General features: G+C 39.0%; 1 protein-coding gene across 1 annotated transcript; it reads left to right on the forward strand.

Moving 5' to 3' along the window:
• The first annotated feature begins 9,961 nt into the window (after positions 1-9,961).
• On the forward strand, positions 9,962-84,538 carry SLC6A2 (solute carrier family 6 member 2). Its single transcript, XM_050903944.1, has 15 exons — positions 9,962-9,991; positions 11,968-12,265; positions 34,580-34,711; positions 38,501-38,738; positions 52,373-52,511; positions 53,330-53,464; positions 58,537-58,640; positions 61,235-61,359; positions 62,112-62,224; positions 65,428-65,556; positions 68,287-68,386; positions 77,161-77,261; positions 80,022-80,189; positions 82,723-82,794; positions 84,396-84,538. The coding sequence occupies exons 1-15, from the start codon at positions 9,962-9,964 to the stop codon at positions 84,417-84,419; spliced, it is 1,908 nt and encodes a 635-aa protein (XP_050759901.1). The 3' UTR covers positions 84,420-84,538.
• The last annotated feature ends 59,641 nt before the right edge of the window (positions 84,539-144,179 follow it).

Raw genomic sequence — 144,179 nt, forward strand, 5'->3', positions numbered from 1 at the left:
CAGGCTAATAATTAACAACAGCCTGCCATTAACAGCAAAAGTTTCTCTGAGGAATTAGGAGTGGGCACGTAGAACAATTCATTGTTCTATGCTGCTCAATAGCTCGCACCGTGTGTGCTAGTATATCTTGACTTTCTGTAATAATGTACTAGTTTGCTTTTGGTTTGACATCTTTTCACACACTGCCCCCTTCCCTTTTTTTTGTTATTTTTTAAATTTCCATGTGCTCCTTTGTGCAGGAAATTTCTGCACTCTACAGCTACAGGACAGCACAGTTGCATGGAACATTATGTAATTAGGGCCTGATCCCATTAGCTTCCTCATCTCTACCGCCCTACCTTGGTAGACCTGCAGAACGTGAAGTATCTTAGAAAGGTTCTGAGATGTCTCCCTGAGTGCAGAGAAAGAGGCTCAAGTGGTTTCTCTCTCCTGAAGATATTAAAAAACACACTAAAAACCCCTCCTAAATTCATCTTAGTTTTTCTTCCAAACAACAGTAAGGCATTTATTTTTATTAGCCTTCTGTTTTTGAGCCCTTATGGTTCACATTTTCAGGCTTATGAGCTAGAAATGTATCTTTTTATTCTTGAATGGAAGCTGGGTTTCTAATGGAATCACATGAATTCAGAAGGTGGGACCTTTATGAAAATACCCTAAATATTGTGAGGTTTGGGCAAGCTGGGAGCCCTGGGCCCACCCACAAAGGCAGAGGATCCCTGGGGAGCTGCAGTAGAGTGGCCCATCCGCACCAGGCCATACCACCCACCAGGCCTCCCCAGCTCTGTTCCAACTCAGCCTCGCTGCCAGGCACTCCCTGGGGCTGGCACTCTCTCAGATTCTCTTTAAAAAGAGATTCCCTTCTCCGGAAGATCCTTTCAGAGCATGCACTGCTGATCCACCCTGTGCTCATTTTTCTAGGTTCCTCTCTATGGCCAGAAGAGCGACTCTATTTGCATCATCCCAGTTCCTCCCCTTACGCAGTGAAGGCAGGCCCAGGTCCCATCCCATTCCCACTGCACTGTCCTTAGTGTACAAATGGTGTCACTTAAAACAGGAGAGAATGGTGTCATTTGGGTTCCCATTCTGTACCCGAATCCTAAAAGAACAGTGGCCGCAGTTCACCAGAGGCAAAAGCACAGATGAAGGGTAGGCGGGCGCATAGCACAATGTTCTGCCATGCTTGGAGATAAGCTGTGTAGCAGCTTACTTTGCCTTTCCAGTGCACAGTCATATTCTCTATGCCTAAATTTGAAAAATCCAAATTGCAGATACAGGGAAGGTAGGCAGAATACTCTTCTGCTGAGGTTACACGGACTAATCAGTTAATAACAATGATCTGTGAAGGGGCATAAGAGACCACCAGTGGGACAGAGAATGGGGATACTTCAAATGCAGGTGCTCACTAAGAAAGAAAAGGAGCATAGCTGTCAGCTCTTCTTAACAGGGTAAGTTCTCCTTATACCTCATGAAGTGCAATGGGACTCGAGTCACCAACGTGGAATTCCAGTGTTACCATACTTGCCACCACGATCCCTCCTGGAAATGCTAAAAGCTTTGTACTCTAATGTATCAGAAGAGCAATTATCCCAATATTAAGCTACCCAGGAGACGGATTTCAGGTACAACAGAGACTGTATAGTCTGCAGATGTATCCTCAGTCTACAGAAAAGCTAAGAATTAACATTCAGAGGATCTGATTCTGTCCATGGACTAGCAGATGACCATAGCATAATCTGAGCCACCGTTTATATCTCTCTTCTCCTCTCCCTCTAATCTGTTTCCACCGTAATCTTCTGTCCCTGTCCCTAACTGTGCATGAGCACTGGATGAAGTCCACTATAGACTTGCTATTACAATAGGGTTCTAGACTCTGCTATCAAACAAGTCATAATATTCTCAGAAACAGCACAGAAATTGTTAACGATAGTATAGAGGTGAGTATATTCAACTTCCCCATCTTCTTTCTCTACTTTCTCTACTTTCGCAATGAATGATAATTTTTGACCTTGACCACAAGGAATTATACACTCTCTTATCATAACTCGGACACCAAGAGAATCCAACATGCAAATCTTCAGAAAGCAAAAGAGATTTTTTTTAATGTGGAGGATACATCTGAACACCCCATCTTTCCTTCAGAGTACAATGTCTCACACAAAGAATCTCTCATGCTGATTCATCTTCTGGTATCACTACTCTTCCAGTACATAAAGAAAAATTGAAGCTTTGGCTGGGCAAAGTATCATCATATTTTTTAATTACATAATTTCATTTTTAGCCATTTCTATGCTTATGTTTTACTAAGATGCAAGCAATGTACTTTGATTAAGAACAGTTTGAAAACTAAATAATCACAGCAAGGAGGGGTGACTGCATGTTTACCTGCTGGTTACATCTCAGCTCATTTATTTGAAATGAACAAAGAAACAACCAATTCTTCAAATCTACATCTAACTTCAAAAGCAGCATTTTCATTCCCCTTCCTTTTACGTCAAAGATTCCTGTCTGCTCAGGACAAGGCGCAATCAGGCAAAATTTGGTATTAGCTTTAGGAAACTTCCATGGAATTAGTAGGTCACAGAAGTTTCAATTCCTGGAAATGGCAGAGAGACAGAAGACGTCTGGTGTGCGAGAGAGCTGGCTGTCCGAGGAACATCAGAGGCACAGCCATGTTCTAACATCAGCTCTTCCATTTGCTTGTGCCACATCAAAATCTTAACTAAAACATTATCTTGACAACATTTCCTAAACTTTGATTGCTTGACTTTGCAGCCAGGACTGGCTTTTAACACTGCTATTCATAGGTCTCAAATATATGCTTAAAATCAGCATATTTGCTGCATCAGTAAGGAAGTTTGCGTCTTCCTTATATTCAAAGCAGGTATCTCTAATTTCTGTAGAAAACCACTGAACTCTAGTCTTTTTAGAGGTTTACAGTATTTGATAGGAGTAAGCGAACAGGGACACAAGCCAAGACCCAGCCTCCCGTAAACGACTCTTCTGACGTTTCAGGTTCAGCAGTACCAGAAATCCCAGCTGCTGTGCACCCTGTTGCCTACACACCAGAGCCTTCCCGCGGATCCCCGAGGCTGGACGGAAGGACAACCAGCAGGTGGAGCTTTAGGGCAATCCAGAAAGACACTTCTTGCCTCTCCTTCCACAGCATTTACTTGAAAGGTGCTCTTAACTGTATCCCCACAGCCAGCCACGCGAGGCTGCCTGCCAGAAAAGCAGAGCCATTCAGAAACCAGAAGCCAAAGCACTGTAATTATTATCTCTCTAGACACTTACTCAATAACCCCGATCTGGACAAACGCAACCTCATCCTGGCAACCTGCTTTATCTGCTCTGTGGGACACACGGCAACAGAACTTGCTACAACATCCTCATCGAGGCAGTACTGTCTCTGCCAATTTGTGTGCCTCCTTTTCTCAGTTTCAGTAGTCATGCAAGTATATGTTCACTTTAATATATGTACACCCAAAGCAATGAGTCATGCAAGTATAAGTTCACTTTAATATATGTACACTCAAAGCAACAATGCAAGTATTTTTTTCTATATCTTTTCATTCTTTGCAAAACCAGGTTAATGCCTATGAAACCATTTGTGCTTAGTCTGGAAATGCAGAAAAGGAATTAGAAGTTAAGTGAGTAACAACAGGGAAATCCTGTCTTCTACTACCTTTCAGTATTTCCATCTACAGTAAATACATGCATGAGTTTAACTGAAGTTGCTCTCACTGTGTAAAGTTTGTCTCTGACTTTTCAAAGAACAGATACAGCTAGAAAAATATTTTTTTCTTCATTCTATAGCCTCCCACTCCAGTACCACTCCATTTGCTAGTGTTCAGGCACTGGGTGTCTCCAGAAGGAATTTACTGTACCCTGTGTTACTGGCCAACACACACACACACACACACAGCGCACTCCTAAAACATCAACTGCTCCGTGTAATGTGGTTGTCACAGTGCAGCCTTCCCTTTTAATCCTTGAGCTGAAATGCAGTGATACATACAGCTACATACATGTGTGAGAGAGTGAGGGCTGTGGGTCGCCTATGGTTTTCAGTGACAAATGATTTTAGACGCACAAATTAACATAGAGATGTCTAATTATAATTTTTTTCTCACTTAGAAAATGTGTCCCTTCCGCAAGGATGTGCAATTTGGTATCCCCTCCTCTGCTCTCCCCCAACACTCCCCAGCGTTCCTGCTGATTTGGAAACTCGTAGCCACTGTACTTACAGAGCTCAAGTGTCCACAGCCCCTACCACATTTAGGACCTAAAAGTTAACTTGTTTCACCTAGACTTGCTTTTTCCCAGGTCCACCTTCCTTCAATTCAGCTTCTTGCTTCTAACCTTTCAGCTAATCAGCATTGATTTATTTAATATAAAGTAGTGAGGTTACCTTAGATCAATTATACCTTTTTTTATGTGCAATTTCCAATGCTTAATACATCTGTTACTGCTCAGCCGCAGGGACAACTTGTCCAGCTGGATCCTAAATTATTTCAATCCTTAATTCAATTGTATTTTTGCCACAGCCTAGCCAATGAGCATAATTCTTTTATGGCTAAGAAGCCTCTTTAGAAATAATCCAATAGCCCATATTAAAATATAGGTCCTTGTGAAAACTGCCAAGTGGCTGACTTGTCATAACTTTGAAGACAGGCTCCGAGTCTCCTTTGGCATTGCTGATTCTTTCGGTGCTTGGAGGCTTAATTTTAAAACAATCAGCTCAACAAAAACAATTTACTTATAACTGTCCAAACTAGTCAATGTTAGCTGGGAAGCTAATTTGCTACTTGATGCTGCACTTGGATAAATGCTACAACTAAGGGCAACTGGAGGTTTCCAAGTACTAAATCAGTTCACAACTTGACGGACCTGTTGCTATAGAACTGCAAAGGCTTTGGACAGTAAAAATAAGTAAAACCCATTCAAACCTATACATAAGGTGACCACGTGAAAACACCTGTAAGATGAATGTGTAAACTCACATAAGGCAAAACACACACAAAAGTTCTTAAACTTTGAGAAGAAATTATTTTTGACTCTTCAACTAAATACCCGTGATGAGACTTGGATCCTTTTGAATGTTTATATTTTTACAGATTCACTTTGTTTTTAAAAGAAATAAAGAACTGGTCTTGTTCAGTGTTTTGGAAGAGACTATTTTCAGTTAGCTACTGCGTTTTTTTTCCTCCTTCTATCTCAAAGAGATGGTATCACAATATCAAAAGCTTAAGGAAATCAGTTGCCTTAGGACCACTGACAGACACAGTAGTCCTTTCTCTCGAGCTACCAGCAATGGAAAGCTAATTGCTTCTAGGTAGATAAGGTGAATCTGACTTTTTTCTGTGCTTGTGCATGTTCAGTGTCTAGCACAACAGAACTCTGATTTGGATATAACTGCAGTGTAAGCCTTGGACAACAGTAGTGTGAGCTGCTGCTTGCATGCCTTCCCTTATTGAAAAGGCAACTTTTGAGCACAATTCACTTGTTTCTGAGTACTCTTAGAAAAGCTAAAAATGACAAACAGAATTTAGATATGTGAGGCTTTCATTTCCGCATCTTCTCTCCAGATCTGTGCATACCATTCTCACTGGCCACAAAGGGAGTTCTGTTTCTATACCAAAGGAAATAATTTGGTCCCAAATGTTAGTATTAGGCCTAGTAGAAAGCACCAACAGTGAATAATTTAAATGTTCTCACTGTTTGTTTGGGCTTTAGTGTAGTCAGTGAAATCAGCTGGTTTACATTTGGAAAAAGAATCAGTCCTATTGTGTCTTCAGGTACAGGTGCATGATGCCTCTTAAAATGAATGAGGCTACATAAAGATTGGCTTTGAATATGTTCAATAATCAGTGTAGTACACAATAAACTTAAGATCAGAAGCCTGTGTTAAGGTGCCTATTTCCAATTAAGCAAGATATCAGTGCTCATTCTTAGTCTTTTTTGCAGCCTGCACAATTGGACATATTTTACTTGCTGTACAAGCAGAGATAATCAGCAAGAGACTGGCACCAAGAGAAAGGACAGGTCCTCCAAGCAAGCAAGGACAGATTACTTCTGGGTTTTTGTTTAGTCTTTTCAACAGCAGGAAAATAATATCCAGTACCTTGCCATCAGCAGTGCAGCAAAAAATCTAATCTTAGGATCATCTGAAATTCAACGAGTTTTCATATCATGATATATTTTGGGTCATCTCTCAGTCTAGCTTTGGACATCGAGCAAGGTGTCTTATTCAGGGTCTGCAAACGACAGAAATTATGAAGTATCTTACAAAAGCCTTGATTTAGGGAGATGCATATAATCTTATGACCACATGGAGTTCCCAAGTTAAAACACTTTTCACAAATTCTACCCATAGGCATATAAGCACAGAAGACTGCTACATGCAAAACGAGCATCCCAAAGGAAGCCAGATTAATCTGGTACCTTTTTCTGATAACTGCGTTTTATAAAAGCAAGGAAAATGTGGTAGATACTAATCTATCACGACTTCACAAAAGCAGCTGCTACAATGACATGTGTAATTGTTAGTCTGAGCAGAAGAGATGGAGATAAATAGAATTGTTAAGATAGGAAAGGAACTGACTAAAGAGGATATAATACTATGTTGTGCTGTAAGGATAATTACAGGCTTGGAGTGAGATTACCCATCCTGAAAGATCTGTTATTGGGAATGAGCTTATTAAATATTTGCATTAATAATATGCACCCAAAAGTTTGTGTTTGCTAATGAAATTTGGAGATGATAAAGTTGGCAGGCAATATTAAATCAGTGAAGAATGGGACTCACACAGGAAAAAAAAGGAATCCTAGAGTAACAGAAATGGGATGGAAGCAAACAGAATAAAATGTTAAACCTGGCCTTTAAGAATTAGAGAAATGACAGAGCAGAATGACTTGGGTGTTTATAACCTGTCTGTGGACAAACATTTAATACAGGTGTGAAAAGGGCAAGTGAGATTCCCTTCTCATTAAAGTCTTGGCTGATAATCCTGGGAATTATTACTGCTTCACTAACTGTTGGTAAGACTTCATCTGAAATCTAGGCCATTTTTGCTCAGGAAAGGTTTATTCCAACTAGAAAAGAGAAAGATTACATGGACGTACGACATGGTGAACCCAGAGGGTGGACTACAGTGGACCCAAGCTTTCTGGTTCTCTTACCATTCAAAGGAGGGACTAGGTGAGTGTGTGCCTTTGCTTCCTTGTGGACCCGGCACCTGGACTCTCTTCTCCACAAGCCAAGATGAAGGAAGGAGGATGGAGTGCACCTCATGCACAGTCAGACTGAAATTGGGAGTGCTCCCAGTTTCACTCCACTTATACGCAGCTTTGCAAATTGCTCTCATATCACTATCTTTGAGACAGAATAAACCTGATGCTAAAGCAGCAGCAAGAGCTAGCGATTCAAAACAGGTAGTGAGAAAGAATATTGTTGAAGCTGGAACTTAACTACTTCTGCTGTGAAACGTTCCAAAGTACATTTATAATCTTTAAAAGATAGTAAGAGCTAGTAAGCTGGAAAGAGGCCAAAGTGAGGTGAAGAAGGTGTGCCTATAGAGAGGGGGCAGTGGTGAAATTGTGAGGGATAAACCTCCTAGACTTCAACATCACCCTCTCCACACCCACGCATATTCTATATGTGATAAAATGATAAAAGATGCCATGGGATAGCTTGCTTGGGTGACACTGATGGCTCCCTTGAAGAAGGTCACGTGATGCCAGGGGTAGCAGATCCCAGGTAAAATGAGCTTGGGAGGCGTGTATTTGTGACAATCTCAAGCAACTTGATCAGGAAGATACAAATCCTACTATCGTAAGAAACAGGGAGAGGCCTTGTCTTCCCTTAGAACCTGGCATTCTTGCATAAATGGAATACCAAAACATTGTGGAGTGCTTTTGTAATATTTATTTTCAGTGTGAAGACAGTTTGTAGCATGACAGACACTGACTGTCAAAATGCAGGGTTGGACCAACCCAAATGGGCCCTGTCAGTGAAAGAGATGCATTTCTTTGGCTCTAGGGAAGAGATACTATGACAACAGCCTGCTAATAATACAACACAAAGCTTTTAAATACTAACTAAACACAACATTTGGAATGGCAATATGATTTTAGAGATACTATGAAGTGAACCTGCCCAACCCCACCGTAACAGTCCAAGAAGCTGGAGCTGATATATCTACTGTCATCAAAAGGTGTCTGAAACAGTCTATAGCATGGTATCCTTTACCTGCTAACCTAGAAAGATGGGCACCCCTGTCACTGCCATGTTCCTATCACTGTGAAATTGTTTTAACATTGATTCAGTCAGAAGGCTGTTGTCTACTTTGTTCCCAGTTCCTGCAGCAACTGGCTATTCCCCGAGTTTCTTCTATCACAGAATAACCAAACCTAACTTCATTCAGCTTACACACTTCGTTTGAAAAATGTTTAGTCTTTCAGTGCTGGTGAGCCCCAAGGCCAGAATGTGCTCAGAGTTTCTGTGGATGTACCAGGACGTGAAATTAAATAGTTGGTGTATATATACCCTGCCCCTTTTTACTCTTTTCATTATATCTTGGATCATAATAAGAAAGTGATGTTGTGGGTCTTGAAGTCCAAATCCCAGCTCTCACAAGCAACTTCATCATACTACCCTGCTCATAAAACACTATCCTAAAACCCAGGTCTTTAGTTCCCACTGTATTCACTGCTTTGATAGTTGGAACTCTTCTTCTCATTTTCCAACTAAATTTATCATTATTCTTTGTTCTTTGGTTTAAACAGTGGTGGTGGTGGGCTTTTTTCTCAGTGACATTTACCTCAATTTATTTATAAAGCAATCATATCCCCTCACAGTCACTGTTTTGTTTGGCTCAACTGCCAAGCTCTTTCATCAAATGTATCAGACATAACACAAAGCAAGACTCTTTCACATGCACCAACTGTAAAGCGCAAGTTCCAAAATATCTGAACACTGTTTGATACAGCCCTTCTCAAAAGCTGGTTCATAGGAAGGACAGTAGCCAGCTCCTGTAGTTCTGTAATATCAGTGGCAGAGGGCTGTGCTGCCGAAGGTGGAGAACTCAAACCCTGCTGCCAACAAGCACAGTGAGCCTTCACACCAGCAGCAAATGGAGATCTGGAAGTACACACTAACTTCTTGTTCACTGGGGTTTTTTTCTTCTTCATAGACACTAACGTATGAGAGTGACAATCCCAGCTTACTGTTACAGCATACAGTATATTCTCCTATACGTTGCAAAGAGAATGACAGACAAGAATTTGAATAATTGATGACTAACCTAGCAACACTTGACTATTTTCTAAAGTAAATTATAGCCTATTTCCCAGTCAACAGTGGAATATCACTAACATCCTGCCATCTTGCCTGGCTCCATTGAGGTTTCTAAATACAATATTCCCTTCTCTGACTTCAACTCTACCCGCTGTCAGGCTCCATTAGGCATAACAAGATCCAGACAGATTCAAGATTAAGCAACTTTTTTATAAAATCCAATTGAGGACTTTCTTACCTTGAGGGTGCAGCAGATATTACATTAACCAGATTGTGCACACTTTCCATGCAAGAACTAAAGGCACATATATATATGCACAGTGACTTAATTCTCTTAGGAAATAAGCGGGGGCTTTCTAGATTCCTCCCACCATAGACATCGTGATCAAGCTCAGCTAATTGAGACCTTGTGGGGAAAAGGGTGTTCCTCAGCAAGGCCTTATTTTTCCGGAAGCAATATGGGAGTGCTGCTGTCTAGCACAGGAAGTCTGTACAGATTATTAAGGCAGTAATAGTCACGTGGAGAGAGGGGAACCAGGTTTAAAAAGGTCCTTACTGGCTAGGCTACAGCTTCAGCTCCCAGAGAGACTGCAGTCCCAGAGTGGTGGAAGGAAGAAGGAGGAATCTCCCTTCAGTCATCTTCCCCCTCCCCACAGGTACCAGAGAATGGGACAGAGACACCCCCAGTGCTACCTGGTGAGTCTGTCAGCAAGATGGCTTCAGGGCTCTGCAGCTGGGAGCAGAGGCTCTCCTTACGCCCAGAACAGAGCTTGTCCTTTATTAGCTGTGGGAGAATGGGTGTGCAGGCTCACTGAAACGCAGGGGAGTGTGGGCATATTTGGGGGCACTGCATATAACATGGGTACGTATTTGATGCATGTGGTGGCAGTGACTGATGGATGGTATGAGGAGTAAGCAACAGTGTAGCTGCGCATCAGTGTAAAAATGTGGGTTGTACTGCATGGGCAAACAGCAAGCGTTTACAGGGTCCTGTGTAATGACTGCACAGGGGAAGTACTTGCAGCACGTATGGCATGAAGTGTCAAAAAGAATAGAGAAAATGGTCTTATGTGGTGTATTTGGAGAAGATGAGGGCAGGAAATCATGGAATAACCGAAAGAGAACATATGAGCTGCATGTTCTAAGCATACAATTGCTCTGAAACAGTATAGCCACTGCTCAAATACTTCACCCAGATGAGGGCTTCAGGATCCAAGTCACAGCTTGGATCTTGGAGCTCGAACCAAGAGCTTTTTGTGAAGGCAGAAAATCTGCAAATTGACAATAGCTGTCTAACTAGCATCTTTGTAGTCTGTGGCCTAAAGAGAGGAGGGGAAGATGCCAATATGCGAGCTTTAACTCTGAGTTGGGATTCTTTTTCACATTCCAAGTTTGCATAGGAACCTGGTATTCCTTGTGAACTCTGACTAGCACCTTTTCATATATTACAATTATAATACTGTATTATCAGTCCTAGCAGAGTGAATAAGAACGGTAGGCTGTAACACCATCGAGAATCCTCTGCGATCTGACCTATTCTCACTGATGCCAAGCAGAAGGGAAGCTATTCAACACTGGGGAGGGGGAGCCAGTTTCTGCCTTTTGTGCTCAAATTTTATTCCCTTAACAGACATAGAGTTACTGCTCACAGCTGTAACAGGAAGAGCCCCTGAAAACCCCTTTCTACAGCTGTATTTAGCCAACTTTTGGCACCAATCACTGTTGTTCTGCCAGCTAATTCCTTGCTCATTTTACACGTAAAAGACTCAGGTCCCATTTAGAATAGCAGCAAATAGTTAATGTCCTGCAAATACCTCAACCTGACAACTGAATCCGACCAGCCCCACGCTTGCCAGGAAAGAAAAAGCCGGGCATCCATCAATCCCGGCGTAGGAGTACTAGCAGTGTCCAGCTCTGCCATTCAACCTGCACCCCACCAGGTTCTGATGTCAAAAGCCAAATTCTACTGTCTAACTAAAGCCACGCTAGCAGACAGGGGAAAGCTGCCTCTGTACCGCAGCTCAGCCGGGAAAGAAGGGAAGTGGGCAATCCAAACTAGCTCTACCTGTTGCCTGCTAACGGCGCGTTCAGATTGCTTGACCGGGGATGCGTAGTTTGCCTCGCGGGAAGGAGCAGCTCCGAGCGCCCCGCAGCCTGCGGCAGGACAAGCCCTAATTGTCTAACCCTAAGGTGAAGCTGCCGCTGGGGCACGAGGTGCAGCTCTGGCGCGGGGGCAGCGCGGGGCCGGACGGTGCGGGGCTCCGGCCGGCTCCGCTCTCCCCGGCTCAGCCGGCTCACGGCGCGGGTCGGGAGGCTCCAGCTCGGTCTCCACCGGCGGCCGGGGCAGGGGCGGCGTGCCCCAGGTGCGCCCGCGGCTCGGCAGGCTGCGGGCAGCGGTGCCGCGCCCGGCTGCCGGCCGCTCCCCCGCGGAGGAAGGGCGCGGGAAGCCCCGCTCCCCGGGGGCACACCGGCGGGCGCGGGCGCCGCGGTCCCCCCTCTCCCGCCTCATTTGCATGGCTCTTATTACGGCCGTGCCTCGCTCCTGCCGCGCTGACACCGGCGGGCTGGAGCGCGGAGTCGCCTCCAGCGGGAAGTGCACTTCCGTTATCTGCGCTCCCACACCCCGCCTCGCCCGCTCCCCCGCCTCAGCTCGCTCTCTCTGGATGTTTAAGGCAAGGATGAACAAACAGATCCAGCCCGACCGCAAAGTGTCGGTGGTGGCCCCCTTGCCGGACCGCGCGGGGCCGCCGCCCCCGAGGAAGGACGTGGAGCTGATCCTGGTGAAGGAGCACAACGGGGTGCAGTACACCAGCAGCAGCCTCCTGCCCGCCGCCCCCGCGCCGCGCTACGGCGCCCAGGACAGGGAGACCTGGGGCAAGAAGATCGACTTCCTCCTCTCCGTCATCGGCTTCGCCGTGGACCTGGCCAACGTCTGGCGATTTCCCTACCTCTGCTACAAAAATGGAGGGGGTAAGAGCACCGCTTGCGAGGTCTTTTTCCCCGGCCCCACGCCCCAAAGCCGCACCGCCGCAAGGGCGGCATCCCCTTCTTCTTCCCGGAGTTTCAGGGGGAAAGCCGAGAGCCGAGGCTTACCCCGCTGTGCCCGGGAGCGGTGCCGGACGGCGAAGGGAGGAGCGGCGGCACTGCCGCTCTGCCCCGGCGCTCCCCCGCTCCTCCCTTCGCCATCCGGCACCGCGCGTCCCGGCGAGCGGGGCACCCGCCGCGGCTCCGGGCCCCGGGAGCACACGGGTCGCCGCTCCGCGCCGTGCCGCTCCGCTCCTTCACGGTAAGGATTGCTCGCACGCCCCTCGGAGTTTAACTTAGTTTTGAGCACAGGCGTATGTGCCTTCTGCTGCCACTTCAGCCTGCTTAGCGCTTTTTTCGTTCGCAAAAAATAGCATGAAGAGGAAAAAAAAAAACAAACCAAAAACACTTGAGCAGAAAGACGGCATCTAGAAAAGTTAGCGCCGGACCACTGAAAGGTTTCTTGGGGGCAGTTTTAACGTGGGATCAGGATTTCTGCCCTCCATTCTGCAGTTTGGGGGTTCTTCCCCCCTCCAAAGTAGGCAGGAGACTTGGCACAAACAAAACCTCACCTCCTGCACAGTTTGGCAATGACAGCAACAAAAAAATTTACACACAATCACTACAGTTAGCTCAGATTGTCTGGCACATCTTCAGTAAGACCTTAACTCCGTCATCCCCTTTCATCTCCCTGAAATACGCTGTGTTGTCAGTGATGACTCCACACTGTGATGGAGTAACACCATCTGCAAGCCGGGCAGGTGCCTGGGGTGCTTTCAAATCACACATAGGAAGAACAGACCCTGCCTAGCAGATGGAGGACTGTTTGTGTGAATGGTGAATGATACAGATAGAAGAACTGCTAGATAGAAAGCATGTTCTGTACGATAGTTATGTATGTCTTGATAATGTGGTTGCCTGGTGATAAAGGCTAATGGTTCACACTTGTAGCATAAAATACTTGCTTCCTGTGAATTCCTGTGAAAAGAGGAATGCAGGATGGGAAAATCCCTATCAATTAACATGGAATTACACGCGTCCTTGGAACTCAATAGGATACTAGAAAGGATACTGAAACACTTGGTCTAGTTTGGCACCTCCAAAACTTCCGAGGGGAGTCAGAAAATCTCTCTGCTTACCACCCAGACAGGCTGAAGAAAGTAGTTAGTACTGAAAAATAACCTCCATCCTTATTTCATTCTGTCCAAAAATAATTCTAGCAATTCACACTACAGCAGCACAATGCATCATGAACCCAGCAGGCTTCCACGGTGTCAGGCACAGGTGTAGCAGCAGCATCGTTCATGCCACTCAGTACATATGCACCATTGCCAGATCTCCAGGGCATCTGGCAATTTTTAGGGAAAGAGATATATTCCCCTATCTCACATTGCATAAGGTGACACCCAGGGTGCTTGAACTCTTTTCTGTCGTATTTTGGGTCACTTAATTTCCTAACCTGCTTCCTTTATAATTTGCTGCTAGCTCAGGCACAGGAGGTTAACGGTCTGCAACTCTTGCATTTTGTTTAGTCTCCATATATTATCTTATGTCAGTTCAGCTAGAGAAACCTGGGTCTTCATTAGCATCTTTTAATTCAAATACTTCCAAATTGCAGTGGAGAGAAAGCTAACCACATCACAGCTACAAGAGGCACCTTTCAGTGAAAAGTTTGCACCAATTCTTCCATACCATCAAAGTGAAATAAGACCTTTACAAGCAAAGGTAGAGAGGCCCTATGCTATCAAAGTCTATAGAATGACAGAACTGCTTACTGATACAGAGATTATAAACACTCGTTTACTCTGCTCTTCAATAGAGAACAAACTGCAGTAAGAAGCATCTCAATCAACACCTAGGATGTCATTTTTGAACACATACATAATACCACAACATCCTTTACTGGCACTTAAAATACTTATTTTACCATAAAAGCAAAGATGGGATAATCCTGATGATCAAAAACCATCAACAATGGGCTTTTCCTAAGGAGGTGTTCTCATGGAGGACATCAGATAGCTAACCTAGACAAAGACACATCGGCTGTGGCTAATAGGGGGACAAACTAATTTTTACAGTTTGATTGTGTTTGGCTTAATGACGTTTAATCATATCTAGATATTGAGATTATTCTTCTTTTTCCATGCTGTTTGATAGAGTATGGCCATCAGCATATCAGCTAAGAGCATTCAGTCATGACAGAATTTCCAGGATAGATCCTGCGCTGAGAAGTGGGGAATGCAAATATAGCCAGGGACTGGTTAACAGTTCTCTTCCTTCTCTTTACAACAATTGTCTCTATGGTATCTTTTTCCATCCATTGCCTCCCCTGTTGGACATATATATCAATTTCGTTTAGTAGAAACTCCTGTAAGAGATTCAGACTCTAAAAGTACTGAGTTTCAAGCCAACTCGGTCCCCTCTCTCTTTCATACTGGGTTTGGGAGCTTGTTGGCTCTATGGGTAAATTTTCCTACAAGACCAAAGAACATGAGGCAATGGGCAGAGCTATGCGTTATTGTTGGATTTTGTCGATACCTTTGCAGTCCTAAATCACAGATATTCTTAAACATCTTTTTTTTCACATTGCTACTGCAGGAGGGAACCTTTCTAGCACTAGAGCAAGTTTTTCTGCCTCAAAAAAACAATCCAATAGGTTTCATATAACTGCTGTCTTATGTATCTCCATACAGAAGACGTAATAAAAATAAAGGTACTAATAGACATGGAGAAAATTTAATTTCATTATCTTAGTAGTTTTGCTGGACTCAAGCAAGCTAAAGAGACAAAATCAGGTGGCATTTCTATACTTGTATAACATGTTCAGACTTGCTCTTTAAAAAAAGTTTTACAAGATGCTCATAATAGGGTTACAGTTTGCCTTTTGATATTTATAAGGAGCTACTAAAGGAAAAAAAAAAACCAAAACAGATTAAACTTCAGTTGGATGGCATGTATAAAGTAAATCAGTGGAAGGAAAAATGTTTCCTTTCCTCTTCCTCCCTCAGTTTCTCTTTATTCTGAAAGCCTCAGCAATTACTCAGCCTCAGCAATTTAACTAGAGCTGACTTTAGACACAGATAGTCAAATGTGGGTTACGAACTTGTGTATCTTCAACAGATTGATACAAAATAGGCAGTGAAAAGGAAGCACGTTGCAATGCCATAAGTCCTAAGCCACTAAAGTATTTTAACACTTGTTTTCAGCATAGCTTGTGCTATCTAGCAAAAAGAAATCCTGTTATCCTTCCAAAATCTACACCCACAGAGGTTCTACAAATGCTCTTACATGTTGAACAGCAGCGTCAAGGACATGGAAGTGGTAGAAAATGGCATCCCCTTTTACTTCTGAAAAAAGTGATGTGAGTGACGTGTGGACTGTTATGTTTCTAAGACTGGCTATGATTAATTTAAGATGCCAGCAGACACACTAAGGGCCTTTCCATGCTTGTAAAAATAGGTGGTTCTCAATAAAGCATGAGAACTTACAGGAACTCAGAAGGAAAGTATAAATACACACTGTATTCCCTCATTCAAAGTTGAATTTTACAAGGACATGGATGCATATACACCCCCACTTTCTTCCTAGCCAAATCCTTGAGTTTCTTTCTTTGATAAACTCCGGGGAAATTTCCTGATTAAAAACTAGACATAACAGGCTTTTGGGTTAGATCTTGAAGTTCCATACATACAAAACTCCAATAGTTTACTTCAGTGAGTTTTACTTATACGAGGCATACACCACCCAGTGGTAGTTATAGAGACTTTTTTATGTTACATAACTTTGGAGACAGCACCGGTGGTGTTAACAAAAAAAATCTATTTGTATTTTAACAAGCTCCCAGTAACAAAAAGCTAGAGAGTAAGAAGCATCCAGCAGCACTAAAATGCTGAATGAATAGCCAGAAACATCTGTGTTTTGGGAGTAGCCTGCTGAAAGACCCCAATGGGACTTCTGCACAAAGATAGACGGCAGAATGTAACCCTTCTGTGAACAACTGTCATTTTTTGAAACATTCTTCTGCTATTAAAAAAAAAATCCCCAATCTTTAGTAAGATCTAAAAAGCTAATGCGTTTATTTTTTCTATCAGTTACCTACTTCCATAGGACTTGCCTGCCTTACAAGGGCAGAGACAGATCCAGTGGCTGTATTATAATATGAAACGGGCCGCAGAAAACTTTCAGGATGGTTTACTGTGAACAGACTAGATGAGATCTTGCCCTCACTGACTTCTTGGAAGCAGAATATGTCCACTATGTGCTCTAAACTACTTTATAAGATGATAGGGAGGCTCTGTACAGATGGTAAAATTCTGCAAGCTCTCGTTAAGCAGATAAGGCAACACTCCAGAAGAGGAAATTCTCAAACATCACCTTGTCAGTTTGGCTGATCAATAAACACCACAACTTACATGTATTTGACTGCTGCTCACAGCACAAAGGAAAAGCACTGTTTGCAGCAAATCAAATACTTTTTATGCAGTCCATTTGTGAGTGTTTCAAGGAGCAGGGTATGTCACTGGAGAAATCATCAACTACAGTCATTTCTACTGGCGATTCTCACAAGTGCTGTATCCTCATTATAACTCATGTCTGGCAAGAGCCCATTTTTCTTTTTTTTTTAAAAAGAGACTCCCTAGCTGTATGACTCTCTCTGTAAGTGGTCAACACCACTGTACTCAAAACAAGTCTTTATAACACATCCAACCTTTTAAGTGCTCCCCAGTCTGTAAGAGGCTATGCTGAATCAAAGAATAAGAAGAGTATTAAAATTAGACTCTTATCAACTTAGGGAAAGATTTACCCTGATATTTGGATTACATCTAAAATTTTACTGATGCCAAATGAAGTTGAGTAATGCCTAGTATGATTAACTGATGTGCTCACAGTGGGGGAGGATGATGCTCAGTCTTAGTTAACAAAGCTATTGTAGTTTTTGTACAAGATACTTTTAGTACTAATGTTCATTTTTGTTTCGTTTTCCTGCATAGTCATATGCAAAAATAATATTTTCCATTGAAATTTGTGGAAAAAGAATTTACCAACATAAAGTACTTTTTTTGTGAGCCAAAGTATTTGCAAGGTCAGTCATGTTCAGACTACTCACTAGGAAGCATGTAATTGTCAGATTAGTTACTGGAGACTTATTGTATCATAAGAATCAGATTAAGCTTTTCATGAATTTACGAATAGCTGCAGATAAATATTTTAACAGTTCTCTAGCTATCATAATATACACTTTTAATCTCCTCTGAAGCATTTTTAAAGTGTTTTTAGACCACAGTATTTTTAGAAGAAATTGTTTGCTTCAAAGAACAGTTCACCAGCAATGAATACACTTTAGAACAGAAGTACCTTACAATTTATCCTAATGCTCCCTCTCCTATTCATACTTCCATAAGCTGTAACGCAGGACTGAGCAATCCACAGCACAGGTACCAAAGGCAGCATACAACCAAATCCAAATATCCCCAAACAGGGCCAGCACAAAGTCAGGAGCCAAGAGCTGTCGCACATTGAGAACGACACCTGTGAAAGTATCACCTCCCACAGAGCTGTGAGCCTGGCTAGCGCACCGCTTCACCAAAAGCAAGCTATGTTGCTGACCAGCAGCACCTTGCCTTTCTACTAGGCTCTGCCCACTGCATTTTGCCAAGCATCTGCCACCAAATTTAATCACTATTTTGAGAAAGAATATAATCTGGCATTACACTTCAAAGGTGGATGACCTTTGCCTTGTAATATCAGGGTTTACATTCCAAAATAGCATTGATGATGATAGTAATAAATCAACTTTGAAGTAATCTCACTGCAAAGCCTACGCCAGGAGTTTGACTCATCAATCAATCAAAGCTTAGATGCAAATCTAGTGATTTTGGTTTCCTAATAAGGGGTTTTCAATTCCCATTAGCACATTGAACCAGTGACCTCAGATAGATTAAACTGTTATGCTGATCTCCACACTGTGGCCATGAGCTTTGGGCTCCCGGGCATTGTGTGACATTGGGGACAATGTTCAGTTGTGTGGTGTGACAGTACCTCCTTCCCCAGAGCTGGATTCAGTAGCCAGCTCACAGTTACTCTCTTCCCTTTCCCACATGACTTCATCACTTCTCTTTCCTTTCCTTGATCAGCCACTAATCATCTGGTGTATACAGAGCATAGATTCACCTAGGCTCACCAGCACTGTAGCTCACATGCCAGTTGCCAGCTGCTTCTCTGAAATTCCCTGTTCCCCTCTACATGTCGTCTTGGCTCCACAAAATAAGTCTTCAGAACTTTAATGTCTGCAGGGTTATAAGCTACTATGTCATACACCTACTACATACGAAGCATTATGAGTAATTGATAAGGAAGAACTGAATCTTTCTCACCCAGATCTTTCATCAGTTCTAAAATTCTAGTTTCTGACTCTGGGGTAAGATAGATACCATGAAATAGTGTAGAAGTGGTACACTATATGGACTCTCAGCTAAATACCTGGCTGAGCGGAGAAGTTATTTGTCCCTGAACAATTCTAGCAAGCCTTAGATTGACAATTTTACAAAGGTTCTAGAGATATTAAAGCATAGAAAGGTTCTAGACAAGATTCATAGTATTTAGCTTGACATTACACCTTAAGAGGCCCATCCTGTGATTAATGCAGGGCTAACATTCAGAACTGATCTAAGGGATGCTCCAATCAATCACCAAAACTGGTTTCCCACCTTTGCTCCTCCATGTTACCAATGCAATGGTAATTGCAGACATTAATCCAGACTATAAAAAAGCTGGTGTGAACCAAATGAGCTGTTCTGACAAAAGCAAAGATACCTCTTTCTAAGCACACTGAATGAACACATTTTAATTACCACTCAGAAGCACTTTATTCTGAAGTAAGAGGCAGAAAAGGCATCAAGTAGTAAACTTAGTTCTGTTGTTTGGAAATTTAAAATCTCTGCTTAAGGTCTTCCCACCCACCCACCCCCCTTCATTCCTGTATGCCCTTCTCAATTCTGCCGAGAAACTAAAGTACTGAAATATCCTTAGAAAGCCATTCCAATAGGCTATATATCCCTCCTGGACAGGTAAATTCTGAAAGTTGCATTAGGAAGCCTTCTACGTTCATGTTAACACCTATTAAAACAGATACAGGAGTTTCTTATAGTTTGGCTAGGGATCTCAAGTTTTGGATACTCAGTCAAGCTGAAATAGCAGGCACTTAAGCTTCATCTGTTTCTAGTCTGTTTTCTTACCAACATCTTTTTAAGCTCTTTAATAAATTCGCTGGGAGCAATGGAAAATAGAAAGGCCATATTAGGAGTGTAGCAGCCAACAGCCCTTCTTTACTGAAGAAACCAAAATACCTCTAAGGAGACTGAAACATGGTCTACACGGTTTGGGGGCAGAATTTCCCTTTCATCTTTTGGCAAAATATCACAAACCTGTCTGTCAGTTCAGTGAATAAGTGAATACAGCTCCAGTGGTCTAAAGATGTTATTTCAAGACAGATACTTTCCTCCCCATACTTACACCGATATGAAACAGAACGCTAATAAAACTACTTACACATAAGATCAGGAGGAACATACAGCTTTAGCGAGTGTTTAGATATGCTGTGAGGGAAATGACGATTAAAATCAGTCCACAAATTACTGAACCTCTTGCTGTGAATTAAAATGGAAACAAATGGTTTAAAGAATTTTGAGCAGTTCTGAGGAGCAACATCAAATAGCTCATGCCTTCATTTTTGCTATGTCTAATGGGAACCACATCAGCAACTCCCAGTTCTAAAGCCTTTGTCCTAGGTTAACCAACTGATGAAATAGTTAAGAACTGCAGTATGGCTCTCTAATATCAGTTTGCGCTGTAAACTCCACAGTATTTACATACATTGTAATTATTAGATGATGTTGTACCTAACTGACCTCAGCACTATAACAAAATAATAAACCATAACCAAATAAATTCTATACTTAGAGATATATTTATATTACAATATTGTAATTCAGGAGGCAGGAGACATTTAAATTTAGTGTCTTTGTAATACAGTTCTAGATCTTTCAGTACTACCTTGCTCTTAGTACTTTCCATTCTCTCTGTATATATCCTTCATATAGAATATACAAAACCATGATAATGAATTTGGGGGAATCTTGCAACTGACTCTTGACTTCTTGACTTGAAATGTGACAACAAGAAATTATTATTATTATTAAAGTTGAAATAAGTTGTATTCAGGACAACTCCACTGCCCCAATCCAGTTTCAGTGAAGAGTATGTAAAGATTCCAGGAATATCACACTGATTATAAACCTTCGGTTTCCCTTCCTCAGGGCATTTGGAGACAAAGGATTCATGTTAGTAGCCTATTACCCATGTCTTGACAACCTGTAATTCCTTCCTCTAACTACAGCTCCTTAATCTTCCCCTTCTCCCTGCCTCCAAGTTAAGTCTTGCACCTGTCATGGCAAGATTTCATCCTAATTGTGTAGGTCTTATGCACTGGTGCCAAGTCAGAATAGTTTCAAATGAAAGGCTTTACTGACACTCAAAACTTGACTTCCTAAAGATGGATATCTGAGTCCTTAAGGAAATCAGCACCAAAAGTGCCTAGACCCCCAATAATGCTGAGTAATCCCTGTTCTCATGGAAATTCTGGAGAGATAACTGTAGTATAATTCAGCATGTTAACTCCTGTATAGATTCAACAGACTTAATTTTAGCCATACAGATTTTGAAACCTTTAATCCATAAAGAAGGGGGAAGGAGGTCGGGGGAAATGGAAGGGAAACAGTTAAGTTCCTTGCCTTGTGACAAATTATTCTTCACGAAGACCACAGGAAAAAACCTCTAAACTACTTATCAAAGCTATCCTTTGTTTTATTTTCATTCTTCCTTCTCCTTTCCCCTATTCGCTAGTTAAACAAGTTTTGCAATCTCTCTCCTGAAGCATGGCAAAGGTGACAGCACAGTACACCACTATGAGAACTAGGGTCTACCATTCAGAAACAGAAACTGTCATCAGGGAGGTCTGGCTGCGTAAGCCACAGACTTCTTTACACTCATATTCATCCAAAGCACCAACTTTCCAGTGTACGGAATTCCGTGATAACATATTACTAAACAAAACTCGGACAGGATTGGGCAGGCAGTTGTCTTTTGCCAGTCCATAAATGTTTTTTATGACTAGCATTCTGATTGCTGGTATGCAGTAAGACAAGCTGCCCTTATTATACAATAAGCCTTTTTATAGAAGATGGTAATTTTTCCAGTGCTCCTACTCTTTAAGGCTTTATGAGCACAACCACTCACTTCCAAAAGCACAAGTCATTGCAGAAGCTGTGCTCTTCATGTAGGTATTAACTGGTTGCTATCGTTTGGCTATTACTATTGTTTAAGAATACACGCTAATTTAAGTGTCCAAAATAGGATCCAACACTCCCAGACCCGTGGTGTTAGACTACACAAATACAAACCCTTTCTTGGACTGCTTTGTTATAAACTGCTTCCCTAGAACAAACCGAGCATCAGAAGAGCAGTACCAGTTTGATCCCGCCCCATTGAAGTACACAGGAGTTGTGATTTCAACAGCAGAAGAACATTACTCCTTTACAGTCTTTATTTCAGAGCTGGAGAAAAATACTGCATGATTTCCAAGCACTGCAATTAGTGACAGAGTGAGTAAAAAGCCATGTCTTGCTATAGCACTCTTGTTAGTTTGAGAAATAGCTTTTGTGGCATTGATGTACAGGAAGGATTGTGGCCGGGTAATTGCATAGCATTCATCTTTACCAAAGTCTGCAGAACTGTGGGAAGCCGCTGGTTTTCTGGCCCATCGGCAGCATGGAAGAATACGCCCTATCTGATTGCCTCACTGACCATACAAACAAGCTGTTACCATGGTCCTAGCGTATATACTGAAAAAAGCAGCTGAGTATTGTGTATCTTATTTTTTGCTAGCTATTTATAATTTATTCTGCACCTTCTGAACTATGTGTACTGAATAGCACTTTTCACTGATTTAACTTTTATTTCTCTTTCTCTCTTCTCTTCTGTAATCAAACATCTCTTGCAATGTCTATCCTGAAGCATGCCAAAGGTGACAACACATTACTTGCCCTTAAGATCCGTATCTCAAGGAAAAGTATGATACTGATTCCAGTCAAATTCCAGTTTAATAAAAAAAGGGGGAGAGGCTGGACTTTTTCTGACACACCACTCTACAGAGCAGAATAACGGAAAACTTTTTTCAGACCACAAGGTGGAGCAGTAGATCCTTATTGATCTTAGTAGATCCTAACCTGATAATTAATGTAACAGCAACCTACTGCATTTATAGAAAAAAAAAAAAAATTAGTGCAGGACCTAACAGGGTGGCTCATGACTTTCAAATACAGAGCTGCCCAGTAATAGCAAAGATTGTTCCCAAGCAGACCCTTCTTGGATTTCCTGATTCATTTCATTTTTAAGACATGATAGGAGTGGCAGCTTTTAGTGATGCCTAATTCACATCAAGGAGCTCACTTGTCAGTATGGCCACAATGACAGCAAGGAGACAATCAATTGATAACAAGATGTTACCCCCTGAACATACCATTTTTTAAATGAGTGCAACATTGAAATGGAGATACAGTCTCTTCCTCTCAAGGAATGATACAGGAGGAAATAATTTCTCAAATACTAAGTTTAGGAGGTTCTCTGCAGTCCCCTCAAAAGATTTACCTTTGGAAAACAAACAAGCTCCACGCAGACTTTCACTACCATTCTACAGTAAAAAGCCTTGGGGTTTTTTTTCTTTTTCAACGTTAATGTAACCCACCTTCCAGCAGGTCTCAGCACCTTGCCTTCTTGGCAGAAGCATCATTATTTCACAACACCAGTAACAGAAAGCAAAGAGTTTCAGTGAGCAAGAATAATTAAGTATATTGGACAGACTATTATATTAGAAAGTTCAAGGCCAAATGTTATCAAAACATCAAGTTCACAGCTTAGAAGCTACTCAAAAGTATCTTTGCTACATGACTCTTCGTCAGCATGCAGGACTGTGTCTGTCTACTGACGTCCAGTAAGACCGATGCTAGAAGAAGGCTCAAAAGCTCGTGCCCCCAACTGAGGGATGATTATAGCTGTACATAGGCATCTTATTTATAAGATCTATCACAAAACTACGGAATAGCTTGTGCTGTGCAGTGCTTTTGTCTCCTCTCTAAAGAGAAATGCAGATGTGTCAATGAGATCATGAGGCAGGTGTTGGTGAGACCAGAGACACTCCAGGATTTTGTTTTGGGGAAGAGTTTGATCATTTGCTCCTTTTCTGCAGTTTGTTTCTCATTTATGTATGGCTCTACAGCCTTAGTTAAAATCAATAGATTCGTAAACCACAAGGGAGAAATCCTGACCCAGCTGAAGTCAATGGGTGGTTTTTTTTTCCATTGACGTCACCAGAGCCAGGATTTCAACCCAAATAACAGACATCTCTCTCTTAAGGACTCCTAAGTAGACAGGATTTCCAGACTGAGAATTATGTGAGAAGAAAAACAGAGTAAAGTAATAAAAAACTATTCAGACTAAACTGATATAGACGACTTCCACTGACTAATAACTGATCTTCACTCAGTGCAACAGCTCAGTACTTTACCTAATAAGCAAAATGTCAGGACTTACATAGATGATGGTCATTATTACACAAAATGAATTTATTCTGTGAGAGTTAGACTATGACCTTGGCATTCTCCTATGTAGGGCTCAAGCAATAAAAAAAAAAGTACTATTTTAAGAAGTGCTTTTTACTCTCACAGTTTCATAGAGACAAAGGATTAGGCAAGAATCTCTTTCTAGCTCTCAAGGCTAAAGAGAAAAGCTGGGAAAATACAAAGCAAGTACAAGACTAAAAGCCAGCAGGCAAATAAAAGGATTGGACTAGAAGATCTTACATTTTAAGACATTTTAGATTATTCTGGGGCCTAACCCATGGGTTTTGAACTTTTGAAATTGGCAGTTGTAGGAATACAGCTGGCATCGGTTACTCTCTCTCCCTTGACTCTTCCCTAAAAGAAAGTGACAGAAAATAGTTACCAGGCTATTCCTAAATTGCAGGTTAATCCTTTATTTATGCATACAGAGGCTGATGACAAAATCACTGTCTCTAACCCTAAATCCAGAGATTTTGAGATCTTCAAGATCACCGACGTTCTTCCTTCTAAATACTGTTTTACAGTCATGAGGTATTATGTGTTCAAAAGCTGTTTAGAAATACGAAAAAAAATATAGCTGTGTGGTAAGTTGAAAACACCGAGCTCAGCCACACTGATTTATCATAAGGTCTGAGTAATCAGCGAACGAAATTGCCCCACAGTGTGCCCTAGCAGAAGTTTGCACTGTGATGAAACAAGAAGGATTTTGCTTCAAACTGTTAATAGGCCTCTGCTTCATCTTGGCAGTGAGCTATGACGGGCCCTGAGGTCATTTTCACATTCTTCTATGGCATTTCAAGCTAGGAGGCCCTGTGCAGAATGGCAGTGATAAAGCATGTACTGGACAGCTTGAACTGAGGGGAAAATTTACTTCATTGCTTGAAGCTTATTAGGAAAATAGTCCCCTAAATAAGAACAAACATAAAGCTCAGGTTTCAAACTTAAATAAAAACTTTTGTCTGATTAATTCCCACAGAAGAGGGAAAGTAGTCAGACAGAAAATGAAGGAAGGGTGTTGCTAGCCAGTACAGCTGGATTGATGCATTACTGTTGTGGTTTCCTACTGGTCCAGGTGAGACTCAGTTTACCCTTTGGAGCAAGGGAACGTCAAGAGTAGTAGTTCTTATAATCCTCCTGTTGCAGCAATGCTACTGAAAAGTTTTGCTTTGTGCCCACAATGCCCAATTCTCAGAGACCCCACCTGATGGCTCTGCATTGCATACAGAATATTATCAGCACTACCCTATGCCAAATACAGATTTTTTCCAAATGGAAAGGTTTTCTGTGAAGAATGCTGTGACAGTTTTTGTGAAATTCTTGTGTTCAGTGCTAACAGTACAGAGTAAAGAAGCCACAACCATTTGGAAGCTACCCTTGCCCAGACCTTCCAGAATTTTAGCACAATCCAATAGCAACTATAATCTTTGATAAGAGTACAGGGTTGTGCATTGTTCTAGGCAATTACGCAGTAGTAGCCACCACAGTAATGGTAAATTTGCCAAAATCATTGCTAACAGCATCACACACAGCCATTAAAGTTTACAAATAAATAAAATTGATGCAACATTCGTCTTATATAAGAAAATATTATTTGTGGCTAGATAGCATACTATCCATTTCAAAATGTGTGAAATCTGTACTTTGTAGTTTATATAGCATGTCTAAGAAATATAGAGGTACCAGAAAACTGTACATAAAGAATACTTCCCAGTAGTGTTGACAGAAAACGTAGGTGGGTTTTAATAAAACACAGAGAATGGCTTTATAGTGTATGTAACTGTTTGCCTTCTACTTTAAAGCCCTGTATAAACATGCATGATATGTAGTTTACAGTATAGTTATTCTGCTTCCTTTAGTGGCATCAGAAAGAACATTCATCCTGAAGGCTTCATGACTGAGAGTAAAGGTTAGATTTACTAGAATTTTCTTACAGTTAGGAACGTGTAACTGTCTCATACTTCTGTGATAGAACATAACCCTTTACTGACAGGAAGAATTTAGAGGATTCTGTTGTGCAAGAGTTTGTAAAGATTAAGACAGTACAGAAAGTATTACACTATTACAAATAAATCTCTAATAAAGCCTGGAAGGAAAAGAAATGTTTTGCTTTGGTCATTGCATCCAAAAATTGGAGTTACAACTTAAAATTAGATTAATCACTAAATGGTAAGGCAAGTTTTAAGTATACCTCAGAGTGTTTATACTTGATTCTCCTCTAGCAGAATTTCAAGGCATCTACCTCCTATTGGTTTGTACATTAATCCTCTTCAAAGCTGCCTGGCACTTGTCTAGAGCTGATTTAAGATGTCTTAAGCACTTTGTTTTACCCTGGCACAGTTATGAATCTCATGCTGCCTAAAATGGGTCCTGCGTCCTCTCCAGAGGCTGCTTAACTTTAGGGCTGTTTTTTATTTTGACAACCTGCAAAAGAAAAGCAGTCTTTAAGAGAAACACCCTCTATCTGAGGCTGTGTTGTGAACCAGAAATTGCACTGTTACACGTACAGAACAAAGCACATTTAACATGCCTTGTCTCACTGTGTACATTAGCTACTACTGTGGCTCTAATTAGCTCTGCCAGGGCAGTCGTATCACCTCATATTAGGCACCCAACACAGGTGGCATAACTAGGAGGTGAGTCTCCCCGTGTATACCCTGTACAATGTACACAGGACAGCGAGCAGCTCCCGCAAGGGCAATCCTGAGAATGTTAGAAAGAGTGGAAAGACGAAAGCAAGGACTAACACTGCCTATATGAGGGGCTGAAATCCAGAGGATTCATCCCAGGCTCTTTTCTCATAAGGTGGAGGAACATCTCAGGGATATAAACCTGGCATTCCTGAAGCATCAAATGCGCAACTCAAAGTGGGTACCATAACTTAATGTGGGTACAAAACGTGCCCACATAACTCTTCAAGCTGCCAATATATGAACCTGCTACACCAAGAAATACCTGTAAGGTGGGAATTTTAGACAGAAAAGCAGGAATCACTATTACACTGTAATTCATTAGTTTAGTTCACTCAGTCTCTTCAGATTATAAAAAGAAGGCTGAAACACTTGACTGCAGCGCTTAAGCATTTTCTCAGGAGGGAAATATAAAGTATTGCAGGGTATTTCAGTTTATCAGGGAAAGCACAGCCACAATCAAATGTCAGATATATTCAAATTAGAAATAATGATGTTTTTTTAAATTATTTTTTATAACACCAAAGTTATTAACCTATTAAATAAACTACCAAAAAAAGCGAAGGATCTGCCTGGTATCTTCAAATCAGGACTGTACGTTTTTCTGTCTGAAACTCTGGTTTATGTTAGACAGGAAGTTAGATCAAAGTGTCTAACAATCCATTCTGGCATCAAAATCAGATGGATCCATGAATTTTGAAAACATTCATTTTCATTTACAGCTGACTGAGACAAAACAAACACAAATGAACATACAAGTTCTCTGAGAAGGGAAAGAAAACTATGACTAACAGTCTGTATCTGAACCGAAGTAAAATTGTAGTTGCCAAAATCTCCCTGGCACCAAGCAAGGACTTCCCTACCCTTAAGAGACAGCTAAACCTGATGAAGTAGTATTTCCTTTCACGTACATGACTATATTCTGTACATCACAGAAAACAGTTTTTCAGTACACACATTTCAAGGAAAACTTATCACATGAGGTTGTGTTGTTATGGATTTTCTAGTGCTGGAATGCAGCAAAACCTGCTTATCTTGATCCACAAGCTCACAGCAAATAGCTTCTGATGTCTTCATTCAAAAATATTTTTAGCCATGGATGTTCTGCCACCAATAAATCAGGGTACAGTTTGACAGACACTTGATTTTGTACATCTCAAGTACAGCCTACACCTTACATGGGTGGTTTTGGTGATATGCAACTGCAGGTGAATATATCCTTGTGTCACCCCTAATAATTGCAAGGTTGGCGAAAAAACACGAATAGAACACTCCTATTAATAAAATGATAGAATAGTATTTTTTCCTCTTAATTTAGCATCTCTTAAGCTTCCAGTCATGTCTATTGCGAAGCAGCAGCATTCTCCAGCTAGGCATCTGCACACTGACCCGGCAGTCCAGTACTATGCACTTCCCCTAACCAGCACCTTCTGAAGAGCTTGTGAACTAGAAAGTTTGCCGTTTTGTTCCCAACAGTGTTAGCTGTTCCAGGAAAGGATACTACCACTCCTACAAACGCTGTCCTATTGAACATTAGTAGTAGGGATTTCATAAATCACATCACAAAACAGTCTACAAACTGGCTCCACATTCCACCTCACTTACTCTCTCATTTCTTGTTTAAACCAGCCAGGTAGTTAAAAAAGAAAAAGGCGTAAAATCAACAAGATGGATTTGGGCAGGAATGTTAGTAGCTAGACCTTCACATTGTTACAAACTCCAGGTTATTTACCTACCAAACTACTGTCAAAACTCACCTTGATGCTAACTCATTTATTTAGAAACAAAGGGGCCAGCTCCAATAGTACCTCTGCTACAAGGAGGCATAATGTAAAAACAAAAGCTATCACTGCAACCTTGTAAAGCAGATTTTTGGACTTCCTACGGTCACACTCACAGCAGAAGATGGGAATAGCTCCTAAGCTAGCAGCAGTGAGAGTGTTGTGAAGGTCAGCAGCAGGAACCCCCCACAAAGCTCCAGAGCTCCCGCTGCCACACTGGCCATTCTTAGACCAACCTGATTTGTATTCTCTCAAACCCACCATGTCTCTCTATTTATTCTTTAATTTCCTATCAAACAACATAGGCCAGGGTTCTCTTCTTGTATGTTCCTGCGATTATCTTTAAACTACACACTTGTAAATGTGATCATTTAATTAATTTATGTAAATAGGACCTTAGCCAATGACTTGGGTGTTATTTATGAATGAATCATGCTGCTCTGAGTGGCTGGGTATATTTAACTCTCATTAATTTGTTCAAAATAGCTACTAATGGGTTTCTTTAGCTCATTACTCTTGTAACAAAAAGCCAGAGAGATGACTGGGTTTGCATGGAAGGGCTTGGGTAACCCTTTCTGTTACAACCCAGTGATCAGCTTATAAATAGACTGCACTTCAAGTCACTTCAAGTGATGTCAAGGCAGTAGCAGGTTAACAGCTCAAGACAAAAAATGCAGGCTTCAGCTGGCATCAGACCATGAACAGCATTGAACCATTTCTGGAAACTATTTGTTTTTGCTTCCTTTTGAGTGAAAGGAACGCTATTAAAATTGGAATTGTGGAAAAACTGAAGGCTCTGAGCCCAAATTGAGAGTAGAAATATAAATAGGTTCAAATCTAGCAATGGTTTGTTAGAGGGAGTAGCTATATAAGGGCTTCAAAAAAAACATGTCACTCACAGTGGTATAGCTCCACTGGTTTTATGATTCAGAAATACTTTCCATGAAAAAGGTTGCATACTTGGAAGATTTTATTGCATACTTGGAGGATTTTATATGTGCAAAGTGCTACTGAAGTTTTTATAGTATGTCATGTGATCTGTTTTGCAGAAAAATGTTATTTTTTACTATTATAATCTATTGCTGGCTAGGCTCAACATCATCATACAGCTGCTGTTGAAATCATCATCTTGGCTTTGACACTGAGGTTACATTATGCTCCTTTGTATCTCTGACTTCTCTTTGCTGTACCATGCAAACCCTTATTGCTTTTAATCTCAAGTCAGTAAAGGTCTACCCTTCCACCCCTTCTTCCCAGGAGTCAGCAGCAGGCTCAAGCTCGCCTCCTTCAGAGGTGCCCTTGGTGGCTGGGCAAGCCAGCTGGCAGCTTATCTGCTGAAGAGCCAGAATGTCATGTACTAAGAAATGCCTGCCTTTACGATTACCTAGTTTTTCCACCTATGGTGATCTTGTACAATCTAGATTTCAAGATCTCTGCATTGGGGACTTCCTTTTTCATTCATAAGTCTACACAGATTAGAGTTTCCACCCATTTTCCTCGTTGTCCAAGCAAACATACTGCATTCTATCAACTGTTTGCTGATATTGTTTGAAGTACTGTTTATTCTGTATGAAAAAAACAAGCAATGTTGATCAGATACAGAGATTAGCTTGTATTTCAGTTCACCAATTGGGAGATCTTTGTTTTTAGACTCTTTTCCTGCACAAATACTGGAAACTCTCCTATCTGAAAATATACTGCAATATTTGCTCAAATTTTGTTGTTTTAGCAGACATCCCCGCCAGCTAACATTTTGACTAGAATAACCATGGTAACAAACGCAGAAGGCTAACCAGCACAAATAGTTCAAAGTTGTTTCAACTAGCCCTGTCCTGGCCTGCTTCTTGTATGTGCATCAACAAATCCTTTTAGGATAACAGCAGCTGTTTAAATGATTCTTTTCAGTCATTAGTAAATTAATGCTTCTTTCTTTCTGGTATTTAAAAGCGAGATGAGACCTCCTTGTAGGACTGAGAGAAGCATTTAGAGCTGTATTCCTCTTTGCTTCCCACCCCCTAGGATGCTGTGAATGCTGAAGAACAGAGGGAGGAGACACTCTGTGTGTCGATTCTGTTATACCAAAATTAAGAAGTTGTTTTGGCACTGAACACAGGAATGCAAAGCCTGTCTTGTATTTTGTCCTTCATTAATTAAATTAATAGTTTTTTAAAAAAACTTCTGTGTAAGTTTCCACTTGAAGTTTCACACAGATGGTTCTTGTAGAAGCAGAGGGTTTGACCTAATCTAGTTTTGCATAAGACACAAGGCTGTCTTAACTCCATGTATACACTGGTACCTTAAGGGATGTATATGGATCTCATGAAACCTGTTAACAGAGAGATGTAGCAATTTGCAACAGTCCAAGGCCAACCTGTGGCTTTTGAGCTGCATGTGACTCAGTAGCAAGTCAAGTATGGTTCTTACGCCAGGGCTGTATTACAGATGTTAATTACTTCAGATTTTTAGCTGTAAAGGGAAATGGGGAACCATTAGGGATCGCTGAGACCAGTGTTGCCTTGTGGGATGCAGCTGTGTGCTCAGCCCCATCCCATCATACAGTGGGGGAGTGGAATTCCCTCGAGTGCTATCAGTGTGTTACTGCCAATGCAGCAATCCCACAGATTGCATTCCCTCAGCTCGCTGAGGTAGGTAGATCTTGGCAAGCTAGTCTGAAGTGTTAGCCAAACTGTGTGCTCCCTAAGAGTTCAGCTGCCTGGGCTACACAAATCTGACTGGCCCCTTGGATTCATGCAATTCAAGCACAGCAGTTTCTGTGGTCAGTGGCACAGGCAGGAGCAACACAGCTGGCATCGTGTCACTCTTCCTAACACATTTTGACTTCATAAACCAGGTAGGCATTAACAGCAAGACTGCTCCTTCAGAGAAGTCTGATACGATGCTCAAATTCACACCAGTGGACCTAAAGCAAGAGGCCCACCGGGATGCCGGTTTGCCTCCTCCCTGGCCCACAGGATGTTCACACATGCAGGACAGTATGAAGCCTCCTTCCGAACAACACCTCTTGTTCATAAGATACTGTACACAAACCAGTCCTATGATGGAGCCCCTGTGCAATCACAGAGTGAGGTCGAACCTGTATCACACATATGCTTTTTATAAGCATTTGCATACCATTTTACTTTGCAGCAATTTGAATGATACTTTGACCATCATTCATTTTCCTTTGAAGTGCCCATGATCTCAGAAAGGGTTCAGTGAACACCATGAATTTTGATTCTGGATATTGCCTAGGAAGAGAAGAGCAAATATCAAGATATTTACAAAACACCTGACTTTTTGGGTTTTTTTACCTAATCAGAAGCTGCTAAACAAGAAGTTTCCAGAAGTCTCCAAAATATTAAGTCAACTTAATGTGACTAAGCACCCTTACTTTGATATTTATCTCAATTTCAAAATACTTCAGTCATTTAGGTACCTGAAAAGTAACCCAGCTATGAAACCCTGCCATACTGTGTAACTGCTCTTTGCTGAAAATTACACCACACCTTATTAATCCCTTGCGGGGGCAGGGCGGGGGAAGAAAAAAAAGAAAGAAACCTCGTTTAACTAAAGCCTGGAATGACTCGCAGCCAAACAGATGACGCTTAAGCAAGTATGCCTAAGTACAGTACACTTCACAGTTCATCATGGTATTAGTCATACTTTAAAAACACATATTTTAAACTAGCATTTAATATGTATGTCCACTACACATCTCCAGGATTAATTTTCTGAAACACAAATTTCCCTATTCAATTGGTGGCATCATGTTTTCCACAGTCTCTTGACATTAAAGTTAATCAAACAGCACTCTGTGCCAACTCCATACCTCCCAAATACAAGCCACGTTTGTGAGTCAGCTCCACACACTGTAATACTATCAAAGCAAGACAAGTATGGCACTTCAAAGGCTGTCACTTACAAGAAATCTGACAGTAAAACCACCTAAAATAATTTTTCTAGATACTAGACATAGTGAAAGCAATATGTAGTATCCCAGATTGATTTAGCTCAGTATGTTTCAACATTGAACAGAGCTCAGAACTGCAGGGTATCAAGGATTTGTTGAATACAAGTATTTTTTTCTCTACAATATTCAAACATATGACAGTTCAACATGACAATCATAGAAAGCAGTTTATGAACAACACTGAAATATTATTAAAACATGTATCACTGGTACTGAAGTAGCTTATGTGAATGCAAGTTGCATTCACACTACACTCCATATAAACATCATGAGTAAGAAGATTCTTGCCCCCAAAGTGATACAACCAATATATTTCAGCTTTTAGGATACATTCTCAAAGCTTTAAGCTATTCTTTATTTCTGTTGATATACCTTGTCTCTGTTTCATTGCAAGATTTCAACTTTCAAATGCATAAACTTACGACTGAATGCTGTATACATTGTCCTTACCATTATGTTACAGCACGTTACTTTTAGAAGTAGATTTGTGGTATGACTAAGAGAACAGTTTGTTTTTCCATTCTTATTCTCCAGTATATACTCAAAATTCCCTCTCTGAACAGCCATGCTACGCAGCTAACACTAGTAATATCTGTGAAAAGCAAACATGAAAGGTAAAGGAGCAATAACTATTCACACTTTTAAAAGCACGACAGTAGTTTCAGAAGTACTTTTTAAATATGCAATTCATTCTGCTTACTGGCATTTTTTAGATAGCTACAGTCATGCTTTTAGCTTTTATACTTTTATAGACTACACATACCTTCTATATATTTAGAAGCAATGCAAACTTACTTCCTTTTGCAAGGGAAGTTTTCAAATTACTAAACCAGTGCAGCAGATTTTACAGGTTTGCAAAAGTTCCTACTACTTGCTATTGGGAGAAATAGGCAGCTGCTGCTGTTTTTCTTTTGCTGAACAATTTAACCATGATTTTCACAATCTAGTTTCTTTTTCATATGTAACTCCTAAGGACAGCAGTCAGCTATTCAGGATATGCAGTTATTCTGTCAGCTCCTTGTTTGTCAAAAAAATCTAATCATTTTTTATACAGACAAATTTTACATGAGTTGAACTGTTCTGGACCAAGTAAGCTACACAATAAAATAAAAGCTACACTTTACAGGTACCACAAAGCAGAGGACTGACAGAGCATCCAGTTATTAAACATGACACCAACTATAATTGTTTTGTAGTATCATATGTAGCCATGCGCTGGGGGAGTCTTTTTTCTGTGACCTGGATCATATAAAATAGCTAAGAAATTTTCAGATAGTTTCTACATTAGATGATCCTTTTGTATTTCAGTTGGCAATACTTTTTATGATACTAGCACTGACACATCAGGATTTTTCCACAGGTGACACTTTCTGTGGTATGAACTCACAGAAGAATCCTCAATCAAGTAAAGTTATGTATTCCACAAAGGTGCAAGCAGCCCCAGCACTGCCCTGCTGCAATATAAAAATGCTGTACTTGGGCCTAGCAGTGAAACATAGTACATACTCCACATTAATGGCGATAAGTATCACTAGGTTGGAAAGGGGTGTGTTGTCTAACGCATTTCATAAGAATAAGGGAATTTATTATAGCAAAACCCAAAATATGCCATGGCAGCCCAAATTCCATACGACTGACCAGCAGTGATTCGTTTTTAAGCCAGAGGTTCCTGCAGACACCTTACACACTATGATTTAAACCGCACTTACAGGAACTCACATGACATTTTTTTTCCTCTGTTGCTGGCCTCCATGCTCCCTTTTGAACACACTACACTAAAAAAAACTTAACAAAATTTTTCATAGTCCCTTTGCCTTTTAGCTCTGCAAGTGTGTTCGGCATCATTTCTTCTTCAGTTAGGGATTAATTTTCAGGGACACATTTTTTTCCCTTTGAAGCCAAAAAGCAGAGGGGAAATACTAGGGGGAAATAGGAGCCATGGTCTGCAGCTTTTTGCAGGGGTTCTGTCTCTGAGACCTTAAAAAAAACACCAGAAAGGGACAAGAGAACGTGGGCTCTTCCTTCCTGATATTTCCTTTCTACTTCCCAAAGGCAGTGGCTTTGTCTTTAGCCAGTAAAAGTAAGCTATAGAGAAACCAAAATGTAACCAAAACATAGACTACAATGTCTAATTATTCTCTTTCCAGGTGCTTTTCTGATTCCCTATATCCTCTTCTTAATCATTGCTGGAATGCCCCTGTTCTATATGGAATTAGCACTGGGGCAGTATAACCGAGAAGGGGCTGCCACTGTGTGGAAAATCTGTCCAGTTTTCAAAGGTAAGTGTCCCTCTGCTCACTTGAATAGCACTGTGAGGGTTCCACACGCTTGTGATCACAAAAAAGTAAAGGTCTCTCATCTTTCCATGGACAGCATGATATTTGCTGACCTTTCCCCAACCCTTGAAGTCAGAAGTCTTTTCGTTATCACAGGTGGAGCACAAAATGGGAAAAGCCACGGAAATCACCTTCAGGGTGATTGCTGAGGAGCGCAACAGAGAGCAATGAGCAGGAGCAGTGCAGTCCTGTCCTCCCTTTCCCTGCATATTGGGAAGTGGGAGGAACTGGGTATTCCTAGGTGGAGGGAGGGGTTGGCAATGCAAACACTCGGAAATACAAAATCCCATCCAGGTCAGTTCAGCCCTGTCTCCCCCAGTGACTAAGATAGCCACTGACTCCATTCAGTTGACTGTGTGGAGCTTTCTCTGCAGAAGTCAGCATACCACAGGGGCTAGAACACTAAAATGGAGTTATGAAGACTGTAGTTCAGCCACTAGACTTGTAACATCACACGAGTTATCTGTGGCTCTGTACCTCAGTTCTCCTGCCTATGAAATGGGAGCAATGATTCTGATAGACTTTGTAAAGTGGTTTTCAAATCTAGCAATGAAAAGCACTTATTAAAACCTGAACATTATTATTAATATTGAGTGTTTTCCACTAGGGTTAACTCTCCAGCGTCACTGAATAAAAGGCTGTGCAGTGTTGTCTTGTGCACTGAGTTGCGATCATTCTGCAAGGAAGAAATAGCCGAGGTTAGGTGTCTGGATACTGATCAGGGTGTTTGGCATTGATCAGGGATAAAGGGATCTCCCTGGGTGAAAGAAGCCATATGCTTTCTGTACATGAAACAAATAGTTGTTAAGGATCCTCAAGAATTTTCTTAAGCATTGCTTACCAGCAAAAATTCTAAGTTCCCTTACATGTATACCAGATTGTATCTAAAATCTTATGTAAAAGCCTTTTCAACACAGAGCTATCTGAAATGAAACCAGTCAAGCTCAGCTGATCTTAGAAGCTTAACATTGAGATCATGTTCATCCCATGACTGACAAAAGCTGAGGTGCTTAACAATAGCAATCCAAACTTGGCGGATCCGGTGCTTGAATATAGGTTACACTGAGTAAGTGTTAGTCATCTTTCTCAAAATACAGCTTTCCTCTTCAAGGAGTCCAGTGCTGCAGAACAGGAAAACTGCAGGGTTTTTTTCTCATCAGTCAAACCCAAAACTCACAGCAAAATTAGAGATATAATAAAAAATAAATAAGCGAGCCCCAAAATTTTAAAGTGAGTTCATATAGATTTACCTAGCCCTTCTATAAACCCTTCACGGGAGACAAAATTCATCCCAGCACCCGGGAACCTGAAGACCCTTGCTCAATCAAAATTCCTGCCCGCATCAGTTAATACCTTTGGATGGCAACGAGGATTTTGAAAACCTAACTGCAAAAATCAGACCTTAAGGATCTCACAGTGTTTGAGCCAAATACCACCATGCTCAGAGGTACTGTCTGTTGACTTCAGGATTGAAAAGATGATGAGAAAGGAAAATAGAACTTATTTCATGTATAGTCTTGTTGACATTCCAGCTGTGTTTTTAAGCTGACATTTTCAAGGTGGACTAAACATACATTACTGTTGATTTTTAAGTGTTCTTATTACTAGGATATAGAATAGCATAAGCTATTTGATTCTCAAAAAGTAATAAGCATTGAGTTGTATATGCACCTCAGCACTAGTATAAGCTCAGTACTTTTAAAGTTTTGACCAAATCTTCTGATAACATACAAACACATTTTACTGCTAATGCTTTTGAGTTGTTTCTGGGATGACTCAAATCTCTCACTCAAATGAAAAGTACACAGTCTACACAAATTTATAACAGCTTCTCTAAATGAACAGCACTATAGTACTAATTTTAGCTATGAATATTATTGCTATGAACTCTAAGGACTCTACTTCTAATGAGATGCTCTCATAACGCATGCATTTAAAAATATACCCTGTAACCTTTGCAACACAGTCTGTTTTCATCTCTGCATTTTCCAGGGTCTATTTTAGAGTGTGGGTGGTGCAGCACTACTTTTAAGAAAAGCTAGACCTAGAAACAGGAGAGCAAATTCATTCCTGAGTTCTTACGATTCCAGAGGAGTGACATTTAAGATATATTTGATCCAGTATTTTTAAATCTTGATATTAAATATCTATCATTGTCCTCCTGAATTGGAGGAATTTCAGGAACACTTTTTTTTAAACAGAAATCATCCAATTTCAGTGCAACATATATTATTCATACTTAGTATTTTAACACTCACATTAATATTTAAGAATTATCCCCTTGGGTGATTCTCCCCTCCGTTCCATTCTATTGATCATAATGTATCACTAGACTTTGAGTGTTAATGTACTGGATTCATTTAAGTACTAATGATTTGAAGATACAGTTTCATCTTTACTTTCACAACCTTTTCCCCAATGTTAGGGATGAGCAAACTGGTCTATGTATTAAAAGCCTCCTGAAGAGCAAAGAGTAACTTTGGTATATGCAGCAGTCTTTGAACTGCCACCTCCTTCAGGGTCAGCATCTGTTCCTTATGCAAATTTTAAATCAAGGATTAATACTGAAAATGTGTGCTACTTCCTTGCTTTATCAAGAAATATGAAAGCCTAATAATCTCCAACTGCTAGGCCTCCAATGCAGTATCTCCAAAAAACTAAACTGAAGAAAATTAGAAGTAAAGGTTTACACTTAGGTGCTGTGACAGTACAGTGGTGATATTCATAAAACAGCTGTAGTCTCTACCTGTTATATGTAATACATACAGCTTTGGGGTAGGATTCAGAGAACAATGCTGTCACAGAGTAAAGGAAGAATGATATAACCCAAAGTAAAGCAAGCTTCCTGAACAATTCCGGCAACAAACTTTTGTTCTGCTCTGACATTAGTACCAAAGCTTCCTCCCAAACCATTGGAAAATGTCCATTTTCATGAGGAGAACATGCAATCTCTGGGGTGCTCTCACTAAAGGGACCCTCCAAGCACAATTCACAGTACGCAAAAATACAAAACAAATGTTCAAAGTCAAAAGAGAATGCTTACAGTGGGGGTTCTGTAATCCTGGGGAGATAATAAAATGGTTTGAAGGTCCACACACAGTTTAGCCCCAAGCTTGATATTCACCAAGACTTACTGGCATGCCCAAGAACCACTTGGAGCCCCTCAGTGGAACAGCACAGACTGTTTCATGCATGTTTTGGACCTAGTTACACGCTGACGGAAGCCAATCTGGAGAGTAACAATGGGAAAGAAACAGGAGAGGGATCGGTGTCTGTTCCAAACTAGCTCAGGGTGGGAACGTGAAGCATAGGGAAACTTCACTTACGTCTTAAGCTTTACTTTCCCAAGAAACGTTGCCAAGGGCTCTGACATTATGAAGATTAAGTGAGTTTCACTTCTAACATGGGCTTGCAATCTTCTGCGTTGGAAGCAAATCAGCCATGGAGTTGTACAAGAGCGAATTTTGACATTGCACTGCTTAATTTCTTTTTCTGGCAAACAACTAGATTTGCTAAAAGCCAGTAATTTTCCAAAATCATTAAGGTATTGTTTTGTTTTAAGGTCAGTGACACTATGTCTGCATGTGTGTATGTAAATGTCAAAAATTCCTTTTACTGGTGTGAAGATCTAAAATGAATTTGCAGCCACGTACAGCTGAGTTTAACTACAGTGTTTGCATATGCTGTTGCATGTAAAACGCAAAGTATAATCTAGTTTTCCTTTGTCTTTAGGTGTAGGCTATGCGGTGATACTCATAGCTCTTTACGTGGGTTTCTACTACAACGTTATCATAGCTTGGTCTCTGTATTATCTATTTTCATCATTCACATTTGAGCTTCCCTGGACAAACTGCGACAACAGTTGGAACAGCCCAAACTGTACAGATCCCAAACTCTTCAATGCATCAGTGCTTGGCAATGGTACCAAATACTCGAAGTACAAGCTCACTCCTGCAGCTGAATTTTATGAGTAAGTGTTGACTTGACTTTGCTATTTATTAAAACATCTATGTCTAAGAGTGTTTCCTCTGGAAGGTAAAATAGCTTAGCATCCAGCCTCTAGAATAAGCATCAGAAGACTAAGGTTAAAATGCAGTTGTAATGTTGATCTGTATTCCTACGTGATTAAGACTCTTGCCTCTGTGAGCTTTGGTTTCTTCTGTACAAACGCAATACTTGCCACTGAGCAAATGGAACTGGACAAAGGACACAAATCTTCCCCAATGTACCACTTTTACTTGCACCGACTTTGCCAGGGCAAGGAAACAGCAATATTCTGACAAAGACGACTGCATGCCAAACTGAGCTGACTTTAAGGCTTTAAAATAATCACTTGTTCAACAGGCTTGGCCTGTTTCTCCACTTGCAAAATATCTCAGAGCAGACCTCTGTTTGCTCAGCTGCTTCAATAGCTCAATGAAGTGAGATGAAGCACTGAGCAGGAGGAGAGCACCACAGTTGTAGAAAGACGGGCTTTTTCTAATTCCGAAGCAAAAGACCATTCTGCAATATGGGCCAAGACAGGCAAAGGCACACACAAATCAAACACTTGGAATCAAAACCAAAAGGTATATAAATTAACTGAACTATAAAACAAAATAGCAATCTGTGTATAAATAATTGCATTACGGACCTCTAGGGGAAAATGGGCTTTGATTAGGCTAAAGAAAGGAGGATGGGCATCAGGCTAATTGAATCAGCTGTTGAATTAAACTGAATAATCAATTAATATTTCTGTGTTGGGAATAGAAGGATATCAGAGCACACACCTGCTGAGCAGCGAGTCCAACCCTGTAGAAACAAAGGGACACCACTTACCATAAATAACCTAGTGTGTGTTACACCATGCCTGGCTACAGTTGGGATCTTGAGGTCTGTGTTTATAGCTCTGAAGCATTTGTGGCTGCTATTTCTCCTCTGAAGACAGCACAGTGAAAGATCAGTAGTGATACACAAACTGTTTGCAGGGGTTTGGGTAAACTAAACTCACTGCTTTGAAAACAATAAGGGGGGTTGAGTTCAAAGAAACTCACTACAATGGCAAATAATGACAGCTAGGAAATCTACTGCCCTTACAAAGACAATATATGATGTGTTCATAACTCAAATGTAAAGAGAGCTCTTTTATAGCAAAAGGCTATATATGCATGTAGTCAGTTAAAGAACCTGACTTTGAAGTGAACTATAAGAAATTATACATTCAGCATCTTCAAAGAACTGATTACACAACTTTCATTTGAAAAGCATTTAAAAGGTTTTCTTTAGAATTTTCTTGTGCTTAAGCCTTTGTAAAGCAAAATGCAACCCCTATATTCTTGCTTTGCTCCTTTATGATTTAAAGTGGTTCTACGCATTGTCTGTTACCATATCATGCTTGGGGTACAGTTTTGACTTTGTAGTGGGTGAGGTTGTGGTAGAATCTATTCACAATGTTTTGATTTAGTTCCACTGATCTGGGGAACAGCTCAATTTGTGATTATTCTGTCTGTACACTGAAACTTGAAATATTAGGGTTCTTTCCTCACCATGAAATAGATTCAACGTGCAGTTTTCAGAAGGTAATAACAAAAAGGGAATTTGACATTTCATTACACTTTGATCCCTGAATTTTGGGGCCGTAATTAAGTCCCTAGGTCCTGTACTTATTAGCAACTAGATTATATTGCAAAAATGAGGAGAATAACCACTCAAGTAACACAATCTGTAACATCTGCTTCCCCAGCTGTAAAAACAGGGAATCACAAGGGGCACTATGTTCACTTATCCAGTATTTGGATTAGCTTATCAAGTCCAACTGTACAGCTCAGGTGTGGACCCCAACTTGTGCAAAGTTTTAGTGTATTCAGATCCAACCTAATAAAGAGATCCCAATTCAGAAAACAGTATTTCTTCTCTTATATCAAATAACCTAACTCATTCCCATGGTCTTTTTACAACAGGGACAGCTGAATATTCTGATTATAAAGTTTCATATTATGTGCAACAGGGTCAGGAAATAGAAGTGATGATGTAATATTAAATTTGCATCAGTATAGCGGGTTTACAAAATGACGCACCATTTCTGGATGCAGTATGTTAAGTAATAGTTCAAGTAAGGGTCTTGACTGGCTACATTCCCTCTGAAAACCCCTTCAAGTAAAAGCTGAATATTCCTTTAAGAATATTGGGTGTCCTTATACCATATTGCACTACTGTTTGAATGACTGCTGAACTTAACCCAAGTGTTTGTGTAGGAATCACACCTGATTCTTCCTGGTAGACAGCCATTAGTCACTTCTCAATCAACAAATCTTTGCCAGAGGAGAACTACAGTTCCTGATGGAATAGTTTGTGTCAGGTCAGTCTATTCCTTACAGCCAGAAATCCTGAATTATCGATTGGAAGGATAATTGATCCTTCCTCAGTAATACTGTGGATGAATAAGAGTTTTTAAGTAGCAGCATCATGAAGACACTGGTTTCCAAATCCTATGATCATGTTTACTTTCTTAAGGTTTGTACTGCTATCCAGTGATGCAAGATATTAGCAATAATAGAAACAATTATTTTTTGGGCAATAGATTTAATATGGCAGATTTCAGATTCTGAGTTTTGATCAGTTATATAGAGAAACAAGGAAACAGAGCAGCTACTTTTATACCAGAGAGAAATCAAACTATGCCACTCAAACTTCAGTGGGATACCTATGGAAGCCCAGCCTCTGCACTAACACAAGGTATGATAATTAGCATTATTAAAACAGGGACTGAAAACAGCAATAGCACTGGTGCCCACTGTAAAAATATCATAGAAAGGGAGTGATTTTGTCAGTGGAGGTGAAAATAAGTTCCATTATTCTCCTCAGTACTACCAAGGCATATGGGAGACTATCCAATTTGGAGTATTTGGGGCCATGTTTTCAACCACAATAACTAGTGTAACAAGAACTTGCTGCTCTGTGTTACTGGGATGCACTGCAGCTTATGGAAAACTTGTTAAGGATGCTGTATGTGCCCAAGCTCTTAAGTCTTCAGCCTCAAGACTACATGGGAAGTGGTACAGCTTAAACTTGGTTCTCTAGGTCGTATATTTACATCAAGAACATACGCAAACTTTTGCCTTCTAGTGGGCAGGCTGAACTGGAAGCAGGAAGAGCAGAAACACCAAACATCTATTTTGCAGTTGTAGAATGACTGAAAAGAGGTACTTCCAAAAGAGACCACAAGCAGAAAGCTGGTGTGATTACCCTTTAAGAGAAACAGACACTTCTTCTCTTTGGGACATGATTCCTTCACACAAAGCTAGCCTGACCATGAATTTTTACTTCCTAAAACCATGCAGCTGCCAGAGCTGACTGTCTCTATCTCCACCAGCACAGGAATAAACTGTAGGAGGAGGTGGGAGTACTGTGATGTGATAGTTCATCTAACACTTCAAGAAAGGCACCTCTAAGTTCAACAGAAATATGCTGATTCTCACCACTTACACTGAGTGAGAGAAGGGAAAACTTGCTAAGAATCTAGGCCAAACCTTTCAGCTGTCCAGTATTTGGCAGGGAGGGAAAGCAGGGAGAAACCTCTAAGCCTCAGACTTGGAAGAAATCACTTCAAATTGCAATTTTCATGCCAAGGCAGTGACAGGCAGACTTTGACAAATGTATTTGGCTTTTGTTTTCAAGCCTTTAAGAGTTGGGCAATAATTCGGGTTGAAGTGGTTCTACACTTAGGCTTTCTAGAGTGTTTCATTTTACTAAGTCTGGTTTCAGTCGTTCAGGCTTAATTCAGGCCAAGGTGTCGCTGACATCAACGGGATAGTTGCTTACAACAGGAAGAAATGGGACCTCTATAACACTTTATTAGAGATGGTTAAAATCAATTATAAAGTATTTGTACACTGCAGACTTAGCAAAGCAAGCACTCCAAAATCTGATAACAACTAGTGCCCTTCTGCTAGTAATAGTCAGTCATAAGAGAAATCCAGTTAGGAATTAAATGTCAATTCCACATTTCTTTGGAGATGCACATTACTTTAATTACTTCCCTCTTCAGTGGTTTGGAATTAAACACACAAAATGCAAAGGACCTTCTATCCTTTCAACATATGTTAAAATAATTCATTATAAACATTTTTTTTGGAAGAACACAAGTGCATCACTGCAAAAAAAGTTCCCCTATCTACTCCATATCACTCCTATTGAAATACTTTATCTGAATACAGGCATACTTTATATTTGTTCTCTGCATTCTTGTGTCTGGGAAAAGTTTGTTACCATCTTGCTTTCATTTACACTGACAATTAAAAAATACCACTTTGGAGGAACAAATGCACTAGTCTTCTCACGAGGTACTGTGCCTGTAAAAAATCATCATCTGTTGTAGGAACAAATCCTGGCAATTTTTTAAAGAAAACAGTGAAATTGTCAACAAATGTATTGAGCTACGGCTATTTTCCTCTGATAGTACTTTTTCTCAGGACTATAATCCATTCTTTCTGCACAAGAAATAAAATACATTTTTACAGGGATATTTTCGTGCCAGATTCAGTAAAGGAAATTCATAGAATTCACAAGTCTGCCCAGCTGTGAGTAATTGCAAACAGCTACCTAAGAACAAGGAATAAAGACAACGTTCAGTCACGGCAGTCTACGTCAATCATATTTATGAACATAAATTTATGAGGAGTCTGTGAACCAAGAATATCCTGGGAAAAAAAACCACCCTATACAACAAAGGATACTTTTATATACCAATAGGTTTGTGCTTTAGGGTACAAGTCTTCGCCGGGAATACCATCACAGACCAAAGGGTCCACATAGTTCAGTATCACATCAAATGGAGTGATCAACATTATGTGCTCCAAAGGAAGAGGCAGGAACCTATCCCCATAAAACAATTGTGAAGGAACCTCTCCCAAAAGAGAGAAAATGCCACTTCAAAAGTAAGCAAAAGCAATTCTGCCTATAAGTGCTTATAAAAACTGAATCAGACAACAAGAACTAATGAGATTGGATAGCCCTATATTCTGCTAATCACATCTGGTAAGAAAAGACTCTAAGCTAATGCTAAACATGACCAGCAGTCCTCAATGATATACCGCTTTCCTGGACATCAAACCTCCACTGAATACATCTGAAGCTTCTTAAAGAGGTTCTTCATGGAACATCAATACCCTATAAACTAATTACAGAGTTTGTAAGCAATGAGAAATTAAGAACCTCTCTAGACATCTACACTTACTTGTCTTTTGCATCTTAATTGAAAGGAAAGTTGTCAGATGTTTCTGACAGGTCTGAAGTTGCATAGCAGTCATCTGTTTACCTTCATAGAGATCATGCAGTCAAAGACTAACAATTATTCTAGCCAGGTTCTGTACCCTCACCCCGAGAAAATCCCCTGAATGTAACAGAAGAAATCCTCTGATTTCAGTGGGCTTAGAATCAGGTACATTATTAAATTTATGGCCACGTTGCTGAAATAGCAATAAGCTAGCTGCTTTAGATATCAATTCTATATTAACTGCACAGGCATATTTAGGAAGTGTTTGGGTGCATTGTTTACACATCCATAGTCTGAGACTAACATATTTGCATCCCTACCCGTTATATATTTACTTTTTGACTGTGTTGACTTTTTTGGACTCAACTAAGTAATTCAATCTTTCTCTTTTTGACTCAGTGCACAGAAATTTCTGGTACAAGTATTTATGTGCATAAAATAAAAACAGCTATTCCACACATATTTACATGTGCAGCTTTGAAATTTACTTTTCACGTATGTTCACATCTTCACATTTGTTGACCATTTACTTACACAAAGAGAAAAGAAATTAAGTACAAGTACAGTGGAAGTCAATCCATTTAAGTGTGTACACATGTTCTTAGGCTTTGGACAGCTTTATGGAAATGATTCGTAAACCACAACACGCCCTTGTGTAGCAAGTCCAGAAGACTGGAAGAATGACCACCTTGCCAACTTAAACTTGCAGGGGGGGTTTATGAGATATTGCAAACGTCAGGAGCTGCACATTGTGCTGCACGCAATCAGCTTGCTTTGTGCTAACTTGTAGGAGGAATTCCAACTGCTTATCTTTACATACAGAATCCTGTGTAGTTTGGTAGTGGTACCAGGCTCTGAGCAATAATTACAGCAGCTGAGGTCAGTGCTGCAGCACCTCCCCTATATTACCTTGCACTTGAAATCCTGGCAAGCAGCAGCAGAGCCTTTCTCTGTGGAACATCTGCACCTGCACATATCGCTCAAGGCAAAGCCAAGAAAGGTGTCACACACAACTAAACACCCATTTATTTGTATTCACCTGTTTCTCATCAAATGTTCTCTACAACACAGCGCTGACATAGTATCACCACTAGCATTTTATGTGTTGCTTCCTATAGGGGAAGTGTTCGCTCATCCAAAACTATGACATCTAAGCATTTATCCATGAAAAGGTTACAAACTTAACCTCACTGTGTAAAGGACCCAGCATTACAAAAAAATGTCAAACCATAAAGTGAATATTCATTTGTTTAAACGTGTCAGCGATCCTCAGTTTGTGGCACATGTGCCTATTCCTATGGTTGACTTTCTTCTGGCAACTTTGTGCCTTTCCATGCAGCTCTTCTGAAATCAGTAAAGCTTCATGAAAGCTCAACAGCTTCTTTGGAGAGGCTGCAGCTCTTCTTTCATGACTCTCCTATCTAGGGCAGTGCATGGCCCACTAAGAATACTGACTGAAGCACCATTGAACTTGCTGACTAAGGGCTGGAGCAGTTGGGAGAACACGTGCTCTAACTGCTTTGCCATGTATCAAACAATATACTTTTTGCAGGAGTTCAGTATTCATTAGATCTACAGAGGGGTGAAATTCAAGCGTTTCCATTCTATCTGCAAATCTCAATATAATGGGTTTAAAAGCAGATTCTGAAAAATCTCTTTTTTCAGCGTGCTGTGCAGACTTGAATGTGTTCAAGTGTGGCACAAATAGCAGGGGAGGTCAGAATTATTAAGTTAATGGGAGAATTAAGCTGGGTAAAGACTTCAGTGAGTTGAGATAAACATTCTCAGTGAATTAAGAGTTTAGTCCTAGTGGCCACATAGGCCACATAATTTCAGGATTATCATGACTCAAAAAGAAATACCAATTCATTCAGTACAAATAATAATTTATTATATGCCAGCCAGGGTGCCACTGGTAAATTATCTTTCTGTGATTCCCAAAATTTAGCTTGAAGTCCATTACACAGCTCCATTCTCCAACACAAGAGGGAGCTGAAATATCTTGAGAAACAGAAAAACCCAGACAACAAAGGTGTTGGCAAAAGACAATGCAGTATCCAACAGAGCTGGAGTGAGTACATCCAACTAAACCCAAGCTGGCTACTGCAGAGCCCCGGGCGTGCCTCTGAAGCATGTCCAGTGCTGCAGGGTCGGGGAGAGGTATGTAGTGCACATGTAGCACTGCACATCAGATGGCTTGGCACCACTCTCCTATGTTCCTGGCTGTGGGAGAGCACTCTCCCGGAGCCAGGCTATCCTTCTGCATTGCAGTGATGCCATACTCGGAGCTCTTTACAAAGCACCCAGAGGCACCCAAGCAGCTCAGACAGCAGCTGTATGCATGGCAGAGCTGGGTCTGCGCCAGGCTAACTCTGTTGCACTTTGCTGACTTCATGTGGAACCACTCCGCTATCTCTGCACTGCAACCCTAGCCCCAGAACTACAGTGAGGAGATGCTGGTGTTCAATCTGCATGGAGCCAGCTCAGGTGTCTGTAGGCTCTGCCCCACACAGCTATGGATATACACCTTGTGGACACAAACTGCCATGGAAACAGTACAGCTGAATATAAGCAGTGCTGTACCTGAAGTAAAAATACCTGGAGTCTGGCAAACTCCGTGCAAAAAGAACTCTATCCACACCTGCTTAATCCAGATAGCCTAACCTTCCACAAATACAAGAACCAACCATATTTTATACTCTGAAGGAAACTGGCAGCAATGATGACTGAACTATGGTTGCCCAAATATATAACACAAGAGATGCATGTAGGAGAGCCTTCTAATTGAGCACAATTATCATGCGTCAAACTGCCTTCTAAATGGAGTATGTAATTTAATTTCTATCGATTGCACACTGTATACACTGACAGTCCTTTTAGCATCTTCAATCTACAATTTGCATTAAGTTCTAAATCATAAAAAACTAGTCTAACTACCAGAATAGGGAATAGAGCTCAGGAGACCAGGACTGTATCTATTTATAACTCAGCCAATTTGCTACTTTACTTTGATACTTACTTTATGCAAGCCATTTGGGTTTGATTCCATATAAGTGACTACTAACTTTTAGAAGTACTTGGAAGTTCTTAGAGGTACTTGAGTTTTCAGAAGTACTTAAGATGTTAAGTAACAAATACATTTGCTGACAAGTTGATGACATTTTTGCAATCTGAACAAATCTGATACAACACATCTAAAAATTGTTTAGATGCATGACACCCTTCTATTGATCACATCAAATTTAGGTAAATAACTTTTGCCTTTAATAAAAAGAGAAAGAATGAGCCTATAAAGCTGTGTAATCATATTTGGATTGAAACCTAAAATTATAATTGATTTGGGATTGGAAAAATGAGGCCTACTCCAAGACCTTTAACTTGATCTGTTTGTACAAAACCTTCTAAATTTCCAAAATACAATCATGTAAACCTGCCTAGGGATGAATAATACAAAAGGCTCCTTAGAAAGTCCTTAGAAACAACCAGTCTGACAAAAAAGTCTAGGAGAATTCTACACCTAAAACTCTTGCCTCCTGTTTTCTGGCTATGGATTAAACGTTTTGGAGTGAACAAGATACAGAGTAATTTTCGGAATACGACCCTTGGCATTTCTTTTTCCTTCGGTTTGGTTCCCTGTTTATACTCAAATACTCACCACTTCCATAAAGAGTATGTTCTGAATTGCTCGAAGTGGAGACAAAGCAAAGGTTTATAATAATCCTTATTTTATAGATGGGAACACTAAGACACAGAGGAGAATTTATTTGTTCCAACATTACCTACTATTAGAACTATGACTGGATCCTTCATTTACTGAGTCCCACTGAGCAGCTGCCCCCCTGCGTCCTCAATAATTTGTCTTTAGTAGGGTTTACGTGTGAAGACCAAACAGCTGGGCTTCCTGTTGGCTCTTCGCGATCTGACACCAAGTTAAAGACGACCCAAGTGCTGCACAAAGACAAAACAGAAGGCAGTGGTACCAGCAAACGAATCGCTGTTTGCTGATTTCAACAGAGGTGAACTATTTCCCTTTAGCTGAATGCAGTGTGGAAGTAAGGCAAGAATTGGTGCCAGAGTTACTGGGTGACTAGGGGAATCTTCCCAGCAGAGAACACAGGGAAGGAGAGGATGAGAAGAAATCTCCCAAAGAGAGAAACCAGAATCTCTGAATGCAGCTTCAATCTGAAATCCCTTCACATTCCTGCTCCTCTTGCAGATAGGCAGAAAGACTCTTGGGACTCGTATTTACAGTGATGTACAGTCTCAAAGTCACTGCAAATGTAATTTACCCTCTCTTACATGGAAAGCAGTCTTAGCATAAATCAGGCTCCTTTGCACAAATCCCCGATTAAAAAAAGTGAATTTCTTATCTCTAGTGCATGTTCTTTGATTCTTGGTGCTGTACTAACTAAATATTGCTAGACCTCTGACTAGAATATCAGAAAGCTTAAACAATTTATTAGCTCCTCTTGTATATTTTGCTCAGTATAATATAATAGGTCCCTGTTCTACTTTCTGTCAGCTCCATCTGTTAATGTTTATTCTCCATCTTTCCCCATAACATTTTATTCTCCGTTTTGCACGTATTTCTCATCTACTTCCATTCTTTTCTCAGTAACAACAATCTGCAGGCAAAATACTAATTCTAGTTGTCTTACTGCCTCTGATTTATCCTTTCTCTTTGACTCAGAGTTCTAAATTATGAGAATTTATTTTGTTAGCAGAATTGGACAAATATCTCTATACTTATGAAACAAGAATCACTTTCAGAAGCTTTTACTTAAGAGATTCTCAGTAGCTTTGGACATAATTTAAAGAAGTTGACTGACAACAGAGGCTGATACTAGTTGGTGCTGTATCTCTGGTTCCCTGGCTTAGGGATTTAAGAGAGATCAGTTTATGCCATTTTGTCTATGACTTGTATGTGTCTTTATAGCGTTGGGAAATGGGACAATCCTGCAGCTAGTGAAGGCAACCTCATTTCAGGAGTGGATGTTGGCCACGTTGCATTATTCTGCTGCAATATCAAAAGGCTGAAAATTCAGGTGTTTTGACCTCAGAGCTTCCTGAATAGGGAATCTTGCAGTATCTCTTACTTCACACTTTCCTCTTTGTGGCCAGCATAAGGGAAGTGACTGAGTATAATCTAAAGGAGCCAGTCAGGGATTTATCAGTCAACCTGCCTTAACATAGACAGGCTAAAAACAGCCTCAGCTGCTCCTGAAATAAGTACTCTTTCATGTCAAATAAGAATAATTGTGGCATAATTGAGCTAACTGGATTTTCTATAGCATCACTGATGTATGCTAACTTGGATGAACAGGATGAACGCAAAGTTCTTTTCAAACTTGCCCTTCTCCAAAAAAAATGACTGTTTTTCAAAGAACATTACAGAGCTATATCCTTCAAACCAAGAAGGTTAAGTCTATCTAATACTTTGGCCGCTGCTTCTCTCCTCCATCTCTTCAGACGTCAGCACATCTTAACCTAAATCGCAGTCTAGCACTAGATCTTTTATACTTTATGGTGCTGCTGGAACAGAAACGTAGCTTCTAGTAGGTAAATATTCATGAACTACTTCCCAGCAACCCTTAAAAAGGGCATCTTTCGGAAAGCTTCTATAACTTATCTTCAGAAGTCACAAAGAAAAACAAAAAAAGAAAAAAGGAAAAGGAAGCAAAACCTGCTAGAATTATAGCTCAGGAACAGCAGCTGTCTCTGAAGACTTCCTTGCTTAGCTGCCCAGTTGCACAGCTGTTTTGACTGGTTACAAAAGTACTTTTCCTATTTTATGATCTCTTACCCTGATTAAGGGAGCAGAACTCTTGGAATGGAGATTCTCCTGAAAATCCTGGGAATCCCACATTTGAAATGGCAGTTCTGGGAAGTGTTCCAAACAGTAAGACGCATTGCTAGCTGCTTCTTGGAAAGCAAACACACAAGGAAGCAGGCTTCTTTACAATCCAGAAAAATATTTGGGCAAGAAGAATAAAAAGTTAAATGGGCACAAAGAATGCAAGCTCAGACTCAGTTTTCCTGAGTAGACACGTACATATCGTAATCCAAAGGACTTTCTTTACAACATGCAGCTCTGATAGCGATAGCAGTGTAACTGTGATAGCACAGATTGCCAAAAACCCTCCCAAGATCCTAGACAAATGTTCTGATCAGAAATCTGTGAAGCTTTTCCTGGCTATACTGATCACTGCCCAAGCTAGTAAGTTTAGAATGGAATCGGGCATCCCTGCCAAGGAGTCACTTAAACCTGTGGATCCTCTGGCAAATTATATTTTATTAGCAGAAAGACAAGTAGCTTTCATTCACACTCTAAGCAAAAGTTGAATGAGACCTACCTATTTGTTTACATTTAATTAAAGATAATAGGTTTTTAGATGAGATATCAAGAAGTCTGCCTCTATGTTTTACTGTTTCCACAGGTAACAGCTATATTGTTATATAGCTATATTGTTGTATAATAAGAGTTAAACTCACCTCATACTTTCTAAATAGGAACATTCTTGAATATATGCCACAAACACATGGTCACTACCCTTTTAATGCCTCACTTGTTATTAGCCTTACAATGCAACAGAACAACAGAAACAGATCAGCTGCTTAATTTAGGAGGATGCTTTCTACAAGTATCTTTTATCCAACCTGGGATTAATCATAGAAACAGTTCAAAAATACAGTATTTCTTTATCAAACGTGAGAAAGTACAGAAGCAGAACTATTACAGTTCTTAGCTGATCATATCTTGATGCTTTAGGGATCAAAAGGGAATTCTATGCAACTCTTTCATGTTACTAGATGGATCGTTCTAATGGGCCTTAATTTTCCCAGCATATTTCTACAGTTTAAGTACTACAGAGACATTTTTCAGTTTTCCCCATTTAAGTTGACACAGGTTTGCCTTATCTTGGAACTTATTCAACTGTCTCATCTCTGACTTGATAAGACAAGTGCTTAAGTTAATTCTGAAGCATCATCTATCTAGTAAGAGACTGTACGGGGACAGCCAATGGGGCTGGAATTAGACTCCTCAGGTTTTAGTCTCTACGTGTCTGCAGTCATGCAGGGCAAATCACTCAGTACTTCAGTTTCTCTAAAATGTAGTTATCTTCATAAAACACATCAAGGTCCTACAATGAAAAGGGCTTCTTTGATTTGTTTGTACTATCATGGTGCTAAGAGAAGCCAACAGGGATCAACTTTCTGTTTTACCCAAGCAGCGCGTAGCAAATAAAAGGTGATAGGGAAAGGGGAGGAGACAAGGAAGGTCGTGACCACTTTATCTGGATGGGCACTGAAACACTAAGAAATTGAATCCCTGAGCCAGCATCGTGTAGATCCATATCAGAACCAGGAGTTAGCTCTGCAATTCACCTCTAGTGCAGGGCTCCAGCCGCAATGCCTTTCCTCTTTGCAAATACAGCTTTCAGTAAAGCAAAATATTTCTGCATTTTTTAGATTTGTAAAAGCAGCAAGAGACACTTCAATAGCATAGAACTGAGTTAAAGGGAGATCCACTATAACATCTCTCCCATATCGCTGTGCCTGTTGCACACAATGTGTTTTGTCAACTCTAATTGTAGAAATCACCAGTCATGAGGACAAACACTCTTTTCTACACTTCCATCCATTTCACTGTGTAGATCTCAAAAGAATTAGCCTGCCCTGGTAAGCAACAGAATTTCCTCTGCTATCACTCCACTGTCTCAGTGAACAACACAGAGCACTATATCCAATTTAAATTTACCAACCGTTGCTTTTCCTATCCAACCACCTTTTTGCAGCCTCACAATAGCCTATTCAAAAAGAAATTGAAAGTAACTTTGGAACTGCTCAAGTTGCAGGAAGCCAGCTGTTTGCTTATCTAGAATCACAAAATAATTCAGGTTGAAAGAGGTCTCCGAAGGTCATCTAATACAACTCCTTAACCAAAGGCTAACTCAAAAGTAAACCAGTCTGCTCAAGGCCTATACTGGCCAAGTTTTAAAATCTCCAAGGATGGAGATTCTGCAGCCTCTCTGGGCATCTGTTCAGTGTTCAAGCAAGAATCAACGAATGACACTTCCAAAATCCCCAAGCACTTCCAGTGAAGGAGAAAGTGCTATCATTATGGCACTATGGTGCTAAACAGACACTGATGGGCCAGTGAGACCATAAAGGCACTGTGAGAAGAAGCACAATACATGGCTTCACAAAACAGATTTCACTAACTGCTAGCAATGTCAGTAGGGCAACTACTACTGCAGTGCAGCATCCATTTGTGCTGCCCACAGGATGAGATATGTAAAAGCCTTCTTCCCCCAGTGACTTCGCTTTGTTTCTGTGTATCTGGTATGTAGGCGAGGAGTTCTGCACCTGCACGAAAGCCGTGGAATCCATGACCTTGGCTTGCCTCGCTGGCAACTTTCCCTCTGCCTCTTGGTGGTGGTAATCATTCTTTTCTTTAGTCTGTGGAAAGGCGTGAAGACTTCAGGAAAGGTAGAGCTAATATTGTCCTTCTATCTCAACTACGTTCTTTGTCTCCTTTAAGAAGTCTCCTAATTTTAGAAAGCAAGAGACTAAATCACTGCTTCTGAGGGATCCTTGGGGACCAAACCATGTGAGAAGCCTTCATATATGTACAGTGGAAATACACAATCCCAATTCAGCCTTTATTTTATTTACAAGTTTTGCTTGTGTGATGTTCCAACTGGAAATTTTATTAGCATATTATTTTCAATTCAACATTAGTGGTCTCATCTAGAAAATATTTTGAAAGACTTTAAATTGTCTTAAATGTGCCTCCTGTTCTTAGCCAAATGTACTAATGTTTCAATGGTTTAAGATGCTTTGGTTTTATTATATAAAATGCCATGACAAGAGAAATATCTGATGAAAGTAATTTGAAATTACTCTATCACATCCCTCAGAAAACACCTCAACAGAAATTCTAGGGTTGGATACATCTGAGAACTTTTTGTACATTTTTATGAAAGCATCACCTAACATCAGGCAATGACTGCACTTGTTTAGTAAACGAATATATAGCTGAACAGCTAATCAGCAGTCTAACACACACTGGTAATGTATAAGCACTCCAAGTCTTCTCTTTGTCAAAACTGTCTCCTACTGGTATCTGTAAACATACATACTTAAAGATTCATGATACATAACAGCATTTTCCTCCAAGATGTCCTATAAAGAGCTTCTCCATCGAACTGAATGGACAAAACCAAGAAAGTGCCAGCTGTATTTTTCACACATTCTTAAATCTTCTGTAATAGCTGATTAACCTTTGGAACCTCTGTTGTCTGCAGGTTGTTTGGATAACAGCCACTTTGCCTTACGTTGTGTTATTTGTCTTGTTAATACATGGAATAACCCTGCCCGGTGCATACAATGGAATAAATGCATACCTGCACATAGATTTCAGAAGATTAAAAGAAGCCACAGTAAGTGCACTCTTCTGCTGTCATTCCCTTGTTGTTATTAAACCTGTTGCCCCTGCTATTAAAACTGAAAATACTAGAGCTAATTTCTGGAATTATATAGCCACACTTCTGCTTTTGCATAAGCAGTAGAGTCCACTGTCCCTGATAGTCTAACTTTCCAACACTGTCCATAACAGGACTATCTCAGCCTGAACCCAAACTGTTCTGATCACAAAAAACCTGCACGAGGGCAGTTTCAGCTGCAGTAGTCCCTTAAAAAAGTCCATGTTTTGACTGTGCACCCTGTAAACTGCAGTATCCTTTATACATGAAAATTGAGTCATGCAAAAATTTAGTTCTCAAAAGGCTAAGAATTCCCTCAAGAAGAAAATTTTTCTTTTTGAATCACAAATTTAAATATTAACCTGGTAAATAAAAATCCTGGCCTACGAAAACCTTGCTAAACGTACTAAGTCAGGGCTAACTCACCTAATCAAATCATGGTCCTTCATACGAATGACATTTTCAATCGTATGGTGTTCTTATCTTACTATTGAAAGTAATGTACATTTCACTGTATCATTTAACAACATTGCAAGACATTCTCATTAAATATGTACAAACCAACTCAATTTGTGGAGTACCTTGGAACTAAGAATGATTTCATCCGTTGTAAAGCAAGATCTATGAGTATAGTCACTAACTCATGAAATTACCAGCATTTTAGATCTACGAAGAACAATGATCTGGTGACTACAGAGAGATCTTATCACTGTGCTATTCTAAAAATATCATAAATCATTTATAAGACAGTGGTATCTCTGTGGATGGGTCACAAGGCCATTCAAATGGTTACAAAACTGAAAAGCGAGGACATAGTTCTACTAGAAGGAAATGAACTGTCTTGAAAATTTGCAGCTTTCAGAGATGTCTGTAGTCTGTACATAGTTGCACTGTACATTTCCTATGCATCCTATCTTGATTTTTCCTGAATAATTAAAAAAGACTTGAGTGTTAGAATACAGACCTATTTTATATACTTTTAGCAAAAGAGTCCTTCCTTCGGTTTGTCACACTAAATTTGGAAACTGGCATTTCTTCAACAACAGAAGTTATCACCAGAACCCAAACCCCATCTTACTCTATTTTGGAATAGTCAAACCGAACTTCAAGTACGGGACTTTCACCCACCTTTGTCACCAAGGCCGTAGCCACCTCAGTAGTTCACATTTATGCATACACATAAATACAAAGATGCAAGGATGAACAAAGGAAGTGCTTAAATTTTTATTATGTATTTTAAGTGGTGTTTGTGAAAAAACATCACAAGTTCAACTAGATGTCTATGGAGCTGTGCCAGCTTGCATCAGCTCAGAATCTAGGCCTCCATAATCATAGCTGTCTTCTGCTTTTGGAAGGATATTCTGTGCACTGCTCTTTCTTGGCTTAATATTTCTGCAGCTGCTATTTGGATGACCCTAAAGTTATTTGTTTTCTAAGACTAAATTTTTCAGACCACAAAAAAAAAAAGTTGCTCTAGAATAAAAAAAGACTAAAGATCAGTTATAAGGAGAAGTTTCACGAACTGCTTTGTCACGTCAGCCTTTCTCCTGCTCGGAGACTGGGATACCTGCTGCTGCAATAGACTTGTGTGTTTAATCTTTGTCCTCAGGCTCCAAAGAAGAGAGTCCTGCTTCAGTTCTATGTCAATGTGTCCCTGAATCTTTCTGATTTATGATTTTTTTTTTTTCCCCCAAATGAAGAATCTAAAAAAGAAACACTGTAAGTCACAAACAGTAATGACCTACAGAGGGCTCTGCTAACGCTCTTCTAAAAGACCTTAGAGCACCCTGATCAATGTCAAGGTCTGCCTCATTTTATAGGGCCACATACTACACAGCACTGAGCAAGCCCTGAGACACCTCAATTTTCAGGGATATTGAATCCACAAAGTGGGTGTCTATAAAAAGGAGAGAAAGGTATTCCCCTGAGGACCTCTTAACTAGACCAATGCCTAGCTACGTTCCTTGCTGAAAGTCCAGGAGCTACAAAGCCACACTCCTCATCTCCACTGCACAAATGGATACATTAAACATCTGTGTAAAACAGCAGCTACACTTCTGTTCTGCTACAGGAATCAGTTTAAATACAGATTTAAATCAGACATGAGGAAGACACTCGCTCTTTCATACACCTTAACAAGTTTCCTGAAGATTATATAACATCTGGGGATGCACACAATGTTTCCTCTCCACACAGCACAGTAATTCTTTAAATCCACATACACAAGAAAGAATATGCACAAAAGTTATAATGGCATAAGCAACTATGAAGAAAGCTGGAAAGATTGATGACTGCCTCCTGTAAAATTTTTCTATTTTTGCATTTTTAATGCATATAAAAACAATATCCTACCATAAAATATATTAGACTATGCATCAATCAGAAGCCATTCAGCTGAAGTGAACAGAGAACACAAGCGTAAACTGCAGAAGAACCAGCCCCACTGTCTGTTTCACATCCTGCTTTGTTATAACAAAGGGAATGTTTTGCATTTAATCTTAGTTCTAAAGGAATTTCTGGTTTCTGCTCTTTTTTCCCTTCATCTTTATCTTCTCAATTTGCTTCCTAATCACCTACTATGAGCCAAGACTTACTCAACAGATAGTTAAGCATATGCATAACTCCTTTGGTACGCAGCAGGTGCTAACCTCTTACTTGAATCAATAGGACTTAAGCACATGCTTAACGGTGCTTGAATAGTAAGAAAGGGGAAGTATAATGAGTACAACTCCACTGGCAAGACACCAAAGAGCTAGAGAACCACTAAAAACAAGTGCCTTACAGTGGCAGAATGCAGATCTAGTAATAGTTTAAGCAAAGTTTATTTTAAAAAATTTCAGGAACTTCGTTAACAACACAAGTTATGGGAAGTCTGAAAAAAACAAGAAAAATTATAGGAGGCTTTGCATCCCTCCTTCTGCACTCTTATCCACATAAACGCTCTTCAGAGAGTACAACCCTATTTGATCTCAGCCTTTGTGTGGAGATAGAACATTAAGATGTAACTGGGTATATAAAAGGAATGAGCAAGGAATTAATTTTACAGGATTGTTTTGCTGTTTAGTAAAAGAAATCCATGATACCTAAAAGCCCTGTATGAACTGTGTTCTGGTTTCAGCTGGGATAGAGTTAATTTTCTTCTTAGTAGCTGGTACAGTGCTGTGTTTTGGATTTAGTGTGACAATAATGTTGATAACACACTGATGTTTTAGTTGTTGCTAAGTAGCGCTTAAGTCAAGGACTTTTCATTTTCCCATGCTCTGCCAGCAAGCAGGTGCACAAGAAGCTGGGAGGGAGCACGGCCAGGACAGCTGACCCGAACTAGCCAAAGGGGTATTCCATACCACGGAACGTCATGCCCAGTACATAAATGGGGGGAGTTGACCAGGAGGGGCGGATCGCTGCTCGGGCATTGGTCAGCGGGTGGTGAGCAATTGCATTGTGCACCACTGGTCTTTTCTTGGGTGTTATTTCTCTTTTTTTTGTTATATTCCTTTTCATTAATATTATTACATTTTTATTATTATTAGTTAGTATTATATTTTATTTTACTTTAGTTATTAAGCTGTTCTTATCTCAACCCACGACTTTTACTTTTTTTTTCCCCGATCCTCCTCCCCATCCCACTGGGAGGGGGAAGGGGGAGCGGCTGTGTGGTGCTTAGTTGCTGGCTGGGCTCAAACCACGACAAACTCTAATTTGAGGAAAATCATGTCCACCTATCCACTGGTCTGCAATAAACACATCATAGATTGTTCTTCATATTACCTTTCAAGTAACTAACTCTCAACAGTTCATAAAACTAAGTTTCTCTACAAATCCAGAGTTCAATAAATGGTTCAGTCTTCAGCAGGCAGTAGTTGAAAGCATCTATCATCTATGTTGAGAAAAAACCAGATCATTAGCATAAGTGCTTTCATATATCACATTAGGATGGGATAAGGCACTCACTCTCTTTCCACAGGGCCAAATGTGAAAGCTTAGCATTAAAATCCCAATGCAGATGGAGCTCATAAGCTGCTTACATCTGTTAGAAAGCCGCTGCTGAAGATACCATGGATCTGATTTTGTAGAGATGGATGGAGATGAAATCCAGTGCTTTTCGTTGTCTTGAGCACTTGGCAGATTTAATTAAACATCGAAGATCTCATTTTGAGAAATACTGAGTATTATTCACTCCATTGACTTCATTACCCTTGTTGAAGATGCTTGTTTAAATACCTCTGTGTAACAACTGAATAAGTGAAACCCTCATTAACCAGGGTAGGCTATTTTCAGGCTTCTGATTCAGGAGATCAGCACTGTGGCATTGTTCCTGACTGCTGTCTGCACATCTTGATTGGATGTTGGGCTGGAGGGTCACTTTAGAAAATGTTATAGCATTAAAAACATGTTTTTCCTAGTGGACAATTCTTAACATGACCAAGCTGCATCTAAACTGAAATGTAATAACTATCACAGGAATAACTCCTTCTCCAACTAAGTGGGAAAGGTGACAGATAACCTGCATGATTCTGTTCAGAGCATGTCATTCGTGCTTTAGCTTCTGAAACAAGAAAGCATCATATAAAGTGTACTAACAGTCCCATGAAGAAAGCTCTCTTATGAGAAAGAAAGTGTACTGTAACTCTTGACCCATTAACTATTTTTAGTTTTCTGGTTGTACATTCCAAACTAACTTGGAACAAGAACTATTGGAAGTGTATTTCTGTCACCCAGGAGAAAAATCATGTAATCATTTCAGTACTCAGTAAAAGCTCAGAAGTACAGGTCCAACTGGTACACCCCACCGTGGTAGCAGTGTGCATGCACTGAGAACTTGCCCATTGCTTCGGCCCTTACCATTTCGGGTTAAGCCATTCCAGACCATGACTGTGCTCCATGTGACATCTCATGGGGGCTGAGAAACACTTACACTCCCTTAAGCATGAATGCTGATTGTTCTTCAAAAGCCAGCTGTCTTGTACACTTCTTGCATTTCCCTGATGTATCTTTTGGACTGAACTGACAATGTTGGTGTCATTATGCAGGTATGGATTGATGCAGCTACTCAGATATTTTACTCCTTAGGAGCTGGGTTTGGTGTTTTAATTGCATTTGCCAGTTACAATAAGTTTGACAACAACTGTTACAGGTAAGACAGCCTATTCTTTCATTATTGCTTCAGAATGATACTATTTAATTGCAGCTAGAATAAGCACTAAGCTATCTTTTTATCTTCAGTCATTTATTAATGATGGTCAGTCTTGTGTAGACATAGCAACCAACCCAAATCTTGAAACACTGTCTTCCTTACTGAAATTTTAGTAACAGGAACCTGCCAAGATATCTGCTGTACAGCAAAACAGAATGGGATTAGGTTTGGACTTTAGACAGCTGTGTAAACTGCGCTTGTGTTTGCCTTTCAAAAGTACCATTAAGTGCAACAGAGAACACAGGATGAAAACTTATTGGTCCAGGAACTAAAAGCAGAAGGATTCCAGTTTCCAGAAGTGTTTCTGTGCTTTGGGATTATATTTCTGATATTTTATGTTGAGCTCCAATTTAGGAATGCACTTTAAATCAAGTCAGTTTGTAAGTGTTTTGCTGAATCACTGCCATGGAAATTCAACCAGAACTGCTCTGCACCTTCTGAGAACTTCCAACATTTAGAAGTTTTGTTAACATTCCATTTTGGAATGAAAACAAGCATCGCTTTAGATTTTCCCATGAAATATAAATTCAGAAAGTACATGTATTATAAATATATTGTGAACTGAAGGATGGCAAAAAAAATGTTAAAGTGAAAAGGTACAAGAAAATATGTAGATTTGAACTGCCTTAAACAGATTGAAAGCCAAAATCATAGAATACTTCCACTGACTTCAGAGAGCTTTGTACTTAACCCAGAGCAACTTTAGGTTGCCAGCTGATTAGTTGTAGTAGGTAATATTACCAGGTTTGAGAACCCTTCAGTTAGAATGCTAGCCATAGCAGTCTTCCAAAATAACATTTATTGTCTTCTGCAAATAATTTTGCATTAATCTCATAGCAGCTCCCTACATAATTGTTTTTCCTCTGTATTCTAATTTTGGTCTGAAATGGAAAAAATCCACTTGAAACTAAGAAAACACCACAGACTATATGTGAAATCATATTATTTAGTTCTTAGCGTACTATAGTTGTTCAATGTTGCTTCATAAGCCTTGCATTCCCTGTAAGAGTAATCTGTAGTTTCATTAAATACTGTGTTTTAGTTCTAACCGTAAAAGCAAGCTTCAATTCAGTAGCATTTACAACACTTACAAATATCCTTCTTTTGGTCAAATAACTCCGTAATGTGCTGACATATTTTGTTCAAAAGGCTTTCTTGAAGCAGAACAAATTGAAAATAGTACTGTTTCCAAATGAAGGGCATGACTCAGCACTATACTGTCCCATCTATGCTTCAACATACCTTCCTTGAGAGGAATAGTGTCAGTAATGTAAGGTAGGGTAACAATACTGAAAATCAGGACCAGAAAATATGAGAACCTGTACTTAAATTATTATCTAGTTTTACATGCAAAATACTGAGAGCTATCTCAGCTCAGTTTATAAGGAGATAAGCATCACATAATTCAGTTACTGACTAAGAGAAAAGAAGCATTATTCACTTGCATAAGAATGTTTTTGAATTGTGGGAAACAAGAAATACTGTTGCCATTTTATCAGTGACAAATACCTAGCAATTTTCTTCTTTAATAACTGAAAAGAATTTGAATTTATGGGTCCAGTCTGGTCTCTCTTGATCCTGCAGCCTTCCCCCAGGAAAACACTTTAAGAATTGCAGGACATAAATTCTTCAATGTTATCAAAATACAGTAATACAAGGAAGAGGATAAAGTTTGGTGTATGGCACCTATGTTTTTGGGTAGTGTAAATGATGAAAGGAAATCATATTTACTTTCTGTTATTAAAGCACTTGTTTGGCATTACTGATGTTCATAGAGTCACGTCCTCTGTTCTAAAGGTCATATGCAGCGAAGGATAACATACAAGACACTGCGCAGATTAGGTAGACGTCTAAAGATGTATGGTCTACTTATCCTCAAGCTAGGTTTGGTAATAGGGATTATTAATACCCAGGAAAACTCATACGTCTATCACAATACCATGGCAGATTGATTAAAACCACAACTTTGTACAATCATTACTATATAATACACACTGGATAATATTTAACCTTTAAACTAAATTTACTATTGTAACAATCTGATAAACAAGAGTTGTATTTTTTCCAGAAAAGTCTAGCCGACTTCACAGATGAAGGGACCTCATTACAGATTAAGGATGGTTATCCAGTGCCATCTGAATGGCAGCACAGTTTGCTAAAAATGCACTCCTGGAGTTGTCTGAAAATACTCCCAAGTATCTGCTCACATGAATCGATGAATAGTGAGGCTCTTTCACTTCAGGCCACTCTCTTGCTATGTTACGGCTACCAGCTAGGATGATGACATTACTCTTTAATAATCTTAATATCTAATATAGCTTTGTTGATTTTTTTTGAACAGAACTCAGTTTTAAATCAAAATAGTAAACAGAATTAGGTAATTTCCTAGCATAGTATGCTGATACGAGCTTTTGATCATCAGGATAACTGCATAATTACCATTTTCACAAGAATCTTCCTATCTCTGTAAGACAATCCCCATCTAGTTCTTAACGTGGTTTTTTTCACTGGGCTGTTCTTCTCTCCATCATTAGGGATGCTTTGCTGACTAGTACCATTAACTGTGTCACAAGCTTCATCTCAGGATTCGCAATTTTCTCCATATTGGGCTACATGGCTCATGAGCACAAAGTTAAAATTGAGGATGTAGCCACTGAAGGTAGGAAGTTAATTTGATACTAGTTTTACCCCTTTTCGTCCACCATTTCTTTGCAAATGTGTTTATATTTGTTTCAAACAAGCATGTGAAAATCTCACAGACATGACCTGAATTAACTTACTTGGAACTAAAAATCTGTGTTGTAAATGCCTTGCTGAAATTTGAACTCTAAATGCTATTGACTCATCTCACCTCTACTGAATTGAGGTTCCCCAACATCTTGCCCCTCGCAAGTTTATCCTGTGCAATGAACAGGCATACCACTGCATAGTATCTTGCAAAAGTATTGTTGTTCAGTGCCATAGGTTACTGTTTTGCATGGTTCTGGTAAGCTTAGCTGTAGAGCCCTTTCACTGGTAACAGGTCACCCATGATTTTAGTTCCTGTATCTCTCATCACATCCAAGAGTTCTCCTGCCAAACAGTGGAGTCCACATCCACATAGGTCCTTCTCTACTACACAGTTGAAAAATAGCTACTACGGTTGTGAATCCCATAAAAGATTGTTAGAAGTAGAAACGAATGGGATAGATTTTTTTTTTTTTTTAAATACAAAACTGTCATGAGTACATTATTAAAGTATTTCAGATGTATTTTTGGTATAATGCAAATTTTGTTTTAACAGTTACTCAGAGTATGATGTGGACTGATGTAAAAGTCAACTTAGTCATAATTTATCTTATTAAAAGGAACACTTCTGTGAAGTTAATAAACATCATTTAGTAATACTTTTTTTTTTCTTTTCTATTTCAGGAGCTGGTTTAGTTTTCATCCTGTATCCAGAGGCAATTTCAACTCTTTCAGGATCTACATTTTGGGCTGTGGTATTCTTCATCATGCTCCTTACTCTTGGCATCGACAGTTCTGTGAGTATTTTTTCCTTCTAGCCTTGCCATTTTTCCTTTACTGTTATATTCTGTAACTGGAAAGGTATCAACCTTAAACAGGGGGTTTATTACATTTCAAATAAACATTCTGTACATTCCCTGAATCTGTTTTCACAGTCACAGCCAACATACCAACAGTATTACTCCTGGCAGTATATTTAAAGACTCACAATATTTAAGAGGTTTAGGAAAAGATCAAATCTTTTACAAGCCAGCAAATAATTACTCACTGATGCTTTTTTATGACCTTACAAAGGGGCTTTTCATCAACAATTATTACTATTTAAAGGTATGACCCAACATCACTGCTATGAACTATTACAACTACAAACCTGCAATAAGGTTTTGGAACCCTACTTGCAAAACACAAGCCACAGTAAGACACTGAGTAGAGTGGTTTCTAGAAGAGATTTTTACATGTGCTGAAATTCATTAATCTGCTCAAGACAGACAATGTCTGAAGGTACTCTGATTTTTTTCTACAAGCAATGATACAGAATTTCCTGTAAATTTAGTCACAATTTAAAAATCACACCAGAATATTTCCATAGTGGTTTCATTTTACCACTATCTTACTGTAAAATGTCTAGTCTAATGAGTGTGTTTGCTCTTTCCATAATGTGATGACTTTTACTGTACCATGATACACAGGATCACAGAAACTTCAGCCCAGAAAATATCCCAAGTCCCCCAATAACTTTTGTACTGCTTTGTTCTTGCCAAAGAGGATCAAGACATCCTGTTACATTTTGCTTAAAGGCTGATTAATTTCTGGGAAAAACAAAGAGGGTCTTTAAGGAACAGTGAACCATGAACAAACATTCATCATTTTTAGTAGGGTAGGGGTTTCTTACTATTCTAAAGCATAGAAGTCTCTTTTGTAGTTCTGAATGTACAAGAGCTGATCTAGGAATTTCTTGCTGGAAATGGCAAAAACCATTGTTTCCATTGCTTACAGCTTCAGAAAACTTCATTCATTTTCAAGGAAAAGAAAGGGAAAGAATGAATTGATATGGAGGGGAGCAAAACTAAGAAAAATGAGGTGGCAGCAGGAAGCTTTGATAATCATTGGCAAATAACCGAATGAGATCTTGTGGAGTGAGGTCTGGGCTGTAAAGGTCAGATTCAGGTCTAAATGTTTCCGAAGTGTTTGAATTTTTGGATTCCAGCTCAGGCTCAATGAAGTTTGTCTTTATACACTAAGATCTGGATCCTTATTCAAAAGTTTGAGGCAAGATTATATCTGGGTTTGTAGCTTAGCCATTTTTCAACTGTAAGCAAACATGAAGGATGGAAAGGAAGGGTTTAGCACAGTGGAAGAGCATGAATAACCAATAGGTACATGGCAGAATTAAGAAGAAGAAAATACATGCTCAGAAGTTTTTAGATCCAAAACAGTTAACGTTGCAACAGCAGTAAATTTAAGGCAATGTAAAGAAACATTTGAGTGACAAAGACACAGGGCTTTAGATTGCAGAACACACTTTTCCTACAAGTGGACAAAGCTCTTTCTTGTGGAGCTAATTAAAATACTATGAACTGATAAACTGTGGTCAAGTTTAGCTCTTTCTTTCTAAAAGGGGAGAGATTTGCTTGTTCATGTTTTGTTCAAGATTTTTCATCATTTACCTAAGAAAACTCAGGTCATGCAGTACTTTTTATGGTAGTCTTCTCAACTCTCCCCCCACATTTGACTGTTCAAGTCCCTGAAGGGAAAATGAAAATTTTTTAAAGCTAAAAATCAAATAGCTCCAAAGCTAAAGAGGAATAATTACATATGAATACTTTTATTCATGCATATAAGCCTGCACTGGCACAGAAATATGGACATCTGTACAAAAATGGAACTGTCAAACTGTTTAAGCAAACAGAAATCTGATCATGCAAGTTTAAGCAAGCAACAATGAAAAGGACAGAAAATGGAACAAATGTTTGCAAACATTTTTTGGAGTAGGTATCTAGCTTGGCATAGGGAATTAACAAGGGGAATAAATTGTGATACGTTAAGAAGTGGTCCTTAGCCAAAATAATCCAAGCTGTCTCTTTCCATTTTCAACTTCTCCAAGACCATTTAAGTGCCAACACTGTAACAACTTCTAAGAACATCAAATATTAACCTATCTTAACTGCAGGGCACTCACTGATGCCCCTCTAGACACTAGGAAATACAAGCCTACGCTAGGTTTTGGGACATTTTACTTGTCAACATTAGTTACCTTTAAAAAAAAATGCCCCCAGCAATTTGGCTCTGGACAGGAATCATTCAAATTCTAGAGAGATAATTCTCTGCTACCGATTTCAACCAGAGATGTGGGTTTCATCAAATTCTTATAGGAAAGGGACAGGCTATGTCAGCACCTGCTAACCAACTACTGTATTGCACCAAGCACTCCAGGTCTTGCCATGATCTTTCAGCATCAGAAAAAGCATGGAAACCAGCCTCCCCAAAATATTAAATAAATTTATTTATTATGACTGAAATTCATTTTCACAGCTTCCGGGGGGGGGGGGGGGGCCAGAATGCTTTCACTGGTGGAAAGAAATTAAAATTCATAACCACCTACATAACCCAGCAATTTCAATGAAAACTTGGAAAGTACCTTTCCTATATTGCAAAACAATGGCTAATGTTCAGCATTAACTTCTAGAAAACAAAGTAAAATTCTTTCATGCTGTCAACAACAAAAAAAAAAATACATCAACCTTCCTATGTAGTGATTCTTCCAAGTCTGTAAAGATTTTTGTCAAACTGGATTTAGTTAATCAATGGCTAAACTGAATCTTTGTTCAGTACATTTCCCCTACGTGCTTGTTGTCTTTATATTAGAAATCTCTTAAGGAGTTTGGTTACTTAAGCTACCAGCTTTTTTCCCAAAGTATATTAAAATGTATATTATTTTTCCCATAGTACTGTCTACTTAGCATCCTGGTGAGTCAGCAAAGGGTCCACAGAGGATATGGCTATCAAGCCAACAACCATGGCACTTGATGTCCCGTTCCCTGACTCAGTTCTCTACCACGAGAAAATAAATTATACCTCAGAATGCCCGTGATTTACAGCTAAAAATGTCAGAAATCATACAGTGGTTGGGAATTAATTATACAAGCTGCTTTACATTCTTCAATCTGTATTTACAACAGTCAGTAGCATTTAACCAGAGCTCTTGCCTTCCCTTCCTCAGATGGGTGGAATGGAGGCTGTCATTACTGGCTTGGCAGATGATTTCCAAATTCTGAAGCAGCACAGAAAGCTCTTCACCTTTGGTGTTTCCTTTGGCACTTTCCTACTTGCCCTTTTTTGCATCACCAATGTAAGTACCACAAAAGTTTCCATCAACAAGCTACCTTAAAAATGCAGTTAACCTCATCAGATAGAAATACGAATAGGCTCAGGTGACTATTTTTGTTATAAATTTTAATTCTTAAACAACTTTATGGTCAGAACATTACTTTTAGTCTTATCTATATGAAACTTCTCTGCTTTTTTGCACAAGATCATTAGCTATCAACCGAACCTACAAGTCTTTGTTCCAAAGAACCGTCTGTGCTACTGTTGGTTTTGTTTGTGTGTTTTGATTTTTTTTAAATCACATTAAATGCAACTGTGTTGAGTGCTTTTTCCTGTGTGAGGAACTAAGAATTTTAAGTGACCAGACCCTTAGTCGTCTGGCTATTCTCTTCTTGAAGCAAATAAGAAGCATTCACTTCTTGTGAAAGGAGTTTAGAATAATGATCTCCTCTCCCCCATGTGTTTCTTAATGTTCCTTCATGTACTTAGATCTTACCTCTTACTCTTAACACCATAAAAAGCACACAGATAACTTATCCTGAACATCTAGTAACCTGTATTTATCACTACCATCATCCTAAATGATTTGCCTCACCAGGCTTTTGACAACTAATTAAAGGATAAGAATCACAGTGTTCTAGGTTGGAGAGAACTTCCCAGGTTTTTTTTGACAAAAGAGCAAAAAGCCCTGTAAGCAAAGATGCCAAGTGTCAGAAAACAACTGAAACTTGAGGTAGCCACCATGAAAGTAGATGTGCTGAACCTCTCTCCTTCCCTAGAAATGGTTTCCAGATCTATTATTAAGATTACTGAAATGGTATAAGTTTATAAATAACAAAGCTCTTTTTAGACTAAAAGAATACCCCAACATTTTTACTCCAGTTTCCTCAAACTGGAAAACATTTGAGACACTAAAAATAGATACATCATTTAAAATACCTATCCTTTCAATACCATGCTATCTCTATTGTAACCTGAAGAATTGAACATGCTCCTTCCTTATTCAAAGTTTCAACTGGAATAAAATTTCCTGAAGTACAAGATCAGAAGAAGCTCAGTGGTTAAGAATCTGAACAGGTGCCAGTGGGTGCAATTCCACTGCCTTCAAGTGAGCTAAAGCAGTTCAAGATAACAACCTAGCTCTAGCTTTTAAATAATGGCACCTGTTTAGACTTAAGTTCACCCCACCAGCTAGAATACACAAAACCGCCCAGACTTGTCCAAACATATTGGTTCACATAACTGAAGAAGAGCATTTCTAATGAGTACAAAACACAAAGAAAAACTCTTATGATACCATCGCATTAATCTGTTTGATTTTGTCCTCTGAAATTTTAAGGCTGTATTTTCAAAACATGTTTCTTACAAAACCATATTTGTCATTCACTTTACTAAGTTTGATAGCAAAGGCATTCATTTAGAGCAGGTGTAGAGCAAAAACAAGAGGTCAAACTCAAATGTCATTCAATAAGTAACATTTTCTTTCTAACACAACAACCAAAGTTCATTCCGTTTCCGGACAAGTCCCCACAGAATTAAAAACCTAGACAAGGCCTAAGTACTGTTCTCTCTATTTTTGTAAATATGCACAGCTGTTTCAGAAAACCATCTTTTTATAAGAAAAAAGAAACCTGATTGATTGCAGAGATTAAAATCACCTAGAGATCTAAATAGTGGAGATTTGTGCTATTTATACCTTTGGTAAAAACATGGAAAATAATTCCTTTGTTCCTCCCTTTCTGAACAGGCATAGTCAGATTAAGTTTGGTTGTAAAAAAAGATTTTAACGAAAATCTACTGCAACTGCAAACATTTCAGTTGTTTACATGTGACAAAGAATGTCCTGGAACATTTTATTCAGGTTCATTTTGAAACAAGTAAACATACCATGATTTTCCATTCCTCATTAGCCCAAACTAAATAAAATAAGCAGTCATTTACACAAATTCATACCACATTTTAAAATGAGGCAAAAAGTAGTCAAATTGCAGCTGAAAAAAAAATATCAGTGAAACAAGACTTTAGTAAATGCATTCACAGTTCTCAGTCATGAACCACTGAAGAACAGAAATGTGCTGTCGTGAAGGAAGACGATCCGGTTTGCTCTCTCCACTGAGCAAAGGCTTGTTAATACCACAGCCAAGAAACTAAACAGGGCAAAGCTGCTTCCATGCTGGGCTGGTAACAAAGACCTAACATGCAGCTGCTCCCTTTGCAGGAACATTGGAAATGAGAGATGCAGGCAGTCTAGGAAAAGGAGACATCAGTCTAAGACTGCAAATTCACTGGACTAGAGAATAATTGGCCTTAGGAACAAACTGAGTGATAATAGCTTGTGGAAACTCTTGTAGCGCTCCATTCCTGCCAATAATGTAGGAAGATCTTCATTAACTGCTGTAGAGAGGCCCTGTCCTACAAGCTGCTGAGCATTTCCCCGAACAGCCACTGCCTTCAACTTCTACTGAACACCGAGTGCCAAGAGCACTCATTAATCATGCTAAGCTGAGGCTTCTGCTTCCCAGTTAAGTGGGGACATATGTGAAAGGAAGCCTCTTTAGAAGAGTTGCAAGTCTGATTCCACTATTTTGTATGCAAATATGAACCCGTGTCTGCAGCATCAGCTCCATATTAAAATACTTTTGTTAAGATAATGTTTCAAGTAAAGCAGATTTCTGTTAACTAGATACTAAACTACTGAGATGATTCTATTTGTAACTTCATTTTGTTGCATCTTTTAACTCCCCAATGCTAGGGTGGAATTTATGTGCTCACACTTCTGGACACATTTGCAGCTGGGACTTCGATATTGTTTGCTGTTCTAATGGAGGCAATTGGAGTTTCCTGGTTTTATGGTAAGCACTTCATTTTGCACCTGCAAAATCTTTTCTAAAATTCCAAGTGCTCGTGATAGGCTTACACATTGTTTTAAGGGAAAACAGCATAGGCTTGTATACATGAAACCATGACAAGCCAGGTTTCGTACAGTGACTTCCATCTGATTTATAAATAGTGACAGGAATGCAGACATTCAGTGGGCCAAGCTTTGAAACCCTGCACAAAGCCAAAGAAAACTGCCTTGTGAAGGAGACTGCAGTGGGATGGAAATGTTACTACTTTTGCCAGTATTTTGCAGCTCTCAGCATAGCTGATGACTTGCAGTAGCAGGTTAATACCTGATACTTTCAAAGCAAGTAGATTAGCCTAAATACAGACTCACCTGTTCCTCCTTTCCATGACTTCCCCAGAGCCAATCACAAGCTCCCCCCATGCAATACAAATAAAAGTAGTTTGTCTTTAGAGAGTTATAATAATTCCTACATTAGTCCCTTTCGTTTGAGACAATATTCTACTTAATTGTAAAACACTAGTGGTTTAAGATTTATCTTACTTCATAGCATGGTATGGAATTCCCAACATCCTAGATACCAGAAATAATACTTTTTCTAGTATTTCATACTAATTTATGCCACAAAAAGGGTGTAGTAATTTGCTTTATCCCCAATATGACAGACTTTAGGAGTATTCGGTTGATCTCTGGCCCTAGGCTAGAATCGCTGTGTGCCAGCCAGAGTGCAGTGATGCGCTACAGTACCCTGAAAAACATATGGCTCACAGTTCACGTCAGGTCTCAGATGATGTGGCCTTATTAGGTCTTTAATATTTTTCTCTCCCTAAAGTAACATAAATAAAAAGCAAGACACTTGATACACAAGTTTCATAAAGGACCACAATGATGGCAAACAGCCACATTCACTGCTCTAAATCCATATGAACGCACTTGGATAACATTAACTGGGAAAAAATCCCACAAATTGAAGTTGTGCCTTCCGCCACAACACTGACTTTGGCAACACAGCAGGACACTGAGTCTGCCTGAGCTCAGTCCTTAGCCTACAGGAACTTCACAGTCTTGTGAAGTGTCCTGTGTTGTCTAGTTTCACCAAGGAAAAAAACCCGATCCTCTGCTATAAGTGACAAAGTCGCCTACTACTACTCTCAAAGAAGTGAAACAAAAAGGTTAAACAGAATATTGCTTACAATAGAAATATTTCAATATTTGATTATATATATATAGCCTGCTAAACCTCATAAAGTTATGAGAAAGTATCTGGCCTATGGGTGTTCTCCACATCTCTAATTCAGCATTTAACAGATGAGGTGGTTTTAAATATCTGAAGTCAGTATTTCAAACATCTCCCTTTTCCCCTACACCCCCAACCTAGAGGAGCTCTTTTTATGTTCTAGCACTGACCCAGAGTTCAAAATTTCCCCTATCATATAGGAAGGTAGGGCAATTCATAGCCTCAAGCTTATTCACTGCAAAAGATGCCGCCTCAGGAAGAGCAGAAATTACAAAGTGCTGTTAAGTCACCAAATCAAGCAGAAAAAAACCAAGTCATAATTTAATCTGAATTAGGTATATCTTGCTAAAGAAACAGTGAAAGTGATTTTTCCTTTCTTTCAGGGAGAATGCTATCAGTTCTTTATCTTGTCAAAGACAGGGTTAGTAAAATTATAGTGACCCCAAAAAGAATATCTCATTTCCTCCAAACAAAGCAATAGGATTCTGCATCGCAGGTCTTATATAAGTCATCTCACTGCAACAGTCCAAACTATCAGTTGTATCTGAAATTGCTTGCTGCTAGATTAATCAAGTTTCTTGAGCTCTTGTTTTTCTTCCTGATCTCCTCTTAATTCTCATGTCATACTTCCTTGTTGGTCACAACTCTTTCCGTTATTACCAGTTTTCAATGTCATAGCAACCTGCAAATCTTTTTCCCACTGAAGTCTGTATTGAACTAGCTGCCCTGATTCCCAACAAGATTGTTCTTCCTCTGAAAGTCATCTTCATTTCTATTCAGAGAGAGTGTTTATAGTTAACATATGATTCAGAAGGTTGTTAGACATTATCATTCCTACTGCCATTTACCTTCCTCAGTCACTTATTTATTCATCCATTCTGCACCACCGTATTCTTCTAGTCAAACAAACTCTCTCTTGCAGTTAAAAACTGTTGATGAGTGAATAAGGTGAAAGAATGGCATTCATGCATAAAGCTGTTCAATTTATTAAAGAAATAGTTTTTAGCTTTAATGTACTAATTCTGTCACCCAACATGAGCATGGAGATAGCAGCTCATATGCTGTTCTCTCTCAAAATAGTGGAGGCACTAGATTTCACAGACAACTGTCTTTAATCCCTGTAAAAGAGCTGAATGCAGAAGAGTGATCATAGCTAAGCTTGGAAGCAGAGGCATAAAAATATTCTTCAGTTAGTAAGGGCAAGTTATTCTCTGCTACTATTAAAATAGGATTTACTGCACTTTACAATAGCTAGGCTTTGTATGTGGTTCACAGACTAAACCAAGGTTAGTCAAATTTTGTTTATTTGTTGCACCTTCTGTCCTGCATCATCCTTTCGTTTCTCCCTCCTGCCTCCCCATAACCGGGAAAATATCTATTCATTTGTCTTAAGCAGCTGACAGATGTTTTTACTGACACAGCATGACCTGTTGCTTTATAAAGAACTTATTACAGCCCCGGGTGCTATTTAAACTGATTAAATCTGGCATGGTCTTGTCTACCTCTCTTTTCTGATAGACCCTAGTTGCCTTACTGACCCAGATGAATATTAAGCCAGCCTGAAGGCAAGCATTGACATTTTGGCACAGACCAAGGACATGGAAATTTAGTTCAAATTATACCTATGACCACTTATTGTGAAGTTTCTTCTTGCAAAGGCCAACTGTATGTGTAAGAGAAGGCAGAGCTAGTTTGTTTTACTACACAGATGTATTTTAGTTATGACTGCTAGCTTGTTACCATTTTTCCTCTTGTGCAACCCTGATATCATCCCTCTGATGAATGTTATAAGGAAAGCCAGACACCTCTCCCACGGACACAAAACTGCTCTTTGGTTTCACTTGCAGGAAAATCTCTACTCAGCCAGATTTTACTGTGAACATCTCCCTGAATGACTAGAATAAGCTCAGTATGAGCTAGCAATGATCTTCATCCTCACCTGTAATCTCATTGCTTTCATTTACTTAAATCATTTCCAAAAAAGATCCCTTAGACTGAAATTTCAGACCAAAAGGTGCATTATTTGAAAAAAATCTAAGGTCGACTGTTTGATTTTGCAAAAGGGAAAGAAATTAACCAAGTACTGACTGCTGGTACTCATCCTTGCTCACAGATGCTTTTTGTATGGATGCGTGCCTGGCATGAGAGACAAAGTATGAATGCACACATTCCCACAGAATGGAAATACAAATGGGGCAAACCAACTTGGAGAGCTTACTGCACTGCCATGGTGGGGAAATGTTTCCTACTGTTCTGCTTGCTTTTACACTAGCACAGCTGCCCTTCTTTGGGAATGGTACTTGTACGGCTTACTCCCTTACTGCCACCAGATGAGGGTCACCACCAACGAATATCAACATTGCTCCAGAGTTAGAAAGGAGACTCAGGAACAAGAAGGGACAGTTGTTGTTACTTCACTACATGGCTAACCAACAGATACCTTGTTCTGTGCTCTGTAGGATTTGCAAATGAACGCCACACAATGGCTTTTATTTTCTTTTTATCCCTTCTTTCTCATGTTCCCAATGCCAACAATTACTGAACTGTATGAAAAAACAATGTCTTTCCTCATCTTCACCTAGATGAGGGCTTGTATGACTGGCGTTCTGCATTCGATAGATACATGCTCGTTAGGACAGAAGCAGGGCGCAGGTGTCGTCTTTATGTGCAGAAGAGCAACTCAAATGTAGTGAATGGATGACAAGATGGCTGAGTGCTCGTGGGTCAGGGCAGAGGCCAGCAAGGGTGACATTGTGGGGAATATTGTTACTGAGCACCTGATCAGGGTCAGGAAGTGGAAGAAGCCTTCTTTAGGCAACTTACAGAAGTGTTCAGATCAGACCCTGGTTCTTAAAGATGAAGGTATCAGGAGCAACTTCCTAGCATAGATGCTAGATGGGCAAACCAGAAGTGACACTCTTCTGGATTTGCTACTTGCACTCAAAGATAAGCTGCTCGGGGACGTGGGCAGCAGGCTAAACCAGTCAGAAGAGTGACCTGCCAGCATATGAAGGCCAACAGCATACTGAGCTCTAACAGAAGCATAACAAGGAGATTACGGGAAATGATTATTCTCTTTTACTTGGCACTTGTTAGACTGCACCTGGAATAGTGTGTCCTGTTTTTGACCCCCAGTAAAAGAAGGTGGTGTTAAACTGGCAGGAGTCCAGTGGTGGGCCACCAAGACATTCAGGAGCTGTAGCACATGCCCCGTGAAGAAAGTCTGAGAGAACTGAGCTTATTTAGCCTGGAGGAGGCTTAGAGAGGATCTGATAGCGGCCTTCCAATACCTACAAGGAAGTTATCAGGAAAGAGTGTCAGGCTTTTCACTGAGGTGCACAATGGGAGGACAGAAGACCATGATCAAATTGAAAGGAGGAAAATCATTTTTCTATATAACGATAATTACACATTGGAACAGTTTTCCCAGAGAGTGCTTGCTGACTCTGTTCTTGGAGGTTTTCAAGACTGGACAAAGCCATGAGAAAGCTGTTCTGAATTGTGCTGACCTTGATTTGAGCAAGAGACTGAACTAGAGACCTCCCAAGAACTCCTCCAACAGGAATAATTTGATGGTTCTATGATTTACTGTAATTCCAAGGACTAAAATATAGGATGGATCAATGAAGCAGTTTCACTACAACTCTTCATTTGCATACAAACCATGTGAGCTCATACACTGCTACACATGTCCACACAAGTAAAACTCAATATGGGAGAAAAAACAGTGAAGTAACATTCACAGGGAAAGGGAATTAAGTGCAAAATAACTTCAAGATTGATTCAATATACCTTTTTTCTTACTACTGTATTATTTCAGTGGAGTCCTTTGATTTCTTGGAGTCATTTAAATCATATGTATGGCATTAAAGGCATTAGTAATAATTTTTACTTTCCAAATTTAAAAAAAATTCCAAGCATATAAAAGAATACTATACATCACGTAGTTAAATAAGACAGGAGGGGAAAACAACACATACAAAGATTGCTTGTAGGGATCCAAATGATTGTTGGAGCTATGACACTACTTTTTGGAAACATGCCCACAAATTATTTCAGCTATGGCCACTAAGCAGTTTCACCTCAGGGCCAGGACCTGCTCAAGGGCTTCTGTGCAAGTGAGTGGTTCTGAAGCCATTGGCTGAGCCTATACGGCAAAGTGACTTACAAAAGGTCTAGCAGGCGCATGTAGGAGGTACTGGTAACAAGCAGACTTTCATTCTATCTGAACTCCAAACTCTGCATCGCTGAGATGAAAGAAGGTTGTCCCAATGTGAGGAGTGTAACTTGCATTTATAGCCAAATCTACTTTTCACTTTCTTCCTAATCTGTTCTTTTTTGCATACTGATTGACAACACAATATTAAGTACACAGAGAACAGGCCAAATTTTCTATGCCGTTTAATAGACCATTACAGTGGTGACATTCTCAGGCAGCTGCAGTGTTTATTAGTTCAGAAATTACACTGAAATTCTCTTTGGGTTCAGTGTATTTAATCAGGACCTGCTCATAAATTGTAAATCTCTCTTACTTGTTTTTCACTGGAAAAGCAAGGAGATTATTTCCATATTCAACACCAGGTCTCCAGCAAATAATCTGGAGTTTTGTTTGTGGTACACCCGTTCCTTCCTGTAACTAAACGAGTCACCCACAGTTTCAGTTTATCCTACAGAATCACAAAAAAAATGGGTAAATGCTTTCAAGAACTGGAAAAAACTAAGCCTTACAGGTACTGTCATCTGTAGCTATAGCTGTGTTCTACTTTACAGATTGATTCTTAGAATGGTTATTTGAAGACACATAGTATTGAAAAAGCATGCTGTTGAAAAAGCAGTCTGAGAGCTTGGCCCACTTATCCCCCATTTTCAGTAGAAATTGAACACCAAGCACTATTTGAGCTCTGGGTGCGCCTGTCTGGGAACCTATGAATAAAATTTTTTGAGAGATCTAGTCCTTGTCTTTGACCTTCTGCACAATGACAAATTTCACTCAGTATTCATAGCAGTTGAAATTCAGTCACTTTAAAGTTCACAGAAGGCACTGCAAATAGAATTAGATTAAATTTAAAGAGCATTTGCAGATCCTTTTGGCTACTTTTCTTCACCTGTACATAATATTGGGGAGGTGGAAATCAAAGAGAAGTTTACACTCAAATGTCCAGACCTTGTAGATACATTACATCCTAGCTGCATGTAAAGGACTAATTCAAGCTGTCCTAATTATTTACATTAAATACATTAAATAAATCCTACTGAACAGATCCACATGAAGAGAAACAATTATTATGGTAAACTATACATCCTCTCGAACAAATATTCACGGCAAAAAGCTGCATTTCTGCTGTTTACCTAATGGGGTTCAGGATTAAAAGTAAACTTCCTGAACACATTAAGTATAATAAATTACAAACTAGTAGTCCAACATGACAGATTGCACTGGAGAGAACTACTTCTCTGTGAGCCAATGTCTCTAAGGCGTAAAGTCAGAGACTGTTTTCTTTTTAAAGAAAACTAAGGACATTTTTTCCCCATTTTTATATCAGCAATAATCATCCCATTCTAAAATACAGTGTGGAAAATAGCATGGGCTTAGATTAAACTTTTGCAAGATACCTCATACTGGTAAGTCCAACCAGAATAGAATAAAAAAAAAAACTGGAAAGAAGCTACCATTCAATGGACATTTTACAGTCACTATAAAATGCATGTTTGCTTTGCATAGTAAATTATAATAAATTACTTGGTGCAAAAAAGTGTTCTAATACTGAAGATGGAAAATGTCCCACTGAAGACTAGACTATTTCCAGAAAGTCCAAAGCATGCGAGTTGACATGAATTACTATTACTAGAGTAAAAAAAGTACATTTCTCACATACAGACAGCTTGATACCCTTGCAGATGATTCAAAATGTTTAGCTAGATCAGGCTAGTGCCACTCACAGAAAGCACATTATACTTGTGCAGTGCTTCCAAAGGTATTCAGACACAGGATTCATACTTACTTAAATGTGTAAAACCCATAAGGAATTAAAAGGCACTGACTGAAATGCCATTTCTTCCTTATTCACTGTTAAAGAATTTGGTATGTCCTGAGGAACCCAGGACAGCAGATTTTTTTGTTTTCACCTTGGCCTGCGCAGCATGACCTATTCCGATTTTGAAGTCATGGTCTAGATAGTGTTTCTGAAGGGGAGTCAACAAGGTCAGAGGATCTTCCTTTCTGCATTGGCTGTGGGAAGAGATTTCTACTGTAACTATTTGCAGTTTTTATAACTATTAATACTTCAACTGACATAAGTACTAAATACACACACGTATCAACACACACATACAAAATCTCAGACTAGACAGATTCAAGGGATATTAAAGACTGAGAACTAGGTATTTGCAGCTTTCCTCCCCTCTGGCCATTACGTCACTTGCTAGCATTTGGTTCTGGTGCCTCCATTTCTCTGTACTGCAGTGCAGTGAACCCCACTGCAGGTAGCTAATGTTTGAGTGATTTTGAATGGAAAAGTGTTATATAGTTTTCCTGACAATAGAAATCTTGTACATTACTTCTTGCATGCTAATACAAAGTGTTATACTGAAATATTGTATGTTACTATCAAGGTTTTGATAATAATCAAGCAATCAAGCCATCCATGTTTCTAAACCCATACTCTATATTCCTGGTACAATTAGCAGGACTTATCTTTGATCTACATCTTAATTTAATGATTTTCATGTTATCCTCTGCTGTCTTAATTACTGCAGCAGGTAAAATTTCTGACTATTCTTGGTTTTTACTCACATGAACAGATCATGTATCTTCTAAGGTATCTACAACAGCTACTTTACTAGATATTTAGATGCACACAGAGGTAACAATTTTAGAAAATTCTAGTTGGTATTATAATTTTCAAAAACACACAGGATACTCTAAAAAAGGCCACCTGTTTCTAGCTGATGTAGTTTTGTACATATTTACACTGAACAGAAGAAATATCTCCCTAGTTCCTTGGAAAGGTGATAAAAGATGAAGTGACATTTGTCATAGATATAATGAACATTCTGTGGTATTCAGTGAAACACTGAAAGATAAATAAAGTATGCCATTAAGTGGAACAAATAAGCCTCCTTTGATAAATTAAGAATCATATGAATCTACCTCATTATCAGTAAGCAGTTTGTGTGAGTAAGGGTCTGGGTTTTCCTTCAGTGTACTCATAATAGTATTCAGTAATTAGGTTACAATAGTCCACAACTTTTTAAAAAAAATGTGTGTCCCATTCACAACTTAAATTCTAGATATTTGTGAAATCCCACTTTTTAATGGTAATGCTATTTGCAACAGGCCTTAAGTGCTCACAAGCATTTAAGTCTTGGATACAGTGATGTCAAAGACACATCTAGTCATTGAAAGGAGATCAATGTTGTTATCGTATGTCTCTTCTGATTTGGAAGTCATTCATGTCTGCTTTCGGAAAAAGGAGATGTTTTGGGGTATGCCAGCATCTCATCAGGTTAGATTTATGCCACTCTGATGTTCACATCCCTTCTAGGTGTGGACAGATTCAGTGAAGATATCCAACAAATGATGGGCTTCAAGCCAGGCCTCTACTGGAGATTGTGCTGGAAATTTGTTAGCCCTGCTTTTTTATTGGTAAGTGTTGATAATTATTGCATCATGGACCGAATGCTAGTATGTTGCTTCCTAGAACATACAATAGGTACCAAGAGTAAGATACCCATTACTATGCCTGATGTTGTCAGGATGAATAGAAGACACTCCAATTTAATTCTTTTTTCTCCTTGATGGCATTGGTTATATTTTGTATAATACATTTCAGGTGTGAAAGAGAAGCTAATTGTGGCTGTGGTTATCTTCTGTTCCTTCACTTCAGCAGGATTTAAAGAAAGCACCTTTTCTTAGGGAACACTGAACACTTAGGCAGCATCCTCCCTGTACCCCCAGCATCTATGTGCATTAAACACAAATCATTCTGTTGGGAAAATAAACTACTCAGGGATAAGAGATTGTGTTAGCAAGAATTTATTTTTCATTGGAGGATATCAAGATTCCCAAATTGTGGAATGACACCTTAGAAAAACTAATATGCAACTACACCCAGTAATTAGCTATGTGAAACACTGAAGAAGTGTATTAAATATACCTTGCAAGCTGCCTGATGTGAAAAACAAGTGCTTCATTACATTTGAGGAAAAAAAATCCCAAAGTGTGAATTTGGTTGCTTTGTGTAAAGGTTAGATTCAGAACTAAACTACAGTTTTATATTGGGATCTTTCCCTATGCATATTTGTAAATCAAAAGGTCAGGATGACTAATACGGAAATTTGACCTTGCTATGATTTTAGGAGACTATTAATTGCATTAAAGCTGTACATTCTTAAAGCAATACTGGTATTCCAAAGATACACTGGGTAGGCTTTTGTGACAGCTTTCAGGTCCACTTTTTTTTTTTTTTGTTAAATATAAAAGCTTCTGGCCCCAATTCATCAGTAAGCACCTACCAAGCATGTATTTATCCTTTTAAACACTGTTCTATAAAGAAGCTTATATGGAACTATATCCTGCAGCACTTCAAACAGCGTGACTCAAGTAGAACGGAAAAATACTGTACCAAGCATCCTTAGGTTTTGCACACTAGGAGACTGTTGAAAATTTAAATTTTACAAAGAGAGAGTTCTAGCAAGCTAGCTAGAGAAAGCTGAAGTGACTGTCAGTCTAACCTTCAGGCAGTTTAAGATTTCGTGGTGAAATGGCCCCACTACCTTCCTACCAAAGCCTATAAACGTAAGGGTTAGAATGAATCTGTAGGTAATGCATCTTTCAGCCATCACAATCCACAAATTTTCTTCCAGCTGGAAGTGCTAAATTTGGAACATACCAACTTAATTACTGGGTACCAATATATTTTAAAACCCATGGCAATGATATCACACTGGGTAGGGGACATTGGGCAGTTTTGTTATAGCTGTACATTTTCTCAGTTTTCTAAAAGGTAACATGGACATTACAATCTTGATTTATAGGGGAAAAGTAAATATAATTTACCTTCTTACAGCCTATCTTTTGGGTTCATTATTCAATACATTAAGAAAATAAAGCAAATTACGTTAAATTGACCAAAATGGTTTAAACTATTAATTTATAAGTGAAAACCATAAAGATGGTCACTAGCACGAAAAAAGGTAGTCCACCATTAGCCTACATAATTAAAAACTACAAATTCTAGAAAATTGGTCACTTGATCTAAGAAACAGCATTTCTATACCACCTGTACGAAGCATGCAACCTGCCTCACCAGAAGGGACTGAGACCATAAGCATAGTAAATACAAACGAAAAAAATCAGATATAGTTTCTTTAATATATACAGTTTAGGATAATTTAGAAAAGGCTATAAAATTGTCAGACTTCAGTATAATTCTTGCTCTAACAATCCCATGCGTGCCTAGTGCAAAGTGGCCCCTGTTTGGGACTGGTAATGTATTATAGCAGTTCCTAACGATAAATACAATTCTCTATAAGACAAAGCTAAGTTGGAGTTGGTCAGGTATCCAATATTAAGAAATATCTCCTTGAAGCTTTTTCTCCATATTGTCTGCACTATGTACATCATCCCAAGAAAAATCTCAAAATGGAATTAGTATTTTTCTAACCAGATTTCACACTAACAGCTTCATTTAACCCACACCATTACTCTCCTTGTGTAGCCTTTGAAACCCCAGGCTCAAAATACTCTCATTTGAAATTGCCATACGGAGCAGAATGCATAGGCCCAGAGAAGCAATCAAAGAACTCTGTATATTACACAACCCATATGGATTTAACAGGAGGGAAACAGGGTGGTACCCCACTCTTTACTTCTTGCATCTAGTACTGGACAGGGTAACACCAGCAGAAAAAAAAAACAACTTCATTTTCCAGGCCTTAAGGCTGCTTGACCTTTCCTCAGTAAATGTATCATGCTGGAGTTTGCATTATGCATCGCATTGAAAAATGTATACAAAACTTCTAAATGAAGCCTAATGCCTCTGGGAAACAAAGGAGGAAACATTAATAGAACCTGTAGAAGTTTTTCTTGACTACAGAATTCCTTTTTTGTATCTGTAACACTAGTTTAAATGAGGCAGTAGCAGACCACCACCTGATCTTCCCACCAAAATTTCAAATAATCTGTGCCCAGAGTAGGTAAAATGAACTGTTAATCCTAGTAAATATATCAAGAATTTCAACAGTTTAAGCAGTAAGAGGCACAAAGCAAATAGGATGAAGGTAAATGGTAAAGCTGGGTTGAAATATACCTTAGGGTGGCTGCCTAATAAAAACCTATGAAATCAGTTTTCCACTAAGTTTCTTCACCTCAAAACTGTGGTTCATTTTATTCTTTCTTCCCTAGTTTGTCGTGATAGTCAGCATAATAAATTTCAAACCTCTGACCTATGATGACTACACGTTCCCTCACTGGGCAAATCGCATTGGCTGGGGAATAGCATTATCTTCAATGATACTTGTGCCTGCCTATATTATCTATAAATTTATGAATGTGCGTGGGACCTTTAAAGAAGTAAGTGGAATGCTAATAAAATGTCATGAAATGTTGCTATGAAATGAAATGGCTGGATCTAAGTTGGCAGTTTGTTTCTCTTACTCCCGAAACTTATTACTTACGAGTGACCTTTTGGATCCAACCGTCAGATGGCCTGGAGTTTTGAGGTAGGATTACTGCATGCTGTTTGAGTTTCTAGATAGAAATCAGCTTTCCAGACAGCACCTTAATAATTCTGAAAAATTATTTTTGATGCATGTAATTAATCCAATTGATGAGATTACTTTTTTCCTTATTAACAAAAAAATACACAAATTATGGTATCTTCATATTCAGCTCTGAGGTATGGTCTTCACACAGTTCTGCCTAAACAGAGTTCAGTCCAAGGTATGCTTTATCACTCTATACTGGAGTGTTGTAAACTGTTATATGTACAAAGTTAATTCAGACTTCTCCTATCTTAGCATTATAAGAGTCTCTAAACATATATCCACATGCTGGGAGAGTGGGATGTGCCCCCAAAGTAGCTGTGTTCAGGATGGCCTTTGTTCATTTAATGAGCATCCAGCAAGGACAGAAGAAATGCCTTACTGGGTCACAGCAATAGATCTATTTAGCCCAGTATTCTGTCTAACAGCAGCCACTTCGTATTTGATTTTCTCTGTCAAATATGTATCCTTATCCTCTATTTACTGGAATTATTTCAACATTCTGCCAAGGCTAGAATTAATGCAGATCTTTCTATTGTGTTCATCACTAATATCAGAATGCTTGAAGAAACTTAATATTCAAGATAGACCAAGGTGCTGAAAGAGATCTGGAAATCAAGAAAATTCTGATATAGGCGCCGCTTATGGTCTCATCTGTTAAAAAGCCTGTCACTTTTTAACTACTTCAGTAAAAGAACCAGGGTACTAGACAGCAGCATCTTGCACTACATAAACTCACTTCATGCGTAACATGCCTGGTCTGTGCACTGAATAAAGCAGAAACTGAGGGAGAAACAATTTGTGACCATCTTATTTAATGATTTGCCTAACAGCAAGAAGTTTAACATTGCAACCTTAATAGCGTTCTTTTAACTTCATTTATATGTTTATGTGTAATATTAATGTATTCATTCTATTTAAAAAGAACCTGTTTCTATGGGGAAAAAACACATCCATATTTCCTTACAGTTCACTGCCCTATATTTTTCTTTATTGATTAGTTCAAAATGGCACAAGATTAAGGTTCACTGACCATATTAATTTTACCATCACTGTCATAGTAAATTATCTACTCTAATGGTGTTCAGAAGACTCCTCACAATTATACAGCATCAATTTTTGTCTCGTCACGTCATAATTTTATAACCTAATCTAGACTCTCCGACTTATATCTAGTTCTATTGCTCTCCTTTCCTACAGCTAGAGTTACACAATGGTGTAGCAAGATATTGATGCTCTTAGGCAAATCACTGAACCACCACCACCACACAGAGAATTAAGCAGAAAATAGGATCTCACCCTTTACCTAGATAGGGCGCATCCCCCTCGCATAGACCTGGCAGACCCAAAGGGATAAATGCCTTGTTTCTGAAACATTACAGTCACCTCATTTAATGCTCACCTCAGAAAGGCACCTCAAAGTGGGAACTCCTCTTCACCTGCCCTGTTTTCATCAGCTCCGACATCGCAATGTTGTGCACAATTTCTAGTTCTCATTTCCAGCAACTCTATAAGCCCTTTGTTTTGTTCCATTCCTGGGGGTTTACAAACCCATTTTCTAGTAGCATCTAAGTGTCAAAGAATAATTTGTACTGGCCCAACAGGCTTTTGCCAGATTGCACAAGTTTACTGATACTGGCATGCAGAAGCCTTTGGCCAAAACTGCATTTTCTCATTCATTTGTAGTGTTAGCAAGTTCTGGTTTGTCTTTTACAGCTCCTGCAGACAGCAACTCTCCAGTTTCCCCATGAGAAATATAGCAAAAGGCTAGTATATTACATCCAAATAACTATCATAAGATATGATGCCCTAAATTGTGGCTCTTAAAAGTATGGGGAAAGGTGTGCTCTTAGTCTAATGGGAACTCCTTAAATTGGTTGAAAGTTCATGGTAAACCAAAATCTACGTGTGATCCCAAATGGCACAGCATAGGGTAGACAAGGGAGATGAGCTGGGAAATAGTCAGTACCTCCTTCCTCTCCCACTGGGAGTGGTCAGCCTCATTACAGCACTAACAGAAAAGTGTGAATTTAGGGGATGTAAGGCCTGTGATACCAACTTGTTCCTGATGTTCTTTTCCATATGCACTTGCTAAATATTTGGACTTAGTATTTGCATAAACTTTCTACTGTTGCTTCTTATATTAAAGACTAATACCAAGGGGCTTATAATAAGCTTGTTCTCTCAGTGACTAAGTTAAAGGCACATGATGCAGTGATATTAAAGATTTAAGTTACCATTTTAAATAAAGTTCATGCTACTTCCCCATTATAGATTGGGGATTACAGACATAATCCCACTTCATATGGCTGACTTTTTCCTCTTCTTCCCATCTGGTTTAGAGACTAGCTTACTGCATCACACCTGAAAATGAGCACCAACTCGTGGCCCAAGGAAATGTCAGGCAGTTTAAGGTTTGTACTCCTTTCACCGTGCTTCCTCTCCTGATACCAACCCTTTCCTGTCTTTAGCAACAACTACAGGTCTTTAGCAACACCAGTCTCCTCATAGTGGATACCTTTGCAGATCTGTGGTTCTTTTTTTCTGCCAGCATGACAAGATGCAGGAGGCTCAGTACCATATGCATCAACTCTGTTGGAAGGCTTTTGGCACCTTCCTTCTTTGACTAAGCAGAACCCAGTTTTACAAATCACCTGAATCCAGTATTTTAGGTTGTATCTGAATACAGTGAGATCTCACCAAGAGACAAAGGTATTTCCAAACTATCATGTATTTGAACAGGTCATAGCCTCTTCCTCAGTTATTGCACAGCAATCTGAAGTCATGTTTCCTGAACTCCAGTTATGTACCACAACACATGGTAAACAGCAAAACAAATATCCAGTGTTAGAGCTTAGACATAATGGCTGTGATGAAATAATGTGCTAGGTTCTGTGGAATAGGCTTTCCCCACAGGCCTACAGTTGATTGAATACACTGCTGGAGACTTCTTAAGCAGCCATGAAAAATATGCTATAGGTTTCCAAATACTGCTTTCCTTTTAGCAAATAAAATGAGCTTATTGAAATAAAGTCCTTATTGTAGAAGATAAAAAGGATGCAAATATGAAGCTTTTTACACTTATCAGCATTCATGCTGGACCACTTTCTGTCTTCAAAGTTGAAAGCAACTAGAATTATGCACACCACCTCCAAACATGACCCAGATTTTATAGTGGTGGTTTGTATGTTGTTATTGAAAAAAGAAATTTGCCTTTTGCTTACTCTAAAAAATACTGTTTGAAGTATAATTTTGAATTTTAAAGGAAGTAATCCAAGAGCAGATTTATGGGATGCAGAATGGAAGGAGGAAGAAATGGCTTCCTGTTTCATGACCATAATTTTTTTTTGATGTGGCCAAGAATATGTAGTAGCACAGCACCTGTTCCTGCCTTCTCTTTCCCCTATTCCTGCCCTCAGTTGTCTGCAGATTTAATGTTCTAGCTGTAAGTAATAACTTGATTTTTCCAGAGGCAGATGTTCCTGTGCAAATGGGCTATAAACAGCCATTCCTACACAGTACTGGTCTTCTGAACCCAAATCTATAATGGCAAAAAGAAAGCAAATTAATTTCATGTAAATTAGAAAAGATTGTACTCAGAAGTAAATTCCTAATGATACCTCAAACCATGCCAAACACTAGGGCATATTAATTTGTTGCTGTCTTCAACCAATAGCTAGGAATAGCTTTGTTATTGCTAAAGCATAGTTAGTGCTTTGTTCACCATGTTTAAGTTTGTAAACAAAACATTGACTACTGTAACCAAACAAGTACAAACATTTTCTTCTCATATATGCTCGGCAGTTCTGAATTTTAAAACTGAACTGAGAGCTGACTAAATAGCTTTTATGTTCAGCACGTTTCTCACTGCAAACTGGAATCCACAGAAATTTAGTCATAATCTGTCTGTTATTTTGAAACCTCTTTGTAACTCTAGATTTGTATTTAAAACATCTCTCACTATCATCATTTGAATCAATAATGTTATTGAACAACTACTTCTGTTCCCTTACAGCTTCAACACTGGCTAACAATATGACAACCAACAGGTTGAGGAAAAAGCCAATATGTTAAGCTAAACTGAGAATACAGAAAAGTCAAGTTCAAAGCTCCCTCGATTATGCTTGGACCAGGCTGGCTCAGAGCTTATCTACTGACTCTTTGAGGGAAGACATCTGCTCTCTGTTCTCAATGCCTCCCTTCTATTACTTGGCTTCAAACGATCTTTAAAGACTCTGTTTAATTTTTCTTACATCCTTTGGTGCCATGAGATCCCTACATGACCAAAACTTGTGAGTTTTGCTGTTGGCAGAAGTGGAGGAGGGGGGAGCAGAGAAAAAAAAAGCAATCAACATAAGTTAAATGCTCTTTTATTGTGAAGAAGTGAATTAAACTTTTCTGACAGTAATAATTACTTCAGATATTCACGCCACGACCTATTTTAAACCAAGAACACCTGAACGTTCTTAGATCTAAGGAAAGAGTACATCTCAATTCTGAGGAAAGAGCAATTTTAACTATGTACTAATGTCATTAGCTTTCTTGCCATACTATCCTTTGGGATATGAGTTTGCATCCTTCTGAAGTGAAGACTCAGTGCTTCATTTTCAGTGGTTTGTTATTAGTTTCTTCTCTTGGTGAAGAAGGTTGTCTTTGATGTATATGTCCATGCCATTTTCTGTCCAGTTTAATTACACAAGCTGAAGAGCAGCAGGAACAGAATTCCTGTTATAGCTACTAAGTACAGAATACAGTTTAATAGCACACTGTACTTAATGAAAAATATATTCCCTTATATCAACAACTGAAATGGCTTTATCATATGATCCATACTCCACAGGCTTTTTCAGCTAAGTATGAAAGTCACATGCAAGTAGACAGACTTTCATCTTGTTGTTATATTTGTTCCAAATAAAGAATGTAAAATACATAGGATGAGAGAATAATTTTTAGAATTACATCATCTACCCAGAGGCACCAAAATACCAAACTTTGCCTTTATTCTTCTGCTGTGAACATGCTATTATTATAATTTAACCTGGATTCACCTATCAAAACATAGTAAGATTGTGTTGAATAATTTAGAAGGATATTTTAGGCATACTCATCTCTCTAAGCCTATTCCAGCTCTTCTCTCTGGTAGTATTATGCAAGGTAGAAGATACAGAACAAACTCTGCATTTGGGTGCTGTTCTTATTCTGTGGTCACTTATCACTGTAGTATCTTCCCAGTGATCACTACATTCGGTAGCTTTGAGTTATTTCTTGTACTTATTTATCAGTAGATCTACAGTAATTTTCAGAGGCAGTAGCTTCTCGGCTGAATCCAGCCCAGAGTTTACCTCTGGGCCTTACCTCTGAATTTTTTTGCCTCTATACATTCAATTCAGCTTGTCTTTTAAATGTATGTAGTGCTTCCTCTTTTTAAAAAGACCATTTAAAAGGATGGGGCTTTTTTATTTATAAAACAAGTTTTCTTGAGGTTTTTTTTCCTTTTTTAAAATAGCCCAGTTTAAAAGTCCCAAGTGATTTTGGCCTTTTCCATTTAGCATTGATTTCTGTTCAAAATAATGGAAGGGAAATTTCTCTCCTCATTCATCCTTTTCCTCCAACTGAATCAATACTTTGGAACGTTATCAATTACTGTTCTTTTCTTAGAGAGTCTCTGTGACAAATAGTAGTTTTATTTAAACAGGGTTTTAAAGCCAAAGGATACTTTCTTCTAATTATAAAGGAAGTCATATTTTCTGGCCCAGCTGATGGCCAACAGCTGTTTAAACCCTGTTATTAAATATATTTCAATAATAAAGGAATTTCAAATGTTGCGGTTCTAGTTCTGTAATTACACAAGAGGCCAAACAGTGAAAATATGTTGAGGGCTTCAAAAAAGCCATCGCACCAACTTCATAGTTAATCCCATTTTTATTGTTTGCTAAACTACAGGAGAATCTTTTGATTGTTATAAAGCTTACTTTTCAACAATACAGCTGCTTCAGTCACTGGCTTGGCATGGCTCAAAAGCTTCCTAGCATAGATATAATTACCAAGTTTTGAAACTCTTGGGGGCGTGGAGCTTTAATAGCTTGTCACATTATACACTGTTTGGTTCGCTCATGACTGGAAATGCTAACAACCTGCAATGTTCACTTTTGACACACACCATCACCACCATCTGTATAGCAAAACCCATGCAGGAAAAGTTACATTTCATCATCACTCTGCTCTGAAATAGGAGCAAAGCTATCTTAACATGGGAGTGAAATCAGCTTTACCCAGCATGTTAGGGTTTGATTGTATTTTTAATACCAACTCCCAAGGCAATTACCTACTACGTTATTTTTATTTCTATTACTGTATAACTTCTTAGGTTTAGTGTAGTATTTATAGCTCAGGACTCCACTACACTATTGCCATCTAGTTCTGAGGTTTTATAGACAAAGAACTTGCAATCTATACAGAAGACAATAGGCAAATCAGAGAAAGCAGGAATCTTATTACCAGGAATAGCCCGAATGAAAAAGAAAGATAATACACATTGCATGACTGCACAGCTAGGCTTTAAGTTCAAGATGTTGCCTAAAGGAAGTCTCCCCCAAAATAATACGACTTCTGTTCCAGAGATGAAGAACAATGTCTTCAATCCTCCACAGAATAAGATGCTCAACTACCTCACGCCTCTTGGACGATAAATGATGCCATTAGACACAAACTAGCATTCATTCAAATGACAAACACTTTTGTGAAGACCAGGCTATATTCTTTTCCTCCAGTCAGTGGTATGGTACAGACAGTCCAATAAGAAGCCACAGCTCTGGCACCCAGCTCCTCTTAGGCACCTGCTTTGAGCTCCCAAATACATTTTCAATATGGAAAATATCAAATGCCACTAAGATACTCATCTCCCTTCAGTTCAACCACTTGTAGTTTAAAAAAAAAAAAAAAAAAAAATCACCCAGTCAGGTCCTTATCACCCATGTGGTTTAACTGCAAGTCTTCCTCTAACTTGGTCTTGAATTTTCAGCCAAGCAGCTCACTCTTTCCCTCAGCTATACCTATTGTGGGAACAGACCCTCTCTGGGGAATGGTGCTCTCCCAGATATCCCTGTGGGATGGCAAGTATACACTGATGGAGTAGGCAGCCCACTTCCAAAAGAAGAAAATTTTTTGACACAAGCTTATTCAAGATGCAGTATCATCTGCTTGCAAATTAAACTGGCTGTTTTGGTAACAAGCCAGTGGGAAGAATTCAGTGAAGCAATTAAATAGCTCATTTGACAGTTCTAGAAAATATTTTCTTGAAAGCCTTTTCTTAATCTGATAAAGGAAGCAGCTGTCATACATTAGCATCTCTCTTCTGACCTTCCTTCCTGCCAGTGAAAAAGACCTGCCTGTGATCCATATTGTTTCATCAAGCCACAGAAAGTTAGTTAGCACCAAGGAAAGAGATCCTCCATTTTCTTTGTACCCCTCCTGCTGTCATTCAGCAGGATAATTCTTCATATACTTGGTACTGTTCTGAAGCTACATTACTAAAACTCCAGAGGATTTAGATTTCTGGTAGAAACAGCGTCTTTCATGGGCAATAGTCCAAAAAGCACTAGCGCTATTTGGTGTTTGGCCCCCGTTTGAACTGTATCTTTTTTGTCAGTCCTTCTTGTGTTCTGTCATGTCCTGAGGCATACACCCTGGCAACACTTGAAAGACATCTTACCATAGTGAGGGATTTTGCAGGAAATCCAGGATCAAACATGGTATTTTAAATATAGAATGTAGGAGAAATACTTGGCTGTTACTATTGTACATGTTCCCTAACTGCACATGCAATGTATGTTGTATGTCATTTTCCTAGAAGAAATTTCCTGTAAGTGGTCATTTCTTCTCAGCAAAATACCATTTAAATGCTATTATTTAAAAAGGTCAAGCCCAAACATTTTGTATATACATCCACTTCTTACACTATTGTTTTGACATGAATTAAGTTTATTTTGTACCGTTAGGTTGTAGGAGGCCACGTAGAAAGTTCTTTTGCTTTTAATGTCTCTTTTGCAGGTCTTCCGATTCGTACAGCATTAACTAGCGGATACTTGCTTTTATGGGAGTAGATAGCTTTCATTCATATCCTGGACTGATTCACTAAGTTTCACGAGGCATTGGCAAACATTTAAGAATTTCTTTCCTAAGAACCAAATTTAAACCGTAGATCAGCAATTTCAAAAGAGATGAGACTTACAAATGTTTTATTTGCCTGCCCTGTTAAAACATTTTAAAATGGGCCTGAAGGACTCAGACAAAAGACAGTTAGCACAGCTCAACAAATTACAGTATATAATCTACCTGCAGAAATTATGTGTGCACTCTGAGCCTCTCGGAGCAGTAAAATAGGATATGTTTGTTCTAATACACTTTATTTTCTCAGGGCTAAGAATATTTATGGTCCACAGATCAGCTCATGTGCAAGAACTCAATCTCCTTAATTTAAAGGCCAACATGATGTTTCAGATTAGACCCTTGAACAAGTCTGGAGTCTTTTGGCTATACTACAGGGAGACAGATCTTCTGGAAACACCTCCAGGAAGCCTCCCCCAAAGGAAAACACTTTTTCAGTCTACCTTCCTCTGACTCATACCCATGTTCCTGTTGGTGACTGTGGACTGCCCTAGCTAATCAGTGGAAAGTTAAGCTGTTAGAACATGAAGCTAAACTGTTTATAATACATCACAGAAGTCAGAAACAGGACCTTGAAGTGACCTTACTAGGTTCATATCGATATATATACTACTTTAAGCAAAGCTAGCCAGAAATCACCATACAGGACTGAATCTGTGAGCTGCTTGGACACCTGAATTATTACAGATCTTCACTTACTAAACTAATATTAGCTGGTACATGAAAAAGCCAGGCGCATTCTGGCTTCCTTTAGGAAAAAGGTACACTAGTACAGGATACTGAACAACAGTCTGAAAAAATTTTTAGAACTTAATTTACAGAAGTTAAGCCTTCAGTTAAGCCCTGTTACATCTGTGACCTTGCATCACTGAGTTTCAGAGAGGATCATATACAGGGAATAGTAGTATCTCAAACATCCATGTTTGAGTGTTTCTGTGCTGTGAAAAATAGGTTTTTGTTCAGCCATTTCAGTCTGTTGTAACTCAGACTTCAATTGGAAATTTCACCAAGCACGTGCCCCCCTCTAATCCATATTCTCAAAGGACAGTTTTTGCTGACAATCAGCCAAGACCACTCAGACTGACCAAGCAGGCATGCATGTGTTCCTTAGCTGTGATTAGATGTACAATTACTTGGGTTTGCCTGCTTAAGCTTAGCTGGGGAATGACAAGACTTGTAAGCCATGCCGTGCACAGAGAAACTTCCCCTAGGCCAAAAAAATTTCAGATTTTTGCACATTGTTTCTAACAAAAATTAAATCAACATAGGACCAAGATCCTCACCTGGTGCGTAATTTGTACAGGGGTACTGTTCACTGCCTGAGACTGAGTTTAGATGCATCTACATGCATCCGAGACTACTATAGAGAATTAGATGACTGATAAAGACATTTCAACCAGCAGAAAAATAACAGTGTAATAAAGCTGCTTTTAAGTACAGAATTTGATCAGTTTTCCTTCACCATTTAAAAACAGAATATGTTTAGACAAATTGCTATTACTGTATGACCGACCTAGCAGAAGCACGCAGAGAAACAGAAGACAGCCAGAAGACTATAAGTAACACAGATGATATGATTGTATTCAGTGAAACTGTCCTCCTTAGAAGAACATGTAGGTGTCTAGATGCAAGTGGTTGGGGGGAGCCGAGAAGGGGAGAAACTGAGAGGCTTAAGACTCAGTCCAGCAGTGCAGCCTTCATGTAAGTTAACCATTCCTGCCATTAGTTTTCATGTTGAGAACAGCGGGCCTTTTTTGCTTAAGCACTGCCACCTGTGTGCTTTGCTTTCCTCCTCTCTAAAGGTGTTTCTTTAGCTGCCATACTAAACAAAAGTTGCTTAATTGCTTTAATAAGGGAACAGAATAAATTCAGTAAACTAAGAAAATTACTAAGCCTTAAGCTGGCTCTTTTTTTAAAGATGTCATGTTGTTTCTTGGTCACTGCCAAGAGGCCTCAAACTTGCAGGTGACCTGCATTTGTAATTTATGTTGCACTCTCTGTGAACCTATCTGCAAGACTTAGCTTTTGTTTGCTATGGGTAGTATCAGTTACAAAGGGAGAGTCTCCAAACAGTACCTTTTGAAAATAACTTCTAATAGGTCTGATGAAGATTTGCCTTACAAATAAAAGCTTTATAGTGAGTATTTACTTGGTTTACACCAGTGTTTTACTTAATTTTTAATGCCTTTTTATAGCAGTGACTAGACTTTACCTTAGATAAGGGTACCTCTGTATAGGAAATATTTTAATATTTTTACCAGTTTTTTTAATTTTCATAGAATATAAGTGTATATTGTAAGGCGAGAAATTCAACTTTGATGTAACAAGGTTATCACACAAGACCTATTTCTCCATTATAAGATTTTGTAGTCAGCCAGTCTAGTTCAATAATACGTTGGCCTTCGATTATAAATGTAAAAATGTGATAAAGGAGAATAGAACATTATCTACAGCTAATGCACACTGTAGCACAATATTCTCCATTGCTGCCTTAATCTCATAAAAGGAAGTCATGTCTTTTTAATTTATACTCTAAAAAAAAAAAAAAAAAATCAAAAAATCCAGAGCATCCTTTGGCTGCAATTTTGTGTTGTCAGATGACTTAACATTAAACCACATGTGTTAGTGTCCAGTAGGTCTACTTCCAAAGCAAGAGATCACGTTGCAGTTTTCAGGAATAAGTTTTCATAGGAGTTCAAAATTTGCCACTAGTAAAAATACTCTCCAAAGTGCCCCAGTGACCAAAAGTGTCCAAACACAGCCACCACATTTCCATGCCTGATTCCATTAATTGTGCAATCTGCAGGTCCATTTGCCTTTTTTTCTAAGTCTTTGGTTATCTGGGGGAAATGGCATTTCAATTTTTTTTCCAGTTTTTTGTTGTTTTTTTTTTTTTAAAGGGAGACACCTACATGCCCATGTGTGTAATTAGAAACAACTACATTTCTTATAAATATGGATATGGATGTGTGTGATGTGTGCTGGTTAACTATACTTAAAATGCTGATAAAGATGGTGAATGTAAAGTATTTGTCCTCATTCCTCTGTCTTTCTGTGATCAGTGTAAATAAGAACTGTTTTAAGCTGTGCATTAATGTAACAGATTATTCCAATATTGTGTATAAAATTATTTAAATAAAATCTGACAAATATGCACATAAAAAGAGTATAAAGAAAAGTCTTATGTACCAAGAATTTACTTATGACAGTCAATTAAAAGCTGAAATGAAAGTTTTGCTTGTTGTCAATACTATTCCCAGCTAAAGCTTCAGTGACAGCCAGTCCTTGGTTCTGCAGCGATCTCCCCAGCGGTGGCACGCTTGCCTCCCAGCAACAGGCATTTCGGGAGCAGGACTGCCTGACAGCAGTGCGGAAAGGGCCTCTAGAAGCCAGTCTTGAGCTGACCCTAAAGACTGGCAGACAACTAAAGATGAAAGCCCACAAGCGGGAAGCCTATATAGCTCTCAACCTTCATGAGATAGTTCACATCCTTTCGGTGTCCAGTGAATGCAGTGAATAGATTAATTTCTACATTTGAACTCCTTTCCGAAATGTAATTACAGTAATGCAATGAAGCTTTCACAACCACACATTGAAAGGAAATAACCAAGACCTTTTAGGAACATGAATCAAAATGCATAGCACAAAAGCTGTAATTCCCCAAGGCTACATTGTTTTCCTTTTTACAAGCCATTCCTTTTGTCTTGTTAACTTTGCCATAAGTAGTAATAGCCATAAGAGCAGTATTCTTAATTTATGGGTCAGCCAGGAAAAGGCTACTCTTATCTGACATGAAGGAAGAATAGATAACAATGGGTTTTTTACTAAAACTTAAACCATTTTCTTGTATTTCCACATGGGACATCACAAAATTATGAGAAGCACTGTTTCCAAAGGTGCATTTTGTTAGGCAATTATCTACATACAAATTTCATACTTGGCACGTACAAAGACTAATCCACTTCCCTCAGCACTTTTTTTTTTGAAAAAAAAAAGCACCTCATGGGTGCTGCCCTCAAACTTGGCCAAAGTTGCAAAAGAGATAATTTCTCTCACAAGGCCAGTGACAGACTTGCCAAATCACTGTGTGATACAGACTAGGAAAAGAATGGCCAGTCACAACCCTTCAGCTAATGTACCACTGCAGCTGTGAAGTTATAGTCTGTTGTTTCTCATTATGCTTCTAGATGCAAGTTAAGAGACAAGCAAAATTTAGAGAAAGAGTCCCATTTAGAGTGACTACTACAGTTTTCTTCTTACATCAATACGATCCTTCCCTATGCTATCACAATTTATTGTCTAACCATTTCCCATAAAATCATGTTTATGCTCTTGCTACCAGATGAATAGTTCTTTGGCATAGCAGAACAGGTCAGTGCCCACAATGTTCCTTCAGAATACAGGAATAACAGCATACCATAAGTTTATAAGCCCAGGCAGCACGTACATCCAAATATTGAGTATTCTCCACTGAATTATTCTAGATATCAGATTATGTTTAACATTAGCATTCTGAAGCACAGTTCTCTCAAATTTCATAGTAACAGGACAAGGAACCAATCTTCTGGTCTTAATAGCAGCTCATTAGATTTAACTATCCACCTCAGCCAACAATGAAAATCTGGAGCCAGCACGGACCCAGTTAAAGGAGCAATATCATTTACATAAACATACACAAATAAATTGCTGAAGGGAACAGCCATCATATCTTCCACTTGCACATTCAAAATAAATTGACACATTCTAGAGCTGCATAAAGTTGATATCTACCCAAAAAAAAACCGTTATGCCAAATCCAGGCATAATCTGCAGGGCTGCTTTTACTTCAGACTGGAAAATATCAGTTGTGGCAGATGTACAAACAAAATGTGATGAGATGTGACAGAAATATACACAGCTGGTGCCATGACTAAATAAATTACTGTGCTAGATTATTTTCAGAATTACTTTTGCAGGATAATCTTGCTAGAGAATTCATTTTCTTCCGACTTAAACACTAAGTTTTAACTGTCTTAAAAATACAGAGAAAGTCTCATATCCAGGCATTACCATTCTAAAGGCTTGAAATACATAAGAAAAGAAAACCTGAGGTTTAAAACATGGAAGTGTTCCACCCTGGAGGGACAGAATTGTGTATTCATACCACTGAAGACAAAGCAGAAAATATAGAAAACAAAAGTTAAAACCAAACATTTCTATAGGAAGATGAACATTTTTCAAAACAAAAAAATAAATATACAATAAAATAAACAATTTCCAGCTTGATTGCCTTGCATCACAAGCAGAGGTGAAAGAACAAAACAGAAAAGAACAAACCCAAAATATTCAGCATTTAAGAACTAAAAGGGTTTTCCTTTTATTTAGTCAGATTAAAAATAGATGAAAGGCAAAAATAAACCAGGTTTGAAGTCTACCCATCAAACAACTTTAGATCAGCCTGTAGGTGCTAGCCACTTTGAAAACCAGCTTTTACAAGGCTGAAGACGTACGCTGCTCTGCCCTCTCGTCATTTATGGGAGTGAAATAGCACAGCTTCTTATGAAATCAAAACACAGGTAACAACTGAGATATTCTAGAGGATATAGAGACATTCTAGAGAAGTTCTTGCAGAACTGAAATAACTACAAACAGCTTCAATTTTCAAACAGCAGGATTGATTCTATAGCTAACAGCTCCTAATCTATCCTGAAACTCTGAAGAATTTTTGGAAGTGAAAACATGAATGTTTAAGTCAGGACAGCTCCTTATCAAATATTTCAGCAATCCAGAAGCTTGATACATCTCACAAATTAAATAAACATTAATACCAAGTGTGTTTTCAAACATCAAAAGAATTAAAAGGGTAAAACACCAGAATAACACAAGGAGTCACAAGTAACAATTCTTTACAGGCATACACTCTATCAATTCATGTTTCAACAGAATGGCTAATCAGGGTAACGGCCTTGATCTCTTGTAAAATACTTTAAAATCAGTGGATGAAAAGTGCTGTGTAAAAGCTAAGTATTATCCTTACTGTACGTGTTTAGATTTTCATAATACTGGCTGATCTTTTTCAGATCATTACATCTTACACAATGCCAATTCACAGTGGCTTGGGCAGAAATTCAGCTAAATAGTTCCAAAGGCCACTTGACTTTCAAAACTCAGCTAGCCAGTAACAGGAAAAAAATATTGGTCACAGGAAGACAGGTAAATTATATACACCTTTAGTCTTCAAGAATTCCTGCATTTTTTCTTGACAAAAACCAATGATGTTTGAAATTCTTTGCAGATAAACTGTTCTTTGGGGTTTTTATTGTTACGGAAGAAAAATATTGAAATAGTTGTAGTTGGAATACTTAATAAAACAGTAATTTTTTCAATGTATTTGAAGTTAGAAGATCTTTATGGATACCTGACTGCATTTCCTATTAGAGTGCAGAAAAGCTCAGTGCTTCAAATGTCAATCATCTAACTGACAGATTTTCTAGAGGAATGAGTGGAATCTATTGTTCACAACTCTTTTTCCCCTAGCACGGAGAATTAGTCAAACTCTAACCATACTTACTAAAACAGCTAGCAAACTTTTCTTCATATAAACTGACTTCTGCATTAACTTAATTTCCTACCTGTTCTAACTACAGCACAGAAGAATTTTAATTCACATAGGCATCACTATCCTGCTTTGGGTCCATTCTAGAAAAGCAAAACCCCAACGCACCAAATGAGCATGCCATGCTGCAGAAACACGGGCTGTTGTGTTTACATCTGATGATGCTGTCAGCTCCAAGTGTTTGCTTGATTCATTCCAAAATGTTTTTCTGCTGTATCCCGAGCCCATTTCCTGTTCTGATGCAACAATCTTAAAACCAAACATAAACAGAATCATTTCTTTCTCCCTCCTGCACAGAGCTACCCTAAAGAAAAGCAACCTGTTCCTCTGATGTTCAAACCACAGTCAGATCAAGTTTGTGACTTCTTGTGATGACCTGGGTTACTCACACAAGCAAGCACTGCTATTTGGTGCTTGTTACACTTTTGCTCCACTATTAAACATGAAAGGAAATTCTCTGAAAAATGTTTGCTGAATAGTTTACTCCTTTAACTCCCACCTACCATGTGTCATCTTTTCTTTCAAGCCTTCATAGTAACATCACCTCCAAAGGACAACTAGAGCAACTTACTCCAAAATCAAATATGGTGACACACTAACTGCAGAACTATCCCCCTAAAAGCATGAAATGTTTAAATAAGCAAACATCTCCTCAAAACTACATTTAAGAATACAACTTGAGTCACTGGAAAGATATAGGTGTTGGGGGGTTTGATTTGATGTAGACATAGAAAACTAGTTGAAGGAAAGGAGTCCCTGCTCTTATAAATCATTTTGGAGTAAGTAGCACTTGTGCAAGATAAGGAAGACCCAACTTTAATTCTCCCTTTCTCATGGTTTGCAGTAAAGAATCAAAAGGCAGCAATAATTTTCTTCTTAGATGTCTACACACTGACTGTGGAAACATTTACACATTTTAATGAACAGTTGTTCCATATTATGCAAATCACTATCATTGAAGCAAACTGGAAAGCTAACACCAGTATCTACTGGTCTTAATTTCTCCTTATACACATAAGCAGACTAAAAGTTCAGCCACCCATGAATTCATCTCTCTTCAGTGTCTTGTTAAAATGAAATTGTAAAGTTTACTGTCATTTCAAGCAAAAATGTATGGTCAAGCTATTGATTTCCATTTCAGTAAAGATTTAGTTCTCAAACTACAGGGACAGAAGTCAACTTTAACCAAAATATATGACACTGCATACATTTTCAGAAGGCATCAATGTTGGGGTTTTATTACTTGTAGTCACTGAGACTCAGAAAAAAACAAAACATAATTTAAGATACTTATGTAACACTGAAACATTTTAAAATTAAAATCCATTTTTTGTAATTTCCTTTCTTTCTGCCAAAGCCAGAAAACAATCAAGCAGCAAATATTGTTGGTCAATACTGTTTTTCTAAATTCCTGATCACAAATTTTCCATAGACTGGCTTGTAAAACAACACTTGAAGTTCAAGTTGTCTTAACTAATTAACACACACTATCATTTCTGATAAATTCATTAGATTAATGCTCAGAATTAGGTTTTCAGGTTTATCCAAAAAAGCACTTGCTTTCCACAAATACTAACATGAAAATTATTGCTTCTACATATATTTCTGCAAGCAACTATTTGCAACAATATTAACAAATGTGAACATAACAGTTTACAAACAGAGAACACAACTGACATTTTGGTCCAAGTGGTTATTCATGAACAATTTTGGGAAAGATTTGCTCAGCTGTGCCTTTGCAAGTCAGACAGCTTGGAGTACAACACTAGACTACTCAGTTTCACAGGACGATTTTTGGTCCTCGTGACTATTTGCATGGCTGATGTGGCATTTCCAGTGCTGTAGAGGACTGTTCTAGTCCCTTGGGAACTTCCACATTGCATACATCTGCACTTAAAAACCACTCCTGAAATCAAGTTTCATTACACGCTCCTTTATTCTAGCACATAGAATACCTTTTATTGTTAAATGACTTCGTGCCCTTCTCCTGCCAAACCGAGTATGCAGAACTCGACCGTTTCTGCTGTAAAGCCATTTTTGCAATTCACTGATTCTGGGCAGTTGAGCAACACACCAGGATCATGGAAGAATTCAGAGTACCTTCATATGGAGTCTTAGTTGTGTGAATTCAAACAAGGACTAGGATTTTGCCAGTGACCAGCATTATTGTCATGTGACCAGTCTCTTATTTTCCAGGCTTGTTATGCTGTGGATGGTAAAGGACCAACTACACTAGTCTAATTCATACGAAGATTCATTAGAGTCCTTGAAGACTGATTACACCTTTTTCTCTACCATGGTCAGCCTCAGTGAACAGGTACATAACACCTACCTAAGGCAGGTACAATTAAGGCCCCATTTGATCTATTGGCTCCCAATTCTTCAACTTGAAAGACTAAGAACAGAGTGATAACATGTTTAAACAGGTTGCCTTTTTAGTTCAGTGTAATTAGTTCAGTATAGAGAAAAAAAGATCAATGGCTGAGTTTAAAAGTCAGAAGGAAGAAATACTCCCAATGTGAATGCTTCAACTCAGTAATTCCAACCCAGTTCATGCACGTATTTGTTCTTGTAATACTTATTCTTTAAAAAGATTGATTTTCATACCGAAGTAAGCTTGCGAAAGAACCTGGCTTACTACTTGGCTTTTAAGGAAAAAATCCAATTCATGTCATTGCTTTGTTTATTGTACAAACTGGACAAAGATAAAAGCAGCATGTCTAAAGATGGGTTCATAACATCTTGTTCTGTGTTACTTTCAAAGGATGATTATTCAGACATTCATGATCTACATAGATCATTCCCTTATTAAAAGATGCATGTGACATCTACATATTCACTACAATGACCAACTATACTATTGTTAAACAAATAACAAAATCACACATTTTCCTCAGTCATGCATAATAGTGCATCATATAGATGTAATGAGTGGCTTTGAATCAAGCTTATTCTCCGAAGATGTAACAACCGATTTTGAGATCCCATTAGATATAAACCACATGCAATAATCTCTGACTGCAACAGACTTTCAAAGCTAATAGTTTTATTATGCTGCAGCAGATGTTTTAGGAAAAAACATCCAACACCTAAAAAGCGACAATCCTATTTGCCAAATGATCAATTAAGTTTCAGACTGGCAGTTTAATTTCAAGAACAGAATTGTCACCTACACAGAGTTAGTAAGGTGCTTCCCACTGACCTTTCCAAACACCGTAAAAATAAAGCTTAGATCAGGGGACGTGAAAATAACATATATTTAAGGGAACACTGAGACAACACAGTGAAATTGGTGTTAGTCATTACCTGCATATTCAACATTTTCTGTACATTATGGAATAGGACTCAATGAAAAGCAGGAACACTGGTTTTTTTGACAATGCCTTGCTTTCAATTTTTCATGCATGTGCATACTCTCAAAGAGGTTGCTGTATTCCTCACTCCCTGTATCCAATTGATAGGTAGGTACTTGTACAGAATGCAAGGGATCTAGGTCCAAATCCTATTCTAATTCAAGCAGACCTGCTTTTAATCTCACTTTTAAGTGGTTTGTCTATCCACAGAACGTTATTCATTGTGATTCAGTGCCACAGGTTGGCTTTCATCCCAAATATTACAATGAGCTGTTCCTGACCCTGTTCTGAATCTGGCAGTGACTATGCAGTTTAAGTTTTCTTGTTACCTGTTACTGTCACCTGTCTAACATTGACCAGAAATTCCATTCCCTTTGAAAGTTTCACCTACATCAGTATATTTCCATTAAATTTTGGTTTTCATGACTCATTACCTTTTATCTAAACCTTCCCAGACAACAGCTACAGCAGAAATAAAGCACATGTAGATAGTAAAAAAAAAAAAAAAAAAAAAAAAAAAAAAAAAAAAAAATCACAAAAAGCTGTAATTTCTGGCAGAGAAACAACACTACTACCTTTCAAAGAAGAGATGCTTGACGCTTCATTCTGTGGTGCCCATGAAAGCACATCTTTTGAGAAATTCGTGTATTTTGACATTGAACGTGACTGGAAACGATCACAGTTACAGCTATTCAATTGCAAAATTGAAAGCTTCATAATAGATGTTGCATATTTTCAGCCATTTTTTTAATTTTGAAAAGTGAAAAAGAATTCATAGACAGGAAAAACTTCACAAACCACAAACGGTGTTTCTATTATAATCGCTATTCCTGCAATAGCAGAATTCTCTGATAGTACTGACTCCCTTAGTGAGAGCTGCCCGTCTGAAAACCTTTGCAGAGAGTCTCAGATACCATCATGCAACATGGAGGAAATTTCCCAAGGATTCAAAAGATATGGGACATAAAATGTGGGACGAAATTTAACCCTGTCTCCAGAGTTCCCTCTGTTCTCTCACGCAGGCTTAAGTAAAAATTCCATGTCTACCCAAACTTTACTTTGGCATCTTATGGTCTGAAGAACCCTTAAAAGTTACAATAATAGATCACTTAAATGTAATATTCCATACAGTAAGAACTTTACAGCTAAGTCAGGTACTATTATTCTTTACAATATTAATGAGCATACGAGAAGAGCAGGAGCCACACGCTCCTGTGCTAGTACTGTCAAAATTCTCCTTTCCCTTCTGATGGAAGCATACTGGATGCCCCACTAAACTACTACTAACGTTGTAGCCAGAAGACAAAATTCTGTGAAGTATCACAAGCCATGTGCTGTTACTTGTCATTAATACAACCTTAATCAGCAGTAACCCACATACTATTACTACACATAGTAAGCCTACTCAAAGGATGGCAGTGTCATGCAAGTTTTAATAATAAAAAGAACAAAAATCCACACGTGTTGGCACGGCCTTTTAAAAGGCCTGAAGCAGCTTACCTCCACAGGCAAAGCTATCTGACTACTGCTGACCATACTTAATATAAATTACCTATTACTCACAGTGTATCTGCATATAAAACCTCTGCTACAGCAGCTGAAGCACCTCATCTGCTGATTGATATATGTGCCAACAGCATTCTTTTTCATTCCCAAGTATATATCTTTTCTCATTAGTGCTTGCAGCTGAGCAACTGTTGCTTATGAACAACAGGCCACCTTAAAAATATGAACACATCTACCTTTAAACGAATAAAATTTTACAACTAGGAAAGCTATCCTATACATCATTCTAAGCTTGACCATAACAACTCCGGATATTTTACTTCTGATCTTTTGCCACAAAGTTCTAATAGGGAGTGCCTAGGTATAAATGTAGAGGAGTTTAAGGATAATTTTTTCTTTCTGAAAATCAGTGGGTTTTCCTACAAATAATTATTTTCTTCTTTGATAGATGAAAAAATTGACCGCAAAACATGCATTTTGCAAAAGATGTTTCAAGTCAGTAAGATAAAGTGGAAGCTACTGACAAAGTCTTCCAAGACAATTGCACCCATTGCCCAGTGCATATCAACACATACATATGTATATACAGATGTACAGAAAGAACAGAAAGCCAAAAAAATCTCTGCAAGATCAAAAGGTCCAGGGATGTCATTATGACCATTAATGACTTCCAAGTCAATCGTTAACTAAGGAGCTCAACAAAAAACTTATATTGGCATTTCACTCCAAGAGCAGACAAGAGACATGGAAATAAGACTACAGTTTTGGCAAAGCTGCTACAGGTTGATAAGCACGAGAGCCCATGAACTGGAATACAGCAGCCACCTGACAGAGTATCAGCTTCCTCCTGAAGAATTTGGTGACAAATCCAGCCCGTAACAGAGCAAGCCTTACTGGCCACTGTTATTGCTATCTCACATGCAGACAGTGACCATCACAAACCTGCCAGGGTACCCAGTGTTCCATCAAGTACCAAATGCAAGTGAAAAATCACTTTAAAAAATTTAAAATAGTAGCACAAAAGAGCGGTGCTTCATTCTTGTACTTATGTGAGGAAAACCAGAAAATCTAAAATAAAAGATCAAAGATTTCATTATGACTATTAACCATTGTGCATGAGTCAATCCTGGGAGACTGAAATATTCCCTACAAAAAACCTACTCTGTTTATGGGGCAAGAGTCACCAAAACAGAGACAGAATTAAAGTGGCTCTCTAGGAACTCAAAGGATATTCTGAGTGCAGGTGGCCCAATTATACAGAAAGCTTATGTTCTTTCTCCAAGTGTAATATAAGGGACGAAAAAGTGAAATCTGTTCAATATTACTTAACTCAGGCTAACTCTTCCCTCTCCGAGAAGGGAAGCTTGTCTTGAATCAAGGCTTAATGTACATATGGGTAATTTGCTTGCAAACAAATACACATGTATCTAAACCATTTCCCGACTTCTTTCCAGAACACACATTAAAAGAACAACAGACCAGAATTTTTGAGCCTGAGGTGAAACAGACACTGACTGCAAGATAACGGATCTTGTCCTGTTTTTAGTTCCTAGAAGTGATTGATTTTTCTGCCACCTACTGTCTTCATTAGAACTTTGGTCCTGAGAGCTGAACAACATTCAGTCTTCCATGTTCTGCTGAAAGGTCACTGACAGCTCTCCTTAAGCTTCTGCTTTCAAACCTTGAAGTTAATTGTAAAGAGTATATTTATTTAACTTTACAGCCAATTTTTAATTCTGCTGTCACTATCAGTAATGAAAATTCTGAAGGAGACAAAGGCATTGTAGGGCTGCGTGGTGAGAAACACAGATCACCAAGAGTTTCACACAGTGGAAGGAGAGCCCTCTAAACGAACATACAGCATTAATGGAGTGAGGCCATGGCACACACTGACTGGCATCAGCTCTGCTAGCTGACACTAATACTGTCCCCTAGCTGCACTGCAGCGTGCTACAGGTTACTGCCTTCCCTCTCCTGTCACCTCAGGTTTGCCAGCTGTGCAACCTGTGTATGGGTTTCCTAATCCTCCTTACTCAACAGGATTCAAGTTAGCTATGCTATTTAAACCATTTGTAGCTCATTTGGTCTAGGACAAGTAATAGAGCAGTCATATGAGAGAAAGGTAACCTGCCATCGCTTTGAAACAGAATGAAGCATTAAGTTTTCTGTGAGACATTCCATAAGCTAAGAAAACATAGATAAGGGTCTGCATGAGAAAACTATAAAGTTTGAATGTTAGAAAGAGCTGATTTTTATTTATTATGTAAATACTACATTTGGCTTCCTGTTTCAGTGGGCTTCAATGGCCCTGTTCCTATTGGGAAGTAAGTAAGGCTGAGAATTGACTGTGTAAGAACTTTGATTTCCCATTTTTGGAAAAGAACAAACTGTTTTTCAATTTCTAGTTGTCTCATCCAAAAGAATGGCAAGAAAAGCTTGAGTGCTGATTGAGTGCCAGTGCACCTACCTAGAAAGGCCAGAAACCCACATCAGCCTTGCTCTAGTTTGAAAGACTTAAGCAGCCTAGGAATTTCAAACTATCTTTAAATCATTATTTTGCTCTTTTGCTTTTTGTTAAGCATGTTACAGAGCAAATAATTGAATGCACCTATTGAACTGACCCTGAATCCCTTGAACTATTTTGTTCTTTGTTTTAAAATGTTTTATTTAAAAATTAAACCTGAAATATTAATGTCCCTCCTAGGCATGTAGAATATTCTTTGTTAGCCAGAACAGAATGAGTTGCTTTCTACTCATCTGATTTGATGTTTTTGTCCTTGCAATATGTCAGTTCAGTAGTTCACATTTTCCACTGACTTTTCAATGCTTTCTGAAGCCCAAATGACATTACCCTTTAAGTACATGAGGCTGTTGTCATCAAGAAAGAGGTAGCACAGAAAAGTCACTGTATACAAAGCTAAGATACAATTAAGCAACTAAAAAGAAAAAACAAATAATGATCAACCGTTCCTGCTCCCATTCACCCTTCTGTGCAGAGCCCTGCTGGAGATGTATCAGCTCTGACACAACACAAATGAGGATAGCAGGCAAGTTCAGGTCAGAAAGAGTTCAGTTCAGGCTCTGTTCTGTGGGTTGGTTTGGGGGGGTTTTTGCAGACATAGGGGTCCCATGAATGACAAAACTTCAAAGATACCTTACCGCCTCTTCTAGATGTTTTACTTTAAGTAATAGCCCTTGAAACATCTTTTTAGGCATTATATAGGGCCTGTCCCAAAGACTTCTGAGATATTTCAGTTTCATATTTTAAAGAGACATAGTTCATTTTTCCCTGGGTTTTGAGTTCTAGTCCATGACAAATGAGTTATCACTGGTATTTCAGTAGCTATCATTAGCACCTATCTATCAGCAACACCAGCTCGATTTCCAGGAATATCTTCAACCCAGCTACATGTCCTGTAGCTACACCAGAACAGACTTTTTGGATTATTTTGTTAGCAACCTCAGTCTCCATAAAATTAGAATTGACCAAATGAGGGCCTCAGTCTAACAAAAATGGCTTATGAGCTAAATATTTTGTAAAATATAGACTGTATTTTAAGGCAGGAAGTTAAAGCTTCTGTCAAGAAAACTAAGCCAGCCCTCCCAAAATTTTGTTCCAGAAAATTTTACTGTACAAAGCAGGGGAGAGATTACTTACTGCTTTGTTCTACATAAGATTTTGCTACAATTTCAGCAAAAACAGTCCTTTTATGTATCTTGAATAGCTAACTTTTGCTCATGTATTTAATAAGACCAGAATATGTTATACAGAATAAGTACAGATGATAGAGAAAGTTAAATGACTTTGACTGGATCCTGAGTTCCTTTAACTCATGTTACATTCCCATTTCTGGGCCAAATATGAAATGACGACCTACAAGGATGTTTATTAGATTGCACATACAAAAAAACTGTTCCATGCCAATTTGATCCTGTACACACAAAATCAGTAGAAATTTATTGCTATTAACTTGACTGATTTTTCTGCTACTTTTATTGGGTTTCAAACAACTCTGTACTCACAATTTGGGTTTGTATAATCCTTATTTAAATCTCTACTTGCCATATTTCCATTTTGAGTCAAAATGATAAATAAGAGTTCCACAGAGATTGTCAGACATTCCCATGGATTTTCTTCCTTTATTTCTGGAGGGTGCTATTTAACAGTTTTTGTATGCAAGCAGAATAAGTAGTTATTACCTAGCTAGAACAAATGCATCAGGAGGGTATCAAAGTATTTGGAATAGCAATTACCACCCAGTATTTCTTAATTTCCAAGGCTTCATTTCCAACATAGCAGTAAAGAAAAACTGATGTGAACTAAATAGTAAAAATTAGAAAAATATCCCTTAGAATTATCTGAGAGGTTTCAAAGATCTTTTGCAGTTTTAATATAATCCATCTTCAATAATGATTATATGCTTGAGAAAATCTGGCTTTTCAACAGTTCTTTCACCAGTTGGTTTCCTTCCAAACTCCTGCTGCTATCTGATGTTACAAAAGGTCAAACTTACAAAATTCCTTAAAATTTATTTAAATAATAAAAGTCAGTAAACTGCCCACAAACCACAGCGTAATTGCTGTGACTACAACAGTTTAATCCAATTCAAGAGGAAAAAAAATTTTGGTTAGCTGTCTGGTATCAAACTCATTGAGACAATTTCAACTCTAATCTAATTCACAAAACATTAATCTGTCTGGTTCCTGATCTAAAAGCTACCATTCTCAAAAAACTTGCATCTGATCTTATTCGAATGTTTTCAAGCTATATAAAAGCCTGTCAGACATCTTGCAGCAGGAAAAAGTATGTGCTAGCACACTATTTTGATTCTTGTACAAGCCTCCAGGAAAGACCTTTCCATGATTTATAAATATTGACCATTAAATACCATCCCAAATTTAAGGTAGTTAGAAATATCCAAGAAAGCAAAGCAATTCCTGAAGCTAAAGCTCCTGCAGTGTGTTTTTTCTATATATAATTATCATTAATATCGTTTGTACATATTCATACAACATACAAAATAAAACAGAATAGCCTGATGTCAAGCAATGCAATGTGCTAATTTATAGAAAGCTTCTTTACGAGAGGACTTCCACAAAAAGAGAACTTTGCAAAAACAACTCTCAGCTGCTGTTCCAGCTTTCTCCAAACCTCAGAAAACACGTCATTCCAATCCTGTCCCTATTGTGATTCAAGTATGCAGAGTTATAGATTCGTCCTTACTTCTTATTTATGTACTTTGTGTGCCCAAGCAGTGGCAACTAGATTGATGCATGTTTACTCCAAGAGAAAATTCTTATATTAGACCTGCTATAATAAACTATAAACTCAAATCCACTGACCATAGTTAGCATAATCCCTAGAGAGGGGGCTTCCATTATTTCCAAAAATTTCCACAGCAGCAATACTTTCATAAAATATCAACCCAGAAATATACCCAGATTCAACTGTGTGAACATACCCATATCTGTCTAGCAAAAGGCATTCAGAAGATCTGCAGAAAATTCTCAGGCTTGGTCATTCACCAAACAGCCAATCTCCTTTGAAATATTCACAAAGACAAATAAAATGTAGGACAGAGGAAATACAGGGGAACATCTTGCACGAATATCCATTGGAATTCAACATGAAATTTTGAACTGACAAGTCTCTGCAAACATGAAAGTTTTTTTGCTCAAAGACTGAAAGAAACTCCTGAGGGGCTAATTTCCATTCTACCAATAGCATATGTTAAACTCCTACAGAATAATTTAGGACCACAAAGCTGCGCAATCACGCACCTTGGTAAAAGTACAGTTACAAGCTTAGATGACCATGCTGCCTTCATTTTTTGTATCTCACATATTACTTTAAAGTCACAGGAAAAGGCAACTATCTAATATATTACAGAAAACAGTGTGACCACGACCTTCTGTGGACACCACCACAGAAGGTAAGGTGCACTGAAGACTGCTCCGATATCGCTCCATGCAAGCCAAAACATAGGAGGAGACACAAATAGGAACTGTGTGTTGAACACACAATCCTGATCTGAATTTAAATACTAATGTATACACATTTAGACTTCCTCTGCAGTCAGTAGAAAAAGGCATCACCAGACAGCATTAAAGATTCAGATCTTCAATAGGCTGAATTGCTTTCTGGAATCTTTGTCTTTGCTCCTCATCAGCTAGATCCTTTAATTAAGAGTCTCAGTTACGGTATGATAGGTTCACATTTTATATGGAATAGCATCCTAACTGACCCACCAAATTTTACTTTCCCCAACATCAACTCTCTTCAAAAAGCTGGATGTGTAGACAAGCACTGTTTGCAGACATATCTTCTGGTACGGACAGTCTGAGAACACAAGTACTCCTGAGTGATACAGATAAATAAGCATACATTTGAACTAACCATTTCAAAGAATAAAAAAAAAATTGCAGAAAAACATAATGAGAAAGAACTTCAAACAATAAATGCATTCAAGGATTTTATCTGTTTAACAGAAGTTTCATACCAGGAATAAAATGAGGGGTGGAGGGTTGTTTTGTGAGCCACTAACAGCTTGACAGCTGTGTTTTGCAGCCTAACTTACGAAGCAGATGAGCAGAGCTTCCAACAGTTCATGACTCCTGTCATGAACATGACTCTATGCTTTTCTATTAACTCTGAAGAACTTTAGACTTTGTTCTGTTTAGATCAGTCGTTTTGTTTAAATCTTATGAATTATAAAATGTATATTTTACACAAATACATGAAAAAGGCATCATTTCAAGAACACAGCAAATGAATTTCTGAACATATCTGAAACCATAGTTACTCCTATAATTTCACGCTAAATGTGGCTATATTTTGCATTCTGTACTATTTTAAAACAGTAAACAAACTTGTACTGTTAGCTTGTCAGCTGAGGTAGTAGAACAACATCTGTAGTTTATTCCATGCTTCTGTCAACTACAGTACAGGCTTTGGTAGATGAATACGTGAAAATGTTTTCCAAACATTTTTAAGGAATCATGCACCCTATCTTACTTTTTCTGAAAGAGATATGACACTGCCCTTTTCTTTGAGAAAACAAATAGACCCCTCTCGTGATCTCACTCAAACCAAAGAAAAAGCATATATAAACTCCCAGAAAAATGTCTCCAGGATTACACAAACATCAGATTATTGACATATAATTGTGGTAATAAGTAGATGAAAGGTTTTCATTAGTTGTTGCTGGAATGATTTTTAGGATTTTTTTTTTTTTTTTTTAAACCTGGAACAGCTTTATTAGAATTCTAGAAGGAAGCTTTCCTTTCCCCATCTTAGTAATATTAGACTGCATTCTCTAAGGAAAAAGCCTCAGCCATTTATAAACAAGGTTTACTATGGCCTATGCAATACAATCCCTATAAATAGCACTTTTCTTGTCAAGTATCTATCAAAATTCATTACCAAAACATTATTAATTGTCCCCAAGTCACCAGATTAAAATGTTTAAAGGGTTTAGAAACACAGAAAGAAACTGTACTCCTGCTATACATGGGCAAAGAATTTCAAGCCTCTGACCTGGCAAGCAAATCTGAAGCACAAGAAAAACTATAACCTGTAAAACAAAATGACCACTCCCTTCTGAATAAAACTTGTATGCAGACATGAAGACAACCAAATTTCCAAGGGCTGTGCTGAGCTGCAGAATGGTTTTACTGCCCCAAAAAGGAGCACTGGCAGTAATCCTGTCTTTGAAATCAGTCACCATCACAAGCTCTTTGTGGGGTGTAACTGACATGGCTAGACCAGGAGGAAAATCAGTAACTTCAGGACTGCTATTAAAACTGGTCTCACAACACATATATATTGCTTTATGTTGATGTGCAAGATACACAAACATCATGACTTCTGCCTCCTAAGACACACCACCACAGATGCCTAAGAAACATATCCACATGGCAAAAATAACACGATACACAATTTCACTTCAACTCATACATCCTTTCCCCCATGTCTTGCCAACTATAGGTAAGCCAGGTCACATATTTCCTGTGCAGCAAAATTTTTAAAAAGTTGCAGTTCCACCACAGAGTAGGGTTACGAAATGAAAAATCATTGCTGGAGAAGTTGGTATTTATCCTAGGGGTAAGCTGATACACACATGCTTTTGGTGCATAACATGACAATAAACAAAGCTCGCTCTATATATTTTCTGGCTCGTAGACAAATACCATGCAATTAAATGTCAAATTAACTTGCGTAGCAACTGCTAATAGTTTTCACATATTTGGAAAACAGAGCAATTGTTGTCTGTTACAAATTATTTAAGGCTGACTCATTTTCAGGGTTTGTTAGCACCATAGGGCTCCACAGCTTTTTTGTGACACTGCCTGGCTTTCATAAAAATAACACCAAAGAAATTTTAGGAGTAATGATAATAAACAAGCCTGACATGACCTACTGGGGCTTTTTATTACAAAAACTATTTAGACAACAATATCTAGAGGCAGAGGAGAGCTCTTTAGCCATAACAAATAAATACTTTTAGCCTCAGGAAGCACTTCTTTCTAGCATATCCCACCCATACCAGAATTTGGTGCTAGATAAGACTCTGAAGTACCTAACAGGACAAAGATTTTTTGTTTTTAATGTGGAATAAGTATTATGCAATTTTAAATGCACATCACCAAGGTCCATAATGTTACCTGAAGGTACATTCAGACTCATGGCATAGGTTTAGGTAACCCTGCCATGCCTTATTCTTCCTCTATAAAGTGAATGCTGTGGTATTAAATTCCCTCACAGAAATAAGCTTATTCATAGAAGTTCTATGAACCCTCCAAAGGAAAAACAGTGAATTTAATACAGTTTCTCAGCTTTTCTGGTTAATACACTATACACAGCTGCTATTCTTGATTCCTGCCAGTTGCAGCCTTCTACTTGGGTAATACTGCTTTTCTCTCCCATACAACCAAAGGTGTATTAATATTAATATTTTCCATGTATTTGCAAATATATTAACTTATAATAAGTTTACTAAGCTAATTTTTTCCCCAGTGTAAGCCTACTCAACTTACGGAGCTTACTTCTACCTTCAGCTCAACCACGTAAAATAGCAGCTGGCTCCACAATTACACAAGTAAAGCCAAAAGCAGTTTTAGGCCTAATGAACTTATACAAAGATTAGAATCACTCAGAAGCAATGGAATACATTGAAAAGTAGGTTTAACGTAACTATAATTGAATAAAATGCAGCTATATAGACATGAAATACGCATTTTGCACTCCGGGTAAAACTTAGAAGTAATTCAGTTTTATGCCATGTATTTTCACATGGAACAAGCTTATAACTGTACACACTTAAACAGCAATGAGAAATAGTAATTATGACTAATAACTAATACTTTCAGAAAGCCAGTGGGGCTGATCTTTACAAATTCCATCTGTGATCAGTCCAGCTTGAAAATTGCTCCTCAAATTCCAAAGATTAAAAAGGAACAGAATGTACACAGCTTGAAGCCTCTGAACTTACAGGTGTTCAGTAAAGGATCAGTGTACATCACCCCATCCAGATCTAACATTCCTACAGCACATCATAGTTTCCTCTTCTGTGCACAAGTCTCAATCACTTAGTGTTTTCCCTTGGTGGGCCTGAAACAGGGTAGAGTTTGATTTATTTAAAAGACAGAACTATAAATCTTTATGTTTGCAGTAATTCAGACATATCCCTTAAGTTATAAATGAGGTACAAAATGTGTGTGTGTACAAATAAATCATTCTTTTATTGAAAGTTGCCATAGAGACACACTACTTACTATTGACCAGAATGGCAGCTCCTGTTGAAGTAAACAGGGCTGAGAAGACAAGAAGATAATAGACTATGAGATTTAAAAACTAAGTCCCATTAATCTACCCTTTAATAAAACTTGTTAGTTAGATAGAAATTAATTTGGTGCTGAATATTCCTGTGGGCTATTGTAATCCACTGACTTCAATGGAGTTACCTCAGGGATGAATTTGCCTCCTAGTTACACTGAGGCACTCAACTCCTGACAAAGCTTATCTGCCAGTGCGGAGCTGAACAGGAGGACTGGGTCAATGACAAGCTATCTCCTAACTTAAACTGTAGTAACAACTTTCCTAGCCTAAATGAGAGGTCTCAGAATATCTCCCCACAAGCTTCATTGTCAGAGCTGCTGGGAAAAAAAAAAAAAAAAAAGATTGTCAGAACTCAAATGAATTTTATACTAAACTGATTTTAAATGCCCCTTGCAATTCAGCAGATAATTTTATATAGATACACGTACACACACAGAGTCTGTTACAAGCTTTAACTCCCAATTTCCAATTCTTCAGTATGCCTTCTCTGCCAACTCTGGTGATCACCTACGTATCAGTTTACACATAAGATTATTCTCCTATCTTATCAATGCCTGTCTCCTGGTGGATTATTCAGAAACCTTCCTCTGCCCAGCATTTCTGACATCCTTATTACGCTGGAAAAATGGCATCTCCAGGAAAATAAGACTAGACCAAGATCATTCTATTCAAAGGAAAACCCGATCCCTCTAATAATGCAAGTGAGAAGCAAAAGCCAAAAGCACCAGGAAGCCATTTTACCATCACCTCAAAAGTTTAATTTGGTTTGATTCAGACCAGTTAAGGTCCTCTTATTTAAGTAAGGCATGCACTGACGTCCAAGCCAAGAGCTCGGTCAAGTAGGAAAGCTTCCAGTTCAGTCTATTTAACAACTATTAGAGCAACAGCTACATTTCAGCCAATGCAGAAATAGTACAGATTCCTGCAGGACTCTAGACAAAATGATTACGGAAAGAATATGTGACTTCAAAACAAAGTTGTATTTACTACCAGGCAGGTCACAGCTTTGCTGCCTGTTCACTCAACTAATAAGACTCATTTACATCATGATGGTAGGACACAGGTCTTTCATACTGGTGAGGAAACAATAGACACAATAGATGAAATGGGAGAGTGGGAACTGAACTAACAGCTATGATCCACCTCATCTCACTTTTTTCTCCTCCAGTGTTAGAAAGACCCACAACAGCAGAGTCTGGAAAGCAAGGGAGAATCAAACGCTAGATTGCTAAATCATTGTCTGCTCCCTTTTCTTTTCTATACATCTATTCACTACCAGGGCAAATCATAGTGTTAAGACAAATACCAGACAACTATCAGCATACTTTGCAGAAGATAGCTGTGACAGCACATCAGCAAGGAAGGAAAGCTTTTCAGATTTGAGAGACATTGCTACAGGAATTTCCCCCTGCCCCCAACACTTTGAAGTCTTCACAACTAAATATGTATTTTATATATCAGACAATTTCTCATATGTTGCTGCTGTCTGGAAAAGCAGCCACAGCACCAGTCACACAAATATATGATTTAGTTCTGAAAAGAACTCTTAACACTATATCCATAAAGACAGACAAAATCTAATCAAGTGATGTCATAAGATTTGCAAAGACACATGACATTTAAAAATGGACAACAATCCATATCCTTCAAATCTTTTGTAATTTTTTTTTTAATGACGAAAGCCTTATTTGTTCTTACACCCTGATTTTAATATGGAAATAAGCACTTTTGCACCAAAGGAATACGATGGCTATAAAAATGCACATAAAACTAAGCAAAAACCTTGCTACTTCAGGCTGATTTTGTTCCAACTGAAGTCAAAAGAATAATGCAAAAAGATGTGGGTTTAAACAAGACAGAAGTGTGCTCTGAAATGAGAACTATTTTTCAACATTCAGGCCCCTCATATTGAAACTTTCCTCAGTTTTATGAGTCTTTATAAGCACAACCTGCTGCATACTATATAGCAACTAGAGCTGTAACTGGCAGTTTCACCTTCGGGGTCGGGGGGGGAAGTAATTCATACTGTCATCTGTTAAACCACAGACTGTAAATAGTTCTGTTGGGGAAAGCAATTCTAGGACAGTTTAAAACATGGTAAGATTTGTGACTGGTTCTCCGAACTCTTTCCTTCCCACTCATTCTCCAAAAAACAAAAGGGAGGCTATGGATTTGTATCGAAGATCAATAGATAAGGCTCCGAGAAAATATACCCTTAATTTTCAGAGTCCTTATTCTTAAAGAAGCCACTTAAGCATCTCCAAAAACATCCCCTCAAAAGGAAACAGAAGGAAGCAGAGAAAACTAAGCAGAGAAAACTATTGATGGTGTGTCACCTGCAGAAGGATTTCATTAGTATACCAAGAGGGCCTTCCAAAGAAAAAGCTGCTTCTTCCTTGCCTTCTAGTCAAGGGTGAACATCCAAAGCTCCAGAGCAAGCTTTGGCTCTGGAGGGTTTGATCTGGAGCAGGCTTTCTGAAAATATGAGTAATAAGAATCCATTACAGCTGCTGTATTCACTTCTTTCTGGCTGGAGGAATAGCCTGACACTCCCTTTTCCCTGTCATTAGTAGGTTGTGTAGGTGTTAATGTCATCAGAACTTGGCTTCAAGTTTTTTTGCTCTCTTTCTAGATTTTATAACCAAAGACAAATAGGAAACTTGCCTGTGTGATCCACTGTGGCAGTAACAATAATCTTCCAACATTAACTCCTTACTGAAAACTATCACACCTAAGATATTACCATAAAAGGACATCTTTTTAGCCCCTGTGCATTACTGAGAAGTCATTGCACTATTTGCAGGATCCTGCAGGAAGATAATAGCTCATGAAAAAGAAGAAAGCTGGAGAACAACCTTATCTACCAATTCCAAAAGTCATCATGGGGCATATGAGGTCAGCTTATACACTTATGTCATGTGTCTCACAGCATTAATCTTTCCATGACACAAACAGACTAAAGCTGCTGGGAAAACCTTCAGGCACCACAGCATCTCCAGCAGCATTTCAAGGCCATTGACACAGCACAATTAATCAGCGTGTGCAAGTGTGTTCCATAGAAGTTATTCAACTCCATCTATATCTGTTCCCCTTATAACCGTAGGGCACTCGCATCTACAGTGCAGCACAGCTGCATTGGCTTCCAAACAATTTGGAAAGGTGAGGGATAGTAGTATCAAGAGAGAAACAGTACAAAGCAGAGATTCAGTTACAGCTTTTTCTTTGAGAAGTGGGCCTGAATGACTTTCCTCCCATGACATTCTACACACAGAGACTGCCCCTCACTCATGCATGAGTGTCTCTGCCAGCTCCTCTTCTCCCTGCGGTCTGTGCAGAAGGCATGCTAAAAGCTTTTTTTTGCCTTTAAGAAAGAGACAGACTAATTGAGTTTGCCAGAAAGATACACAAAGTTACACAGCTTTCACTTCAGGGATCCTGTGGCCAGTTATGTACAATTTCAAACAGAACTAGAACTATGACATGGCACCAGAATGTTGGTGTATCTACATATTTTTAAGATTATTTCAGAGGCAGAGGCCATAGTGCTTATTGTTGTATGCAAAGGGAGGGAAGGTACAAACTCAGCTCCCCTTCTCTTCCAAAGGAATTAGAGGATGGATGTCAAAATTTGCTTCTGATCCCTTCCACTGATTCCACTCGGAGAGAGGTAGCTCACCTTCAGTGTGTATTTTACCCTGCACATCCAGATGGCCAGATCAGAGTCATCTGCCATTCTCATTTATCACTCACAGAGATCCTCCCAACAGTCTCGTCTGAAGAAGCCAGGACGTTGTTGTCTCACTTCAATTCTCATCTCCCTTTCCTCAGCCCATTCAAGATTTCTACATGAATACCAACTATTTGCCTACTGCTATACTCATTTTGTTTTCCCATTCAGATCTCTCCACTACATTTTTCTTCTTGTCTACCATATTCTACCACACATAGACCCTTCTGTTTTGCCAATCACTTTTAGCACAGTGTAATATTCCAGGACTTTGTATCACAACTGCCATAGATTCTTCTTCCTTGCATCCCCTCTGTCTCTAGACAACAATTCTGGCAAGAGAGTACTTTCCCAATGAGACCATTTATCAGGACCTACAGGACGTACCTAGTTTTGATCCCAGTTACATCAATGGCAAGCTTCGTATCATTGAACACAGGATTTTGGTCACCAAAGGAAGACATTTCATACTGAACATTATATAGCAGGGAGTCTCATATCTTTTTATGTAGTTAGAACTGGGAACCAGCTACATGCCCCCATTTGTAATAGCACAGCTTCCTGTCCCAACAATAGCAAAGAAACTATGCCAAGCCAAAGGACTTTAGACTCTTATCTTTAACTTAGCAGACAAAACCAAGAAGTTATCAAAACATGGCTATCAATCTATGGATCAAAGTTTGGTAAATGCTGCTTTAAAAATATCATCACAGCCGAGTCAGAGATAATAGCCTTTCATGTGGTGTCTCTTAACCCATGAAAGATTATTTGAAGCACTATGTCCATAAATGTGCACATACCTCTTATTATGCCAACTGAAATTATACTTGGGTGCGGAGTACAGAAGAGATATCTGAATCTTCCATCCTGAATCAAAATTACAAATCATATATTTAATAAACTCATTTAAAAAAAAATCTTAATGCGCTTTCTTTAGCAGAACAGGAAAGATGGAAATAAAACACCAAACTGGGTTTTGGTAAGGTGTCTCATTGTAGATAACAGCTCTCTATGTCAGGATAAGACCTCAGTAAAGCAAGCCAAACTCTTTCTTGCCCTTCTCACATACAATCCTCACACACATGAATGCAGTTACTATTTTGCAGGGGCAAAACTCTCAGAAATTATTCATTTTATTAAACATTCTGCCATAGACTATGCATTTGGGTTCAGTAGAGGGTTTGGCCCTGATGATGGAAAAGTAAAGAAACAAAGACCTCAAAACAAATGGGTGGTATTGCTCAGACTAACCCAGTCTTCAGGGATACGTTTCTTTCACTTCCCTTAGCAGCTCCTCTACGTGGGAGCAGCAGAAGAGAGGAGACTGAATGAGTCTTCCATTGCGCTGAATAAATCTAGATTTCCTTGAATCAAGGGACTAGTTAGACATTTTGGGTTACAAGTGCTTCTGTTGAGTCTGAGCAGGAAAACAGCCAGCCAGCTGCTGCCCTTCATTGTTTCCTTCCATTTGCTAACATCATTTAAGTGGTAAAATTGAAACATCATGTTTATTTCCGTCATTCACACACCTTTTAATTCAAGTTGCTGGTGCAATATTTAAGATATGCAACGAACTGATATGCCAGAGAATATAAATCATTATAAATCCTTCCATTCATGGAATTAGAGAGGGCCCTTTATTAAATAGTGTTCACCTCAAAAGGAAAAGAATCTCAACTTAAATTTCATGGGGCATTTCCTTCTGAAGACTGAAATATTGCAAGATCCAATATAAACCCATCAGTTGAGCACAGTTAAAGAATCTTAGACTCATCTCTGCAGGTACAGAAGCCAGAAGATCCCCACCACACATTCTACTTAAGTGAAGCAAATCGGTTAGTTTGGCAGTGTCACAGTCAGGACTCCCAAAGCCTTTACAGGCTCTGAGAAAACTCTAAATTATAACAAAATAGATAAAATCTCCAGGACACATTAAAAATCACATTTAAGAAAAAAAACCCAAACACTTAAACATAGCATTTTAGAAGTTATAAGAGGAATCTGATGGGTTTTTTTAGACTATTTCTACATTGATGAACTTTAACCAAATAGATATTTTTTTAAAAAAGAGTCAGAGTTGTCATTATCAGCTTTTGTTCAGCCGCAATGCTAAATTTTTGGATTAAAAAACTGGCAGTCAATCTATTTACAGTTCAACGCTATGGCACAGGGTCACAAAGTGCTTTTATAAATAGCAGTAATAGCTTATGCTGTTTCTTTTATGAAGAAAGCCAAGAATAGCAACAACCAAAATATACTATGCATTCACAGGAATTCCTCATTCTACAGAAAAAGCTGCAACCCAGCAAAGTTTCATATAGAATAAGTATACTTTGGCAAGCCATGATGTGCAAGTTTTCTTCAGCCAGAAGGCATTCACTTGAACTTTGCTTCACTTCCTCATATGAAACTGGGGAGGGGGATTCCTTTTACTGTGCACATGGTGTAGATATGAAACTTTGTGGAATGAATCCTCACACCAGACATTTTACTTTGTTGGGCTAAAATGGGCACTCAGGTGCCCATAAGATATAAAGATACTGCAGAAACTGTATTGGAATTGTATGTGAAACAAGTATATGCACTGGAATTGAGAATGGCACTGACTTAATTATTAGTTTAGCTATGTTGGTTTTCCCAGTATCTTCCTGACAGAAGTGTTAGTTCAGTGTCATTTACATTCAATATTATAATAAGAAAAACTTCCAATATAAGCCCTTCATTAGTGGTCATAAAACACTGAATAACTGAGTATAGATTGAGTTCTCAATAGGGAAACCACAGCTGTCATCTTCTAAAATAGTCTGAGAATCCTCTATAGTCTCTACAAATGGCATAAAAATTAATTTCTTCCTAACACTAACTTCAATATGCTTTTTTAAAAAAAGATCATTATCACTTAACTTCTTAAACCTTGAAAACTAAGGCACAGAGATGGAAGGGATTTGCAAAAGCCAGCCAACCAGCCAAATTCAGGGAGGCACGAGATCTCCCAAGGCCCAGCCTACTATTTTTGACCATTATAGAAAGGTTTTAGTACACATCACATTTTCAGGGGGAAAAAAGAAAAAAAAATACCTCTTGCTGAGTTTTTATTCCTGCCCAGAGCAAAATGCAAATGCAAGCAGTAGGAAATAAGTGCCCATCTTTATATGGCTGACCTTATTTCACTGACTATAATCATCAAAATTAAGAGCTCTGTTTCCCCAATAGCTGTAGTCCCAAAAGAGGATAGCACTTTTCAAAGATGACCAGATTGCCAATAATTTGCTAAAAGAATTTAAGTGAGGCATTTAAAACAAATAAAAGCTCCAATGATCATTATTAAAATGTCAGAACTCTATGGCAAATGCTGAAACTATTGACATTTTAAATGTCAACTATTTTATATTTCCAACACTATAGCAGAAGCCCTTTATCATTTAAAAGGCAACGTCCATTTTTTTTAAACTTTATATTTGTGGAATTTTTTTAATTTTCATCAGTTCATTCAAGACAACATTATGTACAATTTAATTCAAGCACATATGTCCCAAACATAGATTATTTCATTTCCCCTTTTATGGTAGCCAGAACAAATCAAGGCAAAGCCCTTCTGGTACCTTTTATTACAGTGTCATCACTTGTCTTCCTTCTGTCTAGAGCACATCATTTCTAAAGCGCAGAATTACAACTGTGCATGACTAATGCCAAGCTGGTAGTAGTCTCACCACCATCAACTCCGTGGTGCAGTGATATTTCCAAAAGCATTAATTCCAAACTCAGCCTCTGTTTTTCTTCAGTTCATTTCAATGGGAGAAACAGGAGAATACTGACCATGCTTGAAAATTGCACCAGTCTAAAGTAAGTGATTTGGGAAATACCAACACACAGCTCTTGGAAATACTACACAAATTAATTCTTACGGTCAAACAGGTTCCAATGCTGAGAACTGTTCTGCACAAGCAGCTTTCCTTGCACACATTCCATGGAATAGAAGGAAGTCCATAGGCCTCCAAGGAAAAGACTGCTCAAACTACCCGTAACATTAGCCAAAATTAGTGCTTTTTGCTTATCTTAAAAACAATAATATCAAAATCAAAAACACTTCATACGTGAAGGTAGCATGTCGTTTTCTGAGAGTTCAGAAGTGCATTTACCACAGATCTGCAGTCTCACAAAACTCAGTGACAGCAGACTGCATTAAAGCTCTTCCTCTCCCCACTCTGCTTCTAGCAAACAGCCCTTGCTCAATTCCTGCTTACAAAAGAATAGAACAAGGCATCTCTTTGGCAATCGGACACATTGGAGCTATATGCTTACAAGCACTCCTTGAAAGAAGTGCTTCCTACACAAATGAAAATAAATCTTCCAGGAGTAAGAATGTGAAGCCCAACACTGGGTAAACACTGCTAAACAGAGGCACTGGAAGATTTTTCCTGTTTCACATTAATCCTCAGCATCAGGTTCATTTCTTAGTTTCCCCCATTTCTGCACTGTAACAAACGATGCTGTAAATTTTATTTCCAGGAGTGACTAACATCATTAGATGAGCAGCTTTAAGATCATCCTCAGATTAAGTTATAGGTAAATGCTATAGACTGCATTCCCTCTTTCCAGTGCCACTTCCAAACTCTCTCCATCACTTTCATTGTTCTGACAACTCCCCTGCTGCCTCAATCTATACCTTCATTTCTGTAATGCTTAATTCAAATCTCTAGACAGTAATTAGTATTTGCTTCTGCCTACAAAACTGACATTTCAATCGCCTTTAAACTCAGATTATAACAAAACTAAGCTGGAGAGTAACGGAGAAAATAGCACTGTTTAAAACAAACAAGGGCCAGATTATGTTTTAGATGCAAATGTAGAAGGATTTCCTAGTAACAACGGACAAAAACATTAGAGTGGATGGTTAAAAATGCACATGGTACATTTGCTTGCTTTAATTCCAAGGAGCTACATATTTGGGCATCAAAAACTAGATAAACATACAAACTTACTTCCCTCAGTACAGAAGAAATATGATCGTTCCTGCATGTCATTGAGTTATTCAAAAAGGGGTACCAACTTTCTTCCCAATATCCACCTATGTCAACTATCATGCAAAGAAAGTACAGATACCAAGTCACAATAGTTTTACTATACTACTTTCAGTAATACTTTTCCACTGCTCAAACCCCATGCTTCCAGGCCCACATTTAGACTAAAAATTAATCACATTCCTGATCATTTCAGAGTTAACTTACTCAAGCAGTTAATAAAATATTAAGCAGAAATACTGGATTTTGAAGCTTGGATCACAGTTACATATAGTATACAATCTTCCTTTTTGTATTCCAGTTCTTTTTCTGTGTCCCTTCTTTCTGTTTGTTAAGTACATTCAGAGTTGGATGATAAGACATTGTTCTCAGGAACAGCCTTTCTGGCCTTCCTTCCCCTGAGCTTCACCCACGTTTTCTCTCATGACTGATACAGGTTTAGGGCAAGAACTGATCACATTTTCATAGAGACTAAATGGGGGCCTCCTCTGCCAGTTAAGTGAGATAAACTGGCACTTTTCTCCTGCTACTAGTTGTAAAGCAGAAGCAAAAAACTCATTCTGCTGAAATACTGAACTCCAGGTATGCAAATTGGATAAAGGCTCTGGAATGATCAGGGCTGGTAAAGAAGGTCATTAACTCCGAATCCTTGTTTACAGTCTTCATCATCTGCATTGTCAAGTACCTTAGAATACATTAAAAGTGAGTCAGTGAGTGCAGCTGGTCACTGCTAAAAAAACAGAGAATATAATTTCCTACTGACTGTATTTCCCTTGTTTTTAGCTCTGATCTCTGTAATCTTCAGTGTGGAGCTTTACATTCTAAAATTATTTAAACAGCTTGAAGCTTGGCATTTCTTAAGAACTCTGCTCCTGCAACAGGGGAAAGAAACTTTGCAGTGGCTTCGTTACAGTTGAATCAGTGCTTCTGTTATCAGCCTTCTTTCAGGGAGAATGTTTTATAAGAATATAAATACCTCCATGGAGCTGAACATGGAGTGCTCCACTTCTGCATACCACCACCTAGCTGTTACCTACAGTAGCAGGGCAACAGACTGCTGCTTTTCAAATTCAAGCTGCTGACTAGCTGCAAAGCTGAGGATTTATTGGTTCATTGACACTTCAGGGTCTTTCCAAAAGTAGAACTCTAATCCCATCCTTGATTTTTGAGGCCCAGAGAGCAGAGTCCACATTAACATGTATGACTACTGTGACTGAGTACAAAACAGATTAGTATGTATTGATGACCATGAATGAAAACCTCTGAGTTTAGCAATCCACTGTACATTTCCTCTTACTTTCTGGGGCACGTGCTCACTTCCAGTCTTCTGTAAATCATGCTGCATGGTATTCAAACTGTGCAAGGCCATGAGTTAGGCTTCAAATGTAATACCTCTCGGAGCTGAGGGATCTACAGCTGGGATAAGGAAAACTAGTCTGTTTGTGGTCACTGAAACAGACCTGTTCGGTTTCAGCAGACAGAATTCCAAAGATCATAGAACCATAGGATGGTTTGGGTTGGAGGGGACCTTTCAATGTCATCTAGTCCAAATCCCCTGCAAGGAGCAGGGACATTTTCCACTACATCAGGTTGCTCAGAGCGCCATCCAACCTGAACTGGAATGTTTCCAGCTACAACCTCTCTGGGCAACCTGTAAAGACCCCTTTATGCAAGTCACAAGGCACTTAATACTTCTCCCCTGTGACAAGCAGCAATGATTAATTCCCAAACAGCTTTCTCTAGGAAGGCAACACAAGTATAGATCTTCTATCTTTTGACAAATCTCTAAGGAAATACTCTTGAACCTCTTTGAGGCTAACTGGTTCCCATTACAGAGAAATGTACAGACAAATGCAGGATTCTGTGACTATTTTGCATGTTCCTTTTGACAAAACTTAAGTTTTACTTAACTAGCAGGATCTCAGTAACAACTTTTATTTTAAGTCAAGCAAGGGAACAGTATGCATGCCTTCATTATTCAGGGAGCTGTATTGCCCATTTGCAACAGAATCAGCCATCTCAATTGCCGCCACCTCTAGTTATCATGAAATGCTGCAGTTTCAAATGAAATACAACACAAATCTCAAATGGAGACCAAACATGCACAGTCTGACCACATTTGGTACTGGATATGACAAAGTTTGAAGTGAGTGAAAGGGTATATTCTCAAGCTTACAGTGCTGGACTGGCACCAGAGCTGGGAAACACTTTCAGACCTCACGTCACTGTCTCCCTCTGTGACCTTGAAATGGCTATAAAAGGCGAGATTTCCAGTAGGCTAGCTTCCATATAGAAGCTTCCATTGTAGGAGGACAGATTTTCAAGAGATCTTAAACATGATTAGATGCTGGCTCCAAATCTTTGGTTGTTGATTTGCATGCATAAAACTAAAATTTCATCTCCCTGCCAGGTCTGGTCTGTCATAATGCTTCATGCTGTAAACTTCAGAGGCTCCCATTACGCATTTGTAGCTTTGCAAAGCACGATGGAACTAAGATTTATTAGGGCCTCTAGCCATAATACACGGAAAACTAATTAAGATTCTAACCTAACTCCCTTTCCCCCCTTCAAGTGGCTCTTTTACTTCACTCACTGACAATACAACCCCAGGAGAGGTAACAGACAAAGGAGAACAAACACACAAAAATATTTGCCTTACTCTTTCAAAGCAGTAACCAATGTCCCACTGTTTTCATAATCTTTGCTATGTCAAAGGCCACTTATGTTTAACTAATTGAAAATAAAGCCAAGAAAGAACAAACCAGCAGGGTAAAAGAAAATGAGAAAAATAAAATAGATTTGGGAAGTACAAACAAAATGGAGTAAATGTGAAAAAGGAAAGGGCTAACATGACTTAACAGTACAACTCCCAGATGGTCTAAAGAGACATTTTTTATTATAAACGTATGAATGAAATCACATTAAACAAATATTACCCTTGACATTTTACACTCATCATTTTACACCTTCTCCTGGAATTTTCCATAGCAGCTACACTTCAGTCTGCAGCCAAAGTCCATCAGCAATTTGAAAAAAAAACATTTAAATTTTTTTAGTAGTAAAATATACTCTTGTTGAGAGTAAATAATCGCCCAATTTATTGTTTTTAGTAATGTCATTTCTAAGTAACTGTCATTTCTACACGTCCAAATATGAACTTGAAACAAACATTTAAAACAAAACCTTAGAAAATAATTTAATATTTGGGAGATGTTTAAAGAACCACCAACTCCTTAGCTGGATTATGATCAATATTAGATAATCTATTACTGCCAACAAAAACTATTGATACCACTTAAGGAGAGAGAGCAGAGAGAGTGAGATGCATTCATTCCAACACAAAACGAACTGCCTTTCAACTGAAATGTTGACAGAGTGGCTGAAACAGTAAGTAGTGTAATAGACCAATGCATAGTAGCCTGAAATGGTAATACACAAAAAGAAAGCTAATACTATTTGAATAACCTCACTGTAGCAGAACATACCAGCACTCCTCCTAATTCAAGATACCCCAGCAGTCTGATCAATGGCAAAAATCACAGGAGACATCACACAGGCAATTACAGGATTTGTTTCTTTCCACTAACCTCTATCATCTACTAGTTTCTTTCTGCTGTAAGAGGATTAGTATTTTCTTGTATCCATCTAATTTACATGTCCCTGAGCATACTGCAATTCAGAGGAACACTTACCTCTAAACCAAACAAACTTCTACACCTTATTGCATTGAGTTCCACAGATTGGGAGTTAAAATATGTATTTGTTTGCATAGAGAACACAAGTAACACCCTTTTGAGGCTTGTAGCTATGCCTTCTTACTATAGTTGCAGTCATAATAAGGATAACCTTACTCGGTGCCTTAGAACAAGTGAAAAAACTATACTGTTAGCAACTCCGTCAGTACGCAGTGGGGAATCTAGGCCACATTCCAGGATTTGTTATTTCTGTAAAGCAGGCTTGCAGGTCATTGTCTCACACATCCTCCACAGATTGCAGCCCTCCAAAAATTTCATTTTTGTTTAACTCTGATGACTTTAGTGATCTGGCTTCAAGGGTGTTCCCAGAAAAACAGCCTCAATAGAAAACTACAGCAGTGCTGAAACGCAGGGGTGGGAACTTGCAGCCTGCGGGGGGGTGGGGCCATGGAAGCATTCACAAGCTAGTTTTCTGAACTATTGAAGTTACCACACCAACACAACAGGAATTTATGAAAAATGAATCCAGGCCACTACAAGATGCTTCTGTGATACTTCTGATTAATCTGGTCACTCCGGAAGTTACTTTAAAGCACCAAGGATAGCACAGCATAATATTGACTAACTACTTTATATAAGCTTTTCATGGCACACAGCTTGTTTTTGAAGCCACATAACTTAATATTTGAAATGAGCTTATCAGGAATTGTTGTGCCATAACAAATGACACGTGAAGGTTGACTCTGAGCTCAACTATTCAAATATGGTGAAAGTTACAAATACCAATATTAGCTAAATAGAAAGGCCTACTGACACAAGCCACAAGCTTGTGCATTGTCAACAAACAGAACACATGGGGGCACCAAATGAAACAAGTGTTCAATCTGACACTTGGAGAAAATGCTTTCCTCGGAAGAGGTTCTTCCTGTAGGAGGTCTTGAGCCTCACCATCACCCCTGCTGAGCAAGCAGGAAAACTTAACACAGAAGTCCCACTCTCTCCCACACATCTGACTTTCCTCTACACTTTCTTCTAACTGCCCTTTCTGTCCTATCTCTTCACTCAATCTTCAGTCCAACTACACCATACAAAAACAACTCCAGAGGAGGATAGAGCTTATCCCACTCTTCCCAGCTAAAGAGCAAGAGGGAGAGTTACCAACAAACCACCAAATGAAGGAACAGACTGCAGCGCAACACAGCACCTGCCATGTGCAAGCTCAAAGCATTCATCCATGAATGATCATAGCCAGTATCACAGCTTTAACGCTTTCACTTTTGGTTGTTTTAGTATTCAGCAAAGGAAAAATTGTCAACTTACTCATAAACCAGCATGGAATATCTTCAGCTATGGAACTAAGCCTGATGGAGTCTCAATTCTCAAGATCTTAGACCACATTTAATGGTTCCGCATCATGGTTACACCTTGTTCTTTCTAGGGGATTTTATTTCTTCAAAAACTAAAACTTGCCACTGCCTTGCTCTCAGAGAGCTGTGAACAGTTTGGGGGAAGAGAGAGACTCTAGATTGCCACCAACAGATCAGAAAGGAATAGAATTTGATTTTTACAAGCACTGGTCTTGCATGTCTCCCCAGGCAAGACTGTCCATAAAGCATTCTAACATCACATTTCAGTAATGACTGATCTCGTAATCACTGTGATAATACTTCCTCCCTAGAGGACCTAGGATCACGTTAGATTGCAGCACCTGACACACGTTCTCCAATTTCATTCTTTTTCTTGAAAGGAAAAAATTAAATTATGGGTAACAAGTGAGTATATCAGAGACTGGTTTGATTTCAAGCAACAGAACACCAAGATATAATGAAATGTCACCATGCAACCATACCAAAGTCGCTAGTTTCCTTTCTCCCAAACCAAAGACCTGAAATAAATACCCATTTTCCACTGACAGAGAAGACACCTTGTTTCAAATTTATTTGAAAGCGGCTGTACTTTAAGACGTTGAAGAAATCTGCAGCATCTTACAGTAAAACACCTATAAGACATTATCAAGTTTTACAGGATCCTCAAGATATCTTCATATGTACATTTTCTAGTCCAGGGAAACAGTACTGTTATCTTAGCAACTGAGTTGGCTGAAAAGAGTAAAGAGAATCACATTTTTAGTATTAAAAGTATGTTTCTTCTCTGAGGCAGAAAAGGCATGAATCTAGTGCCCAATACACAGTGAAACTGGTAAATAGTACATAATATAGCAGGCAACAAAATTCAATGACTTCAAACATTCCCTAATGCTATTAAAATAAAGGAAAAAAAGGTGAATTTTTTGATGGCAAAGTCAGTTCAGTTTTCAGTGTGTGAAGGTGGGCTTCAAAAGGTCTAGATCTGACGTGACACATAAGCTTGAACTTTTGGCTGCTTATCTGAACAACTAGAAATCTCAGGAGAGCAGGCATTTTCGCAAGCTTTCTAATATCTCACAAGGTAGGGCAGGGGTGGTGAAAGAAAAGGAGGAAAAGAAAAAAAGCAACTTCTCTTACAGTATTTCATAGCTATGGATTTCCAAGCCTGGATGAAATCTAGAAGTAGAACACTAGAAGGTAATATAGTAAAAAAGGAAAAAGAACATTTTAAAACTTAAGTTTTGTTAAATGAGGCCTGGCCAGAAAATAAGAATTCCTTTAACCAAAAATGCTGCAGTTTCTACAGTTTTGTTCTGCATCCAAACAAAAATTTAAAACTTAAAAAAAAAAATTTAAAGGACAGCAGAATTAAAGAAGCCAAAACTAACTCAGCAACTACAGCCAGCAGTAGGGCACTCATTTTACAGTTAATCCTCTCTTTGTTCCAAATCTAGAAAAGCAGAAATTTGAATCCATGTCCACAGTAAAAATTCTAATGCTGGCTGTTCTGGAATCATTTATCTAAAACCTTTGTCTCCCTTTATGTTCTTTGGAAAAGGAGCCACAATTCATTTGTATTTTACTTCTGCCTAACTACATAATTAATGAATACAAGCTCTTACAGGGACTACAAACACTCTCCACCTACAGCAGCATTATCATTTTAGTCTACTTTTACTCACCCATTTACTTACTTGGCAGGTACTATGTACGTATCTTTGAGGGATGATAAATAATTCCCTAACAAAACTTTTGGTTAGAAAACTGCATTTTCAATTAAGGTTTAGGTAATTTGGGGTAACATTCTTCCTTAAGCATTTTCAATGCATCAGAAATGTTTTCATTTTTTTAATTAGTCAATTTTCTGCTGTTGTTTTTCCTGATTTTAATTTGGCTGGAACTGCTGCTGCTTGTCTTGCTAGAGTTTCTCTTCGAGTTCAAATGGGATATGGTATTCTGCTTTTCGGTGTCTAACTAGGGTGCATTCCAGCCACACCTATTCTTCATACATTTCTTTGGGACAATGTGGCAGTTGAAGTACCTGGCTGGTAATACATTTCTAGGTCATTTCACTTTCAAAACATAACACCAAACAAGCATTAGTTAAAGCTTCAGAGGTACGTTTTCAGTTATGAAAATATCAGGAGCCAAGTAAATACTGTCAGCAGAAGAAAAACTGGTTTTGGAGGAATAACCAGAAGACTAAGTAATGAAATGCCAAAGTTAGGAAGCTGAAGTCCTATTAACAGTCAACACTTTCTAACAAATGAATCCCTATGTGAGCTGAGGGAGGAATCAATGCTATTCTGGGTCAACATACTGCCATTCTTGAAAAGAAGATCAAGGACAGAGTATCTTCTGACTACAGAGGTAACTGCAACAGGTCACTTCAAACCACATTACCAGATTAGCAATGGACACAGATTCCAAACTGCCAAGTAATTACTAAGCATGAGACCAATTCTCAAGGCAGTAAAGCCAGCACTTCCTTACTTTAAAAGCATGTAACACTACAACATCACACAACCAAAAGTACATCTACAAAATAGCAGGAAGCAGTTGTCTCTTGATATTCTCTGAACAATCTGGGTGAGTGTAACTGCCCATTATCAGAAAGGTGGTACACTTGCTACTCTTATTGAAGGACAGATGCTTACATTGGGACAGAAAACAATTATCTGTTGTGTTTGGCACACACTGACATTCTCTTTTCTTGATGATATTTACATTTACTAAAAGCAAGAAAGACATACATTGCTTTGCTCCATCTTGTACTTTTCTCCCCTCTTAGAAGATTTTGTAGTTAAGCAAAGCCATTACAAGAGGTTTTTCTATAAACCATAATATTGGCAGAATGTCAATGTCATACTTAAAAGCTTTTAGATCCAGATTTAAAAGCAACTCAAATAGTCAAGAAAATAAGAGCTGAGGCTGTCAACAGCACTAAGTCCCTATATAATTTTCTTAGGGCAATAAATTAAATGCTTCAAAACAAAGTCAAAAAGATTTATTAGCCAGCGACTTTCTAGACAACTAGCTAGGATTCCAGCAGAACTGCTTATATGCCAGAAAAGCTCAGAGAGAATGGTTTTAGAAAAGCCACCATGTTGTAATAAGTAACATATCTGATAACTTAGTGTTATTATAGTAGTAGAACAAGCCAGACTATCCCAGCAGGGCTCATAATTGCAAGCAGCAAATATTTAAAAAAAAAAATATTAAATCCATGCTACCCTTAAGACTTTGTTTCTGCAGTATCAGCTGTAGATGTTTTATTCAGGTGTATGTTTCAGGCTTACCTCAATGACATGTTCATTGTAGGAAGTTCCAATTCTGTCAGGTCATAGGCTGCTCCTTGAAGAGCCTGAAAATTTATCTCAGGGTAACTTCACCAAGGTCTCAGCAGTAAAACTAAAAGAAATACAAAAAGCAGTTTAGAATTCTCATTTTTAGGGGACAACATAAAAAGACAACCATTTCAAATACAATGCCTCCTATGGAATCACAAGAATAAAAAAAAAAATACATATAACCCTGCAATCGTAACTTTTGACCATAATTATGTAGAAGGTTAATTCATGTTCTCACAACATGATTTCAAATACATGGGGGAAAACTGTACCAACCCACTAGGAGTACTACACAACCAATATCCTACCGTTCAAATTTTTCAGAATTTGCTTGCCCAGGTCCTAATCCCAATTTCCCATCTATTAAAGGTAACCTAAACTACATATGATTTGCTAACTAGAAAGAAATAAGGGGCTTTTTCTATGGGTTGAAGTGGGATTAAAAAAAAAATCCATTCAGTTTCTCTCAAAAATAAAAGGCTCTTCTTGTCTCATCGCAAGAGAAAATAACTGAAGTACTCATAAAAATCCAAATAAAGTTTTATACAGTCACAGAATTTTCCAGCTAAAGTTTACGGGTGATTGTGTCAGGACTAGTTATGACCAAGTATATTAGTAGATCCTTGCCTAGAGCTACCTTTTAGATTCTGGCTTTTGGTGGTAAGCCATCTCTACTTTCATGCACCCCAAAATAACCTAGGCCCTAGATTTGGATATATTATTTGCTTCTTATGTTTTTCTTCAGAGCTCCAGCTATCAAAAGTAGCACCACATGCACAAGTCTGCTCTTTGTTAATAACAAAATAAAAAATCTTATATTATGGCACCAAATCTTTGTACTTTGCATTGTTTGAAACTAAGCCCTCACAGTGCCTGCTCCAGAGTAGATAAGAAAATGAAAGCAGACCAAATGTCTGACCCATCATCTCAACTGTTCCTCAAGCTCTTCTATTGCACCAGTACACCTGCCAGTTTCTGCTCAGTGTTTAAAGAAAACACTTTCAATGAAGCAGACAAGCAGTACCACCACAAACAAGATTCAGCAACTTAACTGCCCCTTACAAGACAACTACCGATTTAAAATTAAAACCTATATCTGATGTAGCCAAAGTTATACCTATTAAATGAGGAAAAAGATGGGAACTCCATGATGCATCAGTGTCACATATCAATTGTATTTTCTCTAGCAGCATTTCATTTCACCTATGGTTACATGTTGTAACTTGAAGCTGCAATTCATTTACCATATTTTGAAGTTCAGAGTATATTTTTCAGCTTCTCTCCAGTCAAGCTCTCCTGCATGAAGTATGCAATGCAGTTTCTCTTCCCCAGCGTACCAGTAAAGCAGGTACTCTGCCATGCCGTCCTGAGGCACTTCCAGCCAGCGGAGCTGGGTGAGGTACTCCTAACAGCTTAACACCCTCACTTGCTATCAAGCTCCCAGGCAGCCACCGAGCTGACCAAGTGTTTTTGGTCAGCAGGGGACGAGTACTGCCGGGCAAGGAAGTTTCAGGCTCTGCCTGCATACACCGACAGAAGCCGCCGCCAGCGTTACACGGAACCGCTGGCAGAGACCCGCGCTCAGCTTCTCCGAGGCACCACCAAGCTCCCGCCGCCTTCGCGCCTTTCCCTGAGGGGAGCGGCTGCCTTCGCACCCCCGCACGCCGCGTCCCCCGCTCCCGCCGCGCGCGGCTCCGCATGCGCGGGGCGGGGCCGAGCGGAGCCGCCCTGCGCCGGGGGGCCTCGGCGTGCTACGGGCGGCGCCGCCTGTGAAGAGGCGCGCGGCGGTCGCCGGCTCGCGCCTTAGGTGCCTCTCCCCCGTTTCGGCGGCCATAAAGCTGGTCGGGGCGCCAGGCAGTGCGGGAGGCGGGAAGCGCCCGCCCCACTCTCCTGAGGGTCGCCACCGGCCGCTCCTGTGAGGCGTCGCAGAACAGCGCCCCCAGCGCCCCTCTTCTCTTCCCGCACCCCCGGCGGCGGCTCCCCTCAGCCCCCTGGCCAGCGCTTCCCGCCGCGACGCCCCGGAGCCCTCCGTGGTGTGGCCCGCTCCGGCCGAACGCGGGGCTACGCTGTAGCCGTGAAAGACAGAGCAGACAGTAAGTCACAGCATACCTGCAGGTGGTTACACCCAGGTGCCCCCATAGCTACTTGGAAATGAAAGCGCTCCTGAAGGTGGTGCCACCTCGAGCATAAAGCTCCCCTCTCTCAACACTGGTTTTCCACAGGGGTTCACCACAGGAAGGGTGTGTGGCATAGTCCTCTAGCTGGAACAGCAGCTTGGGATGCCAAAGCAGTTGTTCACTGGAGAGCTGTCCTATTGGGGTAGCAGTCTGAACAATGAATCCGGCTTGCAGAAGCTGACAAGATGGAAAGTTAAATGTTTATTTGAATCTCAAACTTGTTGGTAAACAAGTAATCACCTGGCAAACAGATCTGCCACAGCCTTAAAAGGTAGAGTGCTCAAGACTACATCTTTGTGCCTCGTTTATAGTGAAAAAATCTGCTTACGCACACTTTTAGCCAGTTCAGTAACAGCTATCATTAGTTGCATTTCAAATCATGCGATATGCTATTGCTTTCCCCCTCATCCTCTATAACTGCTGTAGAAGAATCCCTGGAGTGCCCCAAAGGTGTCCAAATTAAAAATGAAGTTCTTAAATTCTGGGTATTCTTATGGATCTTTCTATAGACAGCATCTGGGTCTTCTGCTCCCACTGACTGTAAAAAGCAAGAGGTAGTGAATAAAGGAGAAAAGAGGGCAAGAGGAATAAGAGATCTAGGCCCTAGCAGTCGATGTTGTTTTCATAAATGTTCCTGTCTAACCAGTTGCTGTAAGTAACTAGAGGTCAATGTCTACCCCCTATTTAAATATCTGGAATTAGATCCACAGGTAACATGCCTATAGCAAATGCCATTTATCAGTGCAAAAGAAAATGGAAAGGCAGGAGGGGTCACCTCCAACTTCTCTTTTAATGCCTACAGACCTGCCTGGGTATCAGCTGTAGCATTTAGGGTGGAGGGAAGATGAGAAATAGCCACTTATTGCAAATTCATCAGTAACATTAGCACAATTGTCTAACTTGGTAAACTCCTTCTCCCCAAATATCAGCAAAACTAAAATTACTGTTTCCCCCTTACTAACCAGACTTCTGGACTAGTTTCATGGTGGAAAATGCTACTGATACCATTTCCCAGAAAAACATTTTTACTAATTGTGACTTATAAGCAGTTTTAGTAAATGCAGCAAATAGGAAAGTTACGTATTATGTCTTTCTATGTAAACAATTAGAACTAAGGTGACCTTTGCACTTGCTGTTTGCTTTGTGTCTAGTCTCAAAGTATATTTTGTGCTAAAATATCACAAATGTTCTCAAAGAACAAACACTGCAAGAGAAATTAAGGTTATATTTATTCCTACACAGGTAACTTCTAGTACGGTTATTCTTTAGACAAGCTTTTTGAGAAAGTCTGCAGCCACCAGAGCTGCAGCTACGTACAAGCTATTAGAACTGATTAAAGAACACAGCCCTAGTTCAATGCTGTAAGACTACCATTTAATATCTACATATGGATAATCCTTTTTACAGTGTCACAAGGGTATATATACTGAAGTACCACTTGCTCAAGCAAGCTATTCCCAAAGTAAAACAGAATAAAGCCTCATTTGCTGAGCTTACTTTCTGACAGTGGCTTCCACTCTGACAACTTGTTGCTGTTCTCAAACTATGAAACAGCTTTGCTTTCACCTATCACAGTATGAAATGCTTTGTCTATACAGTAAGGAGCAGAAACAAGGTGAATACTCTGGGCATGGTCTGTGGTCATGCACCTGCATTCAAGAGTGCATGGTTTATGATTTTTATTAATCTTGATATTGTCAAGTTTTCTGATTGCTGGAATCTGATTTCTGCTGCATGAAAGTTTCATGCAGTAAGTGTAGTTGTTATGCTGGAGTCCCTTGGAATTTACATTCAGTTAATGAGATCTACTGCGTATCAGGGGTTAGAATAAAAATTCAAGTCCCCTTAGCTCACCGCAGCATGAATAGAGAATAAGACATTGTTAGAGAAAGTGATACCAAGTTATAGCAGATATATTCTGCAGTTTCTCCTTTTCTTGCAGGCTGTGCAGCACATTGAAAAGCTTGAGTCTTCTACTTCTGAAGTAGATTCTTCCCTGTGCTTTTCATCTGGTCTGATTCAGCCGAAGGAATTAAGTTACAGCAGTTAACATTTTCTTTTAATCGCATGCACAAGGGACAAACAAGACTGTTTATACAGTTTGCTCACTGTTGGAAAAGCAATTGAGGCTTGTTTGTTGTAGTGTTTTTTAAGACAAGCTAGAACTTGAGTATTTAGACAGAAGTTGCCCCCTTTTACTTCCTTAGTGTTGCACATGGTCTAACATGGGAATAGATTATGAAATAAATGTTTGGAAGTTAGTCAAGCAAAGGACTGCTGGTTACTACATTATCAAATGATAGGGTCTGTTGTAGGAAATGAAAGGAGCAATTTCCTGTCCTACATTTGTTTCCCTCCAGAGTTGCTATGTGAAGTAAATCTTCTTTGACTCAGCAGCTATTTCTTGTGATCCTGGCCACACAAGAAATCATGAAAAAGTCAGCTTGATAAATGAGATAGCACATCTCTAAGCAACCGCTGCCAGCTGAAGATACTCTTAGCAGGTAGGACAGACTGCTCTCCAGTTCTATCAGTTAGGCAGAAAGGTAACCAGCAGGCTCTCTACTTTTAGAAGGCCTATGTAGTGCCAGGACTCTTCCATACTACTTAAGAGGAGCAGAAAGCCTGTGCAGGAAGAAACATGCATCTTTGGAAGGGGGAGGATATGCTAAGATTGTATACAGCCCAGACTTCTGAAGAGTCCAAGAAGTCTTGTCATCACAGGGAGTCTCCAATGTTCTTTGTGGAAGACCTATCACCTTCCCAGTATCCCAGCTCCTGTGTGACAAAGTGCACTGAGAGCATACATTGTTAGCTTGCATTCACAGAAAACTGGACTTAAGTCACGGCCTATGATCTGTATGTAGTGGTTTCTCCGTTCCCATTCATACTACAGTTTCCATTGTGAGAATGACAGAGGTGAAGTGTTTTAACTCATTATAATGAGGAAACATTTTTCCCTCTGCTTTCTCAGCAGGATGGCCTGCTGGCTCAATGCTAAAACTGAAATCTCTTATTCCAGGAGGAGGTAAAGGGGTGCTATCTTCATTCACCTAGCTCTGGTATTCTGCAAGTGGATCATTCGTAGCAATACACACCTTCGTTGTTCCTATAAACACTGAGTGGCAGGAGGAACGTGCAATTCCAAAAGCTTTGTCTTAAAATTCTTTGTAATCCCCTCATGGGTCATCAGACCTCGTTCATGAATCCCACAGAATAGTGGCAACAAGGACTAAGTCCAAGATAGAATCACAGGAAAAATGGAAAATGTGTGATGCTGAGAAGGCTCACAAGCAACATGATCAGATTAATATTCCTTATTTCCATACTGCAGTGTTATATCAGACAGCATTACCAAACACCAGATGAACCTAGTGAATTGTTGTTAGGATCTCAGTAAAGTCAGTGTTCCCATTTTTATTGTTAATTTTTTTTTCTTCTTCTTAAGCTGGTACAGACCATAAACTCTCCTCTACAGACTTTGCCAGCCTAGGAAAAACAGCTGAATTAAAGCTAAACAATGGGACTCTGTTGTCATCTATAAGTATTACCAGAAACAAAAACCCTAGTGAGGGTGAAGAGTTATTTAAGCTAAAGGGCAGTTTTGTTATGAGAGCAAGCGGCTACAAACTGGGAATAAATCTAGGTTAGAAATTAGAAGGCTTGAGAAGACTTCTTAAACTAGACCTCATATCTTAGTAGCTAGGCAAAAAAAACCCAGCTATTTGAAATGTAGAACTCAAGTTTTAAAAGAATGCATCCTGTTTTCCCACAATAATTAGATTTAGTTCAGTCCCGTCATCATTTACAGCTTACTAACTTTTGGGCAAGCCAATATGCTGCCCTAAACTCAATATATGAACCAGTTATTTTATCTCTGCTCTTCTGAGAACTGAGGATATTCACAGAGCATTCCCTGGCTAAAGAAAGTCATAGTCATTGCAAGTCTGAAATGTCAGAAGCTGTATCACTGGCCATTTCAGTGCATGAAGTGAGAGATCTTCCAGGTGGAATGTAAAGAATTCTATGAGGAGAAGAAATAGGGTATTTTGCTAGTAATGAAAAATATAAAATAAAACAAAACAAGTTATCAGTGCAATCGTACATATGCACTGAATGTAAAGCCTTATTCCATGAGGTTCTTCAGGCTTCAGCGACTGCTCTGGGTTTTGTCCTGCCAGCATTCCTCCTGGAATTCTCCACTGTTCTTTGTGGTAGAAAGTTCCTAATGGCAGGGAACAAGGACACCGCTTTATCTTACCTACTTCTTCAATAATCACATTAGCACTAAAGTTAATGTAACAGTGTTGTCTTGGATAGGTAATAGTACTATTAACTGAACATCACGGATGGGCTAAGCCTGAACAGAAGTCACAATGGTTGACAAGGTACCCCTGGGAATATTTTGATATTTAGGGAAGAGGGTAGAGCAAGTATAGTCTGGGAATAGGTTCTTTACTGCATGACAGATTTCACCCTTTTGTTGTCTCTCATAACATAATTCTCTTTCCTTGCCTCGCACTTACTTCCTTTCTTCACCACAAAGCATTACTGCAAAAACCCTGTTGGCCTTATAAAAGTTACTTGACTTTTCACAACTTCTCCATACATTCTTCCCTCCTACAGCTGAAAGAAATCCCACAATACCACATTAACGAGGCTGTCAAATGAGGTATAATAGTTTATTATTTACTGCAAGAATTAGTCTTTGCTACAAGTTAAACAGCAGAGGCTGGACTCCTCCAAAAAAACAGAATTTAATTTAATTGTTCTCCCTGTGGACATCATTAAAGAGGTACCATCACCTGCTGTGCTAGGTTTCCAGGATGAGATCTCTGGTGCATATCAACTCACAGGTCTGTTGAGTTCTGTATTGTTTAGGAAGTCACACTACTGCAGAGTTTACCTTGCTTTCATTGCTGGCAGTAGCCTTGAGCAAACCCTGTCCCTTCTGAATCTGGAAACTCCAAGTTCCTATCTAAATGGAGGTTCAGGAAGAACTGGAAACTGTAATATGGCCACTCAAAACAAAAACCCACAAGCTTCCTGGAGGCAACTTAGTACTCAAGCAAAACTAGAGTTTGCTTAGTGCTGCCTCCTGCTCTGTCAAAAACATGGCTAATTTTAGAACATCTGACTTAAATCTTGATTTCTTAGTGCAGTCAGGAGCATTCTCCGTAGATGATGGATAGTGGTTTATAAACCCAAGTTCACAACAGGCTTGCGATTAGCACAGAAACTTCATCACATCTCATCCCCTAGTTGGGTAAAAAAACATTTCTCACCTCAAACAGGTTTAGTGAGACAAAATAAACACTATACAAAAACCATATAGAAGTACAGCCTTCCTTTCCCCTCCCCACCGTACACAACCTTTAATTCTGATCAGTGTAAGCATCCACCATAACTGACAGTTGTTCCCACCCAGCAGAAGCACACTCCCTACCAGCCACATTCTGACTGCAGCTCACTGACAACAGACTCCATATCTCTGGAAATGGGCTAAGAGAATTAATAAAAGATAGGCTGTTTGGGTAGAGGGAAGGCAGAGTTTGCTGCCTCCCTTTTTCTTTTTGCTCTCTTAGATTTAATATCTTCAATTTCAATCAAATTAGCAGTTGTCTCCCCACTTAAATTTTTCAACCATACAGCTTGTCAGCAGTACATTCTTCCCAAATCAGACTTACTACCAGCTCACAGGACATTTTTAACATTGATTACTTCACATCTATGTATTTGCTTTGCAGCTTTTGGAGGAAATACAACTGGTCCGAGTTTTATAACAAACTTTCAGTGCAACAGGAGTAAAGATTGGTGCCATCAGTCACACGGGTACCAGCATTCCGAAACATTGCTACACTTCTTCCATACAGCTCCAGCAAGTGCTTTGACATCTTTCTTGAAGAAAGGATGTCTATAGAATCATTTATTCTGATACAGTGGCTGTAAAAGTGATGATTCTGTGGAACAAAAACTCCTCATAAAAACTTTTGGCAAAGAAAGATCTACTTTGTTCTCTGACAACTCATGTATGTACCATGTACGCATCTGGAACAGGGCAACACAAATCAGATAGACAAGGATGCTGTCAAATTTACTTCATTTCAGGTTTCATCAAGTTTGATCATACAAAAGGTCTTATTTTTTACTTTGTCTCCACTTGGGAGATGTTTTTATAAACAAAAAATTTTTGCATAATGTGGAAATTTTGTGTATCAGCCAGCTCTGATTATGGTTCTCACACTAAATATATCATAAACATGTATTTTGGCAGGGGTAAAATTACTGTCTTCTAAGTATAAAGAAACCAGAATCCTGCTGGTTTGAGCTGTCCCAGCTCCACCTTCAATTCATTGTCCTTAGTGTAAGATTTTTGTTCTATTGCTTCAATTGCAGAAAAAAATTTAGGTATACTTGAATCATACATACCACTTTCCTGCAGCCATCCATCTAGAAAAAAAAATATACTAAAAGTATCCTGAAAAATTAAATATTTCAAACAGAAGTCTATGCTAAGGATACCCAGCTTTTTTTTTTTTTTTTTTTTTTTTTTTTTTTTTTTTTTGAGTACAGCCATGAGCAGAAGCAGTGACAGCAGGGGGCACAACTGCTGATAGCTCACAGCTCTGTGACCACCTTCATAGCACTCTGACCTAGCTTGTTTATCACTAATATGTGTTCCCAACAGATTAACTGCTCCTCTAAGCCGTAACAACCAGCTAGCTACTTGATTGCCGCATCTTTTATGCAGGCCAGCCAAAAATACTATAAACTCTACATAGACTCATTTGTCTCTATATATTCTTTCCTGCATTGTAGGACAGGAGTAGAGCTCTCAGATCATCACAGCACACTGAGGAACAAAGGGGATTTTTCCATACTCCCTCATGGAAAAGGAGCTGGGTAGGAGCCTTTCCCAGTGCATTTGCAACCCTTGCTGTTTAATTCTAGCCACATAAAGAACTACTGCAATAGTTCATATTTGGAGGGCACAGGAAAGCAGGAGACTAAAGAAAGAGGCAATTCTAGATGAATTGCTTTTTCCAGAGCAGCAATTACTGTCCACGCCTTGCTGACTTCCTCTCATAGAAGTAAAAAGAAGACAAGCTCTAGCAACATTAGAAGAGCAGGTGACAGCAAAAGAAATCATACTCTTCCTCCACACACACACAAGTAGTACTAGCATCAGTTTAGAAAAAAGTAGAAAGCAAGGCAGATGCTGGATCTGTTTGCAGTCATTAAGAGGTGACAGCCTGGAAGTTATCAAATGGGGTCCAATTCTAGAAATGGAACATTTCAGAGTAACTGTATACAAGACCATCTATAATATCTTTCAGTGATAGGGAAGACATTAGCTCTTCACTCTTCTGGACTTTTACAACAGTGCAGACAAACCTTAGATTTCATACAGGGTATCGTTATCACCATTTTAAGAACGCTACTGCAGGCTGGAGTTTCTGCTAAATAGCTACACCTTATTTCTGTTGTAGTGTGTGGGTTCTTGACTATTCAGAGTCAATGGTCCCCAGTGTGAACTCCAGAAAGGAGAACAGTGAAGGATATTTCTATTAGTAGACTCTTGTTAGTAACTGTTGTTGCAGACTTTTCCTTTCATAACCACAGAAGATGTAGGAACTATGCTATTTGAGATAATGTCACCACATCAGAGAAGTCCTTGTGACGTTTAATCAGTTCTCCTTTAGATAGTCCCTTCACATATTCATACAAATCTCATTTATCCTGAAAGGCTCATAAATGAGCACGGTCTCTGGAACTTCTAGGGAGATGTTGCTGAAGAGGGCTAGTCAGCAGTGTACTCTCTACTTGCTTGAAAGCAATCTTAATAGAAGTTTGAAAATGTAAAGCTAGGGAAAGGTAAACGGGACAGGTTTTTGTTTGCAATACCCAGCAAATCTCACTGGAGCTTTCAAGACTTAATATCTATCTTGGAGCTTTTAAGACTTAACATCTCTTGCAATAGGCTATACATAGGCTATTGAGACTGAAATAAAGAGACCAGTTCCATTTTACACATTAAAAGGCTCAAAAATAAGGTCTTACTGTACAATAGCACACGTAGGATTTAATATAACATGAGACCTCTCTGAACTGGCAGTTTCACCTGTTCTGTGACACGTGCTTTGTGAACACAGTACACTGCTTGCGACCCATGTAAGAGTGTAGTGCTACAAAGAAGCTCTTACAGATCACAGTTGCAACTCTTTTTCTCTCCCCTTCCATTCCCAACCTGAGAAACATCAAGGTCAATACTCAGTAATGATGATTGCAGAATGAATTTCATAATTGAAAAGCCAAATCAACTGCTCACTGCAAGGTACCACAATTTCTTCTTTTCCATCCCGCAACTTAGACATCAAAGTAATATTCGTTCATCACACCCTTCTGACCATTTCCTAAGATAAGTCAAAGAAGTTTTCCCATAGACTAGCCAGGTTTTGCACCCAAAACAAGATTTAGCATCAGTATTTCCAGTAACGCTCAACAGCACATAGTAGCAACATGTTGCCTTTTATTCTGATTACTTGCAGATCATTTGTCTTTGGTTCTGTTTACTAGGTTCTGTGCTACTTTGGCCTCCTCACTGTTTCGTATGCCTGCTTCTTAAAGGATTGAGCTCTCCAGTGACTGTGGGAGCACAAGTTTAATCAAGCAAAAGTCTTATGTTTGTGCCAGATCCTACACAAATCAATGGCAGCTTTGCTCAATGCTGACACTGAGGCACCACAAATTCTTGGAGATGCGGAGGAGGAAACTCTTTGGGATTACCTCAAAGCTAGAATGACAAGCTGTAGAATCCTATTGCTTGAGCTGCAGTCAGCTTTTTCTTGAAGAGTACTTCATATCTTGTTTAGATTGACAGTAAAAAGGCAAAGGTATGGCATTCTAGTGCTTCATTTCTCCTGTAGCTGTGAGCCCTCACACAAGAGTCAGATTTCTGTCACTAGCTTAGCGGTCTAGAAGGGCCTGGTTGGTTTTCTTTAGCTGCAGGGCATCTTGTGAAGCCTCTAGGCTGTTCCCTCGGTAATCCTGTTCTGGCCTCTGATAACCAGGAAAACAAATAAGTGACACCAGCAGCATTTCTGTTTCTCATTTAGGCACCTTTTCCCAAGGCACAATGTTTTGAGAAGCTACACCTATCCTCTCGCTGAAAGCAATGTTCTAATGTTTGGTTGGCTCTGCAGGAGCTATCAACAGTCAGTAATGCAGGTATGCACATAAACAGGGCAGGGAAGATAAGCAAGGCAGCTTGGTTACTCTGTATCCAGTTTATCCTTTGTATGAAGGCTAAGTCTAAGCTTTTCACCACAAAAATCTCTAGACCAATGCAGCCAAAATAATGGGATTAAGCAGCTAAACTGCTTCTCACATCTCTCTATAGGAAGAGTTTTTGATTGATTACTTTAGAGGCTTTGAGCTTTTATTGTTTATACCTTTCCCAGTTAGTTCTCCTATGAAACTGCCATGTAGATCTTAGGTTTTAAAAGCAGAGGTTTACCTCGCTATCCTACAAGATACATTGTATGTATCTTGTGTTCTCTTTTCTGATACCTGAGGACCCAGGTCCAAAGACTTGGTCTTGTCTTTCAGGACCATACAATCATGTTTAAAGCAATTTAACTAAAGAGAAAGGACACCAGGGAGCCCATTTCCATATTTGCTGCTGATAAACTAGTCAGTAGAAGAGTTGGATTTTTCCGTCTGAGTTATAGGTGTCTAATGTGCTTGCCTCCTCCCCAATTACAAGTCCATACTAGAGATGCACATGCTTGTTAACTCACTCCAAACAGAGTCCCAAAGGTCAAACTCCTTTCTGTGGGTACCTGCATGTGAGGTGGCACAAGCAGTTCCCACAGTGGTTCTTACAGAGTTTATCCTAAAAAGACAGAAGAAATAACAGACATTCAGAGACATAGAGACAGTATAGCCACTCCAAGAATCCAGTTGCACCTTTGACAACAGCTTGCTATTCAGTCCCCCAAAAGACCAAAGTACTCCAGAGCTCAGCATAAACTAGGAATCAGGAACAGCTTTAGTCATGGACATCACATGTATTACATAAAATGCCTCTCACAAAGTTGTTGAGCAAGAGCTGTAGTCTTGCAGAATTCTCACATAGACCTTTGGAGTACTGCACCATAAACAGCTTAAAATCCTTAATAGCAGATATCTGCAGTAGAGCACTAGGGCTTCTGGGTAGAATCATAGAATCGCTACGTTGGAAAAGACCTTTAAGATCATTGAGTCCAACCATAGAAAGAGAGGTATCAAAGAATAATCAAAATCCCAAATCATACTAATCCTAAGCCCTCCAAGCACCAGAGAAGCTAACACAGTGAGAAGCAGAGTTTGCTTTCTTAAGGAACAGTAAGGTAAATAGTTCTTTACAAGCATCAGAAGACGACCAGTACTTCCAAAGAGATAAAGCAGTGAAAGATAAACAACTAACCACAGACAGACACTGCTGGCATACAGCACCATGCTGTTCCCAAGGACTTCACTGTCAGGGAGGAAGCTCTGGTATATGTGAGGCTCCATTTTAACCAAGTCAAATGTTGCACTAGCCAGAAACTTCAAGAACACAGTTACAGCCTTGAGAAAACAGGACTCTTCCTACCACTGGTGGTATTAATACTCATCAGAAGAGCTGCAGACCTGAGTGGCAATCACTGCTGGCCCATAGAAACCCCAAGTAGCTAATTATCATTGCTGTTCTCTGGACCTAGGAATTCTGCATCACCTGTGGTGCTCCCAGGTGTTCTCTCTGGGTATTCAGGACTCTCCTCCCGATCACCAGTAGTAACCCAGTGGTGGGTTTCGTTGCTCTCACGGTCCAAAACATCCAAAGTAGCTAGGGGCTACTGCCAAGTAGCATGCGGGGGCAACCTGGAGGCTGGACTGTAAGCCTTGGTGTCTCAGAAAGAATGCAAATGTACAATATAGAGAAGGTACTGGAGAGGAAATGCTGGAGGCCTAACAAGGGAAAATGTGGAGTAGAGAAGGATCAGCCTTTTACTGAGGAAAGAGAGCCCTTCTCTTAACATTATCAAGAGCAGGTACTGGAACAGAAATGAACTCAATAATATGATAGGCCTAACAGCAGTATCCAGGCAAATAGGCCACTACGGAGTGGCACTACTGACTATCTCTATTCACATTTTGTCATAGTGATATGCTGAGCATCTGGCGAGTTCTGTTTAAGAGACCTTTTGTTGAAATGTATCAATTCAGGGAAAAATAAACTTCTTCCCGAAAGCAGATGTTCAAATATGAAACTTTATGGAGTTAACCAGTGAACACATAAATAACACATTTTGAAATGTGGAAGAATAAGCAACATTTAATTGCACAATTCCAGTTGTGAACAAGAAATTACATAAATTCCCAAGGCTCCTATTCCTGCGGCATGTCCTGAGAAACATGACATCAGTATATTGAGCACATCCTTATTTTCTTTCAGAATTCAGAAGGCTTTTAGAATTGGCTAAAGAGACTGCTAGAGATATGACATACATAATGTCACTTTCCCAGTGACATTAATGGCAGTTGTGTCCATTCATAACATGTTTAACTTTTATTACAAAAAAAAGCAGCGAATAAAAAGGATGGGGTTTCCCTTGCTGCTGGGCCTGGCTGCAGAAAGGCTCTTTTACTTCATTCAGTTTGTGTACTGAGAGTGGCCACTACACCATCTGTGCTGGAGTCAGAGACTTCTTTTGCTCAGAGCAGAGATGAGAAATCTCAACTTATCCCTGAGGATGTCCATCAGGCAATGATGGAGTCGAGTTTTATTTCACATTCCTGGTAAGGCAACAAAGAAGACATTAAACCTAGCATATTTTAACTGTCCTTTTGAAAAGAATAGTTATTTGAACACAGGACTATGGGACCTGCTGACTGAAATAGAAGCTGGATTTTTATGTTGCTGCTGTCTGTTTAGTTTTCAATGGTAAAGCAAGCAGTATGAAGGACCATGTGTTTGTGCTAGTAAATAAGGTTTTCACATGTAATTCTGATGAGGCGAGGAGTTCAACACAAGAAGAACTCTAGCCTCTTCCTTTGGCTTAGCAGAGGTACCTGGACCTAGTTAAGGTTTCTTTTTTGTTCTATTTGTGGTATGAATAACCTGTGGAGATGCCCTCAGCCTGCAAAATTTTCATCCAAATTCCATTTTAATCCAGTGACTCAGACTCACAGTATTGCATTTGGAGTAATTTCTGATTTTAAACTGAACATCAAATGTTCATTTTAAACTCCAAAATTTAACTGAAAAATTGGCCCAGACTAGTATGATGACATCTAGGTCTTCTTCCCTGAGGAATTCAACAACTTCTGTGAGTTCTACTATCTCCAAGAAATTTATAGATGTCACGGGCTAGGTACTCTAATGCAGCAGGTCTGGAGTCTCTTTATGAGTGTTTGACATGGGCTGCTTTGATGATGCCAGTATACAAAATGACTTGGACATCTGGGGTTGAAGCATGTCTAATTCTTTAGTTACAAAGGTGAGATCGATTTCTTGGCCAGTTTTGGTACCTGTGAGATACACCTTAAAGCAAAAGAAATGCCAGCATCAAGAGAAGGTCAAGTTTGCTAAAATATGTAGACTTTTTCCTCTAAACCTTTTATCTGTGGGACTATCGACTGCTAAATTTTTTTTCTAAGTTGCCTTCTCTGCTTCTTAGAAAATTTGCGACTGTATGCCCAATTTAAAGACATTATTGAGTTTCCCTAAAAATACTGACAAGCCAGTTGTAGTACGCAGGATTTGATTGTGGACATATGGTTAGTAATGAGATTCTAATTAGATTTTGATACTTAAGCCTGGTGTGAGAAGGGTCAGTCCCTTAATCGTGTTAGACTTTGAAGAGATTACAGGAGTGATTTTTTCCTCCTTACAGACTTTGCACTAAGAGCTGCCTCTCTTTAACTAGATTGCGACGCTAAATGTAACTTGATAAAACTTGGCACGTTGCTGTATTAGCTATAAAATCACACACACAAATTTATTCATTTTGTAACCCCACAGCACTGAATGGCAATATGAAAAAGGGCACCCCACACACACTCCTACTAGAATAAACTCTCGGCATAATCACAAATGTCCAATTAAACAAGCACTGTGAATTCTAACAGGTTTTGTTCTCTTTGCAGACTTCACTGACAGAGGTGAATTAACACAGAAAGAAGACTATGTCTAACTTCAGTCTCCCAGTAAGTTTTCTCTGACTTGCTACTTCTGTGTAGGTCAGAAATAATAGTAAAGAGCATCTCTGTCACTTCTATTGTCATTTGTGTTCCAACTTCATGCAAAATGAGGGTTTCAGGTAAATGAACACCACTCCTGGTATTTGAGGAAAACTAAGGGGGAGGGGAAAGTGCAGGGATATAAATCCATCACGTTAGAGGGCATGTGTTCTAAAACGTACGACTTGGCATTCTCATCTCATATACCTATCCTTCCTCCACCTCCTCTCCAACAAGTACTAGTCTTTACAGCCATGAGGCACATTTCAAGTAACTAGATCTGTCTTACGCAGCTTTCAACAGCAATAGCATTTATTTATATACATTAAAAATTGACGTGTGCTTTAGATCAGAGGCTGTACTTTGAATCTCCCTGATTTTGCATATAAGTTTACGTCCACGAGGGTCAAGGAGCCTTCAGAGTGAAAGATCTCTAACTGTTACAGAAAGAATAACCTACTTTCTCCAAAGCTGCCGTTCTGGGCTGCCATTGTACCCAAGGTACAGTCTATACAGGAAGCCAGAAGGAATTCTGTGCGTGAGACGGCAGAAGATGCGAACATCAGAATCGGATTTAGCCATATTAGGATGTAGCCATACTGACTTTGAAGACAATGTTACGGACTCTCAGTATGCATTCTTAAGATGTTTGGCCTGATTGTACAGATGCTGAGGTAAAACACTTCTGTTTTACCCAATGATGTGGATCTTATGCCAGTTTCCATTAATTACTGACATAACAGCTGGCAGAAGGAAAAAAGTAGATGAAGGGAGCATTCTGTCCCCAAACACGAGGAGTAAATCGTGCCTGTTTAAAGGAGTTGTTTTTAAAATCTGAGGGAAAAAAAAACATTGTAGAAACCATGCACCACTCTGGGAACAATATAACTGCTAAGCTTTGCTCACAGCAGAATCTTACACAGCTTTAGCCTTAGTGTATGAAAAACAGGGCATGGGAGTTAAACTGAATCCACCTAAGAGACAGGCTGGAGTAAGGCTCATCTGCTTTTTATTTTCAGTATGTTCATTTTAGTTGGCTGGCCTGGCTGACCACTTTAATAAGCTCTTTTGAGGTGAGAAATATCTCCATAAATGCAAGCAAGTTGTTGAAAATGGTAATGAATGGAGCCCAGCCAAACACTTTTACAAAAAACAGAGCTGAAGCCACTCTGACAAGACAAGAGTTGTGCTAGTTTAAAGTCCATAAACAATAAACAGGGCCATGCTTCACCCCTAGCACAGCTGGCCTCTGAGGAAGCTAATTGTACTTGTCCTTGAAAGAGAAAAGAGCAGATAAGCCACAAAGAGTTATATTGTGGGAACAGCTTGTATGGACTCTGGTGAAGGACATGAAAGGAGCCAACTAAAAATACATGCAGTCCTGATTGTAGCCAGCTTATTTTGATGGGGACTATTTACATATTCCATTTAGATCTTTAATGTTTCTGTGGTGAATTTCTTTCTTTTTTTTTAAAGCCTCAGCAATTGATTCCTTATTAACTGGTTTTTTTAATCTAATAGAAAGCAAATCAAGGTATTTAATCATAGCTGTAAATTCAAAAGCAGAACAAAATTAATTGTTACACTTAAGAAATTGTTTCAGATGTGTAACAAGAAAATCCTATGTATTCGGCTATATAAAGCAGGCAAGTTTGGCAAAGTACTACATTCATATGACTTGCTACCTTGTTACCTGTATTAAGTCTTGAATTTAGGATTTATGCCTCTCAATTTTAAG

The sequence above is a fragment of the Gymnogyps californianus genome, chromosome 12 (assembly GCF_018139145.2).
Source record: "Gymnogyps californianus isolate 813 chromosome 12, ASM1813914v2, whole genome shotgun sequence".
In the NCBI taxonomy this organism is placed as follows: Eukaryota; Metazoa; Chordata; class Aves; order Accipitriformes; family Cathartidae; genus Gymnogyps; species Gymnogyps californianus.

What these genes read in the sequence shown, in the direction of transcription:
- SLC6A2 (XM_050903944.1), top strand. Translation starts at nt 9,962, where the DNA reads ATGGGACAGAGACACCCCCAGTGCTACCTG. An exon ending in CCTGCAGCTGAATTTTATGA is followed by an intron (nt 38,739 to 52,372) that starts GTAAGTGTTGAC and finishes TCTGGTATGTAG; the next exon opens with GCGAGGAGTTCTGCACCTGC. An exon ending in TGAGGATGTAGCCACTGAAG is followed by an intron (nt 61,360 to 62,111) that starts GTAGGAAGTTAA and finishes TTTCTATTTCAG; the next exon opens with GAGCTGGTTTAGTTTTCATC.